The sequence below is a fragment of the Nylanderia fulva genome, unplaced genomic scaffold (assembly GCF_048542155.1).
Source record: "Nylanderia fulva isolate GAGA-0341 unplaced genomic scaffold, ASM4854215v1 Scaffold47, whole genome shotgun sequence".
Taxonomy (NCBI): Eukaryota; Metazoa; Arthropoda; class Insecta; order Hymenoptera; family Formicidae; genus Nylanderia; species Nylanderia fulva.
Window position 1 is genome coordinate 1,334,469 of NW_028190554.1, and position 144,179 is coordinate 1,478,647.

The following is a 144,179-nucleotide window of genomic DNA, read 5'->3' on the forward strand; positions in this document are numbered from 1 at the left end:
AAGGATCGAAGTACCGCTCCAATTTCATGTACACCCAAGCCGAGATCCGCACCCGTTATAATCACCGTCGAGAGAACTCGTTCGAGGCGAGGAAAAGGAAAACTCGCGGACCGGTATATTTTTTTCTCTAGATCCTACACCGTCCGGTTCGTCGCGTCGCGATCCTGAACGAGATACATCGTCTGATCGAGACGCACGGGAAAAAATTAACTACAATAGTTAAATTTTAGCTGTCCACACTGGCAAAAGAATGTGTAATATATTACATAAAAATATGTAAAATAACATAAATAATAAATGTAAAGTTACAATTTAAGTAATGAAAATGTATGCATTTTCATTGATTATCGTGTAATTTTACACTTATTATTAATTTAATTTTTATATTTTTTTACAGTACATATATTACAACTTGAAATTTAATTATCATGCATAAATTTTAACTAAGATAACTAATATTTTTTAGCTATAGTTTAACGGAAAATGATAAAAAAATATTAGCTATCATAGCTAAAATTTAGGCATGATAGCTAATTTTTTTCCGTGAGGCAAATATCCTTTTTTTTAAAGGATAAATTTGTCGGGTATTTCATATTTCATTTGCGCGATTGATTTCTTTCGCTAATTGCTTGAAAATTACTTGACAATGTTGACATTTAAATAGAAAAAAAGTAGTTTAATGTCATTCTGCATCTAAGGTCACATTTATTCTATATTTGAATATAATAAACATTTCCTTGTTTCTTTTTTTGTTGCAGTTGCATTCCATCGATATGCAAAAGAAGAATTATTAGCATAATAATAATCGATAATTACTACAAGCTATAAAGAGAGAAATACAGTAGAATAGTGTTTTTTCTTCAAGCTAAAATACGCGTCTCATTAAAATACTCGTTACAGCATTGGCAAAAGTGTTACATGCTCGCAATTATTTATTGTCCGTGTACGACAACAAAACGTGTTGCAATTTAAGCAGAGGAAAAATTCGAGCGTGACTAGGAAAAAGGAAACTTGTGGTATGTCTCGCTTCCTTGTTAGTACACTTAATTTTTTTTAGAAATCATACGAGATTTCGCAAGATATCGAACGTGTCAGAAATTTATAGTATGGAAGCATCAAGAAATTCAGTTACATAAAAAAGAATGTAAAATATGCAATTTTTGTAAATTATTAAATTAGATTTTAAGATATCAATATGTCACAATTTTTACGCACCGTGTTGATTTGCACGTGAATAAAATAAATAAGAAAAACGTCTACCAAATCGATGAATTAGACACGGAAAATTGTAAAACTTTGCGTTGCGCGACTGTTTTTTTTTTTTTTAGATCGCGGTGAATTCCGTTAAAATCGCCACAGCATTTGTTATGGAAAATCGATGTCGACAATCATTTTATGTTTCAGTCAATTATACGACATAAATTTGTTAACAAATACCTATATACGGCAATTGTTATTGTCCAGTGTATTAATAATAATAAACAAATGTAATATGTCCAAATATATTTTCTTTCCATCGAAAAAACATACTGGACAATTGTCAATTTATATAAAAAAACTGAATTTATAAATTTTTTTGAAATTCGTATGTTTAATTAAATAATTATAAAATTTGTACATCGAGTTGTTAATTTGGGTGAATCGTTCAACTAACAATAAATATTATTTTATTAATTGAACGTATAGAAACATTTAAATTAAATTCAACATATTAAATCTAACAAAACATGTATTTGACTTAAATACTTATATATTTTCAATGAAAAAAATAGTAATTTTGTTGAACGATTTATTTAAGTTGACAATTTTTTCTCAATGTAAATTTGATAAATCGTTTCGAATAATTTTTTCGATGAATCTCGATCAAATCATTATACAAAATACACCGAGTTTATATTTTTTATATCGTAATAAATAATATTAATAATGAATGAACGATAAGCCACTATTAAAGAGTATCGTTAAGACTTCAAAATACTCCTCATTAATTGCTTCGTTAATTGTAATTTTTTCCCAGGCAACTCTCCTTTATTCTCTTAGTTGCATTCGCTTTTTATGCATATATTGTATATAGACCGGTACGTTTTTGAGCAAGGAGATAGAATCGCGTGACATTTCGTCAGATCTGTGTCCAATCGATTGGACTTGGATTAGACACGATTATGATTCAGATTCATCACAGATTTTTCTCGTTAATCGAAAGCGTATCGGCTCTTATGGCGTATATCGTGAAACTCAACGATTTCGCAATTTCAGATTCCATGAATGCCGGCGCGAATGACCGAGAGAGTCGGTTTGACCCGGAGAACGATCGATCTCGAGCAAAGTATGCGAGCCGATAACCGCCAGTATAACGCATTTTACAAACAAAACAATGCACGTACCTTCCTCTCTTGTATGCGATTTATCCGAAAAGCAGAGCGGGGCGAGAATTTCTCGATCGGAGCCGGGGGATCACGCAAAGGCACGAATCACCGGAGAAGAAATCCACCAGATAGAAAAAGAAACACGCCACTCTCCCTCTCTCTTCTTTCTCCTTCGTTCTCCCGTAAACACTCGCGCACAATTTCCGAGAGTTCGCTCGAGAATATATTTTTCGCGAAGTATACTCGAGAATGTACATCGAAAGTGCCAAAAGAGAACGACGTCGTCGTCGCGCGTGCACACGCACCTAACTCCTGGACCGTTTCTGGTGGCGAAGAGAAGAGTCTCGCCGCGGCGTTTCTCTCTCGCCGCGTGAACCGGCGTGAACCGAACGTGACGTTAGATCTGCGCCAATGCCCGAGCGCCCGCAGACTCGCTCTCCAGTTCGGCGGCGCTCGGCTCGCTTCGGGCGCCGCCGCCGTCGCGCTTCGCTCCTCACTTCACAGTCCTCGACGTTCCTTCTCCCACTCCGTTTCGCGCGGGACTGCGCGTCACTTCCCTCTCTCTTCCACCGCCGAAACGAGTTTCGCCGTCCCTCTCTTCCTCGCCCGCGAACGAGTTTCCCCACTCCACGTGGCAAACACGTTTCATCGCACACGATTGTTGCGGAGGAGAGATCCTTGGGGGCCCCGAGTGTTTACCGCGCATTTTGGATCCTCTTCGGTTTTCCTTACATTTTTACTTTTTTTTTCCTGGGTACGGATTTAAATATAAAAACGATCGGATTTCAATCTCGAGGAAATCGACTCATAACTGGGATGACAAATCTAAATTTATGCTATACTGAATCGTGAAGTGTGGAGAATGAAGATAGATATCGCTATTTTTGAATTATTTTATCGTTTGATGATCTTCTTGTAGAGGCATAGTTTTAGGAATAATTAGTTTTCTGAGAAAAATTTATCCTCGATATTTCAAATATGATAAAAATAAATCAAAGACATTATAAAGCATGAATATATTTATAGAAATTTGTATGGTATATCTTTTATTATAACTTTTTTAGGAAATATATTATGACTGGAATAAGAGACAATATAACCTAAATAATTTAGAATGGTAAAAAAAAGACAAGTAAATGGGTGAAAAAAATATATACGCATGCATCTAAAAATTAAAATATTTTAAGAGATAGGAAAAATCGAAATGCTTACCTAGATTTATATCAGATGTTTAGACCAGATATTTAAAAAATATATATAATTGATATAACAATTATTTATTTCCGGATCCAACAAACTTTCACTTGATTTACCTACAAATGCAGACGGTATCTTTGACAGCGTAGTTCAAGCATTGTGGCGCTTGCATCGCGCTTATGTTTTATTGTGCACATGGACTGCATATTTATTCACTTTGTAAAATATATTTTTTCACAAATTCATTATAAATGTAATTGAAAAATGGCTAGCATCGATTTTCTCGACAGCGTCGTATCCTCGCTTAACAGTATTCAATCGCTGGAACAAGTGAAGAGGTAAATAAAATATGAAATTTTTATAGTACTTATTTAATCTAACCTGAAAAATGCTAAAATGGAGAGAATATTTTTTTCTTATCATTTATTTAAAAAATTATTGTGAAAAATGTATAATGAAAAAATGAGAAATATTTTTTAATTTTGTTAAAATAATTTTTCCAACAAAAATTTACTAGATTCAATCAAAGTCGCATTCTATTTATGCAAAAATCTAGCCAGGTTTTATAAGAATTTATATAAAATATTAAAATTTCAGTGGGAAAACTAAAGTTGATATAACAGACCTTACAAAACGTGTCTATGATTTTACGAAGGAGCAATCTTCTAGAAATACAAATGCGTTACCAGAATTAGTTACGGAAGGCTTTGATGAAGAACAAATTTGGCAACAATTGGAACTGCAGAATCAAGATGAAATAAAGCATTTCTCTAATAAGATCTCAAAAATTTTAGCTAGTAAGAAAAAATTAGTAATTCCAGTAAGTTCTTTGAAACCTGAACTTGTGGAGATTGAAAATGATAATTTTGAGCAAGAGAACGAAGGCATATCCGATGACAAAGAATCAGAGGATGAAAGCAAAGAAATCAAAAACAATTTAAGAAAAAGAAAACGTGATGAAATGAAGAAGAAAAAATCCTCTATTGTAGATGACAAATTCTTCAAGTTGCAAGAACTGGACGAGTACTTGATTAAAGAAGAGAAAAAAGAAAAACAGGATGAAAATGATACTGAATCTGATGATGAATCGGTAGATCTCTTTAACGACATTTCCGAAGAAGAAAATGAAGATAATACTGAAGGAAAATATATAAAATATGCGGACTTTTTCGACAATCCTGAGAGCGAAAATGAGCAACAATTTAAAGAAAAACATTCAGATTATAACGACATTAATGATTCTGAGGAGGAAAAATCAGAGAGCGAAGATGAAGAAATGGACGCAATGGATGATGAAGAGGATGAAAATGAACAAAATATTAAAAGAGTGAGATTCAATCTTACTAACGACTCAGACGAGACGGATAGTTTAGAAAATAAAACAAATCATAGCAAGGAAATTAACACAAAGGATGAAGAAATGGAAAGATATATGGACCCATCGTCTACTTTAGAAGCTCGTAAGGAGAGATTGTTGATGAGGATTAAAGAGCTAGAAGAGAAATCAATCAGTGAGAAGCCCTGGCAATTCAAGGGAGAAGTGGGTAGTTCAACTCGACCGCAGAATTCTGTACTGGAAGAATTTTTAGAAGTCGATGTAAATACAAAGCCACCTCCTGCGATTACTGAAGAAACTACTCTCAAACTGGAAGACATAATCAAGCAACGGATCAAAGATAAAACTTGGGACGATGTCGAGAAGAAGTTCAAGCCAGTCGAAACTCCGTTGGAATATAAGAAACAGTTAGTATTAGATCAAGAAAAGAGCAAGGAGAGCTTGTCACAAATTTATGAGAAGGCATACCTGCAGCAGAAGCAAGCATTAGATCCCGAGAATAATGAAAAGAAAGAGGAGGTGCCACAGTTGCACAATGAAATTCGACAAACGATGCGTTCTCTAATGTCGAAATTGGATGCGTTATCTAATTATCATTATACTCCCAAATTGGTAAGATTTATTATATTTTGCGTAAAGAAATCAAAACTCTTATAAATATATTGTGCATAAAGTACTTAGAAACAAAATATTTATTATAAAATAGAAATTTCTAAATAGAATATAAATAGAAGTTATGTAATTTATGTATGAATCATTTTCTATTCTGGCCACAAAACATTCTTAATAGTTTTTATGATTATAATATATATTCTGTCCTTTAATTTTTTTTCAGGCTAAACCCGAAATTAAAATTATTAGCAATGTGCCTGCAATTAGAATGGAAGAAGTGGCACCAACCGCAACTAGTGATGCTACTTTATTAGCGCCTGAGGAAATTAAAAGTATATATCATATATTTATATGTATAACATGTCATTGATTTATGATTCGTATTATTTATCGTATCTATAATATTCATTTCTAGCTAAACCACGTGGGGATATTATCGGCAAATCAGAAAGAACGAAAACCGATATGAAACGTGATAGAAGGCGAAAGAAATTGAGGCAACGAACTAAACAGCAAGCAGTAGAAAAGAAAGAGAAACTAAAGGCACTAAAACCAGGAATCTCTAAAAAATATGAAGAGAAAAAGGAAAGAGATGCATTGCTCAAGAAAGTAACTAAAGACAGAAATATTAGAAAATTAGATGAGACGACGCATAAAGTCGCGAAATCCTCAACTGCGTTCTTTACACAGTTGCAAAATCAAGTCAAAAATAAAATTAAAAAGAAAGATAATTCGTCCAAGCGAAAAAATAACATAGATTCAGCGGTAAAGTTAAAATTGTAAATTATACATTTTTAAAAATTTGTTTATACTTAGTAAATATTTAATAAAAAAAACTTTGTAATTTTTTTTTATTATGTTTTAAAGATTTCATACTCTATTTTTATTATTTTGGAAAATCTTATCGTCTCTTGTATTATCATTAATCATAATCGCAAAAGAATATAAAAAGTAAAAATTATTAAAGAACTTACAGCAACATACACTCTTCTCTCTCAATGCATAATGTGTAAGATATGTACACTAAACATATTTTTTATAGTTTTATTGCATGATATATGTATGTATTTCTAACACCTTTCGTTCTTTAAATCATATTAATTATTTTGCGATTTCTTGCGGAGCTATAATATGTGGGTGGATATTGTGCAAAGGAATATATAACAGTGGATAAGGGATTTGTAAAGTAGTCTCTGTGATAGAGACGAATCCATACTTAACATTCACGTATAAACATTGATGCCTGTATTTAGGGAGGCCCAATACGTTAGTTATTGTCAAAAAGTGATGGTACTACTCTCGCCACGATGTATTAGGTGCGCAACTAAGTTCTCGCTGTTTTTTTTATGAAAATGCAACTTTATTGTGAAAAAATGGTTACAAATGAATCATTCAAAGTATTGCCCATCGTTAGCCACAACTTTTTCCCATCTTTCTGGCAGAGCTCGAATACCGTTACGGTAAAAGTATTCGTCTTTTGAGGCTATCCACGAATCAAGCCATTTTTTGATGTCTTCATATGAGCGGAACTGCTGATCAGCCAGACCATGTGCCATCGAACGGAACAAGTAATAATCGGACGGCGCAATATCTGGGGAATATGGCGGGTGGGGTAGGACTTCCCATTTGAGCGTTTCCACGTAAGTTTTAACGGGTTTGGCAACATGAGGCCGAGCGTTGTCATGCAGTAGAATCACTTTTTCGTGCCTCTGCTCGTATTGTGGCCGTTTTTCGCATGCAATCGCTTGGAAATGGCTTGGCGGGTAACTCCTAATGCTGAAGCAAGCTGTTCTTGCGTTTGGCATGGATCCTCATCGAGCAATGCCTCCAATTCAGCGTCTTCGAAGGTTTTTGGCCTTCCTTCACGCGGACGGTCGTCAACATCGAAATCACCGTCTTTGAAGCGACGGAACCAATCACGGCACGTTGTTTCACTTAGAGCAGCAACTCCGTAAACTTTTTGGAGCTCTCGATGCGCTTCAGCCGCCGTTTTCTTCGAATGAAATAAGAAAATAAACACTTCCCGCAAATGACGATTATTTGGTACAAAATCAGACATTTTCACACAACTAAAAGTATATGACGCCAAAACAAAATCATTAACATGTCAAAGCGGTTTGTTTACCATATGTCTAAGCTTGGCTCGTGACGTTTTGGATATGTCAAAATCGACCAGCACTTACTGCTAGAGCCATCTATAGACAAACAGCGGGAACTTAGTTGCGCACCTAATAGGATCATCAAAAAAAATCATGCATATATGTATAATTCATATATTAGTGAAAAATGTTCCCAATTCATCATGATATGCTGTAATTTCGTTTCAATGTGCTCATCAAAATTTGCTAAAACACGTACAAACGCGCTAAGTCACACGTGGTTACTTATAAATGCAATTATTCGTATATGTAACATTATCTATATATTTTTTTTTCATTTAAGAATATCTAAAAACGGTATCTTGCACAGAGAAGCAAAGGTGGATTACACAATTTTTTTGTACATTGTCAATGTCTTGAACGATTTTTTGTCGCGTGTCGGTTTATGATTGCACTGTTTATAATTACAAAGATCTAAATTAAAATAATTAAGCTAACCTTATGAATCTAACGATAAGCTGGTAGGTATTAAAATTACCGTGATTTGTGTATAGATTTGATTGAGAAGTTTTTAAAAATACTTTTTCTTATTGTTTAGAGTACATTTTCGTTATTTTCATTTTTCTTTTTTTTTCGCTAAATATCATCGAATCGCATGATATTCCAATTAAAATTGTCATGTAAATTAAAATTACGTAGCTTGTATAATAAGCACAGATAAGATATTTACATATCTTTAAAACAATTGCAACAAGGCTATAAATATTGATATTTTCAAGCTATTTTATTTGATTAAATAGCTTTCACGGACATAAATGAGAATTTATAGAATTTAATTCTAAATATATTTCATCATTCAAATTCATCAAAATATAATATCGCAATGCCTTAAAAGCGTTAAGTGCGTTGAAAGCACTCTGTATTAATTACTGATATATTTTTATCAGTTTTTCAGCGCATTTTTGATTTCAAATGATATATTCGTGCCGTTTCATATTAATGCCTTGTGCTAAATACCAAACGTGAGTAACACATCTGTGCATATTATAATTCATTTCGAGCCCTAATCAATAATCGCTTGTCATCATGAAGGTACAGTCGCGCTTGATGTCTTAATGGCATTTTCGCTGCGAAATCATGCTCGTCAATTTGAATTTTTCAAACAATCGGAGCGTACGATCGTACCGGTGGCGTCTGATACCCACGATAATGAATCAAACCTTTCGTTTATATACGTATGAATTATATGTAAATAACCCGATAGACTAGGCTGTCCTAATCCCAGTGCGATCGTTTTTTTTGCGTAGTCTATAATATGCGGTGCTAAATTGTTAAATCGCGTTTTTCCTTTCTCCGTAAAAGTTCTTCCGGATGCTGATGTGTGAGTGCGAAATGCGATACCAAATAGGATTAGTGAATCCCCAAAGTGATACCGAAAAGGACCGGTCGGAGAAAGTCCCGAGAAATAATTTCTCTAAAGTAGAAGCTGCTTCTCAAAGGCGTGTCGCCTTTCTCGTTGCTACTCGAAGTTGGTATTGAACATGTTCAGCTCTTCGAAGCCGGACGAGCCGCCCTGATCCTGTAACATCTGCAGCATGTCAGACAGTTCTTGCGGCTGTGTACCAGGTCCGGCCTGTCCAGGATGCGGTGGTTGCGCTTGCGCGGCCACCTGAGCGCCAGTTTGTCCGTCCGGCTGCGGCGTCTGATGCTGTTGATTTTGCCAACCCCACATACCTGCTGATGAATATAAGGACATTTAGTATCTATTCGATTTTACGAATGAAAAATTTGGAGAATAGTTACAGAACTCGTCTCGAACTCTTACCAGGATTATTAGGCACTGTTGTGACTGCATGATATTGCTGCGTAGCCGGTGTCCTAGCGCCGCTACTGAGCTGCGTATATGTTGGCCCGCTCGGTGACCTCGATGGACTTAATTGACTGTACTGATAGCCTTCTGTCACAGGTTGCTGTTGGAGAACGTAGCAGAATTTTTAGACGTCTGTAACTTCTTTAGGAAATAAAGAAAAAACAGAATTAAATACCTGTCTACCAATCGCCCACGCTTGCGGAGTTGGCGATGTATTAGTCGGTTTCTGAATCCTACTTAGAACCGACGAGGACGCGCTTTGCTGTCCGGGTGATCCATAAGCTATTGGCGATTGTGTCGTCTCATAGCTTTGATAAACATTCTGCGTGCTGGACGGCCTCGGTTGTTGTGGGCCTGTAAAATTGTACGTATTCGACATGTTTGATTTGTGTGATAAATCGTTAATATAATAGAAAACAATTAACTTATATAATCTTACTGGCTGTAGCTACAGTTGCTGGATGCTGCATCATATGATGCGCGGAATACAGCGAATCTCTAGCAGGATGTCTCTGCAGGGAATAATCTAGACCAGGTTGTCCATATGCAGGTACAGCTTCGCTCTCCGTTGGACCGTCGTTACTTGGAAATGATCTGATTATATATTTTCCATATGAATCAAAAGATATATATAAGATATTGTTGAAATCATAATTTCAAATGTAATAATTTTTAGAGTTGCATTCTTACTTTGCAAGCGTGTTTGTACAAACGATATATTCGACGTCCTCGTTGAATGGATTTAAAAACGCAAATGCCGATGTCCTTAACCACACCCAGTCGCGATTCTTGGCTCGAAATCTGTACATGACAGTTACGACTTGCCCCTTCAGCTTCAACACTAGAAAATACAAGTCACGACGTGTTAATAATAATCTTATTACATCTATTACATCTTATTATATCTAATAAACTTATTTAATAATAAATATTAAATAAGTAAATTCGTGAATTGATTTAAAAAAAAAAAAACGTAAGAGACACTACCTTTTCCATAAAACACACTACCTTGTTCAAAACTTTCTCGCATGTGTGTCATATCTTCTGGATGAAAGAATTCGTAGCAGGGATGACCTAAGAGTTCTGATGGAGTGTAACCCAAAATTCCACCGACTCTTTGGTCCACGAAGGTAAATTTACCTTCCGCAGAGTGACGTGATATAAATTCTATTGAAGAAAAAAATATACGTTATAATCAGTTTTTTTCTCACACGGTGTTAAATGGAAAATGGATAATAAAAACAGATACTTACTTAAAAGGTGCTTACCGTTATTGCTATTAGAACCTGCTAAGTCGCTACTATTTGGTGTGCTAGTGACCTGTAATCGCCCAATGGCGACAAGGCAGCAATGCGTGGTGGCATTCTCGTCCGTGACTACACCGTCTGGACCAGTCTGAACACCTCCTCTGTCACCTAGACCCACACCTGGTACACATGGGGGAACAAAATCACCTACAGCGTAAAATCATGTATCAGTCCATGATTTCCCGTTGATCGGCAAAAATGTCTTACATACTAATTCGTTTACTATATACATTAGTACATTAAGATGTAATAATATATTGATATAATATATAGATATTAATTCATGACGAAATTTTTAAAATCCAATCTAAAATTTTCTGGGTACAACTTTAGTGATTTTTCATTCATTCGTTCATTGTGCATGCGCATTTGCTTTTATTTCTAAATATTAATATATACGTAAAATTGAGATAAAGTATAATTTAAAATTTGAAAATTGCGAAAATCTGCATCTCTGTCATATTATAGATACGTGCGAAAAGCGTCACTGTATTTTTTAACGTAATCGATAAGACTGAATTAACCAGCTGTTGTTACAAAGCTATCGATAAAATAGAAGGAATTGCGCACGTGGTCATGAATATTAAACAAATACGTTAACAACCGGTAACTGCCGTGAGTCTCTATGGACGACTCTCCATTCAGGTTAAACGAATATTTTGAAAACAAGTATTTCAGTCTAAAAAAATGTACATGTAGTTAGCAAAAACGTATCATTTTTTAAAATTAGTAAATTAGTTTTATTATTATTTAAATAAACCATCAAAAATGGCAAAGTAAAAAAAGAAATAACTTGAGAAAACAATTCTTTCGAACATATCTATAATAATAAACGAAATCAACAGAATAATAATCGTGACTCTATGATTTGATGAAAACAAATGTGAAGTAGAACTAAATGTAAAATAAAATATAGATAAATATATACAGAAAAACGCAGAGGCGGCAGGATTCAGGCGCGATAACTCCAGGCGATTCTTAATTTACAGCACACACGTAGCATACAACGTTCCCGCCGTGTTCCAGGAACGGTTCGTTCGTATTCCTCGCGAGCGCGACGTCTCGTCCGCTTTAAAATAGAAAGCCGAGATCCGCTGTATGTCGTCCCCGAGAGGGAGAGAGAAAGAAATAGAGAGACCGGTAACGGTGGCACATCGTACGATCCAGTGCGCGATTCTCTCTCGAGACATTGAAACCCTGCGCCCGAACTCACCGGTGGGTGGCCAATTCTTGATGTAACCGGTGCAATGCACCACCGCGTAATTTTGACCGTCCCGCGCCGGCGGACCCAGGGAGTTCCTCTGCTTCATACGGTGCAGCCCGTGCGCTGCAGCCATGTCGCCCGTCGTCTGCAGGTTGCCGACCTTCATGCGGCAAATGAAACCTCTTCTCGAACCCATGCATAGCCGCATCGAAGCTGCAGAAATGAGAAAAATTCCATCAATCGTATTTCTACAAGTACGAGTATTTTATTATGTAATCTTGGACGGTTTTATTATGGTGTTTAAGAACACAAATGACTCTGATGTATTATATTTGCATATAAAATTCGAGCTAACATAGAAAGGACCTCGCACCAAATACATAGAACTGGCTTTCGATGGAATTGGTTGTTTCTTTTCATATGTTGTAGCTTATGTCATGTTGAACAAACGATGTAATAGCCTCAAAGCTAAATATTGGATAGTTACTGAGTTACAGCCAGTCAAGTAACTCGTAGAATGTCTCATATTTGACTCTCTGTAAATCAGTAATTATCTATTATTTAGCTTTAAGCCTATTGCATTTTTTGTTCAACAGATTATAAGCTAGAACATATGAGAACATCAGCTGATCTTACCAAGATTCAATTTTACATGATAAGTACGAGGTTTTTGAACCTATATAAAATCCTAGATGAAATTGAATCTGCTAATTTTCTTACACGTAACTTATGACTTGCTGAATAAAAAAATTTAATAGGTTCAAAGCTAAATAATAGATGGTTTCTGATTTATAGCCAGTTAAATACGAAAAATTAGGACTTTGCGAGTTGTCCGACTGGTTGTAACTCAGTAACTATCAAATTATTTAGCTTTGAGGCTATTATATTTTTGTTCAGTAAATCACAAGCTACAATATATGAGAAAACTAGTACGAGAATTTTTGAACCTATATAAATCCTAGATGAAATTGAATTCCAGTCAAATCATCTGATTTTCTCACATGTTGTAACTTATGATTTGCCGAACAAAAAATGTAATAGGTTTTAAGCCAAATAGATAGTTCCTGATTTACAGCCAATCAAACATGAAAAATTAGGAGTTGTTTGACTAGAGTTGTAACTCAGTAACTATCAAACTCTTTAGCTTTGAGGCTATTACATCTTTTGTTCGCAGTAAAACAACGTGAAACAGAAACAAAAACAGCCAAGTCCAAAATCCTATGTAGGTATTTGGTGCGAAATCCTTGCATAGAACTGAATGACTGTTTGTTGAATTACACTGGCCCTCCTTTTTCACCGTTCCTGTTTTGAGATCTAGTACTCGGCCGCCGTGTTGCGGTTCCGCCGCGCTGAGCTGCTCCCGCACCTTCTCGGTGTCGTCCGGATGAACCTGCGTATAGAGGCTGGTGCCGTACCAATCGCTCTGGGTGTAGTTCAACACGGGCGCGACCGAGTCGGACACGTAGATGATCCTGCCTGTGTCGCAGCTCACGACGAAGAGGAAACCATCGGCCGCTTCGAGGATCAAATGCTTCAGCTCTTGATCCGTGAGAAAGGAAGGCTTGTAGGCGTTGTCGGTAGCGGTATTTCCGGTCCCTGCGAACACGTTTCATTTCCCTCTGTTCATCAGTGTTCATCGAAACGTGAAAAACGAGACATGAGGATTTATAGGGAATAATCCGGATATATTTTTATTCGGATCCGGGGATTTATCAATAAGCCTTATATAGATGGATTCATTACGAGTGCTATAACGTGTCTCGAATTTATCGATTTTCTTTGATTAATGTATTGTGTTCTCGTGTCAGTAAGAGATTTTTATATATACAAAAAATAAAATATATATATATATATATATATATATATATACATATATAATAAAATTATTTTTATATAGAGGAAAGCATATTAGGAAAATAAATAAATGATAATAAAACTTAAGGCGCAGATTAAACTGATAAAAGAAATATCGATTGAAGTTTTTTCAAGAAGAAAGAAATTCAGCGTAAAATTGATCAAAGAAAGAGTTACTCCTGAAGCGTGATGCAAATCTTGAAATGCACTCCGGCGAATTCCTAAGCAAATCGTGTCCTATCGAATATTGAAATCGAATAACGCCTCTCGATAACACAGCTAGTCGTCTCTTTCGAAGTCGACCTCCGGAGAGACGCGAGGTCCGAACGCCATAGTGTGGTACCAAAAATGAGGACGAGGCACCTCGCCAACGGAGGTAACTATCGAAGTGCAAGATCGGAATTGCAAAGTGGACGGCGGATCCCGAGAGAGAGAGAGAGAGAGAGAGAGAAAGAGAGAGGCTGAAAGGAGAAGAAGAGAGAGAGAGAGACCGCTGCGATGCGATCTTTACCTCGATATACGGAGAAATTCCGGGAAGAGATACTTTAACGACTTCCAAACAAGATCTATGGAAGACCCCTGGTGACCTTCGTTACCATTATTTTCCACGTGGTGTATGTCTGTCGTTGGGATACGTTATTGCCGTCGTCATATAGGAAAACCCGATGGTTATCGGATGATATTAATTTTTTACGCGGTTATATAAATGATATATAAATTATAAAGGGTGTATGTAAATATGTGCGAAATATTTTAGGAGATGATTCTTATTTGTTAAAAATTAAAGGGGGTTCCTTATATAAAAATATACTCTTATATCCCTCCCTTTTTTCTCATATTTCAGACAAACTAGAAAAATAAAACTTAATAGATTTTCACTAATAAAAAAGATATTGATTAATGTTAAAAAAATATATAAACTTAATTTTTACATCCTTCTTTAGAAAAGTGTAACTCCTCAGAGAGGGATGTAAGAGTTATGTGTGTTTATATAAGAAACCCTCCTTAATTTTCAACAAAGAATCATCTCTTAAAATATTTCGCACTTATTTAGATATACCCTGTATATTAAATATCTAAATGATTATATAAGTATTCTTAATCATTTAGATAAAATTTAATTGTCATCGTGTATGTATTAATAGAAAAAAGATTGCGATGCTTTTTCTTTCGGACGATTTTATGCATTCTAAAATTTGTCGGAAAAAATAATTTTTTTTTTGTAATAATTAGATAATAGATAATTTTATATGCAAATATATAAGTGCATAATATAAATGTATAAAATATGTAAAAGTCACAGAACATTTTTTTCTTTTTCTAATAATGCGAGTATTTGAGCAATCAATAAAGAAATCTGAATATGATTAGACAAATAAAAGAGATTCGCTTGAAATCGATGCACACCGTTCGATGCATTCTACATTTGATGGTATGCAATTCCATGTACGATAGCCGTTTAATTGTCATTCCTATGCATCCTAACGCACTACGATCTAACATTGAACAACACTGTCACGACGGTGCATCGAGAATTTTTGCCGGATACCTTCGAAATTACTCAAGTATCACATGGAATATATATATTGTGCTATTATTCTTACACATTATTATCATTATATATAAATATATATTTATATAAATTATTTATTTATATCTTAATAATAATAATTTATATAAATATAAACAGGGTGTTTCTAAAACTCTGTCAGAGATTTTAAGGATGTATTCTACGAGTCAAAATAAGAAAAAAAGTTTGTATAAATATGGATCCAAAAATAAATTCCTTAAAATCCCTGACACAGTTTTAAAAACACCTTGCATATATGATAATAATATATAGGAATAATATATATATATATATATATATATAATTCTTAAATAGTAAATCGCAGTCCCTATCAAATTTCATGCATTCATTGCATTGTCTAAATCAAGGTATTATTATATCAAGAATATAACAAAGGTAGGAAGAAGTGCTGCTATTTTGCGTATTGAATGACTAAGAAAATTCTCTCTCTTTAAGCATCCACGAGGTGACATCTCGTCAAGGTACAACCTATAAACATAAAAAACCGCTGTTCTCGCGACAGAACGGCGTCGTTCTCGCCTATCGTTCGCGCTGAACGGTTCTTCAGCTTCCTAGAAATTTTTACCGCTGACATATCCCGGGGTCGTAAAAAATCCGCTTGGTGCTCTCCTCTCTCTCTCTAGACTCTAGCTAACTGACGTACGCGTCGCGACCGCATAATGCTCGTCCACGTAGCGCATGCACGAGGTTTTCGCGCGCGTAAACGGGTGTCCTTTCCCTCTCTCAGGTGAAAGAGGAGAGACGGACCCTCCGAGAGGAGAGAGATTTGTATGCAGCGGCCCACGTCGTCGGGAAAGAGGAGAAGCGGCTATAAACAACGCGACGCACCACCAATACCTGGGTAGAATCACGGCAGAAGCTCACGCACTATACGCAGCACGCGTCCATCGGGTCCTCTCTCGGGAGGACTCAGGTAGAGATAGCCAGTATCCGGCAGAAACTACCAAAGAGACTGCCGCCGATGGACGGGACCCGCCCGTCATCCACCGGAAGCATATATCGTGCTCACTGCATTCGATATGACTGTCAGAGTTCTCGAAACCCGCCGCGACGTTCGATGCATCCCTATATATATATATATAATATATAGTTGGAAAAATTGTGTTTTCTTGTTAAAAACGGTCCCCGTGAAAATTTTTGTGGTCAATATTTCATACATTCATGTGTAAATTTGACATATTGCTGTTGTGTTAATTGAACTTAAATGTTAAGTTAAGAATTTACCAAGGCTCTATAATATAAATATATATATAAATTGAGAGTGTCAAACTTAAATGTTAAGTTATTTAAATAACTGAAATAAGATGGGAAAATAACACAATACGCATCTATTTTTAATTTTATGAAACAATAAATATGTTAATTTATTAGTGACGAGATTTATCTGTTAAAATTTATAGTAAAAAATGTTGATTTTTTATTTTATAAAACAAGTAAGAATGATAAAAGAATTTTACATTAAAACTATGTTAATTACTTTGCATGAAAAGTTTTATTTGAATTCTTTTCTCGAAACTCAACTATCTTTAGCAAAACTGCAAAGTTAATTTTTTTCTGCGTCTGTATTTAAAAATCAAGAATTTTATTTTATGCTTAAAATAATTTTATTTTAATCAATATTTTTATAAAATTCTCTCTAAAAATAAAATACAATTCTTTAGTTGCAAGATTAATGAGAAATACCTAATATTAGCTTTTGTTAATCCGGGCTTCTTTGGAAAATAATTGATTTAATATAAAAACAATTTATAAGAGACTGGTAAAAATTCCATTTTAATAATCTTTACTTTCTGAGAAAAAATTCATAAATATAAGACTATTTTTCTATGCATCTGGGTGTATGTCTGCCCTTAATAAAAATTTATATATAATTTTTTTTTTAAACGTTTTATATAATTTTATTATATAATTAATTAAAAAATAAACAAAATTTAATTTTTAATAATTTCTAAAATTTGTATATAATTATTTTTGAAAAAAGATTAAGAAATAGGTGTCTCTAGGTCTCTCTTAAAGTTCGACGTGAAAGGTCTTCGTGGAAAATATATCGGTCTTTTATTCGTCTTGGACCTAACAAGGAAGTCGCGACTGTCGGTCGTATAAGTATCCTAAAAGCACTCGTAAATTCTCGCTTCTGTCAAGACGGAAATCTAATGTTCTCCCGCGGCCGGGAAGACTTAGGCGAGTGTTTTCCACGTAATCGATAGTCGCAGGCAGGTACGTAACATAACATATATATATATATGGCGGGTTGACTATACAGCCGTAATTTAATCGCCTTCATGTTAAGACTCCGAGATTTCGCGTTGCGTCCAAGTTATTGCACCGCTCGTGCCGGATAACTCAAACATCGCTGCAACTTAATCGTCACGTCTCGCGTCGAAAACTGCATCGTTTCTTATCGAAGGCGTCCGATGCAGGGACGAGAGGAAGAAGAAATAATAAAAGAGAGAGAGAGAGAGAAATTTGTTTCAGATATGGAATGTAATTATAACAGATAAAATATAAAAAAAGAAACTTTAGAGAAAAATTAGTTTCTTAAATTAAAAATAAATCATTAATGCGTCGATAAAATGCGAAAGTTAGATTTAGGAAAATATGGTACGAAAGTATTATATATTAATAAAAAGAGAACGAAGGAAGAAAAACTTTTCGGCTGGATTTGCCAACTTTGCGACGCATGTGTTAAGTTCGAGTACTCGAAACTTAAGTTAAATTCAAGTGGTTTATGAGTAGCTTGTAACTTATCGGACGTTCGAGATTTTTCTCTCGACGCCAAAGAACTTTCTACTTTAAATAATCGGAATGGCTTTTCAATATCTTGCCGTCGAATTTTTTCCGACATTTTTATACGACTAAAATGCAATTTTCTAGAACGTACAACAGATGCCGCAGAATTTAAAGTCCGCGATTCTTAAAAACTTATTCTAATTTTTTTAATATTTTGGGCATCAAATATTTTCACCAAAATTCTATCAAAATAAAATTTACTCGAAATTTTTTTAATCAAGAAGAGAAAAACTGCAACCAATATAAGTATAATATTTCAACTCAGATTCAAAATTCGAAATATTTTGATAAACAAAATAAATGACTTTGATTAGCAAGGATTAATTTAAGATCTCATCGAATCCATCGAATATACAGAGACGATTTTCCCTTAGCAAAAATGTTGAGAGAAGTCAATAATTTTCGAGTTATAAGCGATTGAAAAAAATGGATTTTTTGAAAACTAAACGTTTTGGAGTCAAAAGTCTAACATAATTACATTCTTCAGTTAATTCCAGGTAGAGTTTACTATAATAAAATTTTAATTTGAGGCTTAGTTATAAAGATACATAATGACAAATATTGGAAAGTTGTAAAAAATGATGACTTTTTTTGACATTTTCGCTGAGGAAAAATCGTTCCCAAATTGACCAAAGAATCCATTCGTGATCGTTGGTCCGTTAGTTAGCGGACACCCTGCAGAAACAACCGAGTTTCTGAAGCAAAAGAGAAGAAAATCTGATGGTAAATAATTGACTGTAGAATCGAAGAAGGTTCACTCACCTCTGAGAGCTTTCATGTGCGCCACCGCCATCCTCAAGATCGTGAGCTTGTCGGGTTTCCGGGCCAGGGCTGAACAGGTCGGCACCATATCGGAGAGCTCGGTGATGTAGGCGGTCATCTTGTTCCGTCGCCGCCGTTCGATTTCGCAATGGTTCTCCCTGCTGTAAGTCGCAAGACAAAACCTGAGGTATATAATTGCATAGTTCAAGGAATCGGTTTCTCCTAACCGAGGACTAAAAAGAATCGACGAAGAAACCTTTTTTTTTTCGCGTCCTGCACGAGTCGAGGAAATAGCGTGAAATAACATTCGCGATACGGTATTCAATTTATGTCGAATTGCGCTTTTTATGTATAATCGCGAACTTCTCTTCGCGTAAACCACGGTAAACTAGAATTCATTCGGCCATATACGAACCACCGAGTGTTTCTTCCAATTAAAATTATTATAATCATCACATAAATCATTTCATCTTATCCTCTAAAATATATGTACAGGTATATGTACGCGGAGAGAATTTTCTCTTAGCATTTACCTTGAAAATCATAATCATGGAACAATATGGTATTGGAAGAATTTTATACAGGAGTTTCTCTGATTAGATATTTGTCGCAATAAAAAATATTGATATATGTATACATAATAAAATTAATCAAACATATGTTATATCTTATTGCGATAGATATGATTTCAAAATAATTTGTTCTCACTCGACTTGGCGCGAAATAAAGTCATATATTTGTACTCATTAGCAGTCGTCTAAAATTTCTTGCGTCAATTAATCATACTTAACGTAGATGCAATTAAAACTTGGCATAAGACACGCCAGCTGAAATGAACTCTATACTATATACGGGCGTCGTTGGCGCCATGATCGATTCGGCCGATAAATTCTCGAGTAATTCATCGAGGCCGGGGGAGGATATCAGGGCGAGACCACAATTTGAGGCCTCCCCTGTTATTACGGCTACCAGAGGGTAACCGCCGTGGATAACGGCCGGGCACGTCTCCCTTTACTTCGCCGTCGACGGCGAGCTGCGTAATCGTCGGCGCGCAAATCGTAAATTTAATGGCATTTAATTCGCGACAATTTTCCAGGAAAGTTCGCGAGGGCAGATCCCGGATCCGCTCACGCAACACGTAAGTCGGATTCCCGGCTCGATGTGCAAATCGCGCGCGACCGGTTAATTCCTTATCGACGCTAGGTTTCGCCAAACCGCTCATCGTTTCGCCAAGTTGGTCTTCGTCGACAATATGTAAGTTAAGCCTTCTTCACGGTCTAGTTCGCGATTTCAATTACCTTCTCTACGTCAGTATCATATGTCGCACAATAATGTGACTGATCTAAAGCAATTTTAAGCGATGCGAGTATTTATGAGACTGGTACAGATGATCCAGAAGCGGAAAATATTTTCCTACTCTGCGTCAAATTCAAGTAAGTGCGCCGCAACTTGTAAGGATCTTAATTGTCGCAATCATCATTTGAATTTATCCTGAAAATAAGAGTTAAAATACAATTCTACTATGTACCTACACAGCAAAATTAACCGAACATATTTTATATCTTATTGTGGTAGATATTAATATTTTTGATTGCGATGAATATTAATCAGAGAAACTCTGAAAAAATTCTGTCAGTATCATATCCCACGATTACGATGATTTTCAGGGTAAATTAATTCGCTGAAAAGATTCTCTCTGCGTGTAAATGTAAGATTAAATTAAGAATTACATTTCCCAACAGAATTATTGTATCAAATAAGTTCTTTATTAAACTGAGTCGTTTGATTGCGAAAAATATTTTCCTATTCTGCGTCAAATTCTAGTAAGTGCGCCGCAACTTGTAAGGATCTTAATTGTCGCAATCATCATTTGAATTTACCCTGAAAATAAGAGTTAAAATACAATTCTACTATGTACCTACACAGCAAAATTAACCGAACATATTTTATATCTTATTGTGGTAGATAATAATATTTTTGATTGCGATGAATATTGATCAGAGAAACTCAGAAAAAAATTCTGTCAGTATCATATCCCACTATTACGGTGATTTTCAGGGTAATAATTCGCTGAAAAGATTCTCTCTGCGTGTAACTGTAAGATTGAATTAAGAATTACATTTCCCAACAGAATTATTGTATCGAATAAGTTCTTTATTAAACTGAGTCGTTTGATTGCGAAAAATATTTTCCTATTCTGCGTCAAATTCAAGTAAGTGCGCCGCAACTTGTAAGGATCTTAATTGTCGCAATCATCATTTGAATTTATCCTGAAAATAGAGTTAAAATACAATTCTACTATGTACCTACACAGCAAAATTAACCGAACATATTTTATATCTTATTGTGGTAGATATTAATATTTTTGATTGCGATGAATATTGATCAGAGAAACTCAGAAAAAAATTCTGTCAGTATCATATCCCACTATTACGTTGATTTTCAGGGTAAATTAATTCGCTGAAAAGATTCTCTCTGCGTGTAACTGTAAGATTGAATTAAGAATTACATTTCCCAACAGAATTATTTTATCGAATAAGTTCTTTATTAAACTGAGTCGTTTGATTGCGAAAAATATTTTCCTATTCTGCGTCAAATTCTAGTAAGTGCGCCGCAACTTGTAAGGATCATAATTGTCGCAATCATCATTTGAATTTACCCTGAAAATAAGAGTTAAAATACAATTCTACTATGTACCTACACAGCAAAATTAACCGAACATATTTTATATCTTATTGTGGTAGATATTAATATTTTTGATTGCGATGAATATTATTCAGAGAAACTCAGAAAAAAATTCTGTCAGTATCATATCCCACTATTACGTTGATTTTCAGGGTAAATTCATTCTCTCTGCGTGTAACTGTAAGATTGAATTAAGAATTACATTTCCCAACAGAATTATTGTATCGAATAAGTTCTTTATTAAACTGAGTCGTTTGATTGCGGAAAATATTTTCCTATTCTGCGTCAAATTCAAGTAAGTGCGCCGCAACTTGTAAGGATCTTAATTGTCGCAATCATCATTTGAATTTACCCTGAAAATAAGAGTTAAAATACAACTCTACTATGTACCTACACAGCAAAATTAATCAAACATATTTTATATCTTATTGTGGTAGATATTAATACTAAAAACTCACCTTTAAAAAAAGGTAAAAAAAGGCGACCAGTTAAGGGCACGCCATTAACAAAAATTATCCATTGCAAACCCATGTACAATAGAATTGTATGAAAAATTATCGATTATAAACCCATGTACAATCGTAACAAAAGTAATGAAATAAAAAAAAAATTGCGCCAAGTGAAAGTAGAAACTTGTACCAGTGGAAAATTAAAGTTGCAGACATATATAGAGTCGTATAATGAATCAATAAAAATTTAAATTTGCAAATGTAGAATTGTACCATAAAAAAACTTATCTTTTAAAAAAAAAGATAAACAAGATGCCAAGTCCATGCGCCATGTGAAAAAGTGTTAAACAAAAAAGTATTTTTAAGTAAAAAAATCTATCAATTGACAAAAATTTATGTTCTAAAATTAATATCTCTACAAAAAGTAATGTCCAATTATTGCGCGAATAAATAAACATTTTTATAAAAAATTAAAATTTAAAAACTTATGCAAATTTAAAATTAATATAAAATAAAAAGAAATAAAAAAATTTTAGTTAAAAAAACTGGGCGCGCTGCAATGAGTTTAAAAGTAACAATTTAATTTTAATATCATTAGAATATTATTTAGCAGCGCGCCCAGTTTTTTTAACTAAAATTTTTTTATTTCTTTTTATTTTATATTAATTTTAAATTTGCATAAGTTTTTAAATTTTAATTTTTTATAAAAATGTTTATTTATTCGCGCAATAATTGGACATTACTTTTTGTAGAGATATTAATTTTAGAACATAAATTTTTGTCAATTGATAGATTTTTTTACTTAAAAATACTTTTTTGTTTAACACTTTTTCACATGGCGCATGGACTTGGCATCTTGTTTATCTTTTTTTTTAAAAGATAAGTTTTTTTATGGTACAATTCTACATTTGCAAATTTAAATTTTTATTGATTCATTATACGACTCTATATATGTCTGCAACTTTAATTTTCCACTGGTACAAGTTTCTACTTTCACTTGGCGCAATTTTTTTTTTATTTCATTACTTTTGTTACGATTGTACATGGGTTTATAATCGATAATTTTTCATACAATTCTATTGTACATGGGTTTGCAATGGATAATTTTTGTTAATGGCGTGCCCTTAACTGGTCGCCTTTTTTTACCTTTTTTTAAAGGTGAGTTTTTAGAGATTATATCATTCATTTTTGTATATGATAAACATCTTTAAATAAATAAGCAAATTCAATTTTTCTGGCATTTTCTTATTTTAGGTACATATATATCCAATAATTAATATACAAAATTAAATATTATTCATCACACAATTTGTATCAAAATAATATATTTTTAAAAATTTATTTTAAATTTATTTAATCATTTTTATCATTGTGATTGTAGTGGCAAGGATTTTATTGCTCAGTGTCATTGCAAGCATCTGGCCTGTATATACCATAATATATTGTGTAATACATTGGCTAAGTATGACAATATGGATTTTGATAGATTCCCATGGAATATTGGAATTTTGTCGGACTTGCAGTCATCCACCACATATGCAGCCTACAATTAAAGAATGCATTTATTCCATATTATTTGCTTCCGTTATTGGCATAGTGCACATTTTTATATATCTCAATGCTGTAGATAGCAAAACATTTTGAAAACATCTATCTTTCTATGTTATCTGCTTTTTTGAAAATATTGCAGCAAATTTATTATGGCAATATGCTTGTCCTCCTGCAGTTAAAGAGGCTTAGTACTTTAATATAATCTTTATTATTTGTATCATTTCCTTTTTCTTGGGAATTACAGCAATGCTTTTGTACTATATTGTCTTGCATCCCTCAAAAAGACAACATACTTCAAACGCACCAGTTCAAGCAATGTAACTTTGATATTTATTTACTTTAAAAAATGAGAGATAAACTATACAATATGCAATTAACCTTATCTTATGACTTTTATAAATCTTATGATAAAATCTAACTCTCTCTTAATCTTTATTATGAAAAGAATCTCGGTATTATATGAAATAATTTCATTGTAATTAATAGTTTAACTTTCAAAAATTTTGCAAAATAAAATAACTCATACATTGTATTTCTACCATATATATAAAAAAAGATAGGTAAATATAAATAAATAAATATATATTTATGATATACAATAAATAAATATATATTTATATATATATATATATATAAAATGTTGGATTTTTATTATATATATATAATTTTAAAAAATCTTTTTTATATGCTATTGAATTTTAATACATACAATTTTGATTATATGTATTTTAATTGATTATATTTATAAGTATTTTTATATTATCTTAAAAAGACTGCATAGAATTATTTGTGCGACACTCTTATATGTATGTATAATTAATAGGGACCAACTACACATTTTTTTCCACTGAATAAAAACAATCTCAATATTAAAATTAAATTATAAAAAAGATACTGTGATATTTTATTGATGAGAAATGTACATTTATAATTGTATTAAATACAAAAATAAACATGCCATGAATTACTATATATACATATTTTCATAATTATCAAACTTAAAAATATAATATTGTTACCAAAGAAGAAAGCACTATTTAAAAACTCTAAAAGTTCATAATTTGTTAAATTAGTAATTAAATACTGCATTTTGTATAATTTTTAAGCTTTATTCTTTTATTTTTCTTTATTTAATTGAATAGATATTAACATCCAATGTAGCATACAGATTAAATTAACAACCAAAAAAATAAATCTTAACTTTGAAATATATTTTTGTTTCTTTTAAATATCAATCAACTGGATTTTGTACTACTATTAATATGAATTCTTTATCTGGTGCCATCATAATTTTATGTTTTTTGCTACGTATGCGCAAGAAAGTTAAATCATTTGTTGGATTCAAGTCACGTACGACAGAACGAGCTTTATCTGACAATTGACTTATCAAACCTGCGTATTGAACTGTTGTCGTATTATCTAATGTTGACTTTATAGGAATACCTAAAACAAATATAATTTTATAAATTTTTGTTTACAACTACAAGTAAATCATGTCAATGATCTCATGTAATACCTTCTGCATTCACCACTATTGTTCCAACTACCCTTTTATGAGACTGAATTTGTTTCATAGTTTCTTCAACCTCTTATAAATTATTTCATCGAAATTTATTAATAAAATTTTTATTTTAAATATTCTAATAACGGAAGCAAATCATATGGAATAAATGCGTTCTTTAATTGTAGGCTGCATATGTGGTGGATGACTGTAAGTCCGACAAAATTCCAATATTCCATGGGAATCTATCAAAATCTATATTGTCATACTTAGCCAATGTATTACACAATATATTATGGTATATACAGGCCAGATGCTTGCAATGACACTGAGCAATAAGATCCTTGCCACTACAATCACAATGATAAAAATGATTAAATAAATTTAAAATAAATTTTAAAAAATATATTATTTTGATACAAAGTGTGTGATGAATAATATTTAATTTTGTATATTAATTATTGGATATATATGTACCTGCAATAAGAAAATGCCAGAAAAATTGTAAAATAGTTCCTATAGCACTGATATTAGATTTATCTTGTTAAGCTAATCGAATGCTGCGATGATAACTAGCCATTGCCCAACCCATGCTCACAAGTGAGCTGATAATGCTACCTGCTTGATGTACAACTGAAAAAAATATAGAAGCTAATTAAGAAAATTATTAAAAATATATGCATACTCATACATAGGCATTTATATAATTGAAATATTATTGAAATAATAGCAAAATATCTGATTTTGTATCACAGACTGTAAACTTGCACATAAACTATTATGACAATAAATTTGCAAATAATAACATTAAAATTGAATGTAAAAATTGAAATTGAAAATATCTAACCCCGCACGCTGTCAATATAGCGGAGGGCAACTATTATTAAAAATATATGCATACTCATACATAGGCATTTATATAATTGAAATATTATTGAAATATTATGACCATAAATTTGCAAATAATAACATTAAAATTGAATGTAAAAATTGAAATTGAAAATATCTAACCCCGCACGTTGATTGATTGAAAATATCTAACCCCGCACGCTGTCAATATAGCGGAGGGCAACTATCGCCGTCTGTTGTAAAACGTGCGAGATGGACATTTCCAATACATGCATCTATTTATGTGTTGTGTACGTGTGATATATGTGTGCGCATGTGTTGTATACGTGTGAATACGTGTAGCACGATACTACTATGTTTGCGTGGTCGATGATGACAATGATGACGGGGACGTTTCTTAAAAGAAATTTTTCATATTTCGACTTTGCATTTTTATATCTCTGCTTACAAATCACGTAGAGCAGAAATAAAGACACTTTTATTATATAATTCAAACTCAATCTATCGATTAAGTCTAGTATAAACTCGATTGCTTCAGCCGTTATTGAGAATTCGAAATATTATAAAGACTCAAATGTCCGACTCGCGTTAAGATACACGGTGTCTCGGCTACGTCCTTAACTGGTCGCGAGACACTACCGTGTCTCTTGATTTTTGATTGCGATGAATATTAATCAGAGAAACTCTGAAAAAATTCTGTCAGTATCATATCCCACGATTACGATGATTTTCAGGGTAAATTAATTCGCTGAAAAGATTCTCTCTGCGTGTAAATGTAAGATTGAATTAAGAATTACATTTCCCAACAGAATTATTGTATCAAATAAGTTCTTTATTAAACTGAGTCGTTTGATTGCTCTTTCCTGAACGGATGTCCGCTCCGAAATGAGAATAAGGAAAGAGAGACGAAATGATAAAAAATTTGCTCCACGGAATGGGTAGTTTCACAATCAAACTGTAACATCGATATCCCGTCCGGACACATGGAGTGCGAGATTAAAGTTTGATATCGATATGCTGATTGGTTTGCGCGAACCTTTTTTTCCTCGGTGTCTACTCACCGCGACTGGATGGCTGCGATATGAAATATTGAAAAATAAAATTGATCCGTTCAACGGGAAAGGAGGGAGGAGAAAACGTCGTCTGGACGCAATGAAATTTATCACTTATTTATGTATTATACACTTACATATATGTAAAAATTATATAAATATATTTCATATCAATTAATCACTTGCACATTCTCAGAAAAGTTCTTAGTATGCACTTACTGAAATTCAGACTTTATTTCGAAAATCAGATTATTTTTCTACACAGAGAGAATTTTCTCTTAGAATTTATCCTGAAAATCATAGTAATCGTGGGACAATATGGTGTTGGATAATAAATATTATTGCATTTCTACCTCAAAAAATACCCCATCAAAATATTCGGTTCGTCGTTAACTCCTTGGATTTTTGTTAAATAATTTCGAATTTTTGTAGTGTTTAATTTTTCTACATTTCTCATTTCGCAAGAGTTTCTCTGATTAATATTTACTCTATAATAAAAATATTAATATATTACAATAAAATATATTTGATTAATTTTCCTATGTACATATTAATATTTTTTATTGTGGTAAATATTTAATTCCAATACCATATAAATATATAAATATAAATATATTGTCTCACAATCACCATGATTTTCAGGGTAAATTTTAAGAGAAAATTCTGTTCGTGTAGATCTGAATACTAAAATACTTTTGCATAATTATTTAAATATAATGATTCACAAAAAAATCATATAATAACAATGTAAAAATAATGATATAATTTATCTCTATATCTCTCTTATAGAGTTTTGTCACTTGACGTATTAATGTGTAATTACAGAAAAGATAATCAAGAGAACATAATTATTCTTTTAATTGAATATGAATGTCATAAAAAAAAAGCTATAACATAACAATTTGGAAGTCGAAAAGAAAATAACAAGAAAGAGTAAAATTAGTCACGTTGCAAGTGAATGCCGATTGCCTTTCGCATCCCTCTCATTATACGACTCCGTGCAATTTTTTCGTTGAACAGTCGATCGTTATCATTATTATTATCTCGTCCCGAGGACCAAAGGGATTCGTAACGCTCGGCGACGTCGTAGATGGTGGAGGCCCGCTATTTAAAAGAGGCCACAACGCTTAAAGCGCGAGTATAAAGCGGAGTATGCGCCGCGCGGCACAGCGAGAGCGAGAGAGAAAAGGGATGTAGAGAGAGGTACAGGAACGCGATCCGTGTAGAGGAGAACGGAAAGAGAACTCCTGGGTCAGAGGTCAGACGCTCCGAAGTTGCCCGCTCGCTCCGTGGGTCCACCAGCTCTCTGTACCCACCGGGGCATACCGGGTGTCCCGATACACCCGGTTCTCCGAGCCCGAGCACCCTCGCGCGACACATTTTTTCGCGCTTTTCGGGTACTCTGTTGTTATATTTTATTACATCTTATTTTTATCTCTCGCGCAAACTTCCATCTTTACGCAGACTTTTTTTCAATTAAATGTATAGCGACTTCTCCCGATTGTGAAGTTTGTTTAGCATCTCGTTGGAAAAAGCAAATTTTAAAGCATTCATAAAAATTATGTGGTTTTTACCATATTTACTTGGTTGAGAAAAAGCTAAATGTATATTGAAATAATAAAAAAAAAATTAAAAAATGCACTTTGATTATATAATATATGTACAAAAAGTATATATAATTTCTTGCTTGTTTGAAATAGATAAAGTGGCAAAGCACAAAATAACGCAGTGGTTTTTAATCGGTAATAATTTAAACCGAAGGCGAGCCACAATGAACCAAGATACCGCATTTACCACGCTATTTAATACACAGAGTTCGTCGGATGCTGCGATGGACGACATGGTAAAAGTGCCCTGACCCCTAGACCCAGAGGTCAACACTGACCCCGTGACACCGGTCACGTTACGTGAAAAAGAGGATACTAGTTGAAGGTTGAGGTAGTAGATCCTTTTATCCGCCGTGACTTCGTTTCAAGCGTAAAATACGATGCATCCTCGCGCAAGAAACTTCAATTGTAAGGTAAGACGAAATAAGGTAATGCGCGATTTATTTACCAATTTATTTCGCGTTAATTAATCAGCAATGGAAAAACAATAAGAACGCGATAAGACAAAAAGAGGAGTTTATAGAATAATGAGATTTTTAGAATTTATTATATCCTGAAAAAATCGTGGTAATATGATATTGGAAGAATTTTATAAGAGTTTCTCTGATTAATACCCACGATAAAAAATATTAATATGTTCGTGATAAAATTAATTGGACATATTTTATTGCGATAGATATTAATATTTTTTATTGTGGTAAAAATATTAATCAGAGATACTCTTATAAAATTCTTCCAATGCCATATTGTCCCACGATTATCATTATTTTACAGGAAAATGATCTCTGTGTACATTTCTCTGAAATAAATAATCTAAAATTCTTATATCGATAATATCAGTCAGCAGAGCCGTAAAATTATAAAATACTGCTCCAATTGTTATGAAAAACATCGAGTTCATACACCCTGTACACGACTTTCTATGTCGCGGCGATCTAGTGTGTTGGTTCAGAAATACACGTGCTACACATACGAAGTCCCACGGAGAAGAAAAATTATCCCGTCGTATAAGGAGGAGGCGAGATCGCGAAGAAAGCGAGTTATCATCGAATCGCTCCGCGTTTAGGGACGCTGCTAAATAGATAGTTTGTTCTCGATATCGCTCCGAGTACTTTCGATATCGTCCAACATGCTTTATCTCTGATAATAGATAACGAAAGTTGTTATACATGATTATACAAAGCTTTGTGATACGATTTACAATGCGATTTATAACGTCTACTCAAAAGAATTGTTTAATGATCCTCTGACTCTCTTTTGCTCTTTAAGCGGGAACATAAATAGTTCTAGATTTATGATTTTTTTCTCAGAAAGTATTAGAATTATCAAAATAGAATTTTTACCTATCTATTATTAGTGCACAGAGAGAATTTTCTCTTAGAATTTACCCTGGAAATCATAGTAATTGTGGGACAATATATAGTATTGGCTTTTATAAAAGTTTCTCTGATTATTAATATTTACCACAATAAAAAAATGTTCGTATCTACCAGAATAAGATATAAAACATGTTCGATTGATTTTAGTATGTAGATATTAATCAGAGAAACTTGTAAAATTCTTTCAATACCATATATTGTCCCACGATTATCATGATTTTCAGGGTAAATTATAATTGTAAGAAAAAATTCTCTCCGTGTATATATATATATATATATATATATATATATATATATATATATATTTAGTAATATATAAAATTTTCATTAAAACATAGTAAAAAATATGGCAGATATTGCTGCTGACGCCAGGTGCTGTTACGTTTTACGGTACCCAATATGCAATCTATATGATTTATTGCAATCTGTATGGTACAGGACTTTTTGCCTTGGTTTTTTAAACAGTGATTTCAAAAAACGATCATTTTTTAAAATAAAAAATTCGTACTTATATTCAAATAAGTGTTATTTTACAAATATTGCGAATTTTGAAAAATCGCTACAACAAAGACTAAATTTATCTGTATATTTTAAGAATTAATCGAATTTTTCGTTTCAGACGAACAAAAAAATTTCATATTACAATGAATTCGAAATGGGTGTAAAACGTAACAGCATTTGACATCAGCAGTAATAGCTGCCATATTTTTAAATATTTTTCAATAAAAATTGTACCTTATATACATATACAGGGTTTGTCCGGAAAGTAATGCGTCGCATTTTTTTGTGACGCGACTATACATCGCAGAGCGATGGGACCGGTTGGGGAGGAAGGGGGGTACCCTTAGCTTTCCAACGGTAGGTCGCTCAATTGTTTCCATGCGCTTGGAGGGTTAGGACGGCTTATTCTGTGAACCTCTGCTTAGTGGTCGCGTCGAACTTGTGATGGAGAGAACGATAGAGCAACGCTATGCGATAAAGTTTTGCGTGAAGCTGGACAAGACGCCGCTGGAAACTTTTGAAACGCTCAAGAAAGTTTGGCCCCGGCGGACTTTTTTTTATTTCCTCGGCTGAAAAGGGAGCTCAAAGGACAACAGCTCGAGTCGGTTGACAACGTACAAGCTACTTCGACGGCCTCCCTGAACAGCATCCCAGTCAAGGAGTTCCAGAAATCTTATGACGCATGGAAATCGCGTTGGCAAAAATGTATTGACGCAGAAGGGTCATACTTCGAACAATTTTAAGTTGTTTTACCTATGCGATCAACAAATTCTTTTTTAAAAAAATGCGACGCATTACTTTCCGGACAAACCCTGTATAATAGACTGGTAAAAAGCCCATTTTGATAATCCTAATACTTTCTGAGAAAAAAATTCATAAATACAGGCTATTCTTTGATGCCTCTCATAGTGTACTATATGTCCTTCCTTAAATATTCTCGAACACTCGTGTGCACGAATTTACGAACTTGGGAAACAAAGTTGTACGCAAATCGCGATAACTCAATTGTACGATTTATCGTTATGATTCGCTCCTCACAAATATATAGATGCGGCTGCGTCGATGTGCATGAAATTAAGGATCGGCGAGTAAATAATGCATTCGCTGCGCCCTTGTATGCCCCGGTAATAGAAGAATATACATAAGAATAATAAACGGACATATACGAGTGTATTCGTCTTGGTTACTAAAACGGATAAAGGAGCGAATGCTAGGCTTTATACAACGCATGATCCGACTGCGGCCGTGTTATTTGCGATTGAGAAAAAAACTCGAATGATAATATAACTTCCTTATTTCATATTTCCATCTTGTTTGCTATTCTTTTCAATTTATATTCTAATACAGTATATCCCATCTCACGACCCTCGTTCTATTTACTTCGCAGTATATATATGTATATGTACGAAATTCGGAAATTCGATGTTGCATATAATGAAGGGCGAACTTTGAATAAATTTTAATGACGATAGGCCGTCGTTGCAAGGATTGAACGAAGAGATTCCCAATATGTAATCCCCGGTTGTTAGCATTCTAGGGTGAATTTTCCCCGTACGTTCACCGCTCTGCGACTTATTACGCCAGGGAGGAAGCTTTTTAATTAATTGGCCTATGAGAGCAATCTGCACGACGATCTCTATAGCGAAGCCACCGCTGGCTTTCCTTATACGGCGTTTAAGGACACGTGCTTTTCACTTCGGTGCAAGATAATCTCTCCATCGTTTAGAGCCTTCTTAAGGTGACTCCGAGTTACTTCGGCGAGTAATATCCTCTCGCAAACTTTTGCCAACTGCGAAGACTCGGCACCGCCTGCTATGTCTGATTACCGTTTTACGGAAGAAGTTCCGTAAGAAGAAAGTTCCGGAAGAAAATTTCTCTCTCTCTTTCTCTCTTGACATTTCTTTGTATGTCTTACATTGTAATGATTTGAAGAAAGATTATTTTTAAAGAAGATTCTTTTCATGTATATTAATTGAAAGAAATTAAGATTGACAGATGCGTTTACGAGGAAAATACGATTCACTTATTTGAACATGAAAATAAATTATTGTGACGTTTAGACGAAAACCAAATACAATTTTTTTAATTTCTTTATGCTAAGAACTTTCATACAAAAAATTAACATTTCAATATTATTACATATTTTATTCATAAAGCAGAATTTAAAATATTATACGCAACAAGAATTTTCTCCTGGAATTAACATTGGAAGAATTTTTTCAGAGTTTCTCCGATTAATATTTACTACAAATAAAAAATATGGATATCTACCACAGGAAGATAAAATATGTTCGATTAATTTTATTACGTACATATTAATATTTTTATGGTAAATATTAATTAATCAAGGAAACTTATATATATAAAAATTCTTCCAATACCATATTGCCCCACGATTATCATGATTTTCAGGGTAAATTCTGAGAGAAAATTCTCTACCTGTACCATTAATATATCATATTAAATTAATATATTATATTAATATATTAATATATATATATTACTGATATATAGACTATTAAAATAATATATTATATTGAAAAAATATTTGAAAAATTTTTGAATGATATACGTCAATTGGAACAGGAAGTAAAAAGGAAATATGAATAAGAGCTGTCGGAAAAGGGCTGTGTCAACACGATGCCGCAATAAATCCGAACACAGTCGTCATTTATAACGTGTCTATGTGTGGCGAACGTTGCGATTATTCGTTCGCAGCAGTAAATATGTTGCGCGGAAATTTATGGCTCGACACGCTGCCGTTTCGCGCTATTATAACGTCTTCGTTTGGAAATGATTTAAGCAATGTTCCATATTTGTTATGAATGTTATTCATTCGCCAATTCGTGCTTGGCGTTGAAAAATTGGAGGAAAAATAGTTCTGGAGCGATTTCACAAATTTTTTCCGCAATTAATTAACACACGCTAGTGCGCACAAATTTTTCGTTCTCCATTAACTCTCGCATTATTTTCATCCTCTCTAAAATAACAAACGATGAGATAAAAATAATGATTTGCTCTGTGAAATATAATTTATGTATAGGTACATAGTTAGAATTCAAATTGGACTCTTTTATAAAAATCTCAAATCTTTTGGGGAAGAATATTAAAAAATATATCTTTTAGGAAAGAAACGTTATTTTTTATATATTTCCTTTATATATACAATAGAAAATTGTTTCTTTAATTATTAATAAATATTGTGAAAAATACTAAACCACATTAGTATCGTATTTGAAATATTAAATGGGCCATGTTCTCCAAATTCTTTGGCGAACAATCCAGCGCATCGGTATCGCAGAAAAAGGGAGCTCATCCCTTTGGTTAACCGCTGGCATGCGACAACAACAATCATCGTTTCGCAGTTATCGCAACGCCAAAAGTGCCGGTGGTGCCTGTATTAATGTCGAGAAAATGCAAGACGCAAGACCTAGGGAAATCTTGAGGTGGGAGTCGGCAGAAGAAGAGAAAAAGGAGAAAGAGAAGCGGCGAAGAGAGTTGCGCGTCTTGCGGCAGGAGAAGCAGTAATTGCGTTATTAACTTAAAAGTGAGGTTCTCTTCGTAGAGAGAGAGATAGAGAGAGAGGACCGAGAAGGAACGCGCGACATCAGAATGTTGCCGGTCGGTCCTTTGCCGCAGAGCCCGCGCGTATTTTTTCGCGGCACCGTATATATCTGCGAAACGACAGTGCGGATACGGAATTGCAGGTGAACCACCACCGCGGATCCACCCGTGGCGGCACGCGATGAGAGACCGCGGATAAGATATCGTTACTGCTATTACGGCGGATCGACAGTCAGTCATCAGATTGGCCGGCGTTAAAAAGTAACAGAATATTATTTTTCCTTCGGGAAAACAACCGACTTTACTAAAGTGAGAGATATTGAAATTAAATAATATTTGCGCGCGCAAATCATTTTTATATAACTTTTATTTTAATGACAAGATAAAATATGAATCTGCATTGTTTTTCTCAATTGAATTCAATAGTATTTGTTTTAAGGAATGTGTTACATATTCTATGTTTATTTAATTATTAAAATTATTAATCGTGCAATAAATAATTAATGATATGAATATGATACATATGCACAGAGAATTTTCTCTTAAAATTTACCCTGAAAATCATATGGTAATCGTGAGAACAGAGTATTAAAAAATATTTACTACAATAAAAATTATTAATATGTACTACAATAAAATATAAAATGTTTGATTAATATAGAATTTATTATGTAATATTAATATTGTGATAAATATTTAACCAGAGAAACTCTTATAAAATTCTTTCAATACCATATTGTCTCGGGATTACCATGATTTTCAGGGTGAATTTTAAGAGAAAATTCTCTCCGCGTATAAAATAAATTAGACCGTTTAATCTTCTCTCGCGTGCGCGAAGTTAAATAAATGTGAGAAATATCTAGCTAACTCTTTTGTTGCGAACAAATGGCTAATAGATCGCAAGGATCGCTTGCGAGCAATTCCGCAGCTATCCTTTCGCAGATATATTTGCAAGCGCAAAAATCAGATGGAAGAGAAAGAGAAATGTGTTTTCTAATCTCGTTCGAAAACGAAAGATGATTGCATCTCACTTGCGGAAGAACAGTGAGAAGGATGTAATTTTATTATACCTTGACGTCAAGCAGCTTCAGGCATACATGTAGTAAAGATATAATATATATCTGATGTATTAAAGAGAGTAAATGCAAAATTTACACATAATAATGTACATCAAAAATTGTTCAACCGCATCTCTAAATAATACAAGATATAAGAAATCATATATTCAAAACTTGGAACCTTGTTCAAGGTTCTTTTTAATCGTCTATATCGTAATCAAAGATAATTTCATTTTTTTTCTATTTATTATCATTTCTTTGTTTCGTTTAATTTTAGATATAAATGTGTAAATGTAATGCGAAAACAATACGTGAGAATTTTTATAATTGCAGAGTTCTTATAAATGCAAAAGCATGGATGAAATTGCACAGAATCGCGTACATACTCATCTTTGGTACGTTACCTATGATTGGCTTTACACCATGATTATATCAGGTAGGAAAGCACCATGGGCCTGCTACTTAATAGAGACGTAACGCCATACACGTTACACAAAGCAGGGGGTTGAGTCACGACCGATCAACGTTACACACGATAAGCTCAATCTGCGAGCTCTTTTTGGTCTTTTGTCTATTGATAAGTCAATCAATCGACAGTCTCTGGGTAAGCTTTAGAAATATGTCAATGAGATTTTATTTCAACTTCTACTTAATGAAATGTAATAATTGCACTGAACATCGCAAATAATAAAATCTATGGAAGATTAAATATTTTAATTCTACATTTATTTAATTTTATTTAATTGAATTTTTCAACTTGCAATATTAAGTAATTTTTTTGATCAAATCCACCGCGCAAAGAAACATATATTAAAGAGAGAATAGAGAGAGAGAGAGAGAGGAAGCAATTGCAATTTTTGACAAATCCCACGTAATTATAGAACGCAGGAAAATACCACAGGAGATTTCTGGTGGATTTTGATGTAGATTTTTATTCGCGACGTGTCGGGAAAGTAGCCACATATATTTTAAACGTAAGTTATGCGTCTCACGCGTTGTACATTATTTTCTGGCTTTTGTCCGGCGAATTTAATGCCCGTGCCAGCCGAAATATCTCGGAAGGGAATCAAAGTACATACCGTGTCTCTTTCGTTGTATACAGACTTGAAGGACGCGCTACGGCGCGCGTATAAGTGCCTTATGTTCCCACGCTGGAGCAGCCTCGAGGGCTTCCCATTCCGCTATCGGCTCCTCACATTGCCCGGTATCATGTAGGTATGTATGTAACCTTCTCGTACTTGAGAAGGAGGCGCATGTACAGGGTGTACCGGTGAAACATATTGGCCCGTGGTTTCGTGAGGCGAATTAACAACGTCGAAGAGAGACGAAATGTCCCTCGTGCGTCGAAAAGAACTTTCTAAGTTTCCGATTCTTGTAATTGGGCTGGCAACTTGTTCGCGAAAAGAAAGCAGCTGATACGAAGACATTGCAAATTCACTTAAAATTACATCGAGCGACAGGGACGTGTTGTTCGATCTGTCAAAGGTGAGACACGTTGAGGGAATTTTAACGCGAGTCTATGATACTCACCTTGCAAACCTCTCCTTGTCCTGCACGTTATCGTCGTCCAGTCTCCTATATTTACAACCACTCGGATCATCCTCGTCGGATCTGTAAAATCAAGCAGAGATGACATTTAATCATGAGAATCTGTCGAATATTATTCGGCATTAATTATGCCGATAGTCAAAATTCTTTTGTTTCATAAATTGCTCTAATTTTCAATTACTACACCAAGACAATTTTCTCTTAGAATTTATCCTGAAAATCATGGGAGAATTTTATAAGAGAGTTTCTCTCTATAATTAATATTTGCTACAATAAAAGATATTTATAAGAACTTATATACACAGTAAAATTAATCGAACATATTTTATACCTTATTGTGATAGGTGATATTAATATTTTTTATTGTGATAAATATTAATTAGAGAAACTCTTATAAAATTCTTTCAATACCATATTGCCTCATGATTATTATAATTTTCAAGGCACAAATATTTTCAGAGAAAATGATCTTTGTGTACTTATAAACGCTATCGCGTGATAATAAAATTAAAAACGTGTTCTCGCGATAACCAATCTGTTGAGGATACATTGATCGTTAGGCGAGTTCACTACCCGAAAGGAACAAACGATAGAAATTCCACGTGCGTCGCGGCACCGATACGTAAAGTGTAATCGCTTCCGGATTACCAAACGTGACCGTACGATCCAAAATTGGTCGTCACAGGATCATCATCGGCTTTCCCCTCCAATCTTGAGCATCATACAAGCGATGACGAAAGTTTCTCGTACACGATATTCATATGACCCATCTTTCATCCTATTCATTTCAATAGTGATTAACTTTCCTCTATCCAAATTATTTCATAGTGAACAATTTTTCAAAGGTACAATAAAAATTGATAATTTTTTTTTACTATTATGATAAATCATGTGTTCTTTTAAATATAATCAATATACCTTATAAGAGAATTTTATAAGTTTGTCTGATTAATATTCACCACAATCAAAAATATTAATATGTACATTAATAAAAATTAATCGAACACATTTTGTATCTTATTGTGCTATTAATATTTTTATTGTGATAAATATTAATCAAAGAAACTCTTATACAATTCTTCCACGATCACCATGATTTTCAGAGCAAAAAGAAAAAATTCTCTCTGCGTAACGCCTGATTTTTCAATGAAATAGAATTTCGCTGCCGTAATCAGCGAAACACACAATAAGATGTAGAAGCAAAGTGTGAGTGTTTTCACTGAAGATCAGCGACATATTCAACCAGTACCATTTTCTGATTCAGTTCAAAAGAGAACAGAAAAAACATCAGAGGGGTCTCTCTCTTATAATTTTCAATAACAAGTTTAATAATAAGAATATTTATTAAGCAATTATTTATCTGATTCTGCGTCTTGAACGTGAAAAAGGCATAAACAAGGCGTGCGATTATCGCGTGCGGATATCGATCGATCGTGCTAAATTCGCCGCAGGAGCTCGAGAAGCGAGAACGTTTAAGACTCGCTATCGGAGAAGAATAATACATCCGAGAGAGGGATAGCACCGTAAATCCGTCACTGATCGTCTCATTACCGTATAGAAGAGCTTGTACACCGTCTCTAGCGAGCGGCATTAAGCGCGCTCTAGAAAACGATTGCGAGAGCGCGCTCAGAAATCCGACCGATCGTCAGTCTATATTGCACGGCGTTCGCGCCGGTGATGTACGATTCTGACCCTGAGCGAAAAAGCGGAACCACCTTACTTCAACCCGGGAGATCCCCTTCGCAAAGCTTCGCTCGCCTGGTGAACGTCGCGCGTTCGAGAGACGGCGTATGCAGCCTTTCTCTCTCTCTCTCTCTCTCTCTCTCGTCCTCAAACCCGTAAGATCCTACGGACTAGAAGGTGGGGATGGTGTAGGGTCCGAGTGCATCCGGGTATCGCGCTCGAGAAGGGTGAACGAGAGCCCCTTCTATCCTTCGTCTCCTTCTCCGACGTCTCTTCTGCGCGGGAACCTTCTTCTCGGACTTCCTTCGTCCCCACGTTCTCCGTTTCTTTTTTTTTTTTTTTTTTTTTTTTTTCCCGGTGCGAGAGGGAAGTACGGGAGAAAGAGAGATCTGAAAAGGAAGAGGCCGAGAGGGAGAGCCGCGGAGACTTATGGAGTATATAATGATGCGCCCCGTGGTATTACGTCGACTTAACGGACGTGTATGCGTGCTTTGCAAGCGATGAAGTCGACGACGTCGAGAAATCTTCGTAGCGGATGGGGAAAAGGGCTCGGTTATACTCGACTGTATTAGAGGAGGAAAGAAAATGGTTGTATGCAAATTTGACGTAAATGTTTGCTATACGATCGAAAAGAATGAAGTTCTCGTTTTTCTGATCTTGATACAATTATATCCGTATTTCATACTTTTTATTTGCTAAATAAAAAATTCAAAAATTAATTTAAGGGAACCGTGGTTAAAAAATAGATTATATACTTGCTGAAACTTATTTTAATGGGGTAATTTTATTGTAAATATATTAAATTATTTTGTAATAATTTACATCTGCTCTTTCTCTTTGTATTTTTATAAAGCAACAAATATTACTGTATAAATATACATATATATGTATTCCTTTCGTGTCTGAAAATCTGACAAAATAATTTGCTCTCCTAGAATGATTGGAGACTGAATAACTCGTCTAAGAGTCTTGACGTGTTGTCAAACCGACACTGTGTTCGTTCTTGACATCTTAAAATTATAATTTTATTTTTATTTTTACAAATCACTTGATAAGGACTCGAAGAAGGGTCGAAACGTTGTGATTGAATAAATAATATTTGCCAGTACAGTCGAGAGAAGATTCTTACCTTTTTTAAATTCTGTCTGGCGATTCTCAAATATCTACGTTTTTATTAAATAAAAAATACTGATTGTCTCACATAATACAGGCTGTTAATTTAATGTAAATATAATAACTGTATTATAAATGCATAATTTATTAATTCGCGATTCATCCACTAAAAAAATTCTTGACGTGTATCACATGTTTGCTATATGATCGAAAAGAATAAAGTTCTCGTTTTTCTGATCTTGATACTTCATGCTTTCAATTATATCCGTATTTCATACTTTTCATTTCCTAAATAAAAAATACTGATTGTCTCACACAATACAGGCTGTTAATTTAATGTAAATATAATAACTGTATTATAAATGCATAATTTATTAATTCGCGATTCATCCACTAAAAAAATTCTTGACGTGTATCGCATGAATACGCGAAGGAAAAAATGAAGATGTATATTTTAATTGTATGTTTCAACATTGTTAAAAACTATTGTGTAATATTGTGTTATAGAATTCTCACGTCGTGAAAGTATTGAATAAAATTGCTAGTTACGTCGAAATCAATTTTGCCAAGTTTATTTTCACCACTAGCGTCCAATATTAATTTTCATTGATCATATTTTAATCTTTGTCTTTCTGGATCAAGGAAAGTGTTTGAGGCAGTACATTGTCGAGGTAAACCAACGAGAAGTGAAAATTATGGGGAAAAAGGCAGCCAAAGGCGAGAGAGAGAGAGAGATAAATGTGTGACAGGGAGATGTATGAAGCGCATAATGATGCGCAGCGCGGTATTACACCGACTTAATAGGCGTTTCGCAAATAGAAAACCTCGCGCAGTCGGCTCAGTGGCTCTATTCGCTTCGGTATTAATGCGAACGAAAAGTACGGTCTATTAATATCTAATCATTGTCTATGCACGTTGCGCTGACTAAAAATGTCGAAAAAAAAATAATTAAGACCTAAACATTTTGAGAAAATATAGGAATTTGTCGAAGAACAGTTTATTTTAATCATAATCTCGGACACTCTCTATTTAACCTTTGTAACAAAACTCTCACGACTTGCAGTCATTAAATTGTCAGATATTAAGTCGAGAATATATGGATATTTGACATATATCTCTGTCCAGAAAGTGTAAGTTTAATAGTTACAATCAACGACTACAATTTACGATTGAATACGAAATTAATAGAAGCATAAATTTTCTAGATTTAAACATTAAAATAATAGACAACATCATACACTTAGATTGGTTTCAAAAAAAGACATGTTCAGGTAGAGTACTATCTTTTTTATCGAGTCACCCTATGTGCCATAAAATAGGAGTAATTTATAATCTTATCAATAGGGCATTGTTATTATCTCATCCCATATATCATAAGAAAAATTTAGAACTGTGTATTAAAATATTATTGGACAACGGTTACCCTATTCATTTAATCTTTAAAGAAATAAATAAGAGAATAAAAGTTTTAAACAATGGTCAGTTTAACAACAATAGAAAAAAAGAAATTGCAGAAGATAATAGCAAGAAAAAATTTTTCGTCATTCCATACATTAATAACATTTCTGAGACAATAGCATCGACAATAAAAAAATCAGATTTCAGAGTAGGATACCGTTGTCTAAATAATCTTAACAAATTAATTAAAGTCCACAAGGACAAAAACGTGCATAACAATAATAATAATGTTGTCTACAAAATTAATTGTAAGGATTGTGAAGCTTCGTATGTTGGGCAAACCAAAAGAAAATTACGCACTAGACTAAAAGAGCATATGAATAATATTAAATTTGATTCCTCCAAGCATTCTGTGGTCTCTGAACATATTATAGATAAAAAACATGCTTTTGATTGGGATAACGTTAAAATACTTGATATTGAATCTAATTATTATAAAAGACTTATCTCGGAAATGATACACATCAAGGAACAAAGGCATGGTATAAATAATAACACTGACACCGAATTGCTTAACAACGCGTATTTCGACATTCTAGAAGAAATATCGAATTTTTAGACTTATGTAAATGTTTATTTTGTGAGATCTGACACCTATTTATTCGACTTTTTAAAAGACTAGACAACAGTCAAGTACTAACAATAAGGCCAACAACAATTAGAAGCATTGTCATCTCAAGTTATTCGGAACAATTTGTAAGCATAAAGGTTCAATATTTTAGTAGTTAGTTTAATTTATAATTTTTAATCTTTTTTCACATACACATTAGTGGAATCCTATTTTACAATTGAATAAATTCTTTAAATTCAGTTAACAAATATCAAATAATTTGGAGAGGATGAACATAATCATTGCCAGATCGAGGGACTTTCGTCAAATAACGATAAGTGGTTCATTTGGAGTAATGTATAAGTGTCACTCCAAGTTTTTATTAATAATTCTAATATATTTTATGAATAACCGGACGAATCATTCTGCTTCTAATTGGGTTCTTACTTTGTTGAACTATTTTAATGGTCTCAATTCATTGTAAATATATTTTGCGTTTTAACTATGACTCAACTATATAACTTATATTGACTATGTATTGCGGATTTTTTATTAGAATTTTATGTATTTATTTATTATCGTTATTTATTATCACTATTTTTTTGCGCACTGAAGAGGAGCAAGTAGAGCTCGAAACGTTTGTATAATTATTATTTCAAATTAAGAATTTTCTTCTCAATAATAAAATAATATCGTATTGCTCGTTACACATGGCCTTAATTTAATAATTTAACATTGTTTTTATTGTCATACGAGCTTGAGCATTGGTATGTGATGTTTTGATTAGGTATTAATTTTGCATTGCAAGTATTAATTTATAATTAAATGTCATGTTAAACAGATTTTTTATAATTGCACTAGATATTTATCAGTTTAATAGACATTTATGATCAATTTTAAAATTCTATAAGCTTATGTAATCCTCAGATTATCTTTCAGATATTACAATATAAACAAGTATAATATATTATTAATTACATAAGAAAATAAGAAAATTCCATTGATTATTTTTCGCGATTACAAAGAGCAAGGAGAAACCTTTTCTAACAATTTCAATATTCTATATTTCTTTCTGTAATTGCAAGATAATTATCAATAGCGAAACATTTGCGCAATTCTAGGAGAGCAAATTATTTTGTCAGATTTTCAGACACGAAAGGAATACATATATTTGTATATATATATATACAGTAATATTTGTTGCTTTATAAAAATACAAAAAGAAAGAGCAGATGTAAATTATTACAAAATCATTTAATATATTTACAATAAAATTGCCCCATTAAAATAAGTTTCAGCAAGTATATAATCTATTTTCTAACTATGGTTCCCTTAAATTAATTTTTGAGAGTTCCGGAAAAATTTAAGAGTTCCTAAATGGGTCTGCATTTATCGAGGAATGCGTCCCTGAAATTGGAGCGCAAATCCAAGACGAGATACGCGATGTCGGACCGCTCTGCCATTACGGTAGTTTGACCCTTGACACGGAGCGATTTGGACAGGCGAAAGCGAAATTTCGGTGCCGATTGAAAGACCGAACAGACGTTACACGTTTGCCTGGTTTTGTGCTCTCTAACAAAAGCACATTATAAGCAGACCTTGTAACGTGATAGAAGAAAAAGGAGCAAACCTCGCTCTATTTCGCGCCCCGGAACGCCCGATAATTTGTATACGTCGCGAAAACCGTGGGAACAAAAGCGCCGATATATATATATATATATATAGGTAGATAGATATGCCGTGCTCGGTTATCTTCGCTATCTAGGTATCGTTAACTGTCGTGTCTTTTAATGTAGCCGTATTAGAGAAATAACAAACCGTCGATAATGGGACAATAATTTCGCGAGACGATTGTTCCGCGAACTTTCGAGTTCACATTAGAATGTAACGAAATGTGTGTTATTTATTCTTTCTGATTCCTCATTAGATACGAGTGTATTTAATACGAAATTATGCAATTTTAGGTATGATTGAATATAATTGCCTGTTGATATAGTGGGGTAATAGTGATATTTAATAATTCCGTAATAATAGCATAACTCGAATAATTCTGTAACACTATATACTTTTTACACAAATTTCTTTTTTAATAAACAACAGAAATAAATTTGTTGAAAAATAAAACATTTCCCAATATCACAAAAGAATTTGATGAGAATAATACAGAAACATTATTATATTAATTATTAGCATCACACACACAACACATATGTCATTAAAACAATGTTTTCAAATCACAGTTCTAAGAGAGCGCAGTTTTTGTCGAATTTTTAAATAATTCGTTATAAATACGAAATGATTTATATTTTAGTTATTTTGGGCAAAGGCCAAATTTATTTAAATACTCAAATTTCTATTCATATGAAGTAAAGATAAAAATATGTATTTATTCATAAATAATTCCGTCATTCAAAAGAAGAAATTGATGGACTTTAGTCATCATAAAGATGCACGTGCTTCCGAGTTCTGTCATCATTCATGCACCCTTCTGAGAGTTTAAAGAGTCAGACGGAGAAAAAAGAAGCGCTATGCTATATCCCTACAAAGAAGAAAAAGGAGAGGAGTTTGCGTGACGTGGCACGCTGTCCAGTTTACGGTGGCGCCTTTTTGCATTTTTCCGTATGGCGCCGGAGTCACGACTTGACCTCCTCTCTCTTTCCCCTCTGTATCTCCCTATCTCACCCTCCTTCGACCTCTTACATTTATGTTCGTTGTTTCTTAAGGTCCACAATGTATCACAACTATTTTTCTTGCATGGCATCAGACTTACAAAATCAAGACAGAGAATACCTTTTCAAAATGTAGGTACTATATACTTTATATGCAATAAAATAATATAGAATATCAAGAGAATAAAATATGAAATAATATATTTAATATTAATTAGGGAGAGAAAAAGAGAAAGAGAGAGGCATTGTGTTGTAGTTAATTTATAATTATATTCTTAATTTATTCCCGTGTTATTTTCAATTTTGCGCACGATTTAAATTCAACAGGGAACAGAAAAAACAAAGTACTCCGCACTAATTTTATGTAAAATGGATTTCAGTTTAATCAGCTGATTTTTCTATAAGCTGTAGCTTATAACCTCCTGAACAAAATATGCGAGCTGAACAAAAGATTTAGCTTCAAAGCTAAATACGGACAGTTACTGAGCTACAGCTAGTCAAACAACTGACAGAATCTGAGTTTTTCGTGTTTGACTGATTGTAACTGTGTATTAGTTTTGAGTCTATTATATTTTTTGTTCAGCAAATCAAGCTACAACATATGCGAAATCCAGCAGATTTGACTAATATTCAATTTTATATAGGATTATTTTAATGCGGAATTTTTAAATTTACATAAAATCTTATATAGAATTGAAAATCCCGATAAAATCAGCTGATTTTCTCGGGATGTTGTAGCTTATGATCTACTGAATAAAAAATGTAATAGATTCAAAATTAAATAATAGACAGTTACTGATTTGCAATCAGTCGAACATCGGAGCTTTGCGAGCTGTTTGACCAACTATAATTCAATAATTGTCCATTATTTAGCTTTGAAGCTATCGAATCTTCTGTTCAGCAGGTTATAAGCTACAACATAGAAAAAAACCAGCTGACTAAACCAAAATCCATTTGATACAAGACATTAGTGCGGTGTAATTTGCCTGCGAAAATTCTTCTGCGACTTGGAGCGAACACTCGACAGTTTAATAGAGAATAAACAAGTTATATTTGTTTATTCGACTGTCAAACGGTTAAATGGGAGAAGAATTCCTAAGCACTTCCGCCGAGGGTGCAGAAGCGGAAGAGAAAGAACGCATGGGAATGAGAAGAAGAGCGAAAAATCTCGATGGCGCGACGAGCATCCCGATCGATCGCGAGCCGTGGAAAATCGTTGCGGCGACCGGCAACGGATGAGGGTCGCCAGGAACGATCGAGGAGGTGGTGACCAATAAGGTCTCTGGAGAACGGATAAAAGTCGCGGAGTTGAAGAGCGATGGACCGCCCCTCGTTGCGACGACAGAGTGCGGCGAGGCTCGCCAATGGCAACGCTCTTTCTCCTTAATATACGATGCCTGGTATCGCCGACATTATGTCCTCGTAATGAAAAAAATTACGTCACCCTACTGCTGCTTAAGCTCGAGCGTTAGATAGCCGATCGGCGCTATACGAAGAGGGACCATCGCTGAACGTCATTGGATGCCGAGGCGATCTGAATACCTAAAAGGCGCGGCATGATCGATCTAGAGGGAATGTATTGTTTTGGACCTGTTGAGAATTTGTATGTGTTATATGGAAATACATGCAATGAATTGCTAATGTGCTCTCGCTCTCTCTCTCTCTGCGATATGAACAAACTTGATATAAACAAAATTCTAATTTTGTAATCATTTATTAGATTACATGAATCTCTCGTCTCTGTTGAAGAATTTCTCAACGTTCTCTCTTGTTACACGCTTCGCCTCGTAAAATTCTGTCGACATAAATTCTTGGGAGATTTCTGATCGATATCAACATAGCCTTGACTTTATTATAGTATAGAAATATCATAGATTCTCGATGGATCTCTATTTCTACTGTGTCTTTGACATCTCCTGATATTATTATAGATTGCTGGTACCATTACATCTGGACTTTCGCAGTCTTAGATTTGATGTCACAGACTAGAGATCTGCAATGTCATTAATCTTAATCCTATTGATATCATCTTTGATGTCATAATGACATCGTAAATTCTTAATACCATAACAATAGTACTCGAATCTCTCATAAATTCATCGTATTAGATTTCTTTGTAACTTTTTTAAATGATGTAAATTTAAATCGCAAAGGCAAATTTTTCATTTACGCGCAAAAAGAGATCCTAATGTTTTTATCTCATCGCGCAACAGATATTTCTATATAGATATTGAGATTCGCTCGATTTTGCCCCGTGGCACATTAGAACGGATCAGAAACTCGACCGTTTTCACGCCTGAGAAAATTCTTATTGTCTGGGACAGGCCAGTTCGCCTGGAGCGGAAAGTCACGCGAATTGACGCACAAGGAAGAGGAAACGAGAAATCGACTTAATTGCGCACGCCGTTTGGTACTTCTATGCGTATACAACAGACTGCAATGCGCAACTATTATATTCGCTTTCCTTTTGTTCCGGATTTTTCTCACATCAATTTTTTTCACGTTTAACTTCATGAGTATTCGTAATAGTTATTTAATATAAGTATCGATTATAATAAGTAGGATATACATTTCAAAATATCGAAGAAAAATAATGTAAAAAATCAATAAAAAATAACATATATTTCAGGTTTTACTTCAAAGTAATGTTTCATATCTTTTTGCATTGCAAGCTTTACATTTGTATGTCTATATTGAAGAAAAAAACTTGAAAAAGGAAAGTACCCCACATTAATCTTATGTAAAAATGGATTTCGATTAAATCAGCTAGTTTTAAGTTTGTAATAGCTAAAGATAAATGATGAATAATTGCTGAGTTACAACCAGTCAAACAATTCTCAAAACACGAGTTTTTCGTGTAACTAATTGTAAATCAGTATTTATCTATTATTTAGCTTTGAGCATATTTTTTGTTCAGTAAATCGAAAACCAGAATATATGAAAAAACGAGCAGAATTTTATTTACGATTTAATTTCATATAGGATTAGTGCGAGGTTTTTAATTTACATAAAATCCTAGATGAAATTAAATTTCAGTAAAATCAGCTGGTTTTCTCATATGTTATAACTGAATAGCTGTGGAACTGACTATGGCTGCATTTATCTTTGATACTTCAGCCAAATATTTGGCTCTTTTGGCCTCTAATTCTTGTATTTCTCGAGTCTTACGTTTCTTCAATAACTCTGCTTGTGACTGTATCTTCTGCTCCTCACGCTCTTTCGCCGTAAATTCTTTATATCGAGAATGTGCATTGCGCATAGAATGTATCAACTTTTTTTCAATTTTTATATTATCCACGTCTTCTACAATTTTAATAGTATCATAGATACGTCTTTGCGCAATCAAACTTTTTTCGTGTTGATTTTCAATGAGACATTCCGAATTGACGGAAAAGCCGCGTTCAACAGTGGCATTACCATGAGATAAAATCAAAATAATTTTAATAAAATCCACGAAATTATCACACGGTTTCATTGACAATTTAGTTACATCTATCCAAAATTTATCTAGACGAGTTTCAGTCCTTTTGAAGGATTTCAACATATCCTCAATTTGAGGCCAAATAGCACCGTGGGGAAAGAGAGGGATAGCTGTATGATCTATTGAATCAAAAATGTAATAAGCTCAAAGTTTTTTTTTCAGCAGGTTGTACATAAACTACAACATATAAAAAACAGCTGATTTAAATCCAATTTTACGTAAGATAAGAATGTGGGATACTTTTGGAACTAGACAGATCCAGAAAATACATAGAGATTAACCTACTACAATAATCTGAAATAAATGCGGCAAATAAAAATTCATATTTACCGTTAGTTGTATTTTTTTTTCTAAAGCGAAGAGATTCATTCAATAGTTGCCTTATACAAGTGGTGAACGGCGTGCACGTTCAGATGCATGTCGATCGTGTATGACATAAATATGCATTGCAGGCCGCTATGCGCGTACGGAGCGTTACTAACGGGGTCTTAATTATGAATGAAAATAATACGCGCTTCAATCTCGAAACACACTTTCCTCGGCGTCAAGCCATCCGGTTCAACGACTCTTGTCTGTTGTGGCAAAAGCGTGTTGTGCGGAAAAGTATCGTGCGCGCATGAGAACGAATATGATGTCGATAATCATGACGAGAGTGGAAGAGCAATTTGTACGCTCGCTCGTATCTCTCTCACAATCAGTCACACGGCGATGTCGGTGATTGCAATCCGAAATCGGCTTTAGTTGCGACGAATTAAATTTCGTTGAGAATCAATCATCTTTTTTCACATTTTAATTTTTGATATTAAAAGTGTCAGAAAGTGTCTTGAATTACAATTATAATAAAGCCACTAATAAAAACATTTCTTTTTTTTCAGGTTTAAGGGGATGCTGACCATCTTGGGCTTTTCTTGTTATTGGCTATACACATTGAAAACTCTTTCTCCACAATTAAAATACTGATCATAATGAATGGAGATAAAACAATAAAAATTAAAAATTGCAGTTTTTTATCAGCCTCTTGCATCAGCTTATAACAATTCCTTTTTGTAATTTTAATTTAATACAAAAGTTCTACAGTGTATTTGCGCACAAAATATGGCGCTCCCAGTAGAGATGAAAAAATAATATAGATGTAATAAAAATGAAATTAAAAACCTGTATCAAAAGATTCGTACTTAAATTAATTATGTATGTATGTATATTTGCGTGCGGAATCGATGTTGAGGCGTAAAACAGCAAAAATTAGTTGCCGGGCAGCGCTCCCCATTCATTATTATTAGTACTTTCATTGTAGAAGATTTTTCAATCTGTACATTCAATAAAAAACCTAATCTAATTTAAAACCGGTTAAACAGAACAACGGCAGCATCCATCCCTTTAATAGATTTTCTTTTCCTAAGCTCCACCCTACATTGGCTGCGTTCAGTAGAAAAAACAGCTTAGCAACTAGTTGTAAAATTTGCGAATCTGATTTTAGCTGAATCCAAAGCAACAGTTGCAAGCTTTTTTTGTCGAACGCAGCCGCATATCGCACGTATATTTGCAAGTGAAATTTAAGCGTGCGTTTTCGCGTGGCGAAATCCGCTCGGCCCGTCCTGTCAAATCTGACGGAAAATTCGAGAGACGACGTCATTGCGTAACGTAATGATCTGGTAATCGGTCACGTGGATTTGCGCCGGATCGGACCGGCCGCAAATCTCCGCTACGTGACGAATTCCGCGACGAGTGGGTTTTGCCGCGTGTTGCACTCGCACGTGTGCACTGTCCTGCACGCGTAGCGTTAAGCTCCCTGGCATTAGTTCGCGCGCTTCTACAATCGACGCAGTTTGTTTGCCCCGTGCGGCGAACAGTGCGTCGCACCTTGTGTCCGCACGAGGACGAGCAAATCGAATGCATAGTATAGCACTGCGTAATACCTCATTAGCGCTTGAGAAAATAAGGTTCGTATATATATATATATCGCGACAATTTTTTTTGCATTTTAATTTCACGAGAAATCCTCCGATTCTTAATTGTATTCGTTAAAGATTTATTTCACCGAGAATTTTCATCGATCAGATTTTTTTAATCATATCGACGAGATAAATGTTGTTAGTAATATTCAGATATAAGATGCCTTTATTATTTTAATCAAGAAAGAGTATCCTTGAAAGAAGAAAAATATTTTTATTTGATTTATTACTACTTTAATCAAGAAAGAGTATCCTTGAAGAAGAAAAATATTTATTTGATTTAATCGCATCGTTTTTAAATTGCCTTTCAATATGTATTTTTTTAAATTACATTTTTATGAAAAACTGAACTTATCTTCATGGTTTTGAGATTCGAAATCGCCCATGCGCGATTACTGTATATATAGTTTGTTTTGTATTGCGTGCGTGCAACGATGCTGTACATATCAAATGCATTTCCTCTGTTGCTATTTAATGTTAATTGCACACAGTTATCATTTTAATATACGTTCCAATTATGTGAATGTTGTTTGGATTACATTTGCATCGTGAAAAAAAATACCCCCAGCAATTATCATCAGGCAAGAAATATATCTACGATTTAACACCTAATATAGATTTTTAATCTCGTTAATTAATCCCGTTTCATATCTCTATAATATAATTTATCAATCAATCATGACGCGAAATTACCGATAAAATTCGCATCTATAGCGTGACAGAATTTTGTTAATATATATTTTTAGATATCTTGGACTTATCACGGCGCACGTGCCTAGGACTATAATTATGTGTATCCTTCTCGTAATATCGGCTTGCCACGAGTTTCGTTATGGTTCCGAGAGATTATCGTTATCGTTGTTTCGATGACTGTACCCAAGTATCGCTCCGTTCAAGGCCGCGCGCGAAAAGTTTTTTTTTTATACAAGATACACACGTGTCAATCTTTTATGTGCGAAGTACATTGTAGAAAACAATAAACGGCAGAGACTCGTTTAAAAATACAGTTAATACATCAGGAAACAAACTGCATCGATTCGTATCGTGTTATTTTTTATTATAAAATATTTTCTAATAAAAAACATACATAAAATTGAGAAATATGTATGTAATACAGGATTAAAAAAAATTATTATGCTTATACATTTGATTGAAGATCAACAAATTGCGCAATCGGTTAAAAAAGGATATTTCTGTCTCTTTAAAATCATATAATCTTTATCCGAATATATATTCTACTTCGGGATCTTACATTCGATATTTGAACACGGTTAAATCGAAGATTGTATATATATATATATAACAGAGTTTGGCAAAATGTTTACTCTCGCGTTTCCTTCCCGTATTGCATGAATTCCTGCATCGCCTCTTTAACAAAAATTCAAAACGCCGGTTCAATATTTAATAAAATAATTCGCCTTGCCAAGACTCGACGTGGCGAGGGAATCCATTGAAAATTCTCGTTTTCGCCGCATATCTCCGGAGGGAAAGCAACAAGTGAGCAAACATCCGTGCAACGAATCCTCGAGTCCGCGCAAGTCGACGGAGTCTTGCGATATATCGAACTAATCGAGCAGCAACGCGGCCCCCCAAAGTTGCCAGCGGAATGACAGGAATGTCGTGACACGTGTACGCGCCCGACCGCTAAAAGACGAAGAGATCAATGGAGCATGACCGCGTCGGGTTCGACCGAAAGGCGGAGATATAATGGCCGAACGCAGAAGAAAAGAGGGAAACGTTTCCCTCCCGAATGGAGGCTGCCAGCTATTTTTTCGACAGATCGACTTTTTATCCAATCGCGGAAATACCGGAGCGCGTCTAGATTGAAAGTGAAATAGTTGCGACTGGAATTTAGAGGAAATTATATCATTGAATTATTTGAAAACAAAAAAAATTATATCGCTCGACGATTATCGAATTTAATTCGAAAGAGAAATAAAAAGTAAAATTGTTTTTTCAAATGAGAGAAGATAATCATGCAATTATTACGAGGCGCGATTTTTTTTTAAGTAAGGTCCGTTTTAAAATAAAAAAAAGATGTTAACATATAAAAATGGTCAAAAAATTCTACAAGTTTATCTTCTTTTTCCACCATTGTTTTAATCATCATTGACTTCCATGCATTTTTGATATCGTTTCAACAGCTTCCTAATTTCACTGTCTTAAAAGTTTGCCGCCTGTATCAATTAGTAAACGCTGTCTTTTAGTTCGCTGTTAGGAAATTGAACAGACGTCTTTGTGAGATTTATAATCCAAATGTTATGAGTGACAGTAATAAAGTTAGGCAATGATGTTTATTTAGAGAAGAACGAATGTTCATGAGAAGAACACGTAGCAGTTGCCCAACAGTGATGACAGATGCAAGAAGTGAATGCAAAAATTCATAAAAATCGATTTATAATTTCAGAATGATCTATTCTCAATTTCCTAATGGCAAACTAAAAAACGACGTTAATAACTGGTTAAAAATATAGGTGGCAGATTTTTACAACAATGGAATTAGGAAGTTGTTGAATAAACGATATTAAAAATGTGTGAAAGTCAATGGTAATTATGTGGAAAAATTAAGTAAACTTGATATAAAACTTTTTGACTATAATTAAATCATAATTATATGTTAAGATTTATTTTTTATTTCAAAGTGGATTTTACTTAAAAAATATATAAAAGTTAAATTTTCTACTCTCTCTTAACTTAAATCGAAATATTTGGACAGTTTAGTATAGCGAGAAACAAAATCGCGATCGTTACGCGAGCTGTTGGTTAACATGCTGATGCGGATGAAAACCTGCTGATTCTGCAATAACATTCCGTACAAAGACCAACAATAATACGCGACGATGACGACATGGAATAAAATTACCTGATGTAAAACTATACTTACATTTTTTAATATTTCAGCATTATATAAAGCAGCTATAAATCTATTTTTAACACATTTTGTTCCTTTATTAGATTATAAACTTACGCAATTACATAATATATTCCTATTATATAGATATTATAAATAATTGATATTATAAATAACAAATTATATACAATATGTGAAAATGATTTTAAAAATCAAGTTTAAATGAATCTACTTATCTTTTTGTAGCCATTAATTTAAAAATCTCAATTTCATTTTCAAATATCACATTAGAATTAAATGTAATAATCGATAATATTTTTTTCGAGGACATGCTCGGTTATTATTTTGTTCTAGAATTTTTGAACCGTCCGTCACGATAAGTATTTCTGTACGTGATACATTAGATCGTTTTTACGAGAGTACGGTGCATTTTTATGCCAAAGCCCGTCGATAATCGGGCTATCTCGATTCAAAGGTGGTTCTCCTATGCGTGTTTCTTTTTTTTCGTTATTTTTTCTTTCAAGTCAGTACAAGCGCATTCTGCGAATTGTTGGCACCACGTCAGAATGACTTGTCAGCTGATGAATTGCGATGTGGCGAGCGCTAATTGAAGACGCGTGATTAAGGCGGCAGAGAATTTATTTTATTCTTTAGAATCTATACTCGTGATTAGACACAAAGTTTCATCGCATCCAAAACTCGTGTAAAAATGCGACAGAAATAGACTTAATGAAAACAATCAGGTCAACCGCGTCGCAAAAAATATTTTTTATATTTATTCATTAAAATATGTTTGTACACGGAAAGAATTTTTTCTTAGAATTTACCCTGAAAATATGGTATTGGAAGAATTTTATGAGTTTCTCTGATTAAAATTTACCACAATAAAAAATATTAATATGTACATAATAAAATGAATCAAACACATTTTTTATATCTTATTGTGGTAGATATTAATAATTTTTACTGCGATAAATATTAATCAGAGAAACTCTTATAAAATTCTTCCAATACCATACTATTCCTCAATTTTCAGAATAAATTCTAAGAGGAAAATTCTCTCTGTCTAGAATTCATAAAAAGACATGAAGTGCACATAACACATAATAATCAAACTCTCCAATGAATAATAAATCGACCAAATGTGCAAACTTGCAAAAGGAAATATTCCCTATACATATCAAAATGTTGTATATAGCTTGAAAAAAATAAAAAATAGAAAGAGAAAGAGAGGGAGAGACCAGGTAACGATGTGAATGCAACTTGTTTTACCTCCGTCTTTTCGACTGCTGGGTCTCCGTATGGGCCTGCTGGATGTGATGGGGCGATAAGTCGGACCCGTAAGACAGAAGCTGACTTCCGGCGGTGGGGCAGGCGGTCGAAGGTGGCGGTGGCGGAGGTGGCGGGCCCAATTGATAGTCCACCGTGGCAGAGGGAGCCACGTAGTGCGAGGGGCCTGGGCCCGGGCCTAGACCAACCCCATAACCCGCGCTTCCCGCCGACCCGCCACCGTACATGCCGCTGCTACCGGGATACTCTATTTTGACGGTATATGTGTATTTCGGGTCTCCCCTCGGTCAACCCCTCGATTGTTGATCAATCAATCCAACACAAGTATCACACACTCCTTGAAAAAGTCGTTGAGTCACCCGAGAGCTAACTCGTCATATTGTTGTTCCGAGATTATTCGCCGATACACTATCGTACTTTCACGGACGTATCGTTGCACACACTTGTATATCGTTATCGGGTTTCGTCTCTTAAATTACCGATGTGTTATAACTCGTCGTCGTCTTGTTGCTTCGAGATAATCCGCTCTTATATTTCTTCATGAAATAACTTGTGCACGTTTGCATCCATTGTCAAGTTAATCAGTCATTACTCTTAAAGTATCACGTCGTCTTATTGTGCCAAAATTAAGTACCTTTTGTACTTTAAAGTATCTTCTGTTATCTTAATCAGTTTTAAATTTTATCAATTTTATTGTACGAATAATATTTCTTTACAAAAGTTCTAATTTTTCTCGTTGACCCAAGAAAAATTTATATCTGGACATTTTTATTCTCACTAGTAGTTCTTCAAACCGGAGAAACACAAGCTAAAAACACGCTCGATCTCTTCTAATCTTGATCGCGTGAAAAGATTTACGATAAAACGCGATTTTCGTCCACATTCCTTTATCGCAACCCGTCATTTTGTACTTTGGTTTCCTTCGGTGAAAAAAAAGTCTTAATGGTTTAATAGTTCGGATGTACGATTTTAAGATTCCTGATTATACAAACTTCGACTACGGTTCGTCTTCCACCGAATTATCTTGTCATCTCGTTACCTGGAGCAAGATGTAGATCTACCAAGCGGTTTTGTACTTCACGTTTCCCTCTTCAACATTACTTAGGGATACTTCAGGGTTTCGAAGGCCTTTTTGTATCTGAATTCTACTCACGTTCGCTCGTGTACTTCACCAATCTCAAAAAAATAAAAAAAATAAAAAAAATAAAAAATAAAAGAAAAAAAAGAGTGAAATATATTTAAATAATTTATGTTTCAATCAACAGTTCCGCTTATTTACGCTCTTTGAAAATTCATTCACTGAGACTGAGAAATGTTTGTTGCGTTTGTTAATATATTAATCTTTTTGTACTTGTGAGTGACGAAATTCTCTATTAGAAGTTAGTCATTCGGACTGCGCATGTCTGATCCCAAAAATGATATAAAATTGTCTTTCAACGAAAACATATAGATAAGCAAAAACGCTTTATCTGGAATTGACCTACATTTCTCGGAAAATATCTCGAGCTTTCCGACATGCTCCTCTTCTTGATACACGCGCAAGAGATCCGTAATTTTACCACTGTTGCGTTTTATCTGTCCCACTTGAATTATAGAAATTAGATGAGGATATGTTATCGCAAGTCTATCTTTCCGCACTTGGATTTTTCGCACATTCGAGTGACTTTTTTATCGCGTTCCCGCCAGTCGCCGCGATATACGACTTCGATTAATCGACCAAGAAAGAAAGCACGGAGAGGCAAAATGTGTTACGGAAGTGCGCCTCCGATTTCGATTTTGGAAAACGTCAGATCGGTCACTTTCACGACGGCAAACTCTATCCGTTTCCCAACAAGAGCATGTCTACGTTCTCTATTATAACAACAACGACTGTTCGTTTTTTTTTCTTTCCCGAGGTTCTTCCGGAGTCTTCGACCGCGGTACCAGTCTCGGGGAAGAGAGTCTCTGTGAAAATGTCACGATATCCTCGTCGGACCGCCGTCGCAATCACGCCGAATTTTGCACGCTCCTTTCGTCGCACTATCGCGCATAATCAAGAGGAAAATCGCGCTAATCTCTTCTTCGCTTCGTTTCGTCGAAGCGACGGCCATCGCGATCTCGCACTTGTAAATCCTGAAGAACTCAAACTCGGTTCAAAGTCGTTCCATCGAGCACACGGCGCGTTAAGCGAAACGAATCGCTCTATTTTTCTCAAACGAAATGACTACGGAGTGTTATGTTTTGCGTAATCGAAGGCGAGTCCCGTAATTTTGTAGGATTCGTCCGCCAAGTTTTTACTCGGAAATATATTTCATCAATCCGTTCTGTTTCCCATAAAATCGTCATTTCGCGCCCTCGATTTTAATCGCACGGATTCTCTCGCTGTCAATCGATGAAAAATCACATGACCAACGATAAGGATGATTCTTCGTCTTCGGGATATCTAGTTTACGCGCTCGAAAGTTCGTGTTTTACGTTTCTTCCACCGTGAAATAAACTCGTCGTTCTAAATCAACTTGGCTGAGTTCGCGTAACGAGAAACGCACGCAAATCACGGATATATATGCCCAAGTCCCGCAAAAACCGCGGCGCAATATTCTCCACCCGCGAAGAAAAGAGTTTCTTTCCCTTCGAAAATCTTCAACGGTGAACTTATCGAATTATAATAAAATCACACCAGGAACACGTGTCTCTCTCTCTCTCTCTTTCCCTCGTTCGTCCAAAGTTCAACGTTCGATGACCAAATCCACGAAAACTAATTTTTCCTTAGAAAGTAGCTACACTAAGATCATTGCTATCATAATATATATATATATTAAAATTAAAGCTCTGTTTTTTAAAAATCATAAAAAATGTCTGATATAAAATTTCGATTATAAAAATCTTCGTGTTTCTGTAAAGCGACCAGCTCCGCAGATGTAATTTCCGGTATCCAAATAATCGACATTTTGATACTCGGATAAGAAAATACACCCGATTTCTATACAGGTATTTATTAAAATGCTCTCGATCTTCGGATTTTTCCAAAATCGTCAATGTTTAATTCACAGAAAACAGGAGATCACTCGACGACACATGCGTCGGAGGCAGTTGCCTACGTCCAATTTTCGGCGCCAAAATTCACGTCGCGGTCTCGATCACGATCGATGAAGATTGTCGACGCTGGCGAAGCGACGCGGACTGACGCGGAAGCACGTTTCACGGACGTAAGTATGAACGTGTGGACGGACAGGATGGACGGACGGATGGGTCGCCGACTAGCCACCACCCACAACTCACCAGTGACTGATTCCACCATAGCCGCATAATGTGCTGCTGCGGTATACCCCGGTGAGGACTATCACTTCTCCCACCAGAGAGCCCGGGACAGCCACCGTTGCGAAGCGACTTTTAAACCGGGATGCATTGCATTGCATTGCACTGCATCGCGAGCGAGCGAGCAATGGGAGACGAGATTTCGTCGGGGAGGAAGAACCCCCATCGGTTTTTAGGGGTATCCTCCTTTTTATATTTTGATTCGAGAGAACATTTTATTTCTCAGTCTTGATTCCTCTATTTTTGTCTCCCTCTCGCTTTCTTTGAAAATTTTGCATTTTTTATTCAGATTTTTATCTCACATCGAATTTTCTCTTAAAATTTACCCTGAAAATCATGATAATTATAGGACAATATTGAAAGAATTTTTTAAAAAGTTTCTCTGATTAATATTTATCACGATAAAAATATTAATATCTACTACAATAAGATATAAAATATGTTCGATTAATTTTACTATGTACATATTTAATCACAGAGACACAATATCATATTGTCTCATTATTACCATGATTTTTAGGGTATAAATTCTTAGAGAAAATTCTCTCCGTGTATACAATCTATATATTTTTCTACATTTATTCTATTTAGTCTATATAAAATATTAACATATGTTTAAAATTGCATATAATACGAGATGTAATTTTTTATTCGAATGTATCGCGTCACTCTCTTTATGAATAAGGGGAGAAAATTGGAGAACCAGAATCACTTCTTAATATTCCAAGCAACTTGGTTTTAAATTTGATACAAGACAAACAGTTATAAGCGTTTAGTACATATTTACATTTGTTTCTCATAGCATTTTAAACATTTTTTAAGGAGAGATGCCTGTTTTAGAGAATCAAAAAACAAAGTTGGTTTTTGAGAATTTTTTTTTGAAAAAACTTTACAGCGAATCATTCCAAAATTTTTAGACATCTATTATTAAATATTATTAAGTAAAAAAATTTTTTTAATTAAAAATATGGACTGTGAACTAGTGTCGGAGTTGCAAATTGACGAGCATTCTCATATCTGCAAGTCTCGTCTAAATTTAAAAAATTAAAAATTTTCTTATTATTTATAAAATTATATTGTCGCTGAACCATTAACAATAATAAAAAAATTAATTTAAACAACTTTTTTGCATAAATAAGTAAAAAAAATGTACCTGAAAATTGGACTATTGTGTTCTAAACTCCACCATATTGTTAATTTTATACTTTTTTCTAATATTATTGATTCATCGACAATGTAATTTCATAAATAATAAGAAAATTTTTGGTTTTTAAATTTTAGACAAAATTTAAAATATGAGAATGCTCGCAACTCCGGCGATAAGGCTGCAAGATTTTTATAGAGCGACTTATACAGACCATATTTTTAATTAAAAAATGTTTTTGTATTTATAAATACCTGAAAGTTTTAGAATGATCCACTATGCAGTTTTGTAAAAAAAATTCTCAAAAAAACACCTTATTTTTAGCTTTGTAAAGCAGGCGTCCCCTTTAATATACGGCCCAATAATATTATTTTTTACAATTGACCAGCTCGCTCGAAAAACAACTTAAGTCGACTTAAGTATTTGCACAAAAAAATTAAAGATTCAACTATATGATTCGAGTTATTAAACAGCTACTCAGCAAAATAAGACCGTGTATATTAAAAAAATATAAAAGGTGAGTATAATGTTTAATAAATCACACAGTTGAATTTTTAATTCAATTTTTTGTACAAAAACTTAAGTTGACTCAACTCGTTTTTCCAGCGAATGGCTCAATTATTATAATTAATTATTACATATTATATTAGTCTTTTTAAAATTCTTCATCCCTATTAATAAATACTTGAAAAATTTTGATGTATAATGTGATTATAAGCAATATATAAAATTAACAAAACTAAATAGCTGTCTTTTATACACAGAAAGAATTTTCTTAGAATTTATCCTGAAAATCATGATAATCGTGAGACAACACGGAAGACATTGGCAAAATTTTATGAATTTCTCTGATTAATATTTACCACAATAAAAATATTAATATCTACAATAAGATATAAAATACGTTCGATTAATTTTACTATGTACATATTAATATTTTTTATTGTGGTAAATATTTAATCAGAGAAACTCTTATACAATTCTTCCAATACCATATTGTCCTACGATTACCATGATTTTCAGGATAAATTCTAAGAGAAAATTCTCTCCGTGTAGCGTTTCTAAAAATTCTTTAGTTTTTTTTAAATATGGCCCAATAATATTATTCTTTACCTAATTATAATTCTCCCTAATTAATTCTAAATTCCTTACCCCTATTGATAAACGCTTAGAAAGTTTTGAGATGTATAATGCACTTATACAAGATATATATTAATTATTAAAAGAATTAATAAAAATAAATGAGTATTAAGAAATAAATGAAAATGATAATATAGAGTGCAAAACGGATATGCACTTATCACACTGAAAGAATCGTGTCTGGGTCCGATAAATCGGAAATTTTCACGCTATAAAGGGAGTCCAGAAAGTGTGTTAACACAATGTGTGCGGGTTGACATTTGCGGCTGCTTCGCGTGCCAAAGCTGCGCGGCAGAAAAGCATTTTCGAGAAAGAGAGACCCAGAGTGTGTGTGTGTTGTGTGCGGGGCCGAGAGAGTAAAAGTAACGCGCGGCGTTTATACACGATAACGAAACGTTTTCTTAAGCGATGTCGCAACGGCTGCAACGATCTCGCCGCGGCGTATATTAGCCGGGCAACGGAGTATTGTAGTAAAAGCCCGGGGTAGCGCGGAGAATTGCCTACCGTGTTATATATGTGTGGCGAACGACCGTAACTGATCCCGAACGCTGCATCATTTCTCGGAACTGCGTCAATCAAGCGCGACACCCAAGTTCGCCGTGCATGTTAACTCCACGGCGAAATTTCACCTCGATCGTTAACGCCGAAGCGGCTATTTTCGTCACCAAATGCCTTTCTGGCTGATTTTTTTCGCTCTCTGTGATATAAAAAAAAACTTGATACTTTTGAACAATATATTTGTATCGCGTAACGCTATATATTTTATGTGTATAGATATTTTTATTATTTATATAAATAAATATAATTATTATAAGTACGGTGACCATCCGTTCTTTATTTTAAAGAACACCTCTTTATTTCAAGTATAGTTGTCCTTTAAATTTATTCATTTTTGTTCTCCATTTTTAAAATTTTATCCTTTGCTACAATTTTATCTTTTATTTATTTATTTTTTTAAATCTCTTATCTGAAATTTATTTAAAAAATAAAGGATTTATTTTAACGTAGTAAATTTTGAATTACAAAGAATATGTAGATTTCTGATGGTCACAGAATTATTTTTTTTTGCACGTCGATTTTTTGTGGTCGCAAACTAATTTAGAAACATGTAGAAATAAAGCCCTAAAATTTTCAGGTTTATCCTTTACCTTTCCTCAGAAAATATGGTCACCGCAATTATAAGTCAATTTTCTCACATATATGTAAAAAAATAACTCTCTTAAAATTTATATTTAACGCATTTTTTATACGCCATCAAGATTTTATTCATAAAACTATGTTATCAGTTCAGAATGTCAGTTTTCAATTGGCATGGGGACAATATATTAAGACATGACATAAAATACATACGAACTAAATAAATTATATGTTTGTGTTATAAAAATGATTTCAATGCAAAAATACATTAAGAATACATGCTTTGATTTGATAACTTACCCTATGTGGGCAGCACTACGCTTCTGTGCCATTTTGCTTGGGTCACTCCCTGTACAGAAAATGATACATATGTAATAAGTGTTGTATATAATAAAGAATTTACTCTTATAAGATTTAATTTATTTATATAAAATAATCCATTATATAAAATAACTCAAAATGAAAGAAAAGATATGAACCAATCATTAATAGAATTTATGAAAAACTTGAGATTTTTTGTTTCACTTAAATTTTTTCAATCAATGAAATAAATATTTGTAATTCTTGGAAAAATATTTTTCCTATATAGTTTATTATTAGAAAAATGTATAACTTAATATATACACTAATATTAATATTAACCGTAGATAGCTAATCATGCGATTATTGATATAACTAGAATCTATTAAATCAATATTGATTTTGTTAGTGAATATTAAATATAACAACTACAATTTTTCTTTCTTTTCTATTTTCATTTAGATTGAAATCATAGGTGTAAGCTAGAGAAGAGGATTTTACTCACTCACAACAGTTTATTAACTATCGCTGCAGTAAATCCTTACCACTAACCCATGCTAACCACTAATTGTTTTCATTCAATCTAATTATACTGTGATTTAAAAACAGTCAAAAGATCATTATTTCGATTTGCCAAAAGAAAAGAAAGAAATTGATCACACACAACTGATTCTCTGGTCTTCTGTACTAGTAAACTGCATTTAAGCAATTTGCCCAGAACCATTATAAAATAGTCCCATCTGAATTATGCGTGCGGGTGCAGCGAAGAGTGCATGTTAAAGTCGTAGGGAAACGTCGTTCTCGAGAAATACGTCGAGCTTTTCGCGGGAGAGGTAGAAATATCCCGAATTTGCCGAGCGATTGTTGACTCGGTCGTGCGAGCCGGAAAAAGCGCGACGGCAGATCTAAACGTTATAAAGCAACAAAAGTCGCACAGGCGGCTTGGTTTACCTGGAATAGAATGGGCGATCGTGGATACCGTGAACATTCAGCCGGAATTTCCTGTTGCCACGACGAGACGGAAAAATGGGGCGCGTGGGGCGCGAGCGGATATCGACGCGAGCGTACAGCGGTTTCCACACTCCGCACCGACATCAAAACTGGGTGTTTACACTCAGCAGGCGCGCCATTTTGGAGTTTCGACTCTGCTCCGGGCTTTTATTTTCGCACACGGCGGCCTACGGAAGCGCCGCCGCCGCCGCCGCCGCGAGAGGCCAGGAAGACCGCGCGACCCGCCATCTCGCGGCGAGATCTGTCATTCACTTTGACAGATGGTCCGTAGATATGTCAGAATATCCGCGTACGGGAATAAATCGAATAATTTTTTTTTCGGATTATTATTCAGAGTCGAAAATCACGTCTCTGAAGTTTACATTCGTATAATTTCTTTTCTTTTGCAACATCTGTCAACTGACAGGACACACTCGTTAATCGAAAGAATGTATACGTAACGTTTTTCATTGGCTACTATACGTCATTATATTGGACACGTGATTTGACATTCGACGTTGCGTTAAATTCTCTCGCGTAAGTTTATTTTATTTTATTATTTAATTAACAGTTCTTGTTGTTACCTATAAATTATCTAGAATCTAGAATAATGTTCAATTTGACAGCACATAAAATTGTATCGAACTAATTTTTCATCCAAGCACAGCACTGTTTAGACTTTAATAAAATAATAATAATAACAATAATAAAATAATAATAACGAATAAAATAAAATGAAATAACGTATGGGATAAAAAATGCTTGAAATTATATGGAATTCGTTTGGATTTGCGAACTCGTCGCTCTCATGTAAACTCGCCCGTGGCGAATAAAAGCCTCGGTTGCGACGCCGCCGTAGCGCCCCGCCGGTAATACATACCTGCGTCTGGCCAGAGAGCGATATCCCACTACTACGCCACTTCCGTTAACTCGCTGCTGAGCAAAATGGACGCCTTTGTGTCTGTTTTCTTCGCATTCCCAGTATAAATACCGATTACGGGAGGACGCGGCGGCTGCGAGGCGGCGATGTTTGCGCGACGCTGCGTCGAACGCGAGTGAGGCGAGTGTCGTGTAGCGGAGTCCTGGCCAGGAGTCGCCGTGCGCGACGTGAAAACGCGTCCAACCAAGTAGGCCAACCAACGTAAGTGGTAGCCCCCGCGGATGACAATTGAACGAAGCATCGCCCGGACGACGACGGTGTTCCCGCGGCGGGTGAGTCTCTCGACCGGGCGGATTGGTTGCTCCGAAGCGTCACGAGGTGCCCGAGGAACCCGCCGGCTGCCCTGAGCGACGCGAAACGGCGCCCGGCCTCCCGCCAAAACCCGCCAGGCCGCGAAGAGGAGCGAAGAGATCGGCCGACGTAAATAGTGACTCCGGGTGACACCTCCGAGCTGTCACTTCGCGCCGCCTCTTGATCATCCTAGCGAGCGAGCGCAACCCGGCGAGTATTCGTCCCAGGATTCACCGGAGTCGGAGTTCCTCGTCGACGGGAGGATTCTCTCTAGCTGCGTTTTCCCCCTCCCTCACCTCCCCCTCTGTAGCTGCTGTGTGTTGTTACATCTGCTCTCCCGGTCGCTTGGTGGATATATGGTGACGCGCGACGTATGATGTTGGATAGTCGACGTTCTCCTGGAGAAGGTAAAATCATGCGTTCTACAATCGTCGTTTATTATTGAGAACTTGGGGAGGATTGTCTCTTTGGATGCAGCGCAGTTGGTCCTTGTCTTCATCGATGTTGCCTGATTTTCTATGGTGTCTGCGCTGTGCTGCTGGGAACTCTTGTGGCTTGTAACAGCTGATGATGTTACATTTTTGCGGAAGAAATGCTTGTTTTATGTAAATGTGTGGAATCTTTTTTTGTTTTTGTATTTTAATGACGTTTTCATACTTTTCTCTCATGCCATTCTTTAATGGTTGTGCCTTTTGAGTGCGATGAAACTAGGATTCAAGGAATATCGTATTGTATATAAATGTTATATGACTATTAATTCTCTATACAAATATTTTATAACACAATGCAAGATTTAGTTTATGTTCTGTGTATAATGCTAGGAAACAAATTGTTTCGAGTCAAAAAGATGATTTAAAATAAATATAATTTTCATTTTTATAAGATATATATATATATATATATATATAAACTTTGATTATAATTTTAATTATTTTTTTCAAATATAATTCAATATTTACATTCAAATTTGAATAATAATATATTAGTCTCTCTCTAGCAAATACAAATTACAAGTATCAAATTATAGCATATTTTTAGGTTATAACTATAGTTTGTTTTTATTTGATACATATCACTTTTTTATTATGTACGATAATATAATCTAGCTTTTATTCGTACAAATATTTTTTTAATTATATATCTTTAAATTTTAATTGTTTAAATACAAAAAATACTTAAAATGTAAAATGATAGTAAAAATATATTTAAAGCGACATATATATTACATATGGAAAATTTTTGTTGCAGGACAAAGTACTGAAAAACATGGACCGTTTGTTGGAGGATCCACGTGCTTCATCAAAATTTGGTTGAGACTTTTATTCGCAACATGGGAACTTAAACAAGATTCTGATAAGTTCCCGATATTTGCCTTAGTGTTCTTCAAAGAGGATTAAAGACTCTCTTCAACGGTGAACTATTTGTGTTAGTATTTTGAAATGCATAGTGAGAAATATGTAACGATGGTTTCTTTAGACATTTGTGGGGACAGTGCATTTAAACATATTTCATTGACTTATATTTATTGTATATCGTAAACAAGTACTCGTAGTATGCTTGTGTCGTGCTCAGCATATTGTATTGTCCCACGAACTTTGCGCAGTTTAAGAATGCTAGAATTGATTTTGATTCTTTTTCTTTTGTCTAGGCTGTAATGCCCGAACGAATCAAACTCAAAATGAATGGGGTTGTACCAAGTGTGCCAATAACTACCCTCGCTGGTATTGCGAGTCTCACTGACTTGTTACCTGAAATGCCCCTACCGACTCCGCTGCCACAGACTTTGACTAATAAGTCGTTGCTGTTTCATCCACGAGTGGCAGAGGAAGCGCATTTGTTGCTAAGCGTTCGCGATGAGAATCTTGTACCGCAGTTAATAATGTCTCTGTCACAGACCTCGTCGGATCACATTGAACTTAAGGATAATTATGCAAACACTGAACAGTCGTTAGAAAATGAGCAAAACACTCCTGAACTACTCAAGGCAATCTTGCAGATAAATCCTCACGTATTCAGAGGACCTCAACACAATTCTCCGAGAAATTGGGCGCAGGGCGCGCCTGTATTGCACGCGAATCAATCGCCGGCAAGTTATGGTCGTTTCTCGCCGTCCTATTCGAGCTCATCAGGCTCCAGACAAACGCCCCAAGGTAGTCCGGCTCATCCTGCGGCGGCCAGATCTGTACTTCCGCCGCCGGTGGCCAGCGGTATCGCTCACGCGCAACATCCACGAATGCCGATCACCCCGCAGAATCATGCGGACATCTCGCAGATGTCTCCCTTTGCTGTGCCTTCCCCATCGCCCAGAGGTAACGTTATGACCGAACAAACGAGAACGTTAACTACGCCCCAGCATATGCAAGAGGACACGAATTGTATAAATCCTTTATCGAATGTAGCTCTTCAACCGAACATGTACTCGCCGGCTCACATGAGCTCACCCAATGCACCGCTGTCTCTCGGTAATGTGACGCCTCAGCATCACAACATGGCTGGTATGACGCCGCAGCATAACATGCACATAGCATCTCCCATGCGCACCAATATGCCTCTACAACAGCAACATCCAGCAATGAGTATGCAACAAAACCTTTACGATCCTATGATGAATCAGCAAGTTCATCATGCTTTAGGTAGCGGTCAATCGTTGGACATCGATAGTGCGGTGCAGGATAATCAACAATTTCTTCTCGATCCAACGAGCGCTCTTCCCGATATTGATTTACCGATTGAGAACATTGAGGTGAAGCAAGGCATTGAACATGCAGGTGCAACATTTATTACCGACTCCACAGACCACATCTTACCCGAATGTACACGCCACCGATATGATTAATGCTTTGAATCCGGCCACGACTAATGTTGCGCCCAATGTGCAACATCAACAGAATAATAATTCGGAAAAGAAGCTTACTGGACCGTTGACGGAAAAGTTGAAGGAGCCTATTGTCATGTTAAATAGATTAACGCTTGCAGATCAAGCACTCATGCAGAAGAGTTTGGCGGCGTTCGCGGAAAAATCGCCGAGTCGCGCGGCGAAGATGGGCATCTCTAATCGCGACGACATGTCGAAGACTGATTCCGAGAGCGAAGAGGAGATCGGCAAGAACAATAAGCACTTCAAAGCTCGTGCGAAAGAGCGGCAGGTGCAACGAGAGAAGGAGAAAGCGGAACGACGGAGGAGCGAGGACAAGAATCGTAGGCGGAAAAGGATAACGGACGACGATGAGGAGGACGATAAACGAGATGCGCCGTATACGCCGACGAAACCAAAAATACGCAAGATCGAGAAGAAGCTAGTGCCTGTATTAGCCAAATTGAGCGTGGAGGAGTTGATGGAGACCAATACTTATCAACGATTTAATTCTACCATAGAGATGATTTTCGAGAACACGGAAGACGTTACAGCAAACGCCGATTTTGAAGAAGACGGTGATGTACCTCCTGAGATACTTATTCCTAAGTATCAGTTGCACTGATCTCTGTACGGAAGCAGCCAAACTTAAAACGCTGGGTGCTATGGAGTCGATACCCACGGACAGACTAGTAAGGCTATTGAATATCCTGGAAAAGAATATACGAGACGGTGCGAGGGTATCGCCACTCGTAGACCCAGACGACGATGTTGAAGAAGGACGATTATGGGTGCAATTGGCAATGGAACGAGTGCAACGCGCCGTAGATGCTTCGTTGATTGCGTTGCATATTATGACCTCCAGCAATATGCCGAAGACAGTCTATTTGGAGGACGTCATTGACCGAATAGTTCTTTTTATGAAGTTTCAACTGCAGAACACAATTTATCCCTCATTCGATCCGGTCTATAAGGTAGATACAAAGAACAAGACTGACAATTTTAATTCTAGCGGACGCAAGAAGCGGGGTCACATGAAGGAGGTGCGCGAGAAAAGTATTCTGCAGGTTTACAACAAGATGCACGAATTGGTAGGTCTGTTGGCTGAATTGTTGAATATACAGGTTTTAACAGACACGAGCGTTCTTCACGCATCGACCTTAGGAGTCGCGCCGTTTTTCGTCGAATCAGTGAGCGATCTTCAATTGAGCGCGTTGAAACTCGTCACTGTAATATTCACCAAGTATGAGAAACACAGAAGACTATTGTTGGACGATATCCTGGCATCTATAGCGAGACTACCTAGTAGCAAAAGGAGTTTGCGCACGTACAGACTCAATTCCGAGGATCATATACAGATGTTGACGGCGCTAGTCTTGCAGCTCATCCAATGTGTAGTGGTTTTGTCGGACTCGAAGAAGGAGGAGGACGAGAAGAAGCCCAATCACGTCGATTCTGAAGTCTTCATTATCAATAGATACGAGACTGCCACCAGAATAGCCGGCAATTTTTTAACGGTGTTCCTCAACAAATGCGGTAGTAAGGGCGAAGAAATTGATTACAGACCGCTATTTGAAAATTTCGTGCAAGACTTGTTGGCGACGGTGAATAAACCCGAGTGGCCCGCAGCCGAGTTGTTACTCAGTCTTCTTGGAAATCTGTTAGTAGGACATTTTTCTAATAAGAGCTCCGACATGTCGCTTCGAGTAGCTTCCATCGATTATCTCGGTGTAGTAGCGGCCAGATTACGCAAGGATGCAGTCAGTTCGCATTGCAAGCTATCGACTATCGATCAGATCATACGAGACATCAAACTCGAACAGCAAAAGGACTCGGATTATGACCAAATAAAGGATAAGGAGATTCCAGGATTAAGCGAAGACGAGGAAAGGATGGTGTTTCTACAGAAGGTACTTTTAGATTATTTGGCGGTCAACGGGACGAATGATTCGGCCCTTGGATACGCGCGTCACTTTTATCTGGCTCAATGGTATCGGGACTGCGCGCTGGAAAAATCACGGGTAGGCCAGTCGAAGAACAGTCCCGAGTAAGAAAATACACAAGAAACGCGCCAAGAAGAAAAACCGGCATCACAGCAGCGACCAGGACACCGAGTCCGAATTGGACGAGCAAGACCCGGACGAAAACGACAATAATGAGCAGAAAAATTCGGAGGCTTACCGAATTATCGAGGAAAAGAAGAAGTATATTATCAGTAGAATAAGGCTATGCAGCACAGGAACGAAACCTGACATCCTGCAGACATACATCGATTATAATTCCGCGGAACTGATCTCACAGTATCTCGCATCCAAGAGACCATTCTCGCAGAGCTTTGATAAATACCTCAAGCAGATCCTTCACGTATTGACGGAATCGTCCATTGCTATTAGAACAAAGGCGATGAAATGCCTCACGATGATCGTCGAGGCTGATCCAAGCGTGTTGGCGAGGGTGGATATGCAGCTGGGCGTGAAGCATTCCTTCCTCGATCACTCCACATCCGTGCGAGAGGCAGCGGTGGACTTGGTAGGAAAATTTGTATTGAGTAGACCTGAATTGATTGACAAATACTACGATATGCTATCGGCTAGAATCCTTGACACCGGAGTGAGCGTGCGGAAACGCGTTATTAAGATTCTCAAGGATATTTGTATGGAATGCCCGAATTTCCCTAAAATTCCGGAGATCTGCGTGAAAATGATAAGGAGAGTGAACGACGAAGAGGGCATCCGGAAGCTCGTTATGGAGGTTTTTCAAAATATGTGGTTTACTCCAGTGAAAGAGCGTCCCACCCTCGACACAGAATCATTGCTGCGAAAGGTGATGAATATCACGGACGTCGTAGCAGCCAGCAAAGACATGGGACTGGAATGGTTTGAGCAGCTTTTGGTAAGTCTGTTTAAGCCGAAGGAGGACAAGGATGACAGTACGAAGATACAGGCAGACCCGCCACGGACATTGCTGACGGCGTGCAAGCAAATTGTGGATTGCCTAATCGAGAACGTGTTGCGGTTGGAGGAAACAAATCTGGGAGACTCGGAAAAATCGGGCAAGAAGGGCTCGTCGCAGAGATTGGTCGCGTGTCTGACAACGATTTATCTATTCGCAAAGATTCGGCCGCGGCTTCTGGTCAATCATGCAATCACCCTACAGCCTTACTTGAGTCTGAAGTGTCAGACGCAAGGTGACTATCAGATTATAAGTAGCGTCGCGCATACTCTTGAACTGGTGGTGCCTCTGATGGAACATCCTAGTGAGACCTTTTTAGCGCAGCTAGAAGAGGACTCGGTGAAACTGATTTTGCAACACGACAGATCGGTAGTCGCAAGCTGTTTGTCGTGTTTGGGATCCATAGTCAATAACGTCACGCGGAACTTTAAACTGATACGAGATTGCTTCAAGAAATACTACGGACACTTAACGGAGTACAAATCATTCTACGAGAAGGATCCAACCAATCCCATGCTGTTAAAATACAGGCCATTTTTCCGACGAGCGCTTTTCACAGTCGGTTTATTGTTACGTCATTTTAATTTCACAGATGCAGAGGTGATAGAAGGTCTCGCGGACAATATTAAGGATCAGGTTTTCGAGACACTCAACTATTTCGTTCATCTAGAGAACGACGACATCCGGCATTTCACTTTGTCGGCCATCGGGTCTCTCTGTATACGGCATTACGAGTTTATGATGCTGCCCGAGCTGAAGGAGCTTTATCATCATTTACTCACATCGGAACACGCGTTGGTCCATATGAGAATCCAGGTGCTCAACAACATTGAAGTGTACCTGCAGGAGGAAGAAAAGAGAATGATCAAGCAAGATCTCGAATGGGCGAAAATGTCGAAGCAGGAGAATCTAAAAGAGATGGGTGACGTATCGTCGGGTATGGCGAGCACCGTGATTCAGCTCTACATCAAGGAAATTCTCGAGTCTTTTCTACACATTAATATAAGTGTACGACACGCGGCTCTCAAAGTTATTCAACTGATTTTAGCGCAGGGTTTGGTGCATCCCGTCCAGATAGTGCCCTATCTGATATGCATGAGCACTGATAGCGAGAAGGCGGTGAGTCACAGCGCGGACAAGTGGCTGCAGGACATCGAAAAGAAGTATCCGGGTTTCCTTCATATGAAGTCGCAGTTTGGCATCGGGCTGAGCTACCGATTGCAGAAGATTTTGCAGAACGACATCACGGTCAGGGGTATGCGGGTGAAGGACGGCGAATTCCCGGGCGCGCTCAACGGTTTTCTCTACACGATCCTGCGCAGCACGAAACAGCAAAGGCGGGCGTTCGTGCTGTCCTTCCTCAAGCGCTTCGACGAGAATGCCAAGACCAGTCTGTCGCAGATGCTGTACCTGGCGGATAATCTCGCCTACTTTACATATCAAGTGCAAGACGAGCCGCTCTTCATCATCCATCACATCGATATCATCATCTCCATGTCTGGGACGAACGTGTTGCAATCTTTCAAGGAGGCTCTGCTGCCCAAGGAGGGCAGCGTGCAATCGCAGTGCGGGCAGTCCGAGCTGACGTCGGGACAGATGCCTGGGCAGACGGTGCCGATGATGCCACCGGTACAGACGACGACGACCGGGCCGGACGGTCAACCAACTCAGATGTTGTCAGTTTTAGAAGACGAAGAGGACGATGAGGAGGACGAAGAAGCTATTTTGGTTAGATTACCAAATGACACCACCTTGCTCAGGGAATATATTACCGCCAGTCAAGGCTTTTTACTTCTACTGACACTTCGGCAGCATCTCAAGGATCTCTATGGCATCTCCGACGCGAAGGTCAGTCAGTATTCGCCTTTGGAATCGGCCAAGGTCTACGAAAAAGCGATCAATCGCAAGACTAATCTGCTGTTCGAGCCTAAGGCCTACATTGCAGAGATTGCGGGAAGGCGGGACCAATGAGGAGTTGGACACAAACGGCAGGAAGAAGCTCGTGAAGGAGTATCTGGACTTCAAACAGTTGATGCTCAAGTTCGATCCCGAGGAACCAGACGACGATGGTGGTAACGACGCCGTCAACGCCAGTGGTGGCGCGAAGCAGCTGGCTGCGGAGCATGCTACCAGGATACCGCCGCATCCTGTGGTCGATGGCAGCAGACCGATAGCGGACGGCGCCGTAGGGGATATGGCCACTCTGGCGGTCGCGGGTGGCCAGCAACAGTTTCAATTACTACCGCAACCGAATCTAAATATCAACTCCGCTCCGATGGAGCATCCGAACAACTCGATGAACTCGCTGTCCGCGGTGGCGGCTGCAGCAGCAACGCCGACGACGCCGCGGGTGCCGAAGCTGACGATACACGCTCATCCGAATGCGAGGGAGTCGCATCGCAAGCAACGCGCGCACAAGACGGACAAATCGGTGAGAAAGCACAAGAAGAAGAAGAGGAGAAGAATCTCCGACACCAGCGACAGCGGCGAGGACTACAGTGACCCTGACTTCCTCGTGTGAGTGCAGTGGTATATCTTATCCTATGTGTACATATAAATAATCCGTGATAGTGTGTGCGTGTGTGACGAGTCGCCCACTAAAATGACTCACCTTTCGCGCGATACCTGGACGCTTTTGCAGCGCGATGGTTTCCTCTGCCGCCTCCTCTTAACCCTCTTGGTCCCCTGAAACGGATTCTCTTCCCCAGCCTCACAAAGTTGTGCTACGACTTTGGAAACGGTTTATCCAAACCGTTTCGGGTCAAGAAACTGAGCATAGAGACTATAATAGTGGGAATGAGTGTTGAGCACGCGCGTGCGAGAGAGAGAGAGAGATCTTTGATAAGAATGATAAGATTTTTAAATGCGAGCGAGTGTTGAAGGAAGGATTAGCGTGTTGTTGGCCGAAACGGCGGGCGTCCGAGGTTCATTGATCCGCCATGCCGTTGTTAAGCGAGATCGGCTCGTTACGTATTTCGTGCGACCGGAACTCGGGAACTTGGTTCGCTCGAAAATTAGCTTCTGCTTTCCTGAACCCGTCGAGACGTTTTTCGAGGGAGCTTCTAGAGATCGCTCGATTCCGCCGAAATAGCGTAGAAAGCGAGGGATTATGAATTCCCTGGGAAGATATGCTACGAACACAAGTTCCCTGAGAGAAACCAAGTACAATAAATTTACGTTTGCGAACAAAATTCACCTGTAAATAATATCACATAGCGACGACGATGTCTTTACGACTGTTGAGTAAATCTTTTCCTTTTTCTTGGAGGAAGAAATTAGTGGAAAGAGATAAAAAAGAAAGCATTAAAAGAAACAACGTACAGATTCGAATAATATCAATTTGATTCGTCGTTGCTTTCTCTTCCTTCGTTTTCAGACTGAATTTGAAAAAAAAATATATATAGTAAGCACTGCTTATTTCGATAATGCTAAATTATTAAAATTTAGATAAATTTATGCTAATGGTGATTTATAGGTAAACATTAAAAATATTTTGCTTTAAATTTTATTGAAATTAAAAATATGTACACTGTGCACAGAATAACATTTCCGCAATTGCTACACTTATAGTACAATTCGTAGTAATATTTTAATTTTTGTAAAAAAGGTAGAAACAAAAATTGCTGCTTTAAGACATTTGACAAATACAAAAAATTTAATAAAAAAACTTAAATGTATGATCGATTAATTAATCTAATAAAAAAAGATTGCTTAAAAGAACAAACAAAAAATGTATCATAAAATAAAGTTTATTTGAGAATTCAATCTTAATATTTATCTGATATTAGTCAGAAAGAATTTAAGGATGTGATATCAAATACTTATATTAATTACAACGTTCATTAAATACTTAAAAAAATTATTTTGTGCTTTCAAAACTATGTAATAGAAAACTTGCGTTAAAAAAAACAATTATATTGATCATAAATGATACGCAAAAAGTGATTAAAAAAATTACACGGTTAATTCTTAAGCATATCCGGGAGATTCAAAAAAAAGTAAGGCTGGAGTATTATCGACATAAGCGGTAATTACTCGCCTTTAAAAGGAGCTGTATCAAATATATCAAAGATCCACAAAATTCAGCAAACGATACGAAACGAACTTCGATGGAGGGCGGACCCGTAATAGATCCTCTCCTGCAGTATGTATAATAATAGAGGTGTGTAGCAGGACGCATTGCCTATGCATTACGAAACGTTGTTTGTAATATCTGTACATATAAAAATCTTCAAGTAAAGTATCTTATTTTCGTACAAACTATATAGCGGTGACATTTACGAAGAATACTTAAGATTTTGTTGTAATATTAAGTATTTATTCAGAATTCATGTTGTCCCAATATAGTTTGCTTCACACACATACACACTCACTCGTCCTTGGTGTACGAATACGATTTAAAAAAAAAAACAAGAGAACAGAATAAGACAAAAGTATCGTTTTTATACAAATTTATAGACCGTAGAAAGGGACCTCCTGTTAACAAGAAAAGAACGCGGAAGAAATTCACGGTGCGATGTGACATATTCGAGAAGAATGCGATCTTAAATATTTCATTCTGTCGTAATTGAAAATTTTCATGATTTTGAAGTCTTCATCCGATGGTTTTTCGATGTACGACGATTTTCGTTGTTTGCATCTAGTCTTTTTCTCGATCATTGGATTATTTTCAATTGATGATAAAATATCTCTGAATTTTCTATAAATATTCTGGATTGTTTTTATATCTTTAATTATTGGTTTAGCTTTTACGTCGACAGATATTGATGCCTTTTTCTTTTTTCGTTGTTCTTCAAACTGGGGAATTAGATTTGGACATTCTAAATTCTTTTCCAGATTCCATGTATTTTCGTCATTAGAGTATCCTTTCCATTTAAAGACATATTTTATCTTTTCCTTCACAACTCTTCTATATAAATTTTCTTTACACTAAATTCCTCAGTTTGAAGATTTCAAAATCATTTGAAATAATTTTAGATTCTAATATTTCTAAATTCTTAGAATTTGCATAGGACTTTGCGAATGCAAATTCTAAAAATATTTGAGTCACATTTCAAATCCCCAGCAAATTTCAATAGTATTTAAACATATTATGTTTAAACATACATGTTTGTAGAAAATATAGTCAAACAATTCAAAAATTATTTATAAAGAATATAAACGTCTCTTTCTTATTGCGAATTTTTTTTTCTGTAGTGAACGCTTCGAGGAATTTGACAATTCTCAATTAGAGATCTGTATTTTAGAAAGAAGATTGAATACAGAGAAAAGAAACTGGATAGATACTAATACGCATCAAAATATGATTTAAAGAGCGATGTGTACTTCTTTTACAAAAAATTAGAATGACAATTATATTTCTATTATATAATTTTATAATAATTTTATTATTATATAATTATATTATTATGCAATTATAATTGTTATTCATCAATAATTTAACATCAATAATTTAAAATTATAAAAAGACAGTTTATAATTTTAAAAGAAACAGTTTTGTTAAATTATTAGAAGAAAAGTATTTAACTTATATTGGAATCTATTCAGTTTTCTTTTTCTCATTTTCACGTCAATTTCAGAATCGTTCAATTAAATTAGAAAAACTATAATTTTTGTGTTTACGTACAACTCAAAATTTTCAAGAGTTTTATGAATTGCGAGTTTTCCTACTATTTTCCATGGAAAGAACATTACTCCTTTGTGTTTCGAGAAAATATTTGTCTGAATATTGATAACGCGATGCATTTATATTCGATTACAAGAGACAAGGACATCAATTTTTACAGCCGCGTGCGGATTTGATAATTATATTAATGAACGCAGAATCTAGGAAGTACATTTTCTCATACCTTTGATTAAACTCGCGCTTTACCGAGGCTCAGATATACACTCGTCTATATCACGTCAATAAATCTGGCAGTAAAAAATGTATGAATTTATTCGTCTAGCTTTTAAGAGTACGCGCCGATCTTAGAAACGCACGTGGAAATTTTGTTGTAGAAAAAAGTTTTGTCACATTTTTACGTTTTTCTTTTTTTTTTTTTGTGTGTGTGAGAATTTTCAAAATTACATTTTACAAATAAAGTGCAATGATAAAAACTTTTTTTTTTTTTTTTAATTGAATTTTGTTCAATTTTGTTTAATTTTTATACGATGTGACTCTCTTGAAAAACAAAGTTTATCTCTGTACATGTAAATGTTTAGCAAATTTGAGCCACGTGCGTTTCTGATGTTTAGATTAGTAAAATTCTTTATTAATTAACTATGTTTCTTGGATTTTTATTAAAAAGAAGAAAAAGAAAATAATTTGCTTCGTGTTTGATGCAAATTTGATATACTGTGAAACTCGATATAAAAGACTGTGTAGCACACCAGATTTTTATGACTATCGAAATCGAAAGAGAAGCAAGACATGAACAAATCGATATAATAATCGTCACGTTATTGTAAGCAATGTGCGCGAATATCGCATAAAATCATTCGTCGTAAAATTATTTTCTCGATTCTTGATAGTTGAAAGCTTAATTTTGCTCTCGCTTCTTGTAATTATTTGCAATTTATTTCTTTAATTTTTTACGTTAATGGTTGTAAAATTGCAATAAAAAGTATCGCTTATCTTAGAAACTTTTTTAATATGAATAATAAAATTCGAAATGTTCTGCTTTGAGCTCTTGATAAGAGGATAAATTCGCTTATTCCCGTTATCTCATTATTATTATTATTTATCAGTCCAAAAAAATCAGTTTTTATCACAAAAGATTTTAATCGCGGAGGAACTAGATTTTCTTTTTGCAAAATACACAATGTATAAAACATCTGCACATAAACTATAAGATCTCGTTTTCAAATTTGTATCGTCCCTGAAGCGTGCAATGTTAGAATTTAAGCGAGAATTGTTTCTTGTATAATTTTCTTTGCGAAAAGTTATGAAAATTTATTAATCAGAGTCTCATTTAATATTTTTTTAGAAATGTGCACAGATGAGTTTTATGAAAGAAAAAAATATCTCCTATTTTGAAATTTAATAATAGTTTATGTCTAAAAATTAGAAAAAGCGTGCAAAATATTTATAAAACTGATAATTTAAAACGAAAAATTGCGTATAGAATCGAAATAGATTATTCGTAAAAAAGCAGAAAATACTGAACAAGAGATTAGTTCACTCGGCGATTATATGAAGACGATTTTTAAATATGATATCGTATCCGACAAAATATTGATTATAAGAATATTAGTGGTTCTTTTATATGTTTTTCTACTACGCGTTTATATGAAAGCATGCTCTTTTTTACGGAAGGTGCGAAAAAAGCCAAAATATTTAAAACTTTATGATTTCGTGCGATCTCGGTAATAGGAAAGTTTTTTTTCGAAGTCAGCCTCCTTAGTATTGTCATGAAAAATTCGAGAAAATCTCTTTTCTAAATCTAAATGGTAACGATAGAACTACGAACTATGAATATATAATACATAGTACATAATATACATATGCAATTATATTTCTGTAAATAATTCACGAATGTAAAGATTCTAATAAAATTTATCAATAACTTATGCGTTCTCCAGAATCCTCTCATAAGAAAAACTTTCCTACGAGAACTTCTTTTTAACTTTTCGCTCATTTTAACTATCTCATTTTAATTTTCTTAACGTTATCTCTAAATATAATCGGAAGAATTTAAACATTTCGTTCTGCTTATTTACAAGTGGACTGTACATTTTTATTTTGTCAATATATTTAATTCGTGACAATCTGTCTTGTAAGACATTCTTTCGGAGTCTTCGTTAAAAAAACGTATTACGCATAGATTTGTTCCATGAAAATTTATTTAGCGTATAATAATTGATATTTGGAATTTTCATATTCAAGAATCGAAATTTGTAACTAAAAAGAAAAGCGTCGGTCGCGAAACGAATATCGAGAAGAGCCGCTATTATTCAGAGGAGGATAAAGTTATCATTAATGAAGCGAAGAATATTTTAGAAAATAGCGTATATATAAAAAATCGGGCGTAACTTACATTGATGCGAACTTTTGCATTGACTGAGTAAACGAATATGTTAGAGTGATACGTTGCTGAGGACGAAAAGACAACTCCGCTGTACAAATGTTCACACATGTACATATTTATCGTCTAGATTTCGGAGAAGTTAGTGATAGAGAAATTGTAGCAGTCGTTATAATTAATCGAATGAGACATGTGTGTCGATACGAGATGGAGAATGTAACTGAAAGAGAGAGAGAGAGAGAGAGAGAGAGTGCGTTAAATACAATTACCTATTGTTTGTTATAATAAGCAAACTCTTTTAGGCGATGCGCATTATTAAATTCTAAATAATTATATTTCTACGTATATATATATATATATATATATATATATATATATATTTATATATATATATATATTATATATATATATATATAAACAAAAAGTATAGATATACATAAATATATATAATATTGTCTAAAAGAGACGGAAGAGAGAAAAAGAAGAGTGCGTTTTAAGGTCTTTGCGCATATTCTCACAAAGAACGGAAAGTGCCATCATATCGCGTCGCGTAGGATTAACCCGCAACATGTAAACAAATATAGTAATTAATAATAGTAAAATAATTGATAAGGGCAAGTTAAAAATATAGCGGGCGAACAGGCTATCGTACTCGGCGCGATACGAGACACACTTATGTATTATAGCATTATACATATTATATATATATATATATTATCACCTATGTTTTTGTATTTGGTAATCTAAAACGAAAAAAATATCGAATTATAACGAACAGAAGATTAATAGAAAGTATATTATATATATTTGAGTAAAAGCTCCGAGGGTTGGAATTATCCGAGACGACGTTCGCGAAGATAAGAGAGATCCCTTTTCCTTTCTCTTTCTTTCATCCTTTTTCTGCTCTGGAAGATAAATGAAAAAAATAACGAGATTTATAGAGCGGTTTATAATATAATTGTAAAGCCGAATATACAACATGCAACGGACGATCCTGGATAAAATCAACACTCATTTACTCATAACTTATTATGTACATCATCTGAAAGAAACAGAAAGATACGTTCGTAAAGAAAAATAAATATAAGTATATACCAACGTTTTGGGGATTTGCATTTCCTTCTTCGTCAGAAAAGGTAGAAATTGTATACTTTGACTAAGAATACTAACGATTTAAAGAAAAGGCATCTTTGATCTCCGATTCTTTGTTTCTCCATTGAACGTATCTGAAAAGAGAGGACACATATAATTAGATGTATAATTAGACAGGTAAAAATATAAATGTTCTTTTCCAAACGAGACATACAAACGCGGAACATCCTTAATGTATTGCAGTTTTTTCGGTTCATTCGATTTAAAATCTTGAATTCTGCATCGTTCTCTCCACACTTTGGTCGCATTCAACAAAGTCGAGTAATCTCGCTTCTTCATTAATTGTGATCTTGCGATTTTCGCCATCCGATTTTTGCTAGATCTTTGTAGTTTAGTAGCTATCAAACTTTTCTTTCTGCTTGTGTACTCTTCATCTTGTTTTCTGTTTTAAAATTATTTATAATATTTTTTTATTATATTAACAGCACTTTAAGCTAATTTTTTGTCTATTTAACATTATTTAACACACATGTTATTAATGCAAATCTTTGAATTTTGAAAACGATATTATAAATTACCTAAAAGCCTTGATCAACATCGGATTGTATTTTGGTCTCGTTTTCGAGTTGTCTTTCAAAGCTTTGGAAGAAATTTCTATCGATTTTCTCTCACGATACTCCGTTAAAGCTTCTTGAATGCTCTTCAACCTTTCTCTCTTGCTTTTTTCTAGCATGGCGAGTTTCGACTCGATCAGAATCTTTAACTGTTCCTCGTCAGCCAAACGTTTATTTTCTTTCTCAATTTTCCACTGTTTTATTAATTCCTTCTTTCCATCCGCGTTATTGACCTTGTCAAAATCCCAAGTCTTTGTTATTGTTTTATCACATTTATCAGTCATGCGAATCGGCAATTTTTTAGTAATATTAGATGTCGTTTTTTCTCGTGAAGTGTCTTCCAAGCTTTCGATCCCGATTTCGCTCTTGCAATTTTTTATCTTCTCCTCTTCTTTTTGCTTGCGCCACTCTTCAATACTTGATCGTTGTTTCTCGCGTAGGTTCAGATAAATCTTGTACCAGGTCTCGTGATTCACTATGGTTTCCGCAGTTAAATCTGGACACTTGACTTGAATAGCAGTGACCAGGGCAGCGATGCTGCGACATTTCTTTCGCATTTTCAGGAACAGCAGGTGATCCTCGTCGCTCCAGTTATCGGTATAGCCTGCAAGGTATGTGGCTTTGCTGTCACATTATATATAAGTCTGCAAATCTCGACGAATTACAATAAATAATATAAGAAAGCTCCACAGCGTACGAAAACTAGAGTTTGACAAGAAAACTGAGAATATGAGAGAATTTATATACTGTCTTCGATTAATATGAATGAATTTTTCGATTAAAATTAATTAATTTAACACAAAATATTGAAAAACATTACGTGTTACGAAAAATAAAGTCACATTTTGCTGCATACTTTAATTATTGATACACAGGCGAATGCAAATGTGTCAAGTACCTGTTTTAGCAATTAACGCGTGGAAATCTTGGATCCCCTTATAATCGTTGCACTTTTTATTTTCCTTGTTAGAGGATGTGGCAAACGTCGGTTTGCTACCGGTTGCACTCTCATACTTATGCAAATTCGATTGAAATTCGCGCAATTCAGACTCGAGAGCTGTTTGCTCCTGCGACAAAGTTTGCAGTTGACAAGACTCCTTGAAGTCCCGAATTTTTTCCGACAATCTCACGAGCTGTTGTTTGTATACATTTGTGTCTAGACAAACGTTTATTCGTATTGTAAATATTGAACGACTTCTATATAATTGGTATTAATTAAATTGAGAGACATTTTAAATAAAAATTTTAAATATAGAAATTGCGACATAGTTAACGAAAAAGAATAAATGTGTAAAAAATTTATAATTTACCTAACTTCTGGATCTTTTCAGGACAATTCGTGGCAGATTTTACTGATTGAAGTTCATCGGAAATTTCCTCCAAACGTCTTCTCACGCTATCCAGAAAAATGTGTCTTAAAAAAAAAATATTTAAATTAAATCGATAGAATAAAATATCGCGTGAGCGAACTTGATATGCAATGCATAACTTGCAATCTAAGATTGACTAATTCGTTTTTCTCTGTCTACCTGTTTTTCGAGATGTCACTCATTTTATGCAAATCGGGTCGTAGAACTTCTGGTTCTAGTTTCATGTTCTCCATCAAGTTAGCGAGATTCTTTTCCATCAAATACTCTTGCTGCTTTAACTTCAATAGAGATTTTTTGCATCTCGTATTTTCAGTAGAATGCACTTTTCCACATGACAGAATTCGTCTTTCTTTCTTATCTTCTTTGCGAATAATTCCACTCATTATAACACACAGTTACGATATTAATTATTGCTCAAAGTATACATTTTTTGTTAAAATAAAAATTGTTTTATATATTCGTAGACACGTCGTATGTTTTTATTAGGAAACTACCTACATTTGTCGGGCTTTGTCCTTTGTGTCCTAACAAAGTTTCACATATGGGTTTCCATAGTAATTCACTACATAACTGTCTCCCTTCTCATGTAATTGCACCTGCTGATTGAAATTGCATAAAAAAGCATTTTAAAGATTGTCGTATAATTGTGCAAAAAGCAAAAAAGTAAAATTCATTGAAATATAAATATTTTATTTACGTGAAAAAAATAAGTATTATAAAAATGTATGATTTTTATATGTTAAATTCGAAGTTGTATAAAATATATCCTTTTTCATAATATATGCACACCATAAAAGAATTATAATTGCTCAAATGTGTTTTATGAATCAAGTTATTAATTTATTAACTTTTTCAAGTATATTTATTATTGTCAATATGTACAGTTAAATTAAACTTATATTTGTCAATCAGTGATTTTAAAGAGAGAGACATTACATTGCAATTTATTATATCATAATTCAACAAATTATCTTGATTTTTTCGAAATAAAAAAATAAAATATATATGTATATATTATATAAATAAGAATATAAAAATTATATCCCAATTATTGTTATCGAAAGTCGATTAAATCGATGCCTATAAATATAGATTTATCAACGGTTGCATAAAGATTTTCACTGATAATTATTATTCACATAAAATACAATACAATAAATATAGTTGTACTTTAAATAAAAAAATTACGCTTTCGTTGTAAATAAATAATACCTCAAATACTTTTATTATAAATAACAAAAAATACTATAATATATTAAAAGAAATCTACATGTCCGCGTTTTTAAAAAAGTAGGATATTTATTGAACAATGTCTCATATTTAATTGTTTATAAAAATATATCGAATATTTAAAAAAAATGATAAGACAGGTGCAATAGAAATGAAAGATCTCGCGTTGTGGGAAGAGAACGTTTTCAGTTGATAAACATATACGGAGCAATGAAATATCTGACAGTATACATTTGTTTACAGTCGCATGCCCGGTATGTCCTCTAGTGACCACTCGCGGCGTCGGCGCGAATCAATTCGATCCCTTCCCTCGCTTGCCGCGCATTTATACGGGCGGCCTGTCTCTAGGCGCCTCAGTCTATGATTGAGACGCGGCAGCGTGAGCATGGGGTGCGCGCGCAATACCCCGCGAGACGTATCGTACGGCATTGCGCTTTCAACCGTTTGACGACGAGCAACGAGAAACGACGATTCTTTCGACAACGCTTTCGAGCCGCAGATAATAAGGACGAGAATCCACAGATTTGACAAAGTCGCTCAAAGGCGGGACAGTTTCGCGGCGCGAACGCGCCTATGTTCGCGTATGTCGCCGGGAAATCTAACCGGCTCCGAACATTCGATTTTCCGCTCGATGAGTGAAAGATTCGCTGCGCTGTCGTGAAACGAGATCGGGATCCTCGCGGGATTTTCCGCGACTGTGGTGAGGTGTCCGGAAGAAGGATCTCCTTGGATTCGCGAGGCAAATGTAAGTACAAGTTCTTATTATACGTATGTGCTTGAAGTGAGGAGTGAGTTATAAGTTATGGCCGTGTTTTTACGACGCTTATTTGCGAACCTCGATCGGAGATGTAAGTAAAACGATTGATTTGTTCCGGGGGCCAAAAGAATCATCGGGATACGTCATTTTGATTGATATCTCTGAAGGCGAACGATTGAATTGTATTCATATTAACAGGTGTATTTGTGATTGGCGTACTTTTCGAACTGTTTTGTTTACGCACAATGAAAGATCGTTTTAAGATAGATAACAGGATTGTAAAAGATGTTATCAAATATTTACAATATAAGAAAATTATTATGACATTTTTCAATTTTTAAATTAAAAAATAAGAAATAATTTTTATTTTCTTGAATAACAATTTTTAAAAAATCTTTGATAAATCTTAATTTAAAAATCTTTAAGTATTTAAGTAGATTTATAGTTTTAAAAATATAATATATAAATTTTGACATTTTCGAATTCCTACATTGTCATGTTTCTTTGAATAAAATTATCTCTGTAGAAAGATTACAATTATAAATATCACTTGATAACTGTGGAATTTCTTGTTACAATATACAATTTTGTACAACTTTTTTATGACGCATCCTCTATAATAAGAGTTATATCATTTAAATGAGAATTGGAGCATTCAATCTATCATTAATGTAAAGAAATGCGAATAACTGCATTACATCTGTTGCATAGCATATATGCGTCATTGGTAAGTTCGCTTATCCAGTGACATTGATAAGGAATCATGGCACGTAATATTATACTGTTAGACTTTAATTTGAAATAGGAATCGAGACGATAATCAAACAAAATTATCTTTAAAGAAATAAACATCAAATAAATGTAAATTTTCTGAAAAAAAAGCTATTGTTTATTAAATTATAAAATTAAGTATATTAATATTAATGCTCATGTGTATTTATATCAGGACATTATATTTAAATTATTATGCATTATGATACTATATGAAGAGTGCAGTACGTTAATCTCGTTATAGAACCGTAATGGATAATAATTAATTAAAGGATTATTTTATATAATTTTGTGCCATTATATCTTCCTATTCTGGCTACCTAATCACCCGTTAGAATAGTCTTTTTAGAGAAAGTTTCATTGTTCGATCATAAGGAAGTTCTGCTTCATAATCATTTAATTACATTAATTATGAGTGTTTTTACGATGTATAACTAATTATTCGCAAAATGTGATACGTGTGTTATAATTAACAGTAATTAATCAATATTTATTTCATACTATTCCCACACAGTATACAGTTTTCGTATTCCGTTTATATTTAATTTCTCATTGAAATTACTTTTGCATAGAAAGCTACATTGTTCTAACAATTGTAAGGAAATTGCATCATGATAACTAAATTAGAAGTCATTAATGCAATTAAATTACAGATCGCGTGACTTTCTTTGCGTTAAATAATCTCACACGTTGTGTATTACGAAAAAAAAGTCTAGAAATCGAATAATCTGTTAACATGATCGTTTCTCAAAATTTGACTGGTATATTTTGCACAAAAATTAATAAGAAAATCAATACTATATATCAATTACATAAAAAAATGTTTATATCTTATATACACTGAAAAAAATATTTATGTAAAATTACATGATTAAACTAGGTTTCTTTCCGACCCATAATCATGCAATATTAATACTTATATAGAAGATTACAGATTATGTGCAATTTCATATGAAATATATTTTTAAATATTTTCAAGATTAAAAATATTTCACTGAACATGTAATTACACATAAGAAATGTTAGTAATGTATAAATGCTATAAAATAATGTTATAAATAAAATAGATAAATACTTATAAAATACAATTCTAATAAAGTAAAGTAAAAATAGTAAATTTAAAATTACATATGATTTTTGTATAAAAATAGTAATTTTACCTATATTTTACATGCATTTTTACATTAATATGTATTAATATGTATTTTCACTTTAAAACAAATGGAAAAAAAATTACAGTGATAAGCAAGTAACTTTTCCAGTTCTGAACTAGTAATTTCCATGTAAAAGTACATGAATTTTTTTCAGTGTATAAACATTTTTATATATACTTTTATATATTAATTATTTTTGTATTAAAAAATATATGAAAGAGGAAAAAGCGGAAAATGAAAATGAAAAACTTGATGGATCTTTAATTTAGACCGGCAATACGCGGATTAGTTCGCGATTGACAAGTATATTCGCCCACGGATGATGATTCGCGCGCACGTAATGGCGCGATAATTTTGCGACGATCGAATTGCCGATGCAATTACTCGCTGGAGGCGCGACTATACCCTTAGAGCGAAGATGATCGAGATAAGTGGATGGAGACAAAGCGTTTTGTCGCGTGAGATAGTCAGTCCCGTGAATTGCATACCGCGCAACAAGATGTTTCTTTCTCTTTCTCTTTCTCTCTCGCTCTCTCGATAATAAGTAATAAACGTAGGCATGATGTATAATAAATGACGGACATGACGTTGCTCGCCGTACCGCGACTATTCTCTTGAATGACATTGAACTTTCCTTTGATCTTGCATACACGAAATATTGCACTTTGTATGTTGTTTAATCTTAAGAACATTTTTATGGGACTTATGTTTGTGTGCGTAAGAAATAATTTGCATAGTGCATTTGCAAGCAATTGTAATGAAGAGTAATACTGTTTTTTTTGCAAAAAACATCTCTTTCAACAATAACTAAAAAAAAGTCGTAGAAATAATTTTATTTAATGTGTTATGTTTGTAAACAAAATATTCTACATTTTTACTATTATAATATTTTTACAATGATCGATATTTTTAATAAATGTACATAGAGAGAATTTTCTCTTAAAATTTACCTTGAAAATCATAGTAATCGTGCAACAATATATTGGAAGAATTTTATAAGAGTTTCTCCACAATAAAAAAATTAATTAAACTCCACAATAAAAATATTAATTTACCACAATAAAAATATTAATATGTACAAATTTTACTATGTACGTATAGTAATAATATTTTATATCTTATTGTGGTAGATATTAATTTTTGTATTGTGGTAAATATTAATCAGAGAAATTCTTATAAAATTCTTCCAAGACCATATTGTCCCATGATTACCGTGATTTTCAGGGTAAATTCTAAGAGAAAATTCTCTCTGTGCATGAATTATTCTCGTGGCATTATTATTTTATGAAAATATATTATAAATGACTTTATTGCGCTAGCACATTGCACAGGATTAAAATCATACGATCGACAAACAATATTTGCATTACTATTACCATTCTATTGCTCGAATTCTATTGCGGCAACAGACGCGTTTACGGGAAGATTTGCTGCGTGCTGCGCGAGCATCGAGGCGCTTCGGAATAGCGTGCTGCTCGTTACGGCTGCTCTCCGGTTAAAAGTGAATGGGGAACCCGCTCATTCATAAGATTTTCTTCCAAGAGGGGCAGCAAACAACCGCGCGCTCGCTCCTTGCCTCAGCGCAGCAAATGCACTTTATGCAGTGACTGGATATGCAACTTATCACTCACCCGCTAATGCAAAGTATTTCTCGATCGAAAGATGCGAAGCTCGCGAAAAAGGAGTTTGCGAATAAATATTTTGTCAGCAATCTTTTATTACGCTTTATTTTGCATAAACCCAAATAAATTCAGCAAAGAATAATAATTTCATTATATAGTATACCTCTTGTTATATATTACTATATATATATAACGAAGAATTACAAAAATAATTTTCTTCATTTTCTTTTTGCTTAATAGAATAATTAAATTAATTTTTAATTAAAAATAAAAATATCGCAAAATAAATAAAACATACAATGCACACGATTAATTAATATAACTACATAAAAACGACAAAATTAAGTACTACATAAAAATAATTGAACAACCGACTGACATATTTAGAAAATGATTAACAAACAGGGGACTCGCGAACCGGCTTTATCTCGTCAATGCATACATATATGCACGAGGATACACGAATCGTAAATTCGCGATAATGTCCGATGGTTGTCATGTTAAATGCAACAAATCAGTGCTGGAAATAAAGAGAGAAAAAGAGAGGAAGAGAGAAAGAGATTTATCTCGCGAAGGAACACGCGAGGCCCTTATGCGATTTGTTAAAGGTTTAATATCGTTAACACGGCGATAATACAGTCGAAACATTTCTCTCGTTAAATCACGGTCTCTCGTTCGCTCTCGACGCCGACCAGCCAACGATTGCAACATTGCAAACGTCGCGATTAATGAACGGCTGTCATCGCATCGCCGGAAAATCAGTTGCACGTATCGCGAGCTATATGTGCTGTCGAGATGCGTTCTTCGAGAGAGACGTACGTTCTCTCGCGCATCGGATTAAGTTGGATTTCAACGCGTATACGTATATACGTATATACATACGTTCTGATATTCCGATGACAGCATGATCCTTAGAGCAATCAGCAAGCATGTAATTTTTGCGAAGGGGAATTAAATCGTGCCGCTAGTTTTGTTAGGCATATATACGTACACGAATTGCCCCCAGGAGGAGAAATTATAATGTCAGGAGCGAACGGTTTTACGCTGTTTTCGAAACTAAATGTTCAAAGTTTCTCTCATTCGCCGGTCTTATTTCATCGATATAGAATTGACATTTCTTTACCAATTTTTTTTTATTTGCTTACTCGACTTCAAGTGGACGGAGCTCGCGTGCGAGCTACGCACGGTTATGGAAATTCGCCTCCGCGAAAGGAGTAGAGAAAGAAACTGGAAAAGACGTACGAAGAGAGAGAAGAAGGCAATAAGTCCGGCCGAGGCGGTAGGTGATCAATCTCGGCGCGTTCGAAGAGAACTTTACGGGCCGGCGCGTAATGATAAACGACTTCGGAGTCGGCGTGTTCCGGACATTATCGGAGCGCGCAGTAGAATCGAGATATCGCGTTTCTCGCTGGCGAACGCACCGTGGTCCATGCGCGACCATGCGCGACACGGATTTGCATTCGCGCGGGCGTAGTCGGACCGATCGGGTTCGTCGTCGTTGTCGTCAGGAACAGGTTCATTCCGTTGCGCGCGAAATGAATGAAATCGTTAGGCATTACGACATGTCGACGTTCTGGGCTTCGGATCGTTTATCGGTCTGGCTATCTGCGTGCGAGCGCAATTATGCATCTCGTAACAACTCGATGTGTGCGCGCGCGAGAGAGAACAGGCGCCGGCTTACGCATCCGGTTTCCCGTTTATGTAGGGTCCATCGGGATAATTGTCATATTGTGTGCTGAATGCGAAAAGCTGCAATTCATATCCATCTCTTTCAAGGTACTGGAATTGCTCAATTATTTTGCTCGACGAATTCTCTATGAATTTTATTTTAGAAAATGAGTTATGAATCATTATAATTAATATGTTAATTTTCTCTTAGAGAATTTACTCTGAAAATTGTGGCAATCGTGGGACAATAATATATACATAGTAAATTTTACTATATACATATTAATATTTTTATTGTAAATATTTTAATTAGAGAAACTCTTAGAAAGTTCTTCCAATATTGTCGCACGATTACCATGATTTTCACGGTAAATTCTAAATGAAAATTCTCTCTGCATGTATAATTAAAATGATTTATAAATTATTTTCTAAAATGGGTCTTTGAAGTCTTAAAAAATTATATGAAAAATCTGTCACTACGAAAATCTAAATATGTTTGTCTTAAAAATACTTTACATGGAAATATATAAATGACGTCGAGCATATTAGTTGGTTATATATAAATTGTGTTTATTTTGAAAATATAGATGCCATTAAGTACCGATGTGTTTTGTGGAATTATGTTTATATTTTTAAACTTTGTTATATATATATGTATATTAATAAGGATTTTTAAAACGAGCTTTCTTGACAAAGAGACATTCTCTTTCTTATATATACGCGTGAGTAGGTTCTTGATATCTCAACGACGATGATATCTTGAATCTTAATCTCTCTTGTACTTCGCGATGATCATTATGCCTTCTCTTCATTTCTGCTGAAAATTTCTTTTCTCGGTATATTGAAATAGTACTTGAATAATTGTAGAATGTTTGCAGTTACGATGCGATAAAAGCAGACTGTTATAGTTATGTTACGATAAATGTTCTAAAAAGAAGATATTTTATATGACGAGTTATTACTCGCGCGAAAGTCGTTGCACGTTATTGCGAAAATACTCTTCTGCATACCTTATACAATTCAAAAACGGATAAGTTATAATTTTTTTTATAGAAAAAACATATGTATAAAATACTCGATATATTTATATTTAATGACTAAAAATAAATTTGTCTCGACTCTGTCAAAATTAACAGATTTCTCGAATAGAGAAACTGCATTTTTTAATTGATCTTTGTAGAAGAATATGTTTTTCTCATATTCATAATGAGGTGCATGCAAGTTTTGCATTTTTTTTATTGCTTATAGAGCACTTTTTTGCACTTTATTATTACAGATACTTCTGCTATTAGATACATTTATCGAAAATGAAATTGTGATGCTTCTTATCGAGCCGTGAATAATTATGCGGAATCCTGTCGTGGGACGACTCTCGCGATGAAAAAAAAAGACATAGTTGATATTTAATGGGCTGTAAAAGAGCAAATGACCGTTAATTGCGTGGCGCGCCTCATTGCGCTTGTATGAAACGAGCATTATACATCCCGAGCGGATTCGTTTTCTATATTTACCTTTCGCGAAATTATCACATCGACCATCGCCATAATTACGACGCAGCGAGACTTTCAATTTATCGCGATCTTGTTTTCCTTTAATAATATATCGGTGCTATCTTTGGTCCAACGCAAGAATGTTGTCGTCGCATTGATCGCGCATAACGTAACATTATTTTAACGTGCGCGATTAAATTGCGACCGAGCAACACTCACGTATATCGGTGTATTTATAAATCACGAAATTATAAAAAAAAAAATATGATAAGATTACGAGGACATAAAGTATAATGTAAAAAGAAGAGAACACTGCGTGGAAATTGTGTTCATAATTATTCTTAAAGAACTTTGCTTAAAATCTTGGCATAAATATATATAAATATATGTGTTATTATATTTTGCGCAATATAAAAATATGCAGATCAAATATCAGCATTTATACGTGAATATTATATTACATATATATGTATATTATTCCTGTTTACATAACTGCATGCTGACGATGACATGCATAACATTTATCGTAACCGACGATGAATGAGAGAGACTGATTGTAAGGGGAGGACGAATCGGATTAAAGTAAACTCGCGCGCGCCCCAGAGAAATTATAGTAATAGGACATAAGAGTAACTGCTTCCTGGCGATCGGGAGAGTTAGTTAAGTAAGTCGTGGGGATCAGAATTGTGCACGCATGTGTGCGTGCCCTATAAGTTAGGACGACTCATAAAGATAATAAAGTACGTTGCCGAACATGCGGCTCTCTCTCTCTCTCTCGTAAGGACATTACATATTTTTTCTTTCCTTTTTTTTATTTAATCCGGTTCAACGCTTCTTCTTAATCCCGTTCATCCGTCCTACCGTATCTCTGTTACTGCGTCGTTACGATATCAGCGCACGAAAGATGTTTCGAAAGATTGAATTCACGTCGTGTGACTTGTCGTGAGTAACAAGACTGCGGGTTTTTTAAAAATCCCTGCACGATATACCGCGCTTATGTATTTTCCTCCGAATACACGACTTTATTGTCCGCGCTGATATCGCTGGGAAAGGGTTCCACGAGTCTTGTCGGCTCTTTATTATTCCATCGAGCGACACGAAAGGGACGGAATATTAAGAGTCAGTTGCCCTATGGATATCGCGCGCACGCTTCATTCCCTATGAAAGTGCATTCGTAAGTTTATCTACGTGAGCGTACTTTAAAGGTGTGCTACACGTGACATAACGGTGCATCATCATGGCATTCGTACGCAGTGTCACGAAAAGCTGCGTATGTCGGAAATGCTATTATACTTTTGCGGAAATTTACAGTCGAGTGTTCTGTGATATTAATCTGAGAAATATTATTTTTACTATACGCTGAAAACAAATTTGTTAACTTGATTAAACCTTTCAACTAAATATTAATATATTATATTTAATTTAAATACAAAAATAAACACTATAAATAACGGCTAATACGAGCTGCAAAAGTTAGGATGGTAAAAATTAATAGTCTTTCTGTATCTTATATACAATTTAATACGGAACATTTCGGCACATCCTTGTGCTTCTTTAGCCACTGAATAATCTTACTTCTTACATCAAATTATCATTATACAGTATTTGTGATCGTTACACAATCAGATATGTTAATAATTTATTTAACTGAGAATCATCACTCTAAAAATTAGTTATATTAATATTCAGAGAATAAAAAAGCTCTCTGAATATAAGTGGTTCACATGTTAACCGAACCAAAAACGCTTGATAACTGCGATAAATGAGTTATTAAGCGTTTTTGGTTCGGTTAACATGTGAACCACTTATATTCAGAGAACTTTTCTATTCTCTGAATATTAATATAACTAATTTTTAGAGTGATGATTCTCAGTTAAATAAATTATTAACATATCTGATCGTGTAACGATCACAAATATTGTATAATGATAATTTGATGTAAGGAGTGATTATTCAGTGGCTGAAGAAGCACAAGTATGTGCCGAAACGTTCCGTATTAAATTGTATATAAGATACAGAAAGACTGATAATTTTTACCATCCTAATTTTTGCAGCTCGTATTAGCCGTTATTTATATTGTTTTTTTTTTTAATTTAACGAGCCTTTTGATCATATTGTTTAATTTAAATATTTTTATATGTTCAATTAATAAAATAATATTTAGTTGAAAGGTCTAGCAAAGTTAACAAATTTTTCAATGTATGTATATTTCTAGAATTTCTATCTTAATATTTTTTGTAATATAATGCGAAAATGTATTATATAATTTCTCTATTAATATTCTACAACCTTTTTAATATTTTTTTATTTTTAATAAAATTCAATTTTAAAATAATAAATTGTTCATATTTTTCATTTTCAATAAAATTCAATTTTAAAATAAAAATCATAACAAGATTTTACAGAATTTCATATTCGTCATAATAAAATTTCATATCTAAAAAGCACATTAAAATAATATAGTTAGTAATATATAATATATATGACATAATTACAAAGCTAGCTGCGTCATGAATTATGAAATATTATTACGTTGATAATATTAACGTCGGTAATCGGCATCCGTGTTACTTCATTCGGTGTCAAAGCGGAAACGCGTTTCTCTATTTATTAATGACAGAATCACGCGAAAGAAGAAATTCATAAAATCCCGTTAAATTCACTTTACGTTAAATAAAGGTAGACGCTATCAATTTTCAAACTCACTATACGACTACGAAAAGGATAGCGCGCGTTTAAGGATTAAATTTCACGGTGCATTTGCGCGAATCTCTAATAGATTCCTTCGCGCTGCGCTGACATTTATAAAACTCAACTCCGACGGAGTGTAACGACGTTTTACAAGCTCGCAACCCCGCTGTGATTTAGCGACCTTCGGCTTCGCGGGTGGCGATAAAGGTTGTAAGTTAACCCGTAAATTAACCACCAGCCGCTGACAGCCTGATGCACCCTCGTTTTTAACTCACTGTGTATATACCGAGAAAATTTTTATTTTTTCTTTAGATAACATAATATTTTATTTAATATTTATATCTCTCAACTTCTGAAGTCACACAAAGAACTGTGTGTGTCTTGATCATTTGAGTTTAATGAAAATTGCCAAACTAAATATGGCTGCAACGTAATATATTTTATCAAGTCTATATCCGGAGCATATAGCATTCCAAATCCAAATACGAGATAATCGCATATCGTGGATTATTCCACGCGTTCGTCGAAGGAGAATCGATTGAGCGCTACAGTTAAGCTGTTTGCTCCAAATGAGCCGTTTCCGCGAATCGTTCTACTCATTCGTTATCGATTTAAACTTTAGCATTTTCAAACAGTGCACGCATCCGGAAAACGCGATAGAATGACATTTCGCGGCCTTTTGTAAATCATAATCCATGATCGTCGCTATCGGCGCACGAATCTTTCATCTCACGCCATTCTCGGTCCATTTCCGTGTTTTCTTTATGCATCAATTCCTTTTTCGTTCGATTTTTATTCCTTTTTCTCTGTGTATTTATTCATGAACCGTACAAGGGTGGAAGAGCGTGCGTTCGGTCAGAGTATCGAAGTAAAACTGGCTTGTTAGTCACTCCCGAAGGTTTGCGTCAAGAATTATGAAATAGAAATTTTAAGTCAGGCTAAAATAGGAGATCTCCCGCGGTTTCGCTTTATCGTTACGAAAGCGTTCTGGACGACACATGTCGAGAATGCATCTCGACCATGTGTCGAACTTGCGTGACAAAACGCACCAGTGAAATCTCGGATTTATAATAGGCGAATGGGTAAAAGATATGTGTCTTTATTTACATGTATTCGTAATAAATTAATCGGAAAAGAAATTGAAAAGAATGAGAAATTGTGTGTCCGCGAAGATTTGACTTACAGGGATGACGTTAGAATTTATGTATCTTGAAAATCATAGTAAAATTTACTACATATAGTGAAATTTACTATGTATACATAGTCAAATTAATCGAATATATTTTATATCTTATTGTGGTAGATGTTAATATTTTTCATTGTGATCAGAGAAACTCTTATTTAAATTATTCCAATATCATATTATTCCATGATTTTCATGACTGTATAGAAGCCGATAGTCCGATCATTTAAAAAGAGTCGTCTCAAATCTTTTTTCAATTCACAAATGTTTTATAGCTTTTCGAACAGTTGAAGCCGATAGTTATTTTAACGAAAAGCCACTGTTATGTTCTTTTGAAATAAATCTCGAGATAAAATTTTTTTTAATTAAAATTATTTGTTAAATTGAATTTCGTCATGCGTTTGCGTATATTACTAAACCGTAATTTTCAAACTAGTTTTGGTCAACCCTTGACAAAGGCTCGTTGAATTAGAGGGGCTCAGACCACACCGAAATGAAGCTTCATGGGGTCCTATGAATGGAGCGTTTTATCACTGTTAGATATTATACCCCGGCGGCGCATGTGTGCAGATCATTTCCCACGATCATTTGTTTGGCCAACACATGCAGGCTGTTAGAAATTAAAATATTTAGAGAGTGCGAGGGAATATTAATTTATTTTGCACATCGCACAACGCGATCTCGAAATTGTTGAAAGAAAAACATGTGTTTGTACATTGTCTTTAAATAATATTATATGTTGTGGAATATTTTTACGTAATACAGATTATTTTTAATTGTCGTAAATTTTCTTTTAATTCCGACGATGAAAGACTAGTAAATTTATGTGAACTAATTTTGATTTTTATTTATCAATTCAACGTGTGTAGTACGAAATATTAAATATTTTGCATTGTCGCGTTGGACTGAGATTTTCATTCAATGAAAGTCGAGCGCGTTGAAACGTCATTCTGCGACACGATCTTATTCAACGTCGGTTTCATTGGAGTAATGTCTTACAATGATTTCACTTCCGACATTGCGACTTGGCGAGTTCTCGATACTATTAACCTGTGCACTACTCGATGAGTTGTATACAATACTATTGATGGAGATTTATGTACGTCACCGCCCGAAACAAAATAAGATTTAAGCGACTCAATGGACGACAAGTAAAATACCTTGTGTTTAAAAATGAAATAAATCTATTGAAAAAGAGAAAGTAAGAGATGAAAAATTGAAAGAAAGTTGAAGATTATAAAACAAATAAACAATAACAATATAAATGGACAGCTTAGTTTTCTGAAACGAAATTGTCGACAGTGATGATATATAGAAGACTTTGTAAGTAAAATTTTTCTAAAATATAATACACTGAAAAAAAATTTATTTAATTCGAATAAGTATTTAGTTCAATACTTCCAAATGAATCATTTATTTGAAACTAATAATATTTATTTGATATAAGAAAAGCCTTTTCAAAACAAATAAAAATTTATTTGTTTCAAATAAATGATTTATTTGGCAGTATTAAACTAAATATGTATTAATTTAGTCATTTTTTTTTTCAGTAAACACACACACGCAAAACACATTAGGTGTAACAATAAAAAATGTTTACGTCGAAAAATGAAAGTAATATAACAAACTTGTTATTTATTAGAGAAAAAGAAATAGAAAAAAAAATAAATTGAAATTTCGCGATCCGAATATTGTGGCAGAATGTAATCGAAACAGACACGTATATGTATACATATATACACATAGGGTGCTGCATGATGAACCATGGGGAAAATATCGCAGGGTTGACCATTGTCAACAACGACACCCGGAGTGGCCATTGTCTGGTTTCGCGTTTTTTTATTCATCGGATATTTATAATCTGCCTCTTGTATCGCGAAATAATGCCCGCGGATTTGCATACGCAACGGTATCTAGACGTGGAAATATCGCGTGAGAAAACGAATCGAGATTCCGTTAGCGGCACATTGCAGTTCCCGGGCATAACGAATGTGGCTTTCATCGGGACGATAAATAACGTTGATCATAGTTTTTTTCGAGATTTGTTTCGAGGTTTACAAAGAATCATAAGAATTTAATTGAACACGTATCTATCGCAAACTAGGACGCAACATAATTTGTCTTCCTTAACTGTACTGTGTATTATACATTTTCTGCATTCCATATGGAATAAGCTATATATGAAATAATATGTATAATCAAGCATTGAATAAAGAGGCACGAAAAAGAAAAAAATTGAAAGACAATAAATAACGAAAATAATAGATACATATAAAAAAAATATTCGATGAGATTGGTCAAAAATTTAGAAAAAGAAAGAGTGGATAAAATGTCAAAGATTCTGAAAATTGAAGAATTCTACGAATTGTACGAAGTTGGGCTAAGCTCCCCACTTTGTAGCTAAAAGTAACCCTGGTCCTTCGGGACTTTCAAAGGGTGGGAGAAGTTTTCTCCCTTGTTACAGTAGGAAGTTTCTTCAGTTACGTTAGTTCTTTCTGAATGCTCTAGGCAAGCAGAAGTAACAAAATATTATATAAGATGCGGAAACCTCGGTAAATCGAAAGTATAAATTTACAGAAAATTTAAATATACTTGTGTAATTAACAGCAAAACAGTGTGTTAACATAATGAGAAATAATTTATTTATTTATTATGTAATATTAAATTAAAATTAAATTTAAAAGAGTAGACAAAATAAAATTAATAATATAGAATTTGAAAAAATGTTCAAAATTTTATTGATTTAAATCAACATTTAGAAATAAAAGTGAACTCAGCGAAGAGAGCCAACAGTAAAGATAAAGCAAGAACTAATTTTTTTAATACATAAATATTTAATATATAAGTTATATGAAATTTTAAATAGGATGCACTATCTTTCTGCTTTCAGCTTTCATACCGTTAAAATCATGTCGGTGCTACTGGAAGGCAGGTCGTACAGGCCGTTCAAGTCCTCGGAGGAATACCTGATAGCGATGAAGGAGGACCTGGCTGAATGGCTGAACGCTCTGTATCCGGAACTTAGGATCAATCTCGACAATTTTATGGACAGGCTGGACACTGGCGTCGCTCTATGCAAAGTAAGTGTCACGAATGATTTGCCTGAGCTATAACTATCGCGGAAGCACGATTATCCGTGCGGCTAAGCGCTCGTACAGTCATAACGAGGCGATCCTTATCGCGCGACTATCATCGTCGAAAAATTCCCCCGCGATCGAGATACCCATTGGCCTCAATCCTAGAACACGATTGTCACGTTCTCCGGCTCTTTCCGCGTTTATTTTCTCGCCGCTCCGTAAACATCCCCGTCTATGCACGGTATCGTGAAAGTATGATCACACGCGCGCAACAGTAGTGTAACTCTTTTAGAATATGCGCAGATTATTTTTTTTTTTCGAACATTTTACGGCAAGTCGTTATTTTCAAAATGAATATATAAGTTGCAAGTTTTTTCTCTATTATCAAATATTTTTATATACATATATTAAATTCTTATATTTTATATTAAAAAAATATTACATTTTAAAACTCAAATAAGGAACACATTATTAACGTTAATAGTACAGGCACGAAATATGCAAGTAAAAAATGTGAAAATATAGTTCCGATGATGCTAGACAAGTGCTTCGATTTCCTGTTGAAATTTTTTCCCCATTCACAAACGTGCACGCGACACGTGCTAAAAACGCATCCAAGTTGCACGTGTGCATTGTAAAGAAGAGGAAAAAGGATGTGTGTGACGTCCTGCGTGGCAAAGAGCGGAAGCTCTTCGTCCTGCGTGGCGTGAATTACGATTGAGCTTAATGCAGAGTGGGAAGAGTGAAGAGTAGTGTGTTAAAGAGCCTTTTCATTCTACATTTTTAGTAAAATATGCCGCATCGCCAATTATTCTCTTAAATGCGTCTGTGAAAAAATTCGAATCACATAAATTCATAATAACTTTTTTATGTTTAATTTTGCGATCTCTTATAAGAAATTTAATATCAATTTTCAATTAATTATTAAAAAAGTTAAACGTTAAATTATTTTTAGATAAATTTATTATCAGTATTTTTTGATGATAATTTGATAGTGAATCTCATATGTTTAACTCGCAAAACATTATACATTTTTTTCTTTTTCGACGTATTTAATATTGTTTCTGCATGTATGACTAATGCAGATGATTTGCGAAATTGAAATTATATGTTTGTGACAGCGTGCATATTTGTTTTTTATTTTTTTTTTTTTTATCGACAAGCGACTGCATAAAACTTGTATGTTAAAATTGCTGGCTCTTATGGACACGATGTTGAAACGAAAAAAAAAAAAGAACTTGCATACAATTTGTATCTCCCACACGACCCACTCGACTGCAGCGACGAATAGAGTAGTCATTCGTAACGTGACCAATCGAATGTCGACGTATGCATACATATACACGTGTGTCAGCTTATTAACTCGGACATTATTAAAGCAATTTTAACAAATCATTAAGAGCACGGTAAATTAGGGCGTTTAAAAAAATGCGAGACACAATGAATAATGCTTTAATTACTCGATTAATGCGGTCGACAATCGTGACGCTTTCATGCCAGGCCACAGTTGCGTGGAAATAACAAGCGTAAGGTTCGCGTACTTTATAGGCAACTATACCTACGAGCAACCGAGATAAGTACCGCGGCATATATGGCGATAGAACACCGCGATTATGAATATCATTACTGCGAATCTTATTACTGCGAAGAAACAAGAAGGCAAAAGGACTCGTGAAAATCGGTGGAATATATTATTATTGATTCGTTAATTAAAATATATCGTTCAATAACACAATAACGATCTTCCATAATATCCAGATATTGTGGATTTAAAAATGGTAATTTATTATGTATTTTTTCCTACGCGTGACGCCGGATGTAATATCTTTCCCGGAACGATACTGCGCGATCGATCGCGATCCAGGGCCGATCGTGGAACTGTCCGGATCAAGCCCGACTTTCACTGATCTACGACGACGATCCACCGCTCGGTTGCTCGAGTCGGGCATCGAAACGAGCTCCATTCATCGCCATCGGGCCTCGTCGCGCGCGCTCATAATGCCCACCGGATTCGCGATGAAGTGTCCGATCGGCACGGCGCGACGCTCGTATAAATGCCAGACTGCGCTCGTTATTAGCGGCACGTCATCGTTATAAATTCATACCGGAGTAGCCAAAGAGATATTTAGAGTAGGCAGGAGAGGACGATAAAACCGCGGCAGCTCGTGCGTGCGTTCCCGTATGCGCCAACTCGGAGAAAGTCACCGAGTATATGCGCCTTAAAGCCGGATTCAGACCGTGGTAAGACGGTATCATGTCGCTGCACGAACCCTTATAAACGTATCAATACTACTGATTACGCGCGATCGGCAATTAGATTTATTTGTCACGCGACAAATTTTAAAAGCGAAAAATCGTATCTTTCGCATTAAATATATTCCGCGAAATAAGGAGGCACGGAGAGAATTTTCTCTTAGAATTTACCCTGAAAGTCATGGTAATCGTGAAACAATAAAAGATATTAATATGTACATAATACAATTTATACTATGTACATATTAATATTTTTTTATTGTCCCACGATTACCATGACTTTCAGAGTAAATTCTAAGAGAAAATTCTCTCTGTGTAGTCATATCATCTATTCGCATTCGATAAAATTAATAAAATATATTTAAGGTACTCTTTTCGAATTAATTAATAGCTTTAAATCTTGTGATAGGTTTATTGTCGCTGAAAAAATATAAGATTGTTATAGATGCATTTTTACAATGAATGCAGAATTTAAAAATTTTCCTTAATTTGAATTAAGAGAAATAAAAAAAAAAACAAAAAGAGCAGAGATTAAATAAAAAATAGATTGTATTAAATATTGATGTACTGTGCACTTTAAGTCTGATTGAAACATTGTAAATAAGTTAGATCGAGAAGAGGGTGATATACGTATACGAGCCTCCACATTCAGCATTAGATACGTTCGAATTTTAAAGCAAAGTGTAGTATACTTCAGTCTGGATCCGGTTTAAGGATTACGGCAGATCTCGAAGTGAGGTGCTGGAATTTCTTACCTGTGGCAGGGGGTAGATTGGGTTGTATCAGTAAGCAGAAACAGAGGGAGGGCGAGGTAGCAGTGCTTTTGCATATATCGACTTTACGAGCCGTGACGAGTGGCCAAGCGGCGAGCATAATAAGGTACGCGACAAGAAACGATAAGGAACCACAGTGCTCTCGATACTGCCACTTCTGGGAGCACTTTTCTGCATTTCTTTCTCTTTTCTATCGTTTGCGACATTTTTACAGACTGTGTTTTTTTCGTACTCTACTTATATACGATGAGGAAGGCGTCTGCATGCCATATGCATCTTAGCCTAACGTAAATGAAATGCAGCGATGGAATCGAGAAATATTTAAGCCTATTTCAAGTTTTCTATGCATTTTCTTTGAATAATCTTTTAATAATAATTTTTACATCTAATATTATTCTTCGCGAATATTAATTTATAGACGCTAAAAATTCGCTTTTCTTTCGGATTTATACTTAGAAATTATTAAAATTTGAGTATTTAGTTCCCACGAGAATTGTCAAAATTTTTAGTCAAAAATGTGCATTTATCATCAGTTATTTATATTCACTTATTTTTGTAGCAGTAATTAATTCGTAGTAATAATAATTCAATTTTGCAATCAAATAAAATATGTCTATCGCACTTAATCAAAAATAAATCTATTAAATTGATTAAACTGTAAATGACGTGATAGGAAGGATCGATATTAAAGCAGCTTCGCGAAAGGCATTTTTTTAAACAAATTGGAGAATAGCACTTGTCATGTGGTTAAAGGTTGACAGGCACTCCATATTAATCACGATCGCGATATTCCGAAAGAAGCCGAGAGCGACAGCACGCGGCCTTTCCTGTCGGAAATGACAAATACCAGGCGCCTCGATGGTAGGCCTTATATAGAAGTCGGCACTATCTTCGGGTATGGTGCCACCGTGTGTGTAATATCGATCCAAAACTATTAACTCTTCAATTATGTTCCAGTCATCCAGTAAAAACAACTCAATCATCGCGTTTGATGTTTATTTAAAATCTAAAATCCTTTAAGCCTTTATTTATTTTATGCGAGAGGTAATTTTGAGATTTGATATTGTTAAACACTAATACGTATAATTGTCCGTGCTATTTTTGAAAAGTACATGTTATTTGCGGCGCAAATGCGTCCCCTCGAGAAAGGACCTCGCGATTTTCTCCTCGCAAGGACGCCGAGTCGATGCCGCTTCGCGCCGATCGACGTCATTTCGATGGTAATCCCATAGATATATTTACATGAATAGAAGATCGTGTGTTCTCTCTGTCTTATATCGCGGATTCCGGATTACGTCGCGGAATTCCAGGCGAATTCGCGGAGCGCGCTATTAATTAACCGCAATTGTCGCTATCTCTGTTTTTTCTCCTCTCTCATTCGGAATTAGAATTTATGTTGCCCCGTGCAGACCTTAAAGCCTATTTAAGAGAGACAGTTTAAGACTCATTTGGACAGCAATACCGTATCGTAAAAAAGTGGATAGTAGTCATTAGGACTGCCCATAATTTAGGATAATAAAACTTTTTTTCGTATAAATAAAAATGTTTTTTTTTTTTTTCGTACATATTTTATACAGATACCAAATAAAACTAAAAAGTTCGAACGTGCGAATTGTCCATTTTACGTGAAAAGTGTATATTGAAAGCTTGTCGCGCAAAATATTATATACTGACTTTAATGTATAATTGTTTTTCTGTTTGTATTCTATTGTTTTCTATTTGTACACTGAAAACAAAGTTTTTTAACTTGATTAAACCTATCAACTAAATATTATTTTGTTAAACGAACACATATAAAAATATTTAAATTAAATATAACATATTAAATCTATAACAATACATCTATATTTGACTTAAATACTAATATATTTTCAATTAACAAAATAGTAATTTAGTCAAGTTAACAAATTTTTCTTCAATGTATCTTAATTGTATAATTTTGTGATATTTTGATGAAAAACAATAGTACGATTTGAATCGATTTAAATGCGGGTTTTTACTTGTTAAAACTGGATCGGCGCGGCGGTCAAACGCGTTAAATCGAGATCGCGCGCGATCGAGGTCGATCCCGGGGATCTGAGGAAGCTGGCCGCATTAATGAGCCAATTAATGGGAGAGCTGCGAGCCCGGCTTTCCCGACAACACGATTGTCCGTCGACTTTTCTGACGCGAGTTACCTCTCGGCGACGAGTCGCTCGTTAACCGAGTTTATCGGCGAATCTATCAGTTACCTTAAAGCGCTGTTAAGCGCAAACGGGATCGGCAATTTCCTTCGAGTGAGTTGGCGTTATCGGTCATGTTGTATGATAAATGCAAATCCGATCGGCAATTTTGTGTCATATGTACAATCGATCACGTACATATGATCGATTTAATCCTTCCTGCTAGATGAAGATAAATTTCGTATCTTATGACGGATCATTTGAATCATTTAAGTCTCGATGATGTATTGAAGGATTTTAATATATAAGTTTAACAATTAAATTGCACTTGTACAAATAAATCAAAATTTTATAAAAATAAAAAAAAACTTTGCTAAAAAATTAATCAAATAAGAAATTTTACAAGTGTAAAAAGCATAATATATACGCAATAATTGATTTAGGAACATGTTTATGTGTTTTACGTTATTTTAATGATAAATAAAATTGAAATCAGGTTTCTCGAGATATTCACTAAAAATGCGGGGGAGAAAACACAAATGCGCAAATAATCGTAACGTAAATATGGAAGCAATTAGAAGGAAGCGGAATCAAGGTCGGCAGTCTTGAAATTTCTTGCAGTTAATTGAAATCGAGTGGAAAGCTGATGAAACTCGATGCCGCCGTTGAATTATCGTAAATGGCATGATGACTGGTACCGTTCTATGACGTCGAAATGTAGAGAAGCGTAAAAGGACGGAATCGGATTTCTGTTTATTTCGTTTCTATTAATTAAATTCTGATCATTTTCATTATAACGACTGGTCAACATCCAATTCAATTATTTTTCTGTATGATTTAGTCGAATATTCGAATTTTTTAAGAGAAAGTACGCGATCATATTTAATTAAATTATTAATCGCGCGGGAGAAATAGAACGAAAAATAGAGAAATATCAAACTTTAATTTCTCTTAATGTGAATTAAATTAGACTCTTTTTTTATATAATTGTATAGCACTTTAAAGGTGAATGTCTATACGAGTTATATAAGGTAAGCATATGTGTAAATAGCCACAGGTGTGTCCTTGCAAGCTGATTATCCTTTTTGGAAGGTCAATTGTAAAAATAAAATGCGTCGTCGACGTATGTTTTTTCCTGCGTATTTTACACCAAGGAAATACGTAACGTATGCGAGGTCAAGAGCGTTTCCTGCCGTCTTCTCTTAGCATTTCTATTGAGAGTTCCTATTCCTTTATCTAGCTTGCGTGCTGTCGGAAACGATGGTGGCACGAAGAACCATTCACACGAGTCTACATTCGCTTACAATCGAGAACATACCTTGATCTCAAAATTATTATTCGTGTAAGTACTGGCATAAAAAAATAAAAATATACATAATCTATATAATGAATAATAATATAAAATAGAAAAAACATATGGAATAAATATTGAAAAATCGTAGGACGTTTTAAGAGAAATCGATAGATGATTGTAAATTATGAAAAAAATTAAGAGAACTGTACCGCTGCTAATTCCGAGGGTTAATTAAAACAAGGGTTTTCTCATATTTCTTAAACGGGACCATCTTTGAAATATAAAAAATCTTCCAACTTTGCCGGAAATATTATGTGCGGATAGAATGCATTCGGGCGCAAGAAATGGGAATTGCAAGCCGACTTGGTTCCTTTTGTCTCTCGGGGAATCGAGTGCAGCAACCGGATGCTTTTTTTCATAATTTCTCGGAATCGGGGGTGGCCCTTTTCATCCTCGTCTATCTAAATATATATCCCTGCACGCCAGTGCTTCCGAAAGTTCCAAGGGATGTGCGTTGTAAAAACACTGGACGGAAATAGATGGAGAAAAATCAAGCGGACGCGACGCCGCGCCGACGACCTCAAGACGCGACGGGCGGTCTAGGACCTTACCTTTACTTCGGGCATCGCCTTTATATAGTCACGACGCATTTTAATGCCAATGTCGACGTCCATTGGCCGCGACTCAAAAGGTTCATTGTACCTTTTTGTATAGATTGCCTCACGGGCGGCGAAACGTAGCATTTTCGAAAGCCGCAAATCACACATTCCGATAAAATAGATGGATAAAATAATCTGTGATATATATTTTATATAAACGGCACTGTAATTATATATAATAAACGTTTCATTCGAAATCCCATATAAAATATCACGCGAGATAATTGGAATATGACATAATTATTCATAGAGCAAAATAAGATACAAAATAATCATGTTTAAATAAGATCGACTTCTATTTACGATCTTCGGAACAGCTGTTAGACAAATTACGACGTGGATGATGATAACAAGATAATAACTCATCGAGATAATAGTTGTAGATATTCTCCCTCGCGCTATCGATCATCGGTTAATCAACATTAAGTGTCTATTAAGCAATTCAGGACAATTAGGAAGAGGATTTTTTAACTGTTTTTATAGGAAGAGGATATTCCTTTTCTTGTAATGAATACCGATAGGCTTTTCGTGATAAATCTACTATTCACGAATACCGTTACTTTATTGGATCGCGTTATCGTTATACTAACTTTTACAATCATAAATCATTTAATATAGATTATTTTTATTTTTATTTTCTTTTATTTTATTTGTATTAAACATATTTCTTGCACTGAAAAAAAAATTTTGTTGGATTAACAAAAATTCTGTTCGAAAATGGACAAAACGGAATTCTGGTTGAATCTACCAGAATTCCTTTTAATACAACAAATATCTTGTTTGCACCAACAAATTGATTTGTTGTACAAACAAGATGCTTGTTACATTAAAAGGAATTCTGGTAGATTCTTGTTGCATTAAAAAGAATTCTGGTAGATTCAACTAGTAATTCCGTTTCGTCCATTTTCGAACAGAATTTTTGTTAATCCAACAAAATTTTTTTTCCAGTGTGCGAAATATGTTTCTTCATATTTTTTATTGAGACTAGTTTTGCAGAAAATTGTATTCATTACGCGGAACGTTTAACGTCAATTCATTACCTTTGCGCGACTTAACGATGACACGTGCTTTGTGACGTGTCGTCGACTGCGACTGCATAAAGACGGCGCAAGCACGTTCGCACGATTTTACATACTTACGTTCGCGCGTGCGACGCTTTGGAAGGTATATCGTAGAACGCGTGTGTAAAACACGCCGTGATTCACGGCGACTTTTGTGTCGGTCGAGGTCTTACTGTTAGAAGCACAAACGCGCGCGGTCGAGGTTTATTAACCTCTAGCGGAGACAAGAACGACAGGATCGCGAACAATTCTAGCAGCCAATCTCTTCGCGCTTCTGCCGTGCCAAAGAATTTCTCCCACAGCTGTAAGAATGACATTAGAAAGTATAATAATTAACCTTGCCCGGATGTGTGCGGGAACGTAAATTACATCGCGTAATCCTCTTTGGCAGCAAGATAAAGGTGTCTTTTCATGCGCAGCAGCAAATCAGTCACGTGATTCAAATTTATTAGAGCATATTTCTTTGTTCTCTTATTATTTCAAGGTTAAAATTACGATTTTTGCTTTTATATTCTCATAATAATCTACTTTATTCTTAAAAAATCCATTATTTAACTAATATAATAACAATAATTAGAATTAACTATAGTTGCGTGTTCTTCTGCTTTGCTGCCTTTGCTGTTCGTTTAATTGAACTTCACCAATAGCAACATGCTGCACATGAAATGGTACCTTAACATCCAACCGTGGATATTCGATGACATACGATGTTAGGGAGGAAGATGAATTTATAAAATCTTAATTGATTTTATCAATAATCACACGACGCCATTTATTTAAATGGACAAACTTCATAATCTTAATTAGATTAAATCTTGCCTTGTGTGTTCGCGTGCTTTCAATATAACGCGTGTTTATTGCTTCAGCGGCCAGCGTCGTAAATAGCCATAAATTTCCGCAATGGTTTGTCATGTAAACCCGGCCCCAGAAACTAAATTAAGTTACACGGTCATGAGTAATGGTTACTCGCGATCTCGTTGATTACGTCTCATTGATTTTCTTTCATACCGTGCACAGCATTACGCTTAACTCGTACGCGTTTTTCTCCCTCGAGCCTCCCAATGAAACGTCTCGCAAACGCTCCAATTTATAAACGTAGAATGTGCAACGACCATTTTCATTAGGCACATTCGTTCGTAGTGGTGAACAACGATGATGACGAGGGGGAGGTCACGTAATGTGACATCCTGCCTTCATCTGCCAACCGTATTACCATATGCGCCGCTTTCGTCTTTTATAAGCTCGACTCTTCCTCTCACATGCAGTGATGCTCAACGCATCATCGGAAAACTAATAGCCTGATATTACTCCAATTTAATAAAAAAAAAAAAATATATATATGTATGTATGTGTACACAGAATTTTCTCTTAGAATTTACCCCGAAAATCATGGTAATCGTGGGACAATATGATATTGGAAGAATTTTATAAGAGTTTCTCTGATTAATATTTTTAAATAAAAAATATTAATATGTTTATAATAAAATTAATTGAACATATTTTATTTTGATAGATATTAATATTTTTTATTGTGATCATCAGAAAACTCATCAAATTCTTGGAATATCATATTATACCACGAGATTTTCAGAGTAAATTCTAAGAGAACATTCTCTCCATGTAATTAGCAGAAAATAGCGTGATAATAAGAGGATCACTGATGAAAATCTTTTCAATGGTCCGATACAAGAAACCGAATAGAATTATATTAAAAAAAAATATAGGATATAACTCAATTTTTTTACTGACCATTTTTTTATTTTATTTTTTTTTACTTGCCATTAAACAAGTAATAATGTCTCGTTTTTCGATCATAATAATATTGAGAGAAAAACTGACTTGCACTGATATTATTTCTGTTCCCGGGAATTCGCACCGATTTCCCTATCATCTCAATTTATCTCTCGATGAAAGGAGGATTCTCTCCATCAGTTTTAAGGGTTCTCGACAAAGCGCTCCAACTTGAGCCGTCATTATCGTTGTCGCTCGAGTTTAGTCGCGACTGCCTGTTGGCAAACTCGTCTAATCTCTCGCATTATTCCTTGGGGAGGTATCAAAACGGGCAGACGAGATACCCGGATGCCGTTAGATATGATTTTTACGAGTCTGCGAGGGAAGCGCGCGCGTTTACTGCTCCGCGGCCTTATGGCGTCCACGTGCAGACGAGATACACATATATTTTGTCGAGGGCCCTAAAGAGAGTCGTTCGTCCTGCTATATTGAAGAGAGCCTCTCGTAGAGGGCTCGATTTGAGCATGCATTAAGGATGCGTAAAGATTAGAAATAGCCGCCGCTCAATGCCACAACCCGAGAGTTTTATGACGCAATTAATCGGCTATTATACAGCTGAAGAGCAAACTCTGATGCAGCCGGCCATTATACCCACGAATCTTTGGGGTCTTTCCCATTCGACTGACTCCGAATTACTTTTAATCATTACTTCTCGGGAAATAAAGAAATAAAAATTTTAGTGTCAGGGAAAATATAAAATGCAAAATTGCATTTTATAAACATTTCTGTACACGGGGAGAATTTTCTCTTAGAACTTACCCTGAAAATTTATGGTAATCGTGGGACAATATGATATTGGAAGAGTTTTTCTGATTAATATTTACCACAATAAAAATATTAATATGTATGTACATAGTAAAATTAATCAAACATATTTTATATATCTTTGTGCAGATATTAATATTTTTTATTGTAGTAAATATTAATCAGACAAACTTTAATAAGATTCTCCCAATACCATATTGTCTCATGATTATCATGATTTTCAGGGTAAATACGAAGAGAAAATTCTCTTTGTGTAAATATTAGCTAAAATGAAGTCTTATAAAGGTGATTCGTCAAGCTGTTTTAATTCCTATTTTTTAAAATAAATTTTTCAACATCGACGCTGTGGTGAAAGAATAAGAGTTATCGGTAACAAGATGCTCCGACTTATACGTGACATCGAAATTCGATGCGTTGCACGCGCGAGCAAACGTTTACACGTACGACGCGTTGTTTGCTCAGACGAAAAAAATACGATTTTGTTTAAACATCGGCGACTTTCTAACGGGCCGACTGTTCCGGGTCGTAGTAGCTTCTTTTTCCAACGTTAACCCAAATATCCTCCTGACGAGTCATCTCGCGTCAACTCTGTTTGAGCAGCATATAAGTTCAACGAACTGTCATTAAAACGAGCATCCAGTTAGGCTAGCGCAGTCGTTTGAGCAGATGTTCGGCGAAAAACGAGCGTTGAACAAACAGAAAGGGATTGAAAGGGATGAAATAGTACCACCGTCAGTGATATATGTGTCTTGATGAATGATGATCGTAGTCAAATTGGACGAAGGAAATTGAAACCGCAAACGAAGGGGGTCTACATCATTTTTTATTCTAATAACTTATTTTAATAAGATCTTAAATATCTTTCAAAAATTAATTGAAGAAGGATGAACCATGGAAAAATCGTAATAAAATTTATAATATTATTTCAAATTACGATTTGTCAAATTTTTGTAGAAATTTAAAAAAATTACGCGACTCGTATTTAATTCGCATTGTGAACTACATTTTTAACTGGACTGAATCCCTCCATTGTCCATCATCGCTTTTGAACTGTTAAAATATTCCCCGTTGATCTTTGACATACAAGGGTGTCTCGCATCTCGAATCTCTCTTGAGCGACGTACTCATCTAAATCAATAGAGTGATATTGCATTAAAACTTTTTCTGAAGGGAGGACGGTCATCAGATGCCATCTGCCATTTCTGCTCGTGGTAAATCCAGGATTTTGATGCCGCGTCGAGTCTCTCGCATCTGAATAACGTATATGTGTGCACAGCGATGTAAGAGGAGATCTCGTGTGGGAAAGTGTTGAATGGCATGAAATGAAATATCGCATATAATACACACATACATACATATATATATCCTCTCTAAGCGTCGGATATAAAGTATCGACGTTTGTTATAAACGTCATGCAACATTGACGTACGCGTAGCTACATTATGTATTTAAATCACTATTATTCTAAATAATAATTCACAAGGCACCACAAATTATGATATTATGATACTGAACGAAAATATAGTTGTGATTAAATTACAAAGTTTGGAAAATCCGTTCTACGTGACACTTAAATACAAAAATTGCACACAATTTTTTTTTTGTACAATTACACATCTCTCGGATTACTCTGGAACCGGCAAAACTACGATTTGCTTTCCCTTTAGCGGCGGCGGCGGCAAATTATACGCTGCTTCTACCTCCTTGCCTACCGGATGAGATGATATGCGCTGACCAGAGGTGGTTTCTTTTTCTGCTTCCAGCATGCGAACAACGTGCGGAAATATGCGGGCGACTACGTGGCGCGACGTCAGGCCCGCAAAATGCCGATGACACGCTCGATAACCTCCTTGGCGCTGCCGATGAGCCAGGTAAGCGACGTGCCCTACCTGCCCAATGCCAAGGCCGGCACTTTCTTCGCCCGCGACAACGTCTCGAACTTCATCGACTGGTGCCGCAACAATCTCGGTATCATCGAGTGCCTGCTCTTCGAGACCGAGGACCTGATTATGCGTAAAAACGAGCGACACGTGATATTGTGCCTCCTGGAGGTAGCGCGTCGCGGTGCCAAGTTCGGCATGCTCGCGCCGTTGCTGGTCCAGATGGAGAGGCAGATCGATCGAGAGATCGCCGCCGAGAACAAGGCGGCGAACGGCGCCGACAACGAGGAGACCGACGACGAGTACGAGGAAGAGCCGTGTCTCATATACGGACCGCAGCCGCAGATCGTCACGAACGATCTCAAGACCCTCCACGAGTTGGTGAGTGAAAACGTATACCATCTTATATATATATATATATATATATGATTGCTTAAGATGACTCCCGCCTTTTACGTTTCGCTATGATGATGGCTGGGCACGTGACGTGCACAAATTCAGTCATTGAGAGAAACAACATTTCTGTATAATTTAATCTGAATTCGGAGCATCTCGGTATAAGAATGATCCACTATGTTTGCGACGCTTCTCGAAATCTTTTCACGATAGAAGCGATCCGCCGCTCTGATGGCACACATTATTTCGTCGCGTATCATCGCTGACAGCGATCGTAAACGTGCCGCGGCTTTGAAAATAACTCGCACCCTTCGGTGCACATCCGGGCGTATTTATATGGCGATCCCAAACCCACATGTTGGGACGTAAATATCGCGCGATTGAGAATAAGAGAATGAATGTGTGATACTCGATCTAATGAACTGTCGATAGTTTTATTCATTACCACGAGATTAATACTTGGCGACGACGATGTCGCGAAAGATTAGGAGCTGAATAGTTTCTGCAATAATTACGTGATATGAAATTAACTGCTAATCTTTAAATTAAATTTCATAAAAATGAAAATTTGTTTATAATTTTTATCCCGATCCATTTTAGTTATTAATTTTAATAACGCTTATTATATTTGGAATTTTTGCATAACACGCAAAACGAATTTATTCTTCGTGGAACAATACAATATTGGAAGAATTTTACGAGTTTCTCTGATTAATATTTACCACAATAAAAAATAAATTACTATTTTGTTAATTGAACATGTATTAGTATTTAAATCAGATATACGTTTTATTATATATTTAACATGTTATATTTAATTTAAATATTTTTATATATTCAGTTAACAAAATAATATTTATATATAGTTGAAAGGTTTATAGTAAGTATAAGTTAATCATTTTTTCCAGTGTACCACAATAAGATATAAAATATGTTCCAATAATTTTATGTACACATTACTATTTTTATTCCGATAAATAATAATCAGAAAAACTCATAAAATTCTTCCAATACCTTATCGTCCCACGATTACCGTGCCTTTTAGAGTATAAATGTGAATTTAAAAAAAAAATTCTCTCCAAATGACGGACTCTCATAATTCAACTCACGTGAATATAACGATAACATAAAAAAAATTCTGAAAGAAATAATAACTCAATTATTTATTCTCTAATTACTGTCGACCTCCATAAAGCGTCACAGCTTATTACTCCGTTTTTTCTTCGCGCGCATGAATACTCGTCTCTTTGATAGAGAAAGGACCGACCGCTCCCACAGTGTCGCGGCAGTGTGAGGCGTGTGTGACCTATCCGGCATTTTATTATTGGCCGATTATTATAAATTAACGGGTAACGCTCGGCGCGTTAAATGTCTCGTCGTGCGCGCGAATCGCGCGCTGATGGCTCTCGCTCGGCGTCGCGATCATTTCTTCGCCGTGCCATTAATTGTACTCCGCCGCTGGCGGAGAATGCGACGCATCGGTCTGACACTTTTCCCCTTCGTCGATGATGTAAATACAATCATTTCTATATCTCTCGGGTTCGTGGCGATATTTCGTACCTTCCCTGCACTTCCGTTTCAGACGCGACGATATATACGATAGAGCTATGACGTAACTACAATATAAGGAAGGTTTCCCGCGGAGGAAGTTAAGGGAGCTTCTAGTTCCTTATCTGTGCGAATAGTTTGAATTATGATTATTAGACTTGAAATAATATGAAAGAAAATATATATGTTCGGAGATATGAAGTATATATATTATTTTGAAATTTATTATATACACATTATATTTATTTGTTATTCATATATCATTTAGGAGTAAATTTCTATTTAATATAAAAATTGCCTAAGGAATCAATGAATATTTAACTATTTATTACTTTCGTATAAGTAATTGTATAGTAATTTTGTGACATATTTTTGAAAGGCAGGGCGGTACAGTTTTGACAATTTCGATTGATAGATCGGCTTTGTATTGGCTAAAAATGTCGAATTATGGTCGACTAGCGAGTGTGTCTAACGGCGGCGATTACTGGCGGCGATACACGCGACCGGTATACGTGTAAGCGATGCTAAATCGCGGCATTTCACGAAGCAGAATAATTCCTTCCCCAGGGCCTTGCAGCTCCATGGCGAACGATAACGTCGCGTCGTGGCACGCGGCTTCTCGCCGTATAGAAATTCCAGGACGCTTTCCCGCGAGGTCGAGACTCATGGCGTATATACACTCGCGGAAGGTATACGAGCAGCTTTCTGTTCCGAAAGAAAATTTCGACATAATCGGAGAATGTTACGATAAATCTGCTCCTTGCGATCTTTCCCTTTTTTTTTTTACGAGAAAAGCCCGTTCGCAAACTTACATTTATGATATAAAAGATTGCTTCCTAGGATGGAAAGACGAAATAGTTATGAAACATCAATATTTTTTAATTAATTTCCTTACTGGAAATGTCGACTTTTCTCTATAAAATTGTCACATTAAAAATACAGAGATTTTTATATTTAATATTAATATTATATATATAATCAAATTGAATACTTAAAACGTCGCTAGTGGTACTTAAAATAGGAACGATATATTTAATTCTCTCGACCCAAACTAGCCAAGAAATTTTTATTTTATTTCCACAACGTTTCGACCATTGGTTTTTGGTCCTTTTCAAGTGAAAAATTCTTTGATAAAAGCGGTTACTTTTTTTCAAAAGTTATTTCAAATGTTTTTTAAAAAATTCCGATAATCATATTGTTTAATAATCATGACAACAGTGTCAACTAATTGCGCTTTTTCACTTGAAAAGGACCATAAACAGATGGTCGAAACGTTGTGGAAATAAAATAAAAATTTCTTGGCTAGTTTGGGTCGAATTAAATATATCGTTCCTATTATTAACATATATATATATTTAAATATATATATATAATTAAATAACAATATCGCGTTACTCCAATTTAAAAATGAATAGATACTCTTAATCAAGATTTTCTAACTTTCCTAGTAACGATAAATAAAAATAAAAAAATTCCTTTTCGGCGAAATACGTCAGAGATAATGGTGAAACTGATACGTGGCATCGTAAAATAAGTGATATCTCGTTTAAAAGAAAGCAACAACAAATGATATCGTTCTCGATACGGTGTAATATAATAATAAGCTTATGCAATTCGAAATGTTGATATTACGATATTGATAAGAGTAATTATTTGTTGCCTTCGGTATCAAGCGGGAAGTATCGGGGCGAGAGCATCAATAACTCGTGTGGATAGTGTATCGTAATATCATTAACACCCCAGTAAGATAGCGTAAATCGCTGGCAGCGTTAGCTGGTAGGACCGAGCGCGCGTTGCAGCCGTAAATCTCGCGTGAGCGTCATTACAGCCGCCGTTCAAGCGTATTGTGCGTCGATTTTCGCGATCGGCTGCCGATATCGCCGGATAAATTTCACTTTGCGCCGTGGGGAGGCCGCGCACCGGTCCCAAGTAGTAATATACCGTGAAAGCGTTGCCCACCGATTCCAATAAAGTAGAGGCGAGCCGAGGGAAGCCGGCTTTGTCGGCTCCATAATTAACGGAAATATTTATTGCGTTCCAGCCACGAAAGTAGCGAGACGTACCTAACCAGACTTGGATCTGGATTTTCCATTGTCACCGCGACTAAGCGAATTTTATAGATAATGAAACAATTTCTAATATAAATATGAAAAATCACGGGCTATAAAATGACATTTCTTCTCGATTTTTGGAATTTCATTTTTAATTATCTGAAATGGTGCGCAGAAAAAAAATTAGCTACCATACCTAAATTTTAGCTGTCCGTATATTACAATCTGAATTTTAATTATCATATACCTATAAATTTTAGCTGTGGGGTAATACTAATATTTTTAGCTGTAGTTTAACGGAGAATGCGATAGCTAAAATTTAGACATGATAACAAAATTTTATGTTTCCATTGTCACTTCGACTAATTGTAAGCGAATTGTAGGTAATAAGAAAATTTCTAATATAAATATGAAAAATGACGGGCTATAAAATGACATTTCTTCTCGATTTTTCGAATGTCATTTTTAATTATCTGAAATGGTGCGCAGAAAAAAAATTAGCTACCATACCTAAATTTTAGCTGTCCGTATATTACAATCTGAATTTTAATTATCATATACCTATAAATTTTAGCTATGGGGTAATACTAATATTTTTAGCTGTAGTTTAACGGAGAATGCGATAGCTAAAATTTAGACATGATAACAAAATTTCATGTTTCCATTGTCACTTCGACTAAGCGAATTTTAGGTAATAAGAAAATTTCTAATATAAATATGAAAAATGACGGGCTACAAAATGACATTTCTTATCGATTTTTGGAATTTCATTTTTAATTATCTGAAATGGTGCGCAGAAAAAAAATTAGCTACCATACCTAAATTTTAGCTGTCCGTATATTACAATCTGAATTTTAATTATCATATGCCTATAAATTTTAGCTATGGGGTAATACTAATATTTTTAGCTGTAGTTTAACGGAGAATGCTATATCTAAAATTTAGACATGATAACAAAATTTCATGTTTAATATAGAAATAGCTAAAATTGAGTTACAATAGCTAAATTTTTTTCCCTGTAGCAGGCCAAAGATAGGATTCATCTATGATTAAAAAAACGTACAATTAGTGCGAAATAGCTCGAAATAATTTTGATTTTAATCTTATAATTTTCCTTGGATTACAAGGATTTAATAGTCTTTACACCTTGTCACGAACCTCGCTCGTTAGAGTCAATCCTGAGCGCGAGATTGAATCGCGATTGAATCTCGAGATGACGATTACATCTCGTGTCTCGTGTCAAGTGTCGGACGGTTCAAAGCGGCAACTCGCCGCTTTATTGATAATTAATCTAATCTCTCTCTTTACGCCGTGAGATACGACGACACGAAGACACATTCTCTCCGTAGCGTTCGCTTTTACATTAAAGCCATACCTCGCGGCGATGCGGCGGCGATTCAAGGAGAGAGAAGAGAACGAGTAAGAGCATATATAAGAGCGTGTTTTACGCCGGCCATCAATTAGATTCGCTCTTGTCACGCGTGTTATCTTATCGCGAGCGTTACGACTTTGTTAACCGCGTTTGATATAAACAACTCCGCGACGGATTTGCCTAATCGCATACAAGACGCGAATTACCGCGAACAGTACTATGGCAAATTGTAAAGCAAGAGTTTGTTAATATATGAGATACTCCTGTATGTCTGCCGCGTTTATTTTATCTGAAAAATCATTTTTTGTCAAGTAACTTCCATCTGTCAAAGAGCAACCAAAAAGCTATCTGTTTTTCACAAGATTCACGCAATCCTCTGCTTCATTTATATTTATGATAATAGTCAGTGATATAGACCTCTATAAAACTTATTAATTTCTTTTCATCGATCAAGAATTTAGACATTTTGATTTTATCGATATTATAATTTATTTCTAATTTCGTATCATTTTTTTCGTCTTTCGATTATTTATACAATCGTGCTATTTTCTTTGTGTAATATCCTTGCGATATCCCTGAGAAATAAAATTTGTAAGCGTATATAACGACGCATTTGTACGGAACTTTGGCTCATATGGGTGATTTCCTTGATTCACAATGAGTCGGCGTCGATGCGTTTCGCGTCCTACCACGGTCCACGATAAGATAGCGCGTTTAACAAGGCTGAATCTAATCGATAGCCGAGGTAAACTGTGCAATTTTACCATGGTGCGGCACCACCACGCCACGCGTGTGTGTTTCGTTCTCTCGGACTCGGGCGATTGCCGTAAATGGCGCAATGCGAAATCGTTGCCGCCAGCATGTTCAGTTATCGCGGAAGCGGATTAGCAACGCACGAAGACGGAATTTTTTATCTTTTCTTAAATTTATATATATACAGTCATATTTTTTTTTTTTTGCATCTTGCGAAACAGTTACCCGAGCCGTCAGCGCACCACCAATTCGCTGTTTGCGTCACTCTAACGAACGTGCAATTTTAGCGCGCGTTTATATTATTACTCATCAATGCAATTTTGCACGGAGTTAGTTTCCCTTACAGTGTTTCCTTTGTATTTGAATAGCTAGGAATATTTAAAGCCACGCGCGCACATATTTAGCAAGTTTATCAATTTTTATTATATAAATAATACAGTCTCAATTATGCTTTAACATTTGTTATTTTCTGTAGAAGAATTTTGCTTAGTTTTCTGTTGTATGCAATCAGACTTTTAAAGGGATCCTAAACGTCCTTGAGAAATCTGTTGTTTCTTTCCTATTTTATCGACAAAATGTGAGGTATAAATGTGATGAGGCATAAATGTGAGGCATAAATGTGAGATAAACTATAAATCTATTTATTAGCTACACGGATTGTTTTTTACGGATTAATGCTTTAATTTGCACAGGAAAACGATTTATCAATCTGTATAGTCTCATATATCTTGATCACAGAATTATATGTATCATAATTCTGTAATCAAGATATATATGAGACCATACAGATTGATAAATCTTTTCCCTTGTACAAATTAAAGTATTAATAGTAACAGAGGGCGAAGCGCTCTAATTTCAGGTAAAAAACAATCCGTATAGCCAATAAATAGATTTATAGTTTACCTAACCACACATTTTGTCGATAAAGCAGGAAAAAAAAACCAACAGACTTCAAGGACATTTAGGATTCCCTTAATTGCTATGAATGAATACAAAATATCGAGCAAGTTAAAATATTTTTCTATATATACATGTAAAATAATTGTACTGCAAACGAATACATTCAGAGGATAAAAACATTAAGGCAAAGAAGACATCCAAGCAAATATTTTGCAAGGTCCACGATAGATTCTATTCAGGGAAGTTGCCGTGCCAGACGGAGCTTCGCCTCGCGAGCGCCGAAAGCTTGTATTGATCGCCGTTAGCCCATTTCGTATCAAGTTCAAGAGCAAAGACGGCGAAGTTACTTCGAAGGACGAGGTCTTTTTCCGATCCTTACCGGTTACATTTTTGTTATTTTACGTCTTCTCCGAGATCATTTCTCATCATTCGGCGTAGTTTGTTAGAGGATGTTACACTGTTGAATTTTGCAGCAGGAAATTGCGTTTCATGTCGATATGTTGACACTGACGTCATTTCCGGCGATGTGCGCTTTTACGTAATTCCACAGATGAACACGAAGATATCTTCGCTCTTTTCGTTTGGAAGCTAGGACGGATCATCATATTTTTATAGTCTTTTTATCCGATTTGTACTTCTGCCAGAAGTTTTCATTCTTATTTTTATTTACGATTTGGATTCAATATTTTCAGATTTTGGCTGTGAAAAATTTTTGTCTTTACTATCGATTTTTGTATGAAGAAGACGATTTTTTACATCAATTTCTTTATTATGCTATACTAGATATTTAATACTGTTTGTTATATTTTAAGTATTAAAATCTAATAAAGTATAATATTTAATGATATACGTTTCCTATTAATCTGCCTAATGATGATTGATGATGATTATATGTTTGCGATGTGATTAGCAGATTTATCGTAATCACGCGGAAATCACGCAGCAAATTTCATATTTATCTTTCTCTTGATACGCGATCAGATAGTAAAGCTACTTTCTAAGTATGCATTGAGACTATTGATAATGACGTGCATTTCGAAGAGATATGATTCAGTTGGATTTATCTCTGAATCGTCCGAAAGTAACCACGTATATTTTATTTATATACACACACGTTACTTATATACCCATATAATAATATCAGTTACGTTCACGATTGAAAATAAAGATTAATAATAGGAAGAAAAACGATATTTAACGATCCTGAATGATATTTTCACCTACAATAGAACTACTGTGTCGACAGAATCAATACGCAGTCAGTAACCTTCGTGTATGAAATTTCCCTTGATTGCAAATGACTAATGCTGCATTCTTAGCTGAGAGTCGAGTGTCTTTCTCACCGATTCTTCGACCCCGAGTCTCCTCTGCTACTCGATCAGCCTTCAATCGCATGATTTATATTTACGACTCGAGAGAAAGAGTTACTATTTATCCGGAGGAGGCGAAAGAGGATCCGAACTGCCTTCGCCTAGAACTGCCATAAATGGCGTTGAAGCTCTCCTTCAAGTCTCCGTGTCAGTTATTACGTACAATTAGCCGAGATGCTGACGGAGCCGCGCAAGGTCTGCCTGCGGTCTGAGTCTTAGCTAATCACTGTTTGCGGATTAAACCGGAGTGCGAGAAAGAGAAACAGGGAGAGGCGAAGAAATGGGTTAGAAATTTAATACCGAGGTCGGCCAGTAATTATACATGCCTGTGTAATGTAGGTGAATTTATCATTTCTGGCCGGGGATAAATGTACATCTGATATACATATGTTCGAGTCGAGGTTACAAATAGAATAGAACGAGCGATGGCTGGTCGTTGATCCGGTCAGTTGACATTGGTTAGCAAACCGGAGAGGGCACTTCCAGGAAGGGTGAGGTAACTCTCGAGGGAGCCGTGAGAATTTTCATTCGTAAAATATCAAATGAAATTCAATCAATGTGAAAGGTTATTACAAATATTCGAAATCGCGATTTTCGAACGTAAATCTTTTTTTTTTTTTTTTATTGTAATTGTGATTTTTTTTTTTTTTATATATTTTAATATCGTGCCAAATATTTTACTAATTATTTGTTCATAAATTTTGATGTATTGGCTTGTTTATTTTATTTAATTTGTCATTATTAATACACAATACCTTGTGTAATTTATCTCGGAGTGATTTTTCTGGAGCAAGATATTTTCGGAATAATTCCAGTCAGCTGATTTCTCTTCGTGTACAAGTCACCTAAATTTGGACAAGAACGGTGTCACATCGAATCGTTACGTCAATAATAATCAAGCTTTGCACGGAAGGGAGATCAAAGAAAATGTCAGGGTGTACTGTACACCCCAGTAATCTCGCCTCTGTAGAAATCCTGGGGATTCTAAGACTTTGGGATCTCTCGCATGAACTTTCATAGCAATGTATGTAGGTTATTCCGATAAAAGGCACTTCAAGTGCTTCTAAACGTTATCAATTGCTTTGAAGCACTACACCAGATGTCGGACATATCGACCGTATAGTTGCAAATTCCGTCAAATCACACGCGATTGCAATTTTTTTTTCTTTTCCCTATCTATCTCTTTCTCTGGAAAGTATTTTTTGAATTTGTATAAATGAAAAAATAACAAAATATTTCTCTCAAATTGTTTACTTCTCTATGCTCGATCTATTTTCTATCGATGCATGCGCAAGATTGGATTAAAACTCGTTCTATTCTCTTCTTGACATCTCAAAATATTTTTCACACTCGAATGCAATTTTTCGTTTTTAATTATTTAACGTTATATAAAAAATTATTAAAAAAAAAAAATGCGAAATTACGAAAAACTGTAATTTCATTATATTTACTATTTCTATTTTGTATCAATTCAATTCGTATTTTCCCCTGAACGCACTAAACTCGGCAGACTTCAAGCATACATACATACAAAGCCAGAGTGCAAGCCGACGCGATTCGCTATATAAAGGGCGTGACGAGTCGTTCCTGCGAAACGACGCGATGAGGCGACTTCGACGAAGTCTATGTTTCTCCGAAGCTTTCAATTACCATAAATATTTGCGGGATCACGGGAATCATGAGAATAAACTATTACGGGGAAAGGTGGGAAGGAGAAACGGAAAAGCGAGGATGACGCGACGTGGCCATCGCTGCGGACGGAACAGCTGACAAGCTCTGCGGGACGTCGCTCTCTCTCTCGCGTGTATTGATTGTCGGGACGCCGGCGCGGTTCGGCGTCGGGACGCCCGCCGTAAAAGCTGCGTCTTCAAAGCGCCGCAAATCCCCGGAATTCACCTGCCGCGCGCACGGGCGTGTATATATGTGTATATATGTGCGTGGAAAAAAATTGCTTTTGCTTCACTCGTCGGAAATTACTCACAACGGAATCGCATCCGTGCACTTTCCATTCCTTCCTTTCGCGCGAGCGGCGCGTTTATGTTCACGCGCCGTCCTGAGAGATCCGGATGATGCTTTTGCTCCGCGCGTTATGCTCTTCGGTTGGGCTAATTGGATAGCTCTAGGGCGTGTTCCAGAAATCCTCGGGAAGTCTCGCGGAATGCCTTGGGAAAAGACGCGAGTGGCGAATGAGAGAGGATTTGTGGTGTCGAGTATTTTTTATTCAAGTGTTGAGTCTATACGTCATTTTTCTTTCAGAGATTCATTAAGTCTTCTCGGGGAAAGAGAGAAATTCTGATGCTTCGTGTTACTGATTTTTAATTTTATATATATATATATATATATATATATATATATATAATATATAATTATGAAAATATTATTTTTATGTTTTAAATGTTACGTTATTTATGTATACTTAAAGCGTTAAGCATTTCGCAAAACCTGTTTCTTTTTTAATTTCTCGTTCGGGAACTGTGTTCTTGCAAAATATCTCGGCTTGAGTTTATTCCGAAATTTATTGCGACGTCGTCCAGCTGACTGCTTAATATCAATCATCGACTGGAATTCGCCACTTGCAATTTACTGCATTTCATAGTCGCGAGAGAATGCGATCGTTCAATGCACCTTTCAGCCGAGTAACTCAATACGCGCCTTCGGCGACAAGAAGGGTATGATGCGGTATTTTTTGATTTAGTAGCGACACCGTTGAAAACAACCACGGGCGAGTTGATTCCCTCGTTTGCGTTCGCAAAAAAAAAAAAAAAAAAAAAAATACAGCACAATGCATATCTTGAGAGGAGACGCTCTAATTAGGATCGGACTGCACTGACAAATCGACGCGATTATTAAAAGTCGCGCGAACACGACGAAGCGGACCGCCCACGTAACTGTTTTCTTTCCCGTTTGCAATCGCCTTTCGAATTCTCTTCTTTTTTTTTTATTTTTACGCGTTACCGGTTGTGTAATTTTGCAGTTGAGTTTGCTAATGTTGCTCCGATTTGCTTTAACGATCGATTGATTGTCATCGAATGAACACGGATGGATATATACACATTATCTTGATTATTTGGCGATCATTAATATTTGTGCAGTTTCAGATCCGACACATACATATTTAATATTAACGATACAATTAATATCGTAAATGATATTCTTGCGTAAACGATATCAAACGGTAAATATATTATTGATAGACAACTACGCTGATATAGTGATACGCGTATATTTTGAGAACACTCAGAATTTATGAGATAAGAAAAGTCCGCATATATATATCCCTATAGCTGATGGATTTTATCTCTTTTTTTTTCTTAGCAAACTGTCAATGCCGAAGATTACATCGTTAAATAAAAATAGCCTGGGCACTAAAGCCAACCTTATCTAAAAACCAACGACGAATGTAGAAGTTGAAAAAGATATTTATAAGAGACACTTAAATCAGACAGTTTTTTATAGTTGATTTTCCGATTTTATTTTATATAGATATATTAAAAAAATGTATTAACTTGACTAAACTTTTCAACTAAATGTTATTTTGTTAATTGACTATATAAAAATATTTAAATTAAATATATTAAATCTAACAAAACGTATACATATTTGATTTAAATACTAATATATGTTTAATTAACAAATAGTAATTTAGTTGAAAGGTTTAATCAAATTAACAATTTTTTTTCAGTATAGTTATTTCGATGCTTTGTTATAGATTTTGTAGGCGGATAATTTAAGATATATTTTGATAATTTCTTAAAAGATCTTTCAGATTAATCTTTTTTCTTATAAAATAGTACTTTGTAGAGATTGTTGAATATATTTGCGTCTTATATATGGAAAACAAAAATTGGACAGTTCTCAAACAATATGTGACAAAATATATAAATTATATTAAATATATAATAATTTTCACTCTGAAATGTCATATCGCTATTAAACGCATAACACTTATTGTTATAGCAATGCAATGTGAGAAGACGTTGCATTCATATTACTTATATCGTACGACGCACAAACCGCGAGAAAACCGCGAGTATTTGTTGAAGGTAGAATTTAACCGCGGGAGAATCAATTGACTAACTAATTAATCCTTTCTCGCGCTACCAGCGTCCTCAATCATGGACACACTTTTTCTTCATTTATAATGCGCAAATATTTAGCAATTTTAAAGCGCTGTGCTAGTTTATAAACACGTTTTGAATTGATTAAAGTTATTATGCAGTTTTAGATTATTGTTGTCCTGGTTTGAAAACACATTTTGAATTGCTTTAAGTCATTTAACATAATCTACGCGATTTTCAAACCATATTTTAGAAAAAAGTAAATCCTGATGGAAAGATCTCTCACTTTTTATTTTATAAAAAATTATTGAATTATTTGATAAAAAATTCTTTATTAATTACCTGTGCATAATTAAAAATGTGGAAACATAAGCATGTAAGAATCAATTTTATTTATTTTGTTTATGTTTATAGCGACAGTATGAAATTCAAAATTGGTTTAAAATTTGACAAAGAGATGCCCAAGATGTGTTTAATCGTATATAAAAAAATATAATTTGCAAAAGTATACCTACTGATTTTCTCTCGATGTAATGATTTTCTCTCGCTAAACAGAGCCTTTTGATACGAAAGGGATTAATTCGTAGTTATAACTGCCGGGGCGTTACGACTGTTACGCGAGTCTTACATTATGCGCGATAAGCGCATTCATCAATTACGAGAAGTGAGTGTGGCGATAGGTTGAAATATTTCACGGCGTTTCATTAGGAGGCGATTTCCTTGATCGTGTAACCGCCTCTAATCGACGCTCGGTAAATACATACGACGGCCGTTTATAGAGCGAGTTTGCGAGATATAAATTTCACTCGTGCGTAGTTTCACATTCTCCGGATTATGTATGGAAGCAAAAGACGGAAACGGGACACTGTGTGTATCGGGAGCGTAATGGGTGATCAACAATCGCGTATTGCCATAAATCGCAATGGATTACGCGCGGTTATAATGTGTTGTTTCTCCCTGGGAAATCATATATTCACGAGAGACAGGTTTATTTAAGGCCTCATTTATGTCGAATCATTTTCACATAAAGACTATTTCACCAAAAGAGTGCCTACTTTTCATTTATGATTGACATCTTAATTATTATTAATTTATTAAAATATGAAATATTTTTTGCCTTGATTTTTGTAAATATTACAGGCTTTAATTATTTTGTAGATAGTATAAATTAGTGGTTACATTAATCTCTTCAATGAGCTCATAAATCAGTTATTATCGCTTTCGCGATAACGAAATAACCGATAAATCCATTAATATAAGAAGCTAATTAGATTAGGTCAATCTACATTTACTATGTTATATTATAATAGCCAACATTATTTATTACTAATTCTATCTAATTCACATCAAATTGATATTATTAGTTTCAAATAAGGCAGTGTTGAAATAAAAATTTATTCGAATTCATTAAATTTTGTTTTAACGCACAAAATAAAATTTGTTAATTTTCCAAAGCGTTTGAAGACATAATTATTAATAAAGACTGTAGAAATAAACCAGCTGTTACGAAGCACTAATATAAGAAGCTAATTAGATTAGGTCAATCTACATTTACTATATTAATGGCCAACATTATTTATTACTAATTCTATCTAATTCACATCAAATCGATATTATTAGTTTCAAATAAGGCAGTGTTGAAATAAAAATTTATTCGAATTCATTAAATTTTGTTTTAACGCACAAAATAAAATTTGTTAATTTTCCAAAGCGTTTGAAGACATAATTATTAATAAAGACTGCAGAAATAAACCAGCTGAGAACGAAGCAATATTCTTACTTTCGCTCGACATTGGCTGGTGAACAAAAACGAAGCGAAAGATCTCCGCCACGAGATCGGACACTATTTTCGCGATCAAGATGCAGTGACGCTGAAATGAATCGCGATCTCGTCTCGCAGATCTTCTCGTCTCCTTCCCACGAGGGTCTCCCCCGCATACACGATCCTGGGAAGATCAGCCGACGATGATAATGTCACGATAGCGATCCGTATCTCGATCGGAGGTTCCATCACTTTCTCCGCTGTGTATACAGGCTTTCGGGAAGAAAGTGTCATACATGCGGAAGCTGCAGGATATTGTTCCGGAGAAAAAGTTCATATAAATGCATTTCTGCGGTGATGAAATTGTATAATATTATACTAAATAATGTTAAGAGTAAACTTGTATTTCTTTCGCGCGAGTGTAACTTTTTTTCATCATTTTTTTAAAATCTTAGCAGATTAATTAATGATGATTTTTTTTTATCAAAGATTAAATTATATCGGTATTAATTTATGTTAATTAATTTATAGAAATTGAAATGTGTATGTACAAGAATATTCTGTTAAAAATTGATTATATTCATTGACGATCAGTATTCATGTCTTCGTTTTGAATACCTATGTCATAACAAAACCAGATATTGATTAGTCGATCTGAGATCAGCTTTTGAATTCCTTTCTGGTCTCTTCTAGCCACGGTCAATATTTGTGATGTAATTTTGTAATACCGATCTGATATCTTCTGTTATATATACTATATATTACATATTAAAAATCGAGATATTTCTCTATCAACTTTATTAGTTATAAAAGAATTTCTATAATTAAATAATATAGGTGAAAGAAAAGTCATTAAATTTTAAGCAATTCTTTTATTTTTTGTCTTAAATAAAATGATATATAGGATTTAATTAAATTAATATTATAAAAAAGTTCACACATATAACACAGAACAATTGATATAGCGGATTTAGAAATGAATAATATTGGCTATTAATATAGATTTCCTTAATTTAATTTAATTTATCTTTCTTATATGAATCGTGAGATATCATGCTGTTTGATAATAGATACACAATAAAAATTATTTTATATTTATTAGTGAAACTAATTCATAAAAGAACTATAATAGCAAATATTTATGTCTCGCAATTTGGATTATTTATGCATAAATAATACATCACGATGTACGATTTAAAAATAAAAAACAAGGTTTTAATTATATAACATTATTAATCTAAAATAATAAAGTTAACGCCTAAACGACACACAGTGACAATAAAATTACATTAAAGAAATTAAAACATTTTTTTTTATATTGAATAAAATTTGAGTTTTAAAAATTGTTTTCGATCAAGTAAAATGTGGGTATATCTTTCTTTAAAGTTAACGTTACTCTAGAATTCTCTATTAAAGCTGAAACAGGAATAACTATGATTTACAAACGACTACCATGATATATCCGAGTTTCCTCGAGTTATAGGTCAGCTCGCAAAACGGCGAAAATAAATGAAATTTCCGCCACTTTCGCTTGCGCGTATACTCCTACATACAATATAACGAGATGTCACGATTATAGAAGTCGACTCGATCTCATTTCGAGTCTCTTAAGCAAGTCCTTCGGCCGATCGTAAATGAACCGTGAAGGTGATAATTATGATGCAACTTTATCGGTACAACTGATCACTCCGTTCATTTTTTCATTACGATCCTCGCTGGAACATATATAAACGCTCGATTCTTTTATATATCGTCCTACGAAAATTTGAATTGATTTCCAAAATCTAATTTGTGTATTAGAATATATACTTGTTTTATCTATCAGTTACATTTTTTTCAAACCAAACAGATAATAAATTATTCTGATATATACTATTATATCACGTCATTCGGAATAAGAGAGCAGTCAGTTTTCACGTTTTGCTCGTGTATTTGCATACCTCGTCCAACTCTACTATTTCTCTCAGTCGCCAAACTTCAAATCCGCGTACTTCATCTAGTCTATTGCTCTACGTCCACGCAATTAAGTCTTTCTTATCACGCTCCAGTGATCGCATTTAAATTGAGTTCCGGCATATTGTGCGGAACCATTCTATATTTGTATCATCCAATATCTACATATATCCCATATCTATTGGATCACAAGTCTTGTTAGGCAACCATTTTTTTGCGTCGAAATGAGATCGATTTTACATCACTCGCATTTATCCATTTAAATTTATAGCAAAAATATATTTGTCTGTCAAATGTCACAGTTTAGATTTCATCAGATTTGAAATTATTCTGCGTTTAATGAAAAAAAATCAGTTTATTATCTATATATTTAGCTATTCAGTGGGAATGCGAAATGAGATTGATTTTACATCACTCGCATTTATCCATTTAAATTTATAGCAAAAATATATTTGTCTGTCAAATGTCACAGTTTAGATTTCATCAGATTTGAAATTATTCTGCGTTTAATGAAAAAAAATCAGTTTATCATCTATATATTTATCTATTCAGTGGGAATGCGAAATAAGATCGATTTTACATCACTTGCATTTATCCATTTAAATTTATAGCAAAAATATATTTGTATGTCAAATATATGTCACAGTTTAGATTTCATCAGATTTGAAATTAATCTGCGTTTAATGAAAAAAATCAGTTTATCATCTATATATTTATCTATTCAGTAGGAATGCGAAATAAGATCGATTTTACATCACTCGCATTTATCCATTTAAATTTATAGCAAAAATATATTTGTCTGTCAAATGTCAGTTTAGATTTCATCAGATTTGAAATTAATCTGCATTTAATGAAAAAAAATCAGTTTATCATCTATATATTTATCTATTCAGTGGGAATGCGAAATGAGATCGATTTTACATCACTCGCATTTATCCATTTAAATTTATAACAAAAATATATTTGTCTGTCAAATGTCACAGTTTAGATTTCATCAGATTTGAAATTAATCTGCGTTTAATGAAAAAAAATCAGTTTATTATCTATATATTTATCTATTCAGTGGGAATGCTAATAGATGTATAAAATTATCTCTATAACTGATAAATTTGCTAATCTCACGTGGAAACTAAGTTTCTCATGGTTTCTCAAGGACCACGGGCTAGGCTCGGAACACCCCGGTGCATACATTCGATATCCGCGGCAGGCAACTTTCTTCGCGAACGCGTAACATTGTAAAATCAATGGCAGTTCGAGCGCAGTAACGTCGCTGACAAGCGCATTAAAAGGCCCCCGGGACACTTCTCGTTTGTTCAGCACAACCTTTCGTATAACCGCGGCAATACTTCCGCGTGTCCCGACGTATCTATTAACATAACAACGCGAGGAAAATTAATCCCGCCGCCGCGTTGGGGCCCTGCGGGAAACTTTCCTCCACCATCCTCTGCAAGAGAGGTTCACGTTCACGTGACCCCGGCTGAGCGCGCGCGTGCCTCTTCCTTCGCATGCAATGTCGTCCTCTTAAATGCAGCTGCATACTGCCGGCGCATGCCGCGCAATCCGCAGCGCAATCTACGCAGGTCGTGCCGGCGTTCCTGGTCTTGCGAGTAAATTACGCTCGTCCCCCGCAAAAGCAACTCCCGGGAAAGAGAGAGAGAGAGAGAGAGAGAGTGCGCCTGCAGGATGCAAACTTTTAAAAAGTCCTTTTTTTTTTTTTAACAAATTAAATAGTACCAGAGAAAGCAGAGATGGCATGTCAGAAAAATTTTAGAATATTTTATATAATTTTTGTAACAGATATTTATAGTGTGTTTTATATTAATTTGCGAGTAAGAGCGCCTGCAGAATGCAAACTTTGATATTTAAAAAGTTAGTTCGCATTTTTTTTTTTTTTTACAAAGTAATTAAATAGTATCAGAAAGCAGAGATGGCATGTCATAAAAATTTTAGGATATTTTATATATTTTTTGTAACAGATATTTATAGTATGTTTCTTATTAATTTCTCTGTTGCAAATTCTTAATTATAGCTTGTAAAAAATATTTTAATTTATCCTAATGGTTTGCTATCTAGAAATATTAGTTTACATATTTAGAATTAGAGTCATATCTTTGAAAAATTGTATTTAACTACATTGTTTAAACTATCTTGACCTGCAAAACTTTAATTAACGAAAGAGAATTGTTGATATAAATTATTTAATCACGATTGCAGTTATAAATCATTCTGAAACGATAAAGACAAATGAATATCTTTGTGTTTAACATTTAGTTAATATTAAAATACGGGATAATAAACAAGGATTATTAATATCGCGTGCCAATAAAGGATATCTGATGTAAAATTAGGGTTCATTCCACTTGTCTAGAGAAATATACGATCCCACCTCGGCAGTCAGCAATTATGCAAGCCTATAAATTAATTGCGCTAAAAGAAGATACTCTACGGCAATTAACGATTTATTTTCCGCATCGAGAAACGTGTTCGCCGCGTATTAACCTTTTCCAAGTCAAACACGTTTTTCTTGCTTTTCGCTCAACAATCTAGCTATGTTGCATATTCCGTTTTGTCGCATATTTATCCTGGAATTGTTTCGAATAATAGTAATTACTAGTAACAAAAAATGTTTTTTCTTCGTGGAAAAAATGTTACGTAATTAATAGAAAGATTATTATTAAATTCCACATGTGAACTCAGCTTATTCTTTTCGCTTTCTTCATATCGAAATCATACTGAACGACGCAAGAAATATATGTCAATATATTTGACAATGTGATAAAATTGTCATAAATTTCCTATCGTCAGAATGCATTTGTCGAACGTAAGCACGACGAAATCGGTCTTGCGTTTTGTTAGATTTGACGTTATACACTGTAAAAAAGATATGTAAAATTACATTAAAAATATGTAAAATTACATAAACAATAAATGTAAACTTACATGATAAATAATGAAAAGGTAAACATTTCTATTATTTATCGTGTAATTTTACATTTATTATTTATGTAATTTTACATATTTTTGTGTAATATATTACATATTTTTTTACAGTGTACGCCGATCACAAGAAACGGTCGCGCACGTAGGGTTGATCGCCGTGAAAAGATTTAATGGTCGTCAATTAAGGAAAGGATTTTGCCGCGATCGCTGTCGGCTCTCTTTCGTTGGCGCGTTTCATCGCAGGAAGTGCACCTGTCGCGCGGTTTTTTAATTCGTCGCCCTGTAAGCCTTTTTGATACGTCGCGCCGATTTACCATTGGAATTAGAAAGTCATCGAGGTGCTGCAGGCAATAGAGAAAAGAGAAGTGCTATTTCAGGGTTGTCATTTTTTCCCTCGTCAAATTCCTCGAGTTTTCCAAGCTCCATTACATCGTGAGCGGTTATAATAACATTGAAATTAATTTTAATTTTTATTTTTTTTGCCAGAAAATGTAATGCAGAATATGCAGAATAGTGATAAATGTTACAAAAACGAAATTTAATGAGACAGGAGTAATTAAACGGGAGTGATTCGCAGCTGTTTATTAAGATAGGATAACGTAAATTACGATATTATAAATTAGTAGAGTTTGAGCAACGCGCCTTTATATCGTAAACACACGCAAGCAATTCAAATTAATTCGTTAGATATGCGCCATGTATAAAACCGCTACGGATATCTTGTTCGTATAGTTTATTTATGAGCTAATAATGGAAATCTTATATAATAGAATATTCGTAGTTACAATAGTAATTGAACGAATGTACAGGAAGGAGTTCGTATATCGCTTGCGGGCAAATGAATAAATATATATGAATTATCATTAAATGACCGATTGTGTGTTGCATGATATAGGACGATTAGACTTACACGCTTTATATTAAATTATCCGCTTATCTATATAGGTTGTCTCTTATATTGCGATATACTACTTAAAGAGGCATACAGTCAGAATTGTCACTTGACAACGAACATTTAATAACAGTTTATTTCTTCGACAATTTTTAACAATATTATTCAATTTTAAATTAATTATAAATTTTATTAATTATTTATTAATCAATTTTAATTAAAATTATATTACTTTAGCATTTTAGCATATAGATTATGTATGATACTCCCTTTAGGTAATAATAAGTAATATTTATGTGATTTTTTTTATGTGATTGTTGCTAATTAATGAAATCCTTTATCAATGCACGAGAGCGATAAAAAATGATTGTTACATTGAAAAAAATTATTAAATTAGCAAATATTTATTTCAATAGGTATTGATTTGAAACAAATAAATATTTATGTTTTGAAAAGAATTTTCTTACATCAAATAAATATTTTTTTACATCAAATCAATATTATATATTAGTTTCAAATAAATGATTCTATACTAGGCAGTATTGAAACAAATATTTATTCAAAGTCAATAAATTGTTTCCAGCGCACGAATCTTGTGCAAAGAGATTAAAAAAATTGTGCGATGTTATCTTCAAGTCCAAATGCACTATATACATGCAATTCGTTAGTGCGCATGCCGTGTGCACAAAGATCTCTATCTGCATCCGATTTGCGCGCGCGCGCGAGCGCGCGAGAAAGTTGCTTTACAAGAATCGCGCATTTTTCATCGCTCGCAGCGCACATCGCGAAGTCATTTCGCGCGATATGAATATTCGAAAAAAAATTCTTACGACCGACCGACGAATCTCGATGGTGCGTGGGTGATATCGCGCTCGCGCATATATCTCTCCTCTTTCTCTGGCCAGCCTCTCTTCTCTCTTCTTCTCTCTGTTCCCCCTATATAATAATTCTCTCTAAACGAATATATACCGATAATAATCCGTATTCCGTATCGGTAGGTTGGGTCGCGTTACGTAAGCCGTGGCGGCCTTGCATTATAGCATCATAACCATTCATCCTGTCCGTTCACCTGCAATGCGCCACACAATTTGTCCCAGAGCGAACGATATACTCGTATAGATATGCACAGATATACAGCGATCATTGTGCGCTTTCTTTTAACTGTGAGAACGAACTGCAGAAAAGCATCCCTTCTCTCGACGCTGGGGCATCGATAGTTTTGCATCGTAAAGCCGGGTATATATATCCACCAACTGCGCAAAACGTTTGCGAACGTTTGTGAACGTCACGAACGTTTGCAAAATTATTTATTTTTATTATATTTTATTGTTATTATATTATTATTATTATATTATTATTAGTTTTGCTAGAGTTCGTGACGCTTAACTTGAATCTCAAACAGTTTCGAAACGCTTTCGCGAATGAAGCTACACAAGTATAAAAATAAACCATTTTTTCTAATAATATTTATTAATACTTTTTGTTCTAATTTCGCCTTTTTTCGCAGGCCTAAGAAAATTAACAAAATTTTAATTTAAACATTAGTTATCGAGATAATATTTTTTCAAAAATTCATAGTTAATCAGAAACTTTTCAGAGAAAAATCGATTCCAAAAATAAAAGCTGCATATTATTGAGGGGATCAAATATCTACGTATTCGCTGCTAAGTGAACAATGTTCTGTTGACTGACGACACGCGAATTATTCGAGAAATGCAAGAGAAATGTTGTGATCCGTAAAATCTATCGATTTCCAATCATCTTAAGTCGAGTCGCTAGATATTCACAATTCACAACGCCCCATATTTTACGATCTCTGAGAATATGTCTATCCTAATAAGAGCTCAATGGCTGGAAAATGTAAGAAAATTTACGATTCACTTATATTTTAATATATTATGTTATTACAAATTTTTTTGATTTAATAAAGTTATAATTAGACAAAGTTGTGAAATTAAAAAATGGAGACTTTCATTACAATGTTGAAACAAGAATTGAAAATAAAAAGCATGCTATTTTAAGATTGTTAAAAAAGAAAGAAAAAGAACTTAACAAAGGAAATGGAAAGTTGCATATTAAAGAATTAACTCGTCATCACTTTCGAACCGAGACAGAAATGAAATTGCGTTTAAGTTTAGTTCGGCCTGTAGCGTCTGTTCGCAAACCGGAAATGCGTAGCCTACAAAGTCAGTAGCTCGTAGACAATTGGCCTGTCGCAAAACGGTCGAGGACGACGAAAGAGGTCGGCGAAGATGGCGATTGTGTCCCGGACTCGATCCCGCGATTATCGACGATTATCGATACAATCCTTTATCTAATAATTCGATCGCGGCGCAATTAAATGCATAATCAATCGATATATTTCTTTGCAATATCTCGATTCTTGATGTCTGTTACGAGTGCTAATGTCACGCCATTAGTCTCGCTGCCATAACATTTGCCGGTTAAAAGGACAAGCTTGGATTCGCTTGATAAACGCCATAAATTTTGCCTGTCGCCGCACCAAACGTGCATTAATAGCCATTAGAAAATCGTCGTCGAACCGGTTACATTATCGTCATTGATACTTATTTCGTAGTAAACGAAGGCTTGCAAATGTTACGCAAACGCGATCGTGCACATTGCGATGCATCGGTTTCATAAACACACAATAACATCTAATGATAATTTCTCTGTTTGTTGAGATGGGCTGTGAATTTTGTCGACATGTCAGTCGAATCTTTTGTTGCGCAACATTGTGTTTTATTCTCGAAAGACGCAATTATTATCACGTATAATTATATTAACATATGTATGCTTTAATTACGATTCTTTTCAAAGCAACATATATCACAGAGATTTCTCTTTTGTTAATTTTAAAAATTGTAAAAGTACGAATTTAAAAACTCAGCAAAATATATATATTGCAGCCAGAGGAAATATTTATTTTATATCGTTTTAAACGATTTCGTCTATCGCAATCCTCTGTATAGGCGTAGTTTATAGCTTATTTCACAATTTTGATCGGCCATTCGCTCCTTTATATGGAAGACCGCTGTGTCTTTTTTTTCTGTTTCGATCCACCGCGCAATTAATCCGACGCGTTAATGATACGCGAACGACGACGAGTTAATACTCCACATAATTGATTCTTAAAATAGCGTTTAGAACGGGTTCTTCTCGGCGGGAACTATAAAACGCAACCGGCCGAGTAAATAAATCCGCGCGTCGAGCCCTGTAATGTTCCATTAGGGCACCGAGAACCGATTGGTTGCGTCAAGGCATTCATCGTAAAGCCGGTGAAATTGGTGCCCCGTTAACGTGCCTCTTAATTACCAATTTTTCCATACGTTTACCGCTGATATATCGCTTGGTGGTCGCCGCGAGTTGTCCAAACTATTTCACGCAAAAGTCACTCGGCATAGTTCGATTCGATTTATCTCCTTTCGTGCTTCTCGCTTTAAACCCTTCCTTGCGTGTTGCGTTGTATTAAATGCGCCAGACATAACTGTCCAGCACCAGACAAACTATCTTATTATCTTATACATTTGCGTCACGAAAATTTCATTTAGCAATTTCATGAGCAAAAAATAAGTGTTTGCAATTTTCCTGCAGGCTTTAAAAATAGAAATAAATTTTATATATATATATATATATATATATATATATATAAATACTATTTTTTATAATATTAATATTTAAAATAATATATAATTAATATATGTATAACATTTTATGAGTAAGAAAATAAATTTGAAGATACCTTTTTTAATAAATAAAATTTTAATAAATCTTTAAAAAATTGTATGACATCTGTCATAGATTTTGTGAACAATTTCTATCTCATGATATACTTATAATTGTTGATATCCTCCTACGGTAGAGTATATTAACTTTATCGAACGGACTGTCGTTGCGATGTGACTGGATTCGATAATCGACTGCGCGACCTGATTAAATATTTGAAAGGAGAAGCAATGTGACGTAAGTGGAAGTTCACGATCGACGTCAACCGAAACGCCTTCGGAATCCACAATGAAATGCTTGTTTTCGATGATTTACCAAGACACCGTTGTTTTTCCACGAAGATCTCGTTCCAGAGGTTTTTATTCTTATCTTACGTAACGCGTCAATTTGTCAATCGCGATTGATAAATCAGATTTGTGACGCTTGACATCGGAAACGCGGGCGGCTTTTTAATGCATAACAATTCGAGGACGGGATCGAGATCGATCGATATTTTATGATAATTAGGGGATAAAAGAGATAATAAACTTGTTCCCATATAATATATATGATGACTTAATATAATTCTCCATACTAAAATTTTTACGAACATGCTGGTCTGAAATATGACAACCTAATTGGAAATGTTTGATACATTTTTTTTAAACGTAATATTACTATTAATCTCTATGATAAAACGTGTAGAAGATAATTTTTAGCGACATGGGATATTTTTTGTTAGCAATGCACGCTATAATGTATATGTGTGCTTGTCCGTTTCTAAATCTTTTTACGTCCGATTATATACGGTACGACATAGTTTCTCCAGTAAACTTGCGGCTATGTATCACGTGCGATATCGCACAACTACAGGATATTATATCTTCGCGAACGTACTTGCCGCGTTTGGTGCGACACAATGTTCCACATGCAACGGGATTATTTAACACCTCGAGATGTGACAGGTGAAAAATTCGCGTCGTCTTACATCATCGAGAAAATTCCGCCTTTGACAATTACAGTAAAGTACAGCCGCGCCGTGTTATGCTTGTTAATTTATCGAGCGGTCCATATAAATCGTCCGCTGGAAAAGTGTCACTGGTAATAATAACAAAAATGCGCTATTCTGGCCACGTGTCCACGCTTCTCAGCGATCCGTGACTAAGAATTTTGCATAGCACAGCCGTGTTGTGTTACACATTACAAACGCGAGCGACACGATATCGATAAATAATTTTCACCGAGTGTCAAAACCAGCTTGCTGCTGAATATACACATGTACGGACGGTAAATGAAGTGTTTCTTTTAAGCTCCAACAGTGAAAAAAATTATTAAATTAATAAATATCTATTTCAATACTGCCTAATCAATCATTTCTTTGATAACAATAAATATTTATATAAATTTAACGTATAAGACGGGCAACAAGAGCCAAATCGCGGATGACAATGCGTTATCCTAACGAAACTAAATAATTTTTCGTTAGAATTAAATACCGGTGCACAAGGCACCAAATTTTAACTTGGACACGGCCAAGATTTTAAATATGAAATAATCTCATATTTTGAGATTTAATTTCAATACCCCTTTTAACCCCCCTACGGAAAATAAATAAATGAATGCAAGAGAAAAATATAGATCCGAAAATCGCTGAATCGGGAATCGAACCCGAGACCTTTCGCTTGCCGGGCGACTGCTCTTCCAGCTGAGCTATTCAGATCCTTTCGATTCTATACTTTTCTCTGTTATATATATTAATGTTGGTAAACAAACGCATTTTTTAAGCCAGCGTGTATCAAATATAAGAGTTTTAACAAGGCTCTGTAATATAAATATAAATTTAACGTATAAGACGGGCAACAAGAGCCAAATCGCGGATGACAATGCGTTATCCTAACGAAACTAAATAATTTTTCGTTAGAATTAAATACCGGTGCACAAGGCACCAAATTTTTACTTGGACACGGCCAAGATTTTAAATATGAAATAATCTCATATTTTGAGATTTAATTTCAATACCCCTTTTAACCCCCCTACGGAAAATAAATAAATGAATGCAAGAGAAAAATATAGATCCGAAAATCGCTGAATCGGGAATCGAACCCGAGACCTTTCGCTTGCCGGGCGACTGCTCTTCCAGCTGAGCTATTCAGATCCTTTCGATTCTATACTTTTCTCTGTTATATATATTAATGTTGGTAAACAAACGCATTTTTTAAGCCAGCGTGTATCAAATATAAGAGTTTTAACAAGGCTCTGTAATATAAATATAAATTTAACGTATAAGACGGGCAACAAGAGCCAAATCGCGGATGACAATGCGTTATCCTAACGAAACTAAATAATTTTTCGTTAGAATTAAATACCGGTGCACAAGGCACCAAATTTTTACTTGGACACGGCCAAGATTTTAAATATGAAATAATCTCATATTTTGAGATTTAATTTCAATACCCCTTTTAACCCCCCTACGGAAAATAAATAAATGAATGCAAGAGAAAAATATAGATCCGAAAATCGCTGAATCGGGAATCGAACCCGAGACCTTTCGCTTGCCGGGCGACTGCTCTTCCAGCTGAGCTATTCAGATCCTTTCGATTCTATACTTTTCTCTGTTATATATATTAATGTTGGTAAACAAACGCATTTTTTAAGCCAGCGTGTATCAAATATAAGAGTTTTAACAAGGCTCTGTAATATAAATATAAATTTAACGTATAAGACGGGCAACAAGAGCCAAATCGCGGATGACAATGCGTTATCCTAACGAAACTAAATAATTTTTCGTTAGAATTAAATACCGGTGCACAAGGCACCAAATTTTTACTTGGACACGGCCAAGATTTTAAATATGAAATAATCTCATATTTTGAGATTTAAAGGAGTTGCCCGTCTTATACGTTAAATTTATATTTATATTACAGAGCCTTGTTAAAACTCTTATATTTGATACACGCTGGCTTAAAAAATGCGTTTGTTTACCAACATTAATATATATAACAGAGAAAAGTATAGAATCGAAAGGATCTGAATAGCTCAGCTGGAAGAGCAGTCGCCCGGCAAGCGAAAGGTCTCGGGTTCGATTCCCGATTCAGCGATTTTCGGATCTATATTTTTCTCTTGCATTCATTTATTTATTTTCCGTAGGGGGGTTAAAAGGGGTATTGAAATTAAATCTCAAAATATGAGATTATTTCATATTTAAAATCTTGGCCGTGTCCAAGTAAAAATTTGGTGCCTTGTGCACCGGTATTTAATTCTAACGAAAAATTATTTAGTTTCGTTAGGATAACGCATTGTCATCCGCGATTTGGCTCTTGTTGCCCGTCTTATACGTTAAATTTATATTTATATTACAGAGCCTTGTTAAAACTCTTATATTTGATACACGCTGGCTTAAAAAATGCGTTTGTTTACCAACATTAATATATATAACAGAGAAAAGTATAGAATCGAAAGGATCTGAATAGCTCAGCTGGAAGAGCAGTCGCCCGGCAAGCGAAAGGTCTCGGGTTCGATTCCCGATTCAGCGATTTTCGGATCTATATTTTTCTCTTGCATTCATTTATTTATTTTCCGTAGGGGGGTTAAAAGGGGTATTGAAATTAAATCTCAAAATATGAGATTATTTCATATTTAAAATCTTGGCCGTGTCCAAGTAAAAATTTGGTGCCTTGTGCACCGGTATTTAATTCTAACGAAAAATTATTTAGTTTCGTTAGGATAACGCATTGTCATCCGCGATTTGGCTCTTGTTGCCCGTCTTATACGTTAAATTTATATTTATATTACAGAGCCTTGTTAAAACTCTTATATTTGATACACGCTGGCTTAAAAAATGCGTTTGTTTACCAACATTAATATATATAACAGAGAAAAGTATAGAATCGAAAGGATCTGAATAGCTCAGCTGGAAGAGCAGTCGCCCGGCAAGCGAAAGGTCTCGGGTTCGATTCCCGATTCAGCGATTTTCGGATCTATATTTTTCTCTTGCATTCATTTATTTATTTTCCGTAGGGGGGTTAAAAGGGGTATTGAAATTAAATCTCAAAATATGAGATTATTTCATATTTAAAATCTTGGCCGTGTCCAAGTAAAAATTTGGTGCCTTGTGCACCGGTATTTAATTCTAACGAAAAATTATTTAGTTTCGTTAGGATAACGCATTGTCATCCGCGATTTGGCTCTTGTTGCCCGTCTTATACGTTAAATTTATATTTATATTACAGAGCCTTGTTAAAACTCTTATATTTGATACACGCTGGCTTAAAAAATGCGTTTGTTTACCAACATTAATATATATAACAGAGAAAAGTATAGAATCGAAAGGATCTGAATAGCTCAGCTGGAAGAGCAGTCGCCCGGCAAGCGAAAGGTCTCGGGTTCGATTCCCGATTCAGCGATTTTCGGATCTATATTTTTCTCTTGCATTCATTTATTTATTTTCCGTAGGGGGGTTAAAAGGGGTATTGAAATTAAATCTCAAAATATGAGATTATTTCATATTTAAAATCTTGGCCGTGTCCAAGTAAAAATTTGGTGCCTTGTGCACCGGTATTTAATTCTAACGAAAAATTATTTAGTTTCGTTAGGATAACGCATTGTCATCCGCGATTTGGCTCTTGTTGCCCGTCTTATACGTTAAATTTATATTTATATTACAGAGCCTTGTTAAAACTCTTATAATAAATATTTATCTGTTTTGAAAAGGATTTTCTTATATCAAACAAATATCTTTCACATCAAATCAGTATTATTAGTTATTAGGCAGTATTGAAATAAATATTTATTCAAAGTCAATGAATTTTTTTTTTTTCGAAACTGTTAATAATTGATCGATGAGATAACTCAACGTCGTCTTTGCTGTCATTTAAAATCATACACCTTAATTAACGTTTTGTGACGTATAGAGATGGTTCGCTATCCTCCGTTAAACACTCCCCTTTGAATATAAATCAACTTTCTCGTTAGAATTCCTGGAAGGTATCAAAGCGGGTATAAATTGAGCGGACATAGTTTGCCGACTGTTTCTCAACTGTCCGAACAATTTGTCCGGCATGTAAATGTTGAATTTCAAGCAGTCGTAATTGATTGTAAATATGGACGTGTACATGATGCATTCTCTGGGATCTGGGTCGATCTCAGGAGCTAATGGAACACGTTCTCAGATTTGAGATTAGATCTCTCATAGACACCCTGTATATTTAAGATGATCCGACTCGACGATAAGACAGAGTGATCGATAGCGCGGTCGGTTTAACGCGTTCGTCGTGGAATAAATTCCGATCGAACTATCGAAAAAGCAATTCAAACCGAAGCCGACTCACGAAGTTATTGATAAAGACGATGATGAAGAACGGCGATAAAGTACTGGCAAATATACGGCACATAGATTATTAACGAAACTAAATATTTTAGCAAAGTGGAGATCTATCAGTAATATGAAATTATTAAATATTGAAAAATTTGTTGTAATAATAATCAATCGAGTTTATCTTTCTCCCAACAAAAATTGTAAGGAATAATTTAATGATTGATCATCTTTTTGAGTGTATTAGAAAAAAATCGAAAACTGGGAAAAGTGTACAGGCACATTCAGTTAAAGAGAAAAGTAAAAAGGAAATATCTCTCAGCTTTCAAGGAAGAGCATAGCTACTTCTGGTTAGAAAATCCTAGAAGTAGCACGAACTCCTTCTAACGCTTCACACGATTCTCTCGCGATAAATATAATTAATCGCCAAGCAGACAGTTCCTTCAATCATCGAGATCAGCGTTGTGCTTAGATGATTTTAAAATTAGTTAGATAAAAATGAGATGAAAAAATGTAAATTTATATTAGATGAAGATAATTTAAACCGCTTATGTAAACACAATTATAAAAAAATGTAAATTATAAAAGAGATATAAAAATATATTTATATTTTTATTCCTCAGTTTTTATCGCTCGCTGCTTAAATTCTACTACTTCAATATTTTGATGTACTATAACTAAACCAAATTATCTAAACATTATTCTAGATAATTTAATAAAGATACTTTTTTTCTTATCTATATAAATACAAGATGACGCCAAAATTTCATCTAGAATCTAGATGATCGTGGATATAATTTTATTCAAATAACAGCACCGATCGAGATATATAAAAATAACAATGAAATGGAACACCTTCTCGTGCCACCGCTGGCGGGTAAAGAAACAAACGGAACACCCTCGGCATCGTAAATCGCGCTCTCGATGACTCGATAAGCACGTGCGCATACAATAAAAAAAGCCTATAAACTGCCGATCTCCGATCGGCGATCGGCAGTTCGATCATCGATACCCCCGGTTAATGACCACTTCCGGCGGGGAGCCGTACACTATCGGCGCGATCATTGATAAATGATTACGTCGGTGACGTCGCTGCGGTGGGTGGCCCACCTCGTGTGAAGGACGCGGATTGCTCGCGTGTGCATCGGCGCGAGATTCGCGACCGCGATACCGGGCTGGCCCCGCCGATCAATATGTACGAAGGGAAAGCCGCGGCGCACTCGCCGGGCACTCGTTCTGCGACACCGCGGATCGATCGATCCATCGGCCGTTTATCGGCCGATCCGATCGATAGAGAGAGAGAGAGAGAAAGGGAGGATGGTCCACATCGATCCGCGGGCGGATACCTACACGGCGGGCCGATAAATCGTCGGCGACGCCGACGGCGACGTCACTTCGACGGCGTCGAGGAATTGAATCGGTCAGTGGTGGAAGGACTGGCTCGTGTGTGTGCGCTACCAGGTGCTTTTCTGTAATTCTCTTTTATTTGCGTTGCAGCCGGAGTATCGCGTGTGCGGAATGACGCGAGTGTGTTGACACACATATTTTAAATTATAGTCTATATAGTCGATACTTGTCGACTTTCCATCGAATATATGCAAATATGAACAAATTATCTATAATTATATTGTATGGTTTTTTTTCTTCACAATTATATTGTATGATATTGTATGGTTTTTTTTCTTCACAATTGGCCGCGAGAAACATTTGCCTTGTCTCTTTAAAATTTTAGGAGAAAGATTAAAAATAAAAATAAATTACGTAATTTTTTTCGAATAAATCTTCCAGATAATTGATTATGTCGATTTTCTATCGAATATTATGCAAATCTGAAAAAAAATTATCTATAATGATATTGTATGGTTTTTTTCTTCACAATTGGCCGCGAGAAAAATTTGCCTTGTCTCTTTAAAATTTCAGGAGAAAGATTATAAAATAAAAATAAATTCGCCCCAAGAAAAAAGGATATATTTTTTCGCAATATATATTTACTTACTTTTTTTCGAATAAATCTTCCAGATAATTGAATAATGGATCTTCTAGATAATTGATTAATGATCTACAAAATTAAAATCGCAATTGCCATGTCGAATCTTCATTCCTCTTCTTCATTTCTGAACATGAAATAAGCGCGCGTAATTCGCAATTACTCGATGGAAATTACACGAGATTGTGTAACGTTCTCGAAATGTCGAGATGTTTGAACTACGAGCATGAATTGTTACGTAATCTCTCTTTTGTACAATTTTTATTTTATTATTTGGTAATAAAGAGAAGCGAAAAGTTCGACATGCTCGCCTATCTTTTATTTCCAGCCGAATTCGCCGACTTGAACGCTGACGTTTCGAAAGTTTTCGCCCGAGATATAGGAAAAAATAAGTCGTATACGCGCTTCTCTTTCAAGCGAAACGAGCTTGTTTCATAATAAGGGACGCTCCTTCATTGCTGAAGAGAATTGAGGGACTTTAATGCGAGCAACTCGCGCGCAATTATCTCTGCTTTCTAATTCGAGCGCTTGCGAAGACGTTTGTGAAAATGGTCCCTTTCGCTGTGTCGGTTATTAAATGGGGATAACCCTTTCTGAGATAATCTCGCGAGACTTTCGAATCTTTCATCTTAAACGTACAGATGAGGAAATGAAACATCTGATTGTGAGAAAAGATGGGATGCAAATCGAATATTTGTGAACTCGATAGAGACTAAAAATTATTTTATTATTCCATTTTCAACGTCAGTTTTCACGAGAAATTATATAAAAATGTATCTATCTAATTGAAAGAAAAAAGCTATATAATGAGAGATTGCAACATTGTGTTACGTGAATACGATTTTATTAAATAAGGACGTAATGCAAAACAAATGCATAACCTTTTCTTCGTTACCAGTAGCAGAAGCGACTTTCTCGCGAGGAAAAGCAAAGTTTCCCGAGTCGGTGGTCGATCTTACACGAGCGTGTCTCCGTGTTTTTGTTCCATGTGACTTGGTGAGCTACCATTGCTGAAAGCGACTAGAAAGACCAAGTTTTACCTGCTCTCCACGCGGCTTTGTTAACGAAATGTCGAACGTTTTATGTTTGAAACCATCTTGGCACGGCTTTCCGAGAATTCTGTTTCGTTCCTATTAATTATCGAAGGCATCCTATATTCCCCTGCCTTTCGGCTCGATAATGTTTCTCTCCGGCGAAACAATGCAACGTTTCATCAGAAACTGGTCTAGGCCTCACATGTTCCAGTAAAAAAAAAAAAATAATAATAATACATCGTTGATGTTCCCCTCGAGTTAGGGAATTATATTTGTTAAATATAATTGTACAGAGAATGCGAAATATTAAAAATAGCGATATGCAGTTTGATATCGAATTTTCCGAAAGATTTAAATTTGGATGCAATCAAACATTTGAAGTGTACTCGATATATAAAAAAGAATTACATCAATTTTTAGAAAAATAAAAATAATTATTTAGTTATTTATATTGAAAATAAAAAAATAAAAAAACATTCGAAACAGAGCCTCTTTACATTCTTCTAATTCTTCTTATGCCGAAAATCTGTTTTATTTATAAATGCTGAAAAAATCTAAATAGCAGAGTATATTTTTCATGAAATTTTTAAAAATCGATGATTTTTCGCTTTCAGGTTCGCGATATCGTGGAGGAATGCACGTGTCCGACGCAATTTCCGATGATTCACGTGGCCGAGGGCAAGTACCGGATCGGCGACACCAAGGTCACGATCTATGTCCGGGTCCTGCGTAGTCACGTGATGGTGCGTGTCGGTGGTGGATGGGATACTCTCAGCCATTATTTAGAGAAACACGATCCGTGCCGATGCAGGAACTGTAAGCATCGCACATCACGTTTTATCAAAGCTCTCTTCTTAAACAAGTTGCAACGATCCTAACGATCGATCTTCCTTCCGGATTTTTCAGCGCATCGCTCGATGGTCTCGGCGAAGCTCATTCAAAAGGCCAGCGGATCCTTCGATCTGGGCAACGCGCAGGTGCATTACGAACGGTGAGCATCTGCTCTTTTTTTATTACAGTGCAATTTTAATGAAGTATATACACAGGTGCAATATGAAGATTACATTCGATGGCGATAAAAGGGGATTTATTTTCTCACATAGAGTCAAATACTGACAACGTTCAATTGAAACACACGTCAATATATATTTTTGTTTTCTTTCTGCGGTAATTTCCTTTATTTTTAGTATTTTTTTATTATCTTGCACGAATTATTTTCAAACCTAATTTTGAGTAGTTGATAAAATTTTTATGTCAAATTTATATTTTTTTAATTCGACATTTAATATATACTAATCATTATGATTATCGCTATCTATGTTCTACATTTTGAGTGTAAATCCAGTGTGGCATTAGCGACGCTGCTATGGACATTCTATAGCACGATATTTCGCATGAAATAGTAAAATACACGAATGCATAAACACGCACATGGTACCATTGTTACATATATACATCGTGCACAATACCGTCTATAAGTAGACTTCCTCGAGAGAATTAATTTTTTTCTCATTTTTTTAAATAGAAATAATATCGTATCACGTTTTACATCTTCCATAATTTTTGCCGTAACAAGCGTAAAGCAAATTTCTTCCACGTTAACGATTTTTCTCATAAATCTTCCTAATCTTATCTACGCGAACTTATGCACGGTATTGTACGCGTCGTGACATTTCATCGCGAATACGAAACGGGAAATTCTCCGGTGCACACCCGGTCAACAGCATTGCACAAGCCGATATAACGACCGACATGAATTCCGCCATAAAGCCCGCGGTCGTTGTTCTCCACCTCCAGATCATCACCTCCAAGAACCAGGCGGAGTTCCGCGTCGAGCGTCGGTTCGGTACAAAATCTGCAATCGGCGCAGCTGCACGCACCACCCAGGAGCATTTCCAGCAATCGCTCGCGATCGCCCACACCTCACCGGCCGACGGCCAGCAGCAAGCAGCAACAGCATCAGCATCAGCCACAATCGGCCGAGGAGCTGAAGAAGCGCTCGAGGAGTCCCACGCCGCACAGGAAACTGCTGGCGAGTCCGAATCAGACCGATTTGGCGAAACAGAGATCGAGGTCGCCGACACCTAGGGCGAACCTGAGATCGAGGAGTCCGACGCCGCGGAAAAATACAGATTCGTCCAGGAGGAACGTCAACGAGGAGGCGCGATCGCCAACCTGTCACGGGAAACTTCCGGAAAACGGCCGAGTAAGTTTGTTCTTTTATTTTCTAATGCGCAGAGAGAATTTTTTCTTCAAATTTACCCGGGAAATCATATGGTATGGTATCGTGGGACAAAATGGTATTGGAAGAATTTTATAAGAGTGGATTCAGATTTTTGTCACAATCAAAAATATTAATCAGAGAAACTCTTATAATAAAATTCTTCCATTATCATATTGTCTCACAACATATCCTCCATCACAAACATTCTCTGCATCTCTTCTGGATATCCTTGAACGTTTTTTAAATATACGTACTGTTAGAGTTATAAGAAAATTCTCTCCGTGTGCTTAAAAAATTCTAAATATTAATAGAATTGTTATTTAATCTAATATTTATTCCGTCGTTATAAAAAATTCTCAGAAATGATATCGATTATATGAATTTCATCGAAATAACTAATGGTGCTATTGCTTTCGCGTCGTTCGGAATGTAAGCAGACAGACGGAAGATGAAAGGGAATACGTAATCGGAATCGGATTTGTTTGCTCTGTCCAGGAGAGCGGCCTTAAAGTGCCGGGCGAGTTTACGAAACGATACATCGTGGAGGGTGGCGTGGCGCGTCGCGCCGTCGAGAGGGATGACACGCCGAAGTACGAGCCGTCCATCTACAACTACAAGTGCAGCGAGGACTCGAGTGGCAGTCGAAGCCCCACGCCGAGCAAGGAGGAACAGCCGCCCATCGAGACTTTCGGCAAGGACACCCAGGCGAACACCCAGAAGTCGCCGCACGGAGACGGAGAGCACTCGGACAACTGCAGCGAGGTCTCCGACGAGGGTTACCGAAGCCTCGGTGCCGTCCAATCGTCCACCGCCAACGGGAATTCCGCCAGTACGCAGAGCTCGCCCACGGTTGCCGAGTGTCAAAGTAAGTGGAGACTCTGTATATACATAATAATACACATGCAGGGTGTGTTCAAATAAGTGAAGAAAGATTCAGGTTTTTCTTTTTTCTCAAATTTCAGACAAATGAGAAAAATCAAACTTGGTGCGGATATTTTCCGTTCCATTTTTTTAATTTGCCCGAAACTCTTATGAAAACACATAAAAATTTAATTTCTTCCTCTTTAGAAAAGTGTGACTCCTCAGGGAGAGATATAAGAGTATATGTTTATACTGTAGACTCTGTATATACATAATAATACACATACAGGGTGTGTCCAAATAAGTGAAGAAAGATTCAGGTTTTTCTTCCTTCTCAAATCTCAGACAAATGAGAAAAATCAAACTTGGTGCGGATATTTTCCGTTCCATTTTTTTAATTTGCCCGAAACTCTTATGAAAAAACATAAAAATTTAATTTCTTCCCTCTTTAGAAAAGTGTAACTCCTCAGGGAGAGATATAAGAGTATATGTTTATACTGTAGACTCTGTATATACATAATAATACACATACAGGGTGTGTCAAAATAAGTGAAGAAAGAAGATTCAGGTTTTTCTTTTTTCTCAAATTTCAAACAAATGAGAAAAATCAAACTTGGTGCGGATATTTTCCGTTCCATTTTTTTAATTTGCCCGAAACTCTTATGAAAAAACATAAAAATTTAATTTCTTCCTCTTTAGAAAAGTGTGACTCCTCAGGAGAGAGATATAAGAGTATATGTTTATGTAAGAAACCCTCCTTAATTTTCGTCAAAAAATCATTTCCTAAAATTTTTCGCACTTACGTATTTAGATACACCCCGTATATATTCCGTACGCAAATTACGTGAATTTAAATGGAATTGAAATAATGAAGACAC

The 144,179-nt window shown here is 35.1% G+C and overlaps 6 protein-coding genes across 15 annotated transcripts in view; 3 read left to right on the plus strand and 3 right to left on the minus strand.

Moving 5' to 3' along the window:
* The first annotated feature begins 3,715 nt into the window (after window positions 1-3,715).
* On the plus strand, window positions 3,716-6,823 carry LOC114942223 (U3 small nucleolar ribonucleoprotein MPP10). Its single transcript, XM_029317547.2, has 4 exons — window positions 3,716-3,901; window positions 4,161-5,511; window positions 5,735-5,843; window positions 5,927-6,823. The coding sequence occupies exons 1-4, from the start codon at window positions 3,828-3,830 to the stop codon at window positions 6,292-6,294; spliced, it is 1,902 nt and encodes a 633-aa protein (XP_029173380.2). The 5' UTR covers window positions 3,716-3,827; the 3' UTR covers window positions 6,295-6,823.
* tgo (Aryl hydrocarbon receptor nuclear translocator homolog tgo) lies at window positions 6,542-62,003 on the minus strand. Of its 8 annotated transcripts, none has more exons than XM_029317484.2 (13): window positions 61,746-62,003; window positions 60,795-60,843; window positions 36,715-36,795; window positions 18,989-19,149; window positions 13,270-13,587; window positions 12,001-12,204; window positions 10,749-10,934; window positions 10,468-10,647; window positions 10,171-10,321; window positions 9,920-10,074; window positions 9,656-9,834; window positions 9,436-9,580; window positions 6,542-9,347 (listed from the first exon to the last, which is right to left on the minus strand). In XM_029317484.2, the coding sequence occupies exons 1-13, from the start codon at window positions 61,780-61,782 to the stop codon at window positions 9,130-9,132; spliced, it is 2,064 nt and encodes a 687-aa protein (XP_029173317.1). In that variant the 5' UTR covers window positions 61,783-62,003; the 3' UTR covers window positions 6,542-9,129. The 8 variants fall into 8 exon arrangements, with proteins under 8 accessions (XP_029173317.1, XP_029173309.1, XP_029173311.1 ...); XM_029317476.2 differs by lacking the exons at window positions 60,795-60,843; window positions 61,746-62,003 and adding exons at window positions 53,762-54,442; window positions 55,264-57,033; XM_029317478.2 differs by lacking the exons at window positions 60,795-60,843; window positions 61,746-62,003 and adding an exon at window positions 53,762-57,033 and having other exon boundaries at window positions 9,920-10,062.
* LOC146721472 (dynein light chain roadblock-type 2-like) lies at window positions 24,460-27,239 on the minus strand. 3 transcript variants are annotated; one of them, XM_085486687.1, is made up of 4 exons: window positions 26,186-27,239; window positions 25,652-25,807; window positions 25,190-25,419; window positions 24,460-25,116 (listed from the first exon to the last, which is right to left on the minus strand). In XM_085486687.1, exons 3-4 carry the CDS (start codon window positions 25,245-25,247, stop codon window positions 24,905-24,907), a joined length of 270 nt encoding a protein of 89 aa, XP_085342813.1. In that variant the 5' UTR covers window positions 25,248-25,419; window positions 25,652-25,807; window positions 26,186-27,239; the 3' UTR covers window positions 24,460-24,904. The 3 variants fall into 3 exon arrangements, with proteins under 3 accessions (XP_085342813.1, XP_085342812.1, XP_085342814.1); XM_085486686.1 differs by having other exon boundaries at window positions 25,190-25,524; window positions 26,186-27,237; XM_085486688.1 differs by lacking the exon at window positions 26,186-27,239 and adding an exon at window positions 26,022-26,179 and having other exon boundaries at window positions 25,190-25,524.
* A 653-nt stretch (window positions 62,004-62,656) lies between the features above and the next one.
* Window positions 62,657-77,929, plus strand: Nipped-B (Nipped-B cohesin loading factor). Its single transcript, XM_029317485.2, is given in 6 exon segments — window positions 62,657-63,422; window positions 64,264-65,782; window positions 65,784-66,491; window positions 66,493-67,913; window positions 67,915-70,756; window positions 70,758-77,929. Coding segments are annotated over 5 exon segments (6,669 nt in total). The 5' UTR covers window positions 62,657-63,422; window positions 64,264-64,669; the 3' UTR covers window positions 71,343-77,929.
* Window positions 77,762-80,518, minus strand: LOC114942209 (uncharacterized). The gene is made up of 7 exons (XM_029317527.2): window positions 80,063-80,518; window positions 79,844-79,947; window positions 79,432-79,689; window positions 78,498-79,137; window positions 78,134-78,361; window positions 77,998-78,053; window positions 77,762-77,869 (listed from the first exon to the last, which is right to left on the minus strand). Exons 1-7 carry the CDS (start codon window positions 80,284-80,286, stop codon window positions 77,847-77,849), a joined length of 1,533 nt encoding a protein of 510 aa, XP_029173360.2. The 5' UTR covers window positions 80,287-80,518; the 3' UTR covers window positions 77,762-77,846.
* A 961-nt stretch (window positions 80,519-81,479) lies between these two features.
* Window positions 81,480-144,179, plus strand: part of LOC114944456 (GAS2-like protein pickled eggs) — a 74,005-nt gene continuing 11,305 nt past the window's right edge. Inside the window, 7 exon segments of the mRNA XM_085486685.1 lie at window positions 81,480-81,878; window positions 95,360-95,549; window positions 108,068-108,565; window positions 140,831-141,032; window positions 141,123-141,207; window positions 142,014-142,422; window positions 142,936-143,305. Of these exon segments, the coding sequence (XP_085342811.1) occupies window positions 95,379-95,549; window positions 108,068-108,565; window positions 140,831-141,032; window positions 141,123-141,207; window positions 142,014-142,422; window positions 142,936-143,305 (1,735 nt within the window). The 5' untranslated portion in view covers window positions 81,480-81,878; window positions 95,360-95,378.

Bases quoted from the DNA above. Each gene is read 5' to 3' on its own strand.
- LOC114942223 (XM_029317547.2), top strand. From the start codon at position 3,828: ATGGCTAGCATCGATTTTCTCGACAGCGTCGTATCCTCGCTTAACAGT. The intron at 3,902-4,160 runs GTAAATAAAATA...TTAAAATTTCAG, and splicing joins TCGCTGGAACAAGTGAAGAG to TGGGAAAACTAAAGTTGATA. The intron at 5,512-5,734 runs GTAAGATTTATT...ATTTTTTTTCAG, and splicing joins ATCATTATACTCCCAAATTG to GCTAAACCCGAAATTAAAAT.
- LOC146721472 (XM_085486687.1), bottom strand. From the start codon at position 25,247: ATGAAACAAATTCAGTCTCATAAAAGGGTAGTTGGAACAATAGTGGTG. The intron at 25,117-25,189 runs GTATTACATGAG...TATTTGTTTTAG, and splicing joins AATAGTGGTGAATGCAGAAG to GTATTCCTATAAAGTCAACA.
- tgo (XM_029317476.2), bottom strand. From the start codon at position 54,006: ATGTACGGTGGCGGGTCGGCGGGAAGCGCGGGTTATGGGGTTGGTCTA. The intron at 19,150-36,714 runs GTGAGTATCATA...TGCGACTTACAG, and splicing joins GACAAGGAGAGGTTTGCAAG to CAGGGAGAACCATTGCGAAA. The intron at 9,835-9,919 runs GTAAGATTATAT...ACAATTTTACAG, and splicing joins AGCAACTGTAGCTACAGCCA to GCCCACAACAACCGAGGCCG.
- LOC114942209 (XM_029317527.2), bottom strand. From the start codon at position 80,286: ATGAGTGGAATTATTCGCAAAGAAGATAAGAAAGAAAGACGAATTCTG. The intron at 79,948-80,062 runs GTAGACAGAGAA...TTTTTTTTTAAG, and splicing joins AGTGACATCTCGAAAAACAG to ACACATTTTTCTGGATAGCG. The intron at 77,870-77,997 runs GTTAGTATTCTT...TGTTTCTTTCAG, and splicing joins AGATGCCTTTTCTTTAAATC to ATGATGTACATAATAAGTTA.